Source organism: Xiphophorus couchianus, chromosome 2, assembly GCF_001444195.1.
Source record: "Xiphophorus couchianus chromosome 2, X_couchianus-1.0, whole genome shotgun sequence".
Lineage (NCBI taxonomy): Eukaryota > Metazoa > Chordata > Actinopteri > Cyprinodontiformes > Poeciliidae > Xiphophorus > Xiphophorus couchianus.
In genome coordinates this window covers 29,409,421-29,550,739 of record NC_040229.1, presented here as the reverse complement: position 1 = coordinate 29,550,739, position 141,319 = coordinate 29,409,421, and the positions used below count along the sequence as shown (strand labels likewise).

General features: G+C 40.5%; 8 protein-coding genes across 12 annotated transcripts; 3 read left to right on the top strand and 5 right to left on the bottom strand.

Moving 5' to 3' along the window:
• Positions 1-14,473: 14,473 nt before the first annotated feature.
• Positions 14,474-16,660, bottom strand: LOC114135478 (cyclin-dependent kinase inhibitor 1C-like). Its single transcript, XM_028002793.1, has 3 exons — positions 15,985-16,660; positions 15,800-15,890; positions 14,474-15,334 (listed from the first exon to the last, which is right to left on the bottom strand). The coding sequence occupies exons 1-2, from the start codon at positions 16,550-16,552 to the stop codon at positions 15,802-15,804; spliced, it is 657 nt and encodes a 218-aa protein (XP_027858594.1). The 5' UTR covers positions 16,553-16,660; the 3' UTR covers positions 14,474-15,334; positions 15,800-15,801.
• Positions 16,661-26,183: 9,523 nt separating this feature from the next.
• On the top strand, positions 26,184-50,505 carry ptdss2 (phosphatidylserine synthase 2). Its single transcript, XM_028038051.1, has 13 exons — positions 26,184-26,372; positions 26,829-27,268; positions 32,695-32,796; positions 35,918-36,000; positions 40,429-40,496; positions 41,470-41,604; positions 42,983-43,033; positions 44,259-44,372; positions 44,865-44,983; positions 45,273-45,387; positions 46,532-46,677; positions 46,763-46,948; positions 48,420-50,505. Exons 2-13 carry the CDS (start codon positions 27,048-27,050, stop codon positions 48,652-48,654), a joined length of 1,575 nt encoding a protein of 524 aa, XP_027893852.1. The 5' UTR covers positions 26,184-26,372; positions 26,829-27,047; the 3' UTR covers positions 48,655-50,505.
• On the bottom strand, positions 49,773-57,168 carry tmem168b (transmembrane protein 168b). Its single transcript, XM_028038039.1, has 4 exons — positions 54,800-57,168; positions 53,816-53,958; positions 53,454-53,728; positions 49,773-52,823 (listed from the first exon to the last, which is right to left on the bottom strand). Exons 1-4 carry the CDS (start codon positions 55,934-55,936, stop codon positions 52,276-52,278), a joined length of 2,103 nt encoding a protein of 700 aa, XP_027893840.1. The 5' UTR covers positions 55,937-57,168; the 3' UTR covers positions 49,773-52,275.
• A 1,057-nt stretch (positions 57,169-58,225) lies between these two features.
• On the bottom strand, positions 58,226-65,765 carry samtor (S-adenosylmethionine sensor upstream of mTORC1). 2 transcript variants are annotated; one of them, XM_028038067.1, is made up of 6 exons: positions 65,489-65,765; positions 61,343-61,484; positions 60,924-61,037; positions 60,150-60,264; positions 59,559-59,887; positions 58,226-59,449 (listed from the first exon to the last, which is right to left on the bottom strand). In XM_028038067.1, the coding sequence occupies exons 1-6, from the start codon at positions 65,646-65,648 to the stop codon at positions 59,236-59,238; spliced, it is 1,074 nt and encodes a 357-aa protein (XP_027893868.1). In that variant the 5' UTR covers positions 65,649-65,765; the 3' UTR covers positions 58,226-59,235. The 2 variants fall into 2 exon arrangements, with proteins under 2 accessions (XP_027893868.1, XP_027893861.1); XM_028038060.1 differs by having other exon boundaries at positions 58,226-59,887.
• A 3,535-nt stretch (positions 65,766-69,300) lies between these two features.
• LOC114157165 (uncharacterized) lies at positions 69,301-75,621 on the bottom strand. Its single transcript, XM_028038013.1, has 4 exons — positions 74,771-75,621; positions 74,257-74,324; positions 74,066-74,163; positions 69,301-72,505 (listed from the first exon to the last, which is right to left on the bottom strand). The coding sequence occupies exons 1-4, from the start codon at positions 75,604-75,606 to the stop codon at positions 69,902-69,904; spliced, it is 3,606 nt and encodes a 1,201-aa protein (XP_027893814.1). The 5' UTR covers positions 75,607-75,621; the 3' UTR covers positions 69,301-69,901.
• LOC114157170 (forkhead box protein P2-like) lies at positions 75,461-93,047 on the top strand. Its single transcript, XM_028038027.1, has 17 exons — positions 75,461-75,566; positions 78,144-78,269; positions 78,894-79,062; positions 81,047-81,151; positions 82,006-82,068; positions 83,545-83,602; positions 83,742-83,895; positions 84,348-84,455; positions 85,570-85,657; positions 86,157-86,270; positions 87,917-88,082; positions 88,214-88,284; positions 88,799-88,900; positions 88,989-89,110; positions 90,474-90,543; positions 90,641-90,765; positions 90,867-93,047. Exons 3-17 carry the CDS (start codon positions 78,907-78,909, stop codon positions 90,985-90,987), a joined length of 1,623 nt encoding a protein of 540 aa, XP_027893828.1. The 5' UTR covers positions 75,461-75,566; positions 78,144-78,269; positions 78,894-78,906; the 3' UTR covers positions 90,988-93,047.
• A 3,334-nt stretch (positions 93,048-96,381) lies between these two features.
• On the top strand, positions 96,382-101,228 carry LOC114153238 (myoD family inhibitor domain-containing protein-like). The gene is made up of 3 exons (XM_028031639.1): positions 96,382-96,427; positions 98,563-98,811; positions 100,707-101,228. The coding sequence occupies exons 1-3, from the start codon at positions 96,382-96,384 to the stop codon at positions 100,961-100,963; spliced, it is 552 nt and encodes a 183-aa protein (XP_027887440.1). The 3' UTR covers positions 100,964-101,228.
• A 4,421-nt stretch (positions 101,229-105,649) lies between these two features.
• On the bottom strand, positions 105,650-138,974 carry ankrd26 (ankyrin repeat domain containing 26). Of its 4 annotated transcripts, none has more exons than XM_028037973.1 (44): positions 138,847-138,974; positions 137,580-137,865; positions 136,875-136,989; positions 136,312-136,485; positions 136,088-136,194; positions 135,850-135,987; positions 134,080-134,231; positions 133,940-133,966; positions 133,464-133,500; positions 133,315-133,381; positions 133,177-133,228; positions 132,973-133,097; positions 130,567-130,723; positions 130,054-130,115; positions 129,861-129,960; positions 129,477-129,580; positions 127,980-128,045; positions 127,805-127,901; positions 126,909-127,163; positions 126,735-126,818; positions 126,583-126,650; positions 124,826-125,575; positions 122,970-123,133; positions 122,202-122,390; positions 120,736-120,766; positions 120,506-120,647; positions 119,785-119,998; positions 119,475-119,658; positions 118,757-118,903; positions 118,159-118,621; positions 117,050-117,555; positions 116,785-116,937; positions 115,730-115,905; positions 114,995-115,088; positions 114,817-114,843; positions 114,320-114,397; positions 113,659-113,793; positions 113,450-113,562; positions 113,106-113,232; positions 112,042-112,332; positions 111,689-111,924; positions 111,300-111,543; positions 106,574-106,619; positions 105,650-106,487 (listed from the first exon to the last, which is right to left on the bottom strand). In XM_028037973.1, exons 2-44 carry the CDS (start codon positions 137,774-137,776, stop codon positions 106,357-106,359), a joined length of 6,825 nt encoding a protein of 2,274 aa, XP_027893774.1. In that variant the 5' UTR covers positions 137,777-137,865; positions 138,847-138,974; the 3' UTR covers positions 105,650-106,356. The 4 variants fall into 4 exon arrangements, with proteins under 4 accessions (XP_027893774.1, XP_027893792.1, XP_027893783.1 ...); XM_028037991.1 differs by lacking the exon at positions 138,847-138,974 and adding an exon at positions 138,471-138,738; XM_028037982.1 differs by lacking the exon at positions 138,847-138,974 and adding an exon at positions 138,112-138,313.
• Positions 138,975-141,319: the final 2,345 nt, after the last annotated feature.

The window sequence follows — 141,319 nt, the reverse complement described above, 5'->3', positions numbered from 1 at the left end:
CGCTCTGTGTTGGTCTACCAGAAAAATTCCAAATAAGTTACAATTAAACTTGTGATAGTACCGTTGAATACTTTTGCGGGCAACTTTAAGTACAAATTCAAATAGTAAAGCGTACATATCCTCCAATGACGCGCGGTGAGGTTCATAGCTGGTGAGGCACTGACTTAATTATAATCAGATTTACAAATATAGACCCCCTGCATGTTATTGTTTACATAAGGAAATTTCGCGCATGCGGACAACGCTGGAGGGCAAAAACTATTCTTCTTCATGTCATCCATATCCATAACCGCGCTGCCGCCGTAGAATAATTCTGTTACCTCAATCAGACTTAACATGTAGATATTATTAATTTCGTGCTGTGCTCCACAGCAAAGGGGGAAAACAGTTAAAGTACAACTCAAAACCAAATCTTTCTCGCTCTCTGTATCAGCTGAGTTACGCGCAGGCTCGTTGCCATAGCAACCGACAACAACGCCACAAAAAAACCCCACTCAAATATTTCCCACACAAAGAGCAGGACATTCAGCCTATTGCAGTAATATGGTTTTAGGTTATGTTTTTTGCGATTATTAATAAGTGATTGCTGTGGTAAGAGGAGAAAACTATAAATATATCGCTGCACTTGGCTAGCTCCATGGCTAGCTCGCTGTTACTGTCTCTTACTCTGCAGTTGTGGAGTCACAATGTCTGGGATCATGAGCGCCCCCTGCCATGAGGCAGGAGAACTGCCTGCCTCACCTCGATTCTGTTCTCTGGTTTCTGATCGCTCCTCAGCACAGGAAACACGTTACACACACAGCTGGTGACAAAAAACACTGTACATTGTATACATGAGCTAAATTATGGAAAATCAGTTCATATATTAAATGGTTTTTTAGCCATTTTATTGGCGACCTACAGACAGGAGGAACATGCTCTCATAGAATGGCAGTCAGTGAGAGGTTGATCAATCCCAGGTGAGGCTCAGCTCGCTGCTGCCTCACCAGCTTCGCTTCCCAGCATTTGAATGGGAAAATGCGAAAATTCTGCGATTTTGAAGAAAAAATAATCAGAATTGGTTAAGCTAAATGAAAAATAGGTACTTTATAGCACAAACCACAGGGTGAAAATAGCAATATAAATTATTTTGTCATTATATATTATTTTTTCATGATAATATATAATGACCACACGTCACTGATATCCTCTAAGTGTAACAAAAGTCTAGTTTCAGGCCAATTTAACATTTGTTAAAATCTACAAAATGCACCTTTAATCATGTGTGTGCAGCTTGACTACAGTAATCACACCTATGGAGCCCAAAAACTGTCAAATGTACCTACAATTTTTATTTTCTATGAAGCTCAAGTTGAAATTTTTTTTATATATTTCGTTGTTTGTGTGGCCCAGTCTTATAAACAGTGGATGTTGAAAGTTAAAGTAAAAGTGAAACTCAGCAGGAACCTTTCAGCAGGTGGGGATAGACCCTCATGATCATATTTAACACATTTCTGCTTGCAGCAGAAGTAAAACCAAAAGAAATGCCTACAAATGTAATTTTGCTACTGTACATATCATAACAGAGGTAAGGATTTACTTCAGTAAAGTCTAGTGAGATCAGCACAGTGATGGAAAGAACATCTCTATTAGATCATACAGACGCATCTTTTCCGCATGAGCCCAACTTTTATTTCTCGCATCCATCACATGGGGGCATACTTCGACCGACTGACGCTTCCTTTTCAGCCTCTGCGGCCGCACACAGACACACACTTCGCCGCTCACACCAGACTTTGACATCCACTGTCACACAAGGGCGACACCCCCTCTCTTTTAAATGTACACAATCGCCATTCACTAGGCAAAAAACCCACACACACACTGCACCCCCGTCTGGATGGGAGCTCTTTATCAGTACACACGCACGCACTCTTTCGCCTGCACACAAACGAGCACTTGAACGAGGCCCCTCTCCACCCACCCACCCCCTCGGCTTATTGGCTCTCCGTTTGGCTGGTGCCACTTTGTGCGAGTGTTTTGTTGCTGGCTTCATGGGGAGCCGCTGGGGCCTGGATGCGTTTTGTGAGGGCCACAGGATGGAGGCCCGAGTAGAGTCCGGACGTGAAAGGCATTAAAGAGTTTTATCTGGAACGGGCACACAAAATTTACAAAAATTATATTCTAATTTAGGGCATTTGAAGGGGTCATTTTTCAGACTGGGATCAAAAAACTTTTAAAAACGGAACACAGAGTCAAAGATGGAGTCAAAAGTGGTCCGGGTTAAATACAGGTAAACACTTCCACTGCTATTAATAGTCAAATTCAATAAAGTAGAATATTACTGAAAGGTTTATGTATTTCAGTTACTCGGCTCACAAGAAAAACACATTACAATTATTGTATATATAATTCTCCAGAGAGAACTCTTTTATTTCTGTTAACAAAAGCTTTAAAACAGCTATAGAGCAAGAAATGCTGTAAGCTAACACTTAGCTTGTAGCTTAAACATTAGCCTTCAGTATTTCCTATTGTAAGCTAGAAGAAATGCTGTAAGCTAACACTTAGCTTGTAGCTTAAACATTAGCCTTCAGTATTTCCTATTGTAAGCTAGAAGAAATGCTGTAAGCTAATGTCAACCAGTACCTCTACACTTACAAAATCAAACAAAATACGGTGTCAATTTAAAGGCTTAGATTTGTGCTGGTTTGTGCAGCGTTTGTAAGCTATCATTTATATATATAAATATCACAGATTTAAAAAAATAAAGTTTCCAGAGGTCATCAAAGGTCAACCTGACCCCCAACATTAACGAAATCAAACACAATTTGTATATTTTTTTCCCCCCATGTTTGTTCTAGTCTGTGCAGCTGAAATGTTTGCTGCACAGTTGATTGACTCAAAATTTGTTTGATTTTTAGTGAACGTAGGGGGAAGTCTGGTTGACCTTTAATGACCTCTGGAAACATTTATCAATACAGACCAAATGTTTGGACACACTTTCTCATTGAATTCAATTATTTCAATGAGAAAGTGTGTCCAAACTTTTGGTCTGTACTGTATTTCAAATGATAGTGGCACAAAGGAAATTTTTTGCTGCACAAACCAGCAAAAATGTTTATATTATGGTGCTTGCTCAGTGTGAAAATTGTGGTGGAGTGCCATTGTTTTGGACTTCTCTTTATAAGTTTGGGAATAAACAGAGCAACACATGCTTGAAGTAAATTACACTTCACATCAATTTATGTTCGTATCTCCAAATCTAATTAGCCACGTTGCACACCTGCAATCTGCGGTGCTTTAATTGCCCTGGGATGACACTTCAAGCGTGATCTTTCTGGGACGAGAGCAGGAATCACAGATCTCTCTGAGGTCGGAAGGCGGGTGGGGCGAGGGGGCGGATTTTGTTTTTATTGTTTTTTTGGGGGGACGGGGTCGGACAGGAATGGGAGGCGTCCGTGGTATCTGGGAGCAGATGGCCTTCCTCTCCCTGCGTCTCCTTTTTCGGTGACGTCCGCTGGGAATTGCAGAGGCCTTTAAGCATTCCTTTAGAGGCCAAAGACAGATAAGTGAGTTACGCATTTCGCCACCATCTGGACTCAGACAGCGCCTGGCCCGCAGCTGACAAGTGCGTGCACGCCCGGGCGTAGCTTGGCAGTAAAAAGGGAGGGGTCGGAGCCGTTCCTGGAGAGAGAGCTCCAGGAACTCCTCCTCCTGAGTCGGTATTGTTAACCGGGGATGCTAACTTTTCGGAATGCCTTTTTGGTTGCCCGTCATTGTGGACACGTTTCGGCCCATCCTCGTGCAGCTGACGGCGCCTTCGTGGGACACAGCATCTGTTGTTGTTAAGCAGGAGGGAAGGAGCAGGAGAAGATGGCAGGTCACCTCGTTAGGTCTGCCAGTTTCTCCCGTTCCCACCGTTCAGGCCTTTGTGTGCATTGTTGCCCGCGGTGTCGCTCTGCCAGGTCTGCTCTGTGCTTGACCTACAGCGTGTCTGCGTGTGGCAGTCTGACTCTTGATTCTTCACGTAAGCACAAAAACAACATTGTTCGAATGCAATTGTGTGTGCAGATGGAAGATTCATTAACCGTGTTGATGGATTTATTTTTATTAGTATTATTATTGTTGTTATTCTTAGTCCAACAGCTACATTTGATTGCACTTCTTGCAAGTTGTACCACATTTAGCCCTGCCAGTAATAAAATAATGTTGTGAATGTTTTTGTGTTCACAGTTAAAGCTGCAGTATACTTTCACTTTTAGTAAAAGTATGGAACTTTTACAAAAACGCGTTTTCTTACATATTTATTAAACCTGTCACCATGTCATGACGGTATGAGACTGATAATCTGTGGAAAATTGAGCTCCTCCATCTCCTCCTGACCTATTACTGTCGTCTGCAGCTGGTCAAAAACAACCAAGAGCCAGGAGGAGGGTCTTAGCGCTGTCAATCATTCAATGTGTATGCGATGCTAAATGTGCTAATGGTAGACAAACAACTTACCGGTCCAAGAAAATTGTTTATCCGTCGCCATCGATGGCTATGCTAACTAGCCTGAGCATTTATGACAGCCTCTGCTGACCGGGAGAAGCTGTAGTTTAGCAGGAAGCAAGGGGACAAGAGTGTTTGACAGCGCTAAGACCCTCCCCCTTGCTCTGATTGGTTGTTTCTGACAGAGCGCCATATGTAAGATGACATGAGGTCTGTAAGGAGAAGGCAGACTAACTCGATATTTTTTTCACAGATTATCTTTCTCATACCATACTGTCACAACATAAGGATAGTTTTACCAAATATTTAAAAAAAAAACATTTTCTTTTAAAAGTCACATACTGCTACTTTAATGCCTCTTAGTTTTGTAGGAGACTTCCAGCAAAGTACCGCTAGAAGGATGTGAAGGGATATTCGAAAGAGTTGGTCCAATTCGTTCAATTTATGCAACTAAAACTCAAAGGATAAACTTCTGAACGTGAGGAAAACAATTGTAAAAAAAGAGAGAAGGATCGCTCTCTTATTGTTCTGCTACTTAGCTAATAGAAATAATATCGTAGCTAGCGAAAAACAGAAAAAATGTAGTTTCTAGTAGATTATGTTTTCTAGAGCGTATTTTAACATCTGAATTCAATTCATGTTTTCACTTTAAGTTTGCAAAAACAAACTTAAAGCTCTTTTCACAAAAGTGACTTTTTTTTCATTTTGCCTGGCAAAATAACATTTTCCAAACTGAACTTAAATAAGAATGAATAATGGATAATTATGTAACTTTTCATCCCAAAGAATCAAATCTTCTGTATCTCTCCAAAAGTACCTTTTACTAAAATCCCGACTGCATGCTAGCAGTCTTGAAATGAACCCTCTGACTCGTATTTGAGTCATATCTGACCTGCACTTGTAATGTCTCTATTTCTTCACCGTTCTCATCCAACAACTCCTCTACTCCGATATCCTTACATAAACTTTTACAAGCGTGTTTGAGTGTGCACGCACACGTGCGAATGCTTCTGCAGGAATTAGCGCCGGTACGTGCCTGAGCGGGCTTTTCCCTGCTGTGTAATTGCCCCCGGTGAATCGGCCCACTGGCACTGCCCCGCGTGTAAAAAGAAAGATGTTGCTAATCCGCCGGGTCAAGCAGCCAACAGTGAGCGAATTTAACCACCCGGACCGCAGCCACAAATTAGGAAGAGCTGACGAGACCCTGAGGCATTCTGGGTATTGTTGTTGACTGTCAACAGGTTTTCAAAAGAGAAGCCACAAAAAGGTGAAGATTAATAGCTGCCTGACGACCTTGGAGTATAGTTATAAATCTATATTGCCGTCACGTCCTGTCTTGAAAGATCTGACGTCATGAAGTCCAGGAGGCCATCACCTCCCACGCAACTTTCTGGAAGACGGTCTAGTTGAAGGACCTCGGTGCTTCCGATTGCAAGAAGAATGACTCCAAAGTCTGCCTCTCCTGGCTGCGGTCTGATGAATGATGCACCTTTGTGGAGGCTGCCGTGGCCGGCCCTTTTCATCCCGACCAGGAGAGCAAGTGCGAGGCATGAATAGCATTAGTCCGAGTCAGTGCACACATAGCGGTGTAGTCAGCCCTGAAAGCTCGGCCTGCTGGCCCTCCTCCCTCAAGTTTTATGAGCCAAGATGATTGAGGGAGAAGAAAAACTTTCCTGCCAATGGAGGAGAACAGCAGGGACGGAGAGGCGTCACTGAGACGGATGGATGGACGGATAAAGCGGAGATAGCAGCCGCTCACCAGAAGACTCTCGTCCCGCAGAAGAATTGACGCGAAGGGGAACAGGTTTGCGGCGGAGGAGCTGAAAAGGATCCGAACAAAAGGAGGGAGGGTGGAAGAATGGTGGCGGAGGACTCGGGCTGTCAGGACTGGCGCTAGGACAGAGTTAGGGCTCATTTCTCATCGTGTCATCACGCTATCTGCGTCTACTCTGTTCTTCTCTACAAACAATTGCACAGTCACAATGGGTCAGACCTCTTCCTGGGGAGCTGCATATGTTCCTCCGGCTGTAAAGCCGCAGCGCTCGCTGCAGTTTTTGATAGCTACAGTATGCGTGAAACCGCTGTAGGTGTTTCTCATTGTGCTGGTCTGAACCTGGAACCTCGTCGATCGCAGACAATAGTCAACACTAAATCATCTTCTGTCAGCCTCAGCAATGCCTTCAGTAACCACTCAATGTGCATTTTGTCATGCCACAACCACAAGATATTTGGGGGATTGTATGTAGCGCATAACTATGAATTCAAAGGCAACCTATGCATTGTTTCAAATGGTCAATATTTGGTAGAACCTACTGATGCAATTACAGCTGTACGTCCTTTGGGAAACATCTCTACTCCTTTTACACATCTAGAAACTGATGTTTTTCTCAGATACTTCCTTGCAGAGTAGCCCAAGATTAGACAGACTGAGTGGAGAGCATCTATGAACTGCAATTTCTCAATGTTGCCACAGATTCAGGTATGTACTTTGACTTCCATGTATTCTCATCATCTTAAAACACTCAATCTGCTCCCTGCTTGTGTCATCGGGGTTGATGTCTTAATCAGAAGTGAACTAGATTTTAGATTTATGGCCAAATCTAACCATCAAGCAAATAATCTTGCGAATTTCAGATCTGGTTTGGGTTGAACCCAGGCTGCTTTTTGTGAAACCTACAATGCAAGCGCCGCATAAAGTGGCACAACATAATGTTGAGCTCATCTAAATAAGGGAGTTGGCATCTTACCCTGTTGAGGAAAGAAAGAAAGTAGAGAGAGAAGTTAATTAGACTATAAAAAGGGCAGCGCAATAGACACAGCGCCTTCAGCCCCACCCTGCTCCGCTCCTATCAATCACACATCCTAGATGATTTGCACTTGACTCAGCCCTCCATTTCAACAGGCGACAAAATTGAGCTGGAAGACGTCAACGTAAATTGACGTCAATGTAAAATTCAAATTGTGGTCTAAAAACAAAAGCAGTAAAATTTTATTTAAAATCATATATCGGGTTTACTTTGGCCTCGAGCTTATTAGTAAAGTTAAATAGTCACGTCACAACGTCTATGGGCTCGGCTGGGTCAGGTTGGATTTCTTGGGTCCAATCTAAAATAAAAAAAATGTGACGCTCACGTGGCTGTGAGCTCAGAGATCCACAAAGCTTACCAATTAAGTGTGACTTTTTCAAATCATGTGTGCCAAATTTAAAACATCCCGTTATGCAAACTTTTTTTTTCTTTACTGTTTTGTTACATAAGCGGTTTGCCAGGTGTGGATGGACAATTAGACTTCCCCTCACGTCCCGTATATAAAGCCCAGCATTAAGCTAATATGACAAAGACGTAGCTAATATCATTAACAGTGTGTCTGGCAGGAGAGCCGGTTCTGCATTGTCCCAGCTGAATCTCTGTCATGGCTTACAGCGAGACTCTACAGGGGAAATGAATGAGCCATTGGTAATGTTATTAGTTACACCTGCTTTTCCCTCAACAACAACAAAAAAAAAGTTTACGTTTTTCAGCTTGACGGAACAAAGAGGCCCGAGTCTGTCGGGGAGCCCCAATGCAAAAAGCAACTTCTACGAAATCGCATGAACAGAACCGCTATGAATATCTGGCGTCGGTTCTGGATATTTCGGGGGCTTGCCCAGAGGAATGAAGATGATGGAGGCCTTCTCTTTTTTTGGCGCCAGGTTGTGTTGACCTTGTCACCTTTTAGGGACGGGGTAAAAATAAGAGCGGCTCCAAGAGAATGGAAATCTCTTGATTGGCAGTACTTAAAAATGTTTCACTTTAAGTCAATGGGCTGTCCAATGTTATTTTGGCTTAATAACAAGGAAAACAAAATCCTTCTTATTGTAGTCCGTGTTATTATGATATATATGGGGAAAAAGATGAAAGAAGAGAAAAATGTCAAAGGGAATTTCTTTTTTGGGAAAAAAAAAATGCTGATGTTGAACTGAGACACTTAAATCAGTTAAATCCTGATTTAATATTAAACCTTTTTTTGTTTTGTTTTGTTGCTCAAGCATGGCTGACGATACTTTTACGAAACAATTTCAGAAACGTAATGGAAATCTCCAAAGTCATTTTAAATTACTTTACGCTGTAAACGCGTCTCTGCTGGATTCCGCAGCGTTTCCGTAGTTTTTAGAAAAACTGAAAGCATCCACATTGATATCTCTGTTTGTCGGGCTTCATAAAAGTGAAAAAAAAATTTTTTAACAAAAACTGAAACATTTTTTATTACTAAATAATAAAAGGAAATCAACATATTTTGTTAAATGCTAAGTTACTAAGATCATTTTGTTTGATCTGGTTTGTCCGTTGGGTAAAATAATAATAATCATAAAACAAAAGAGAGATTTTTAATGATTTCTAGCTAGCTGGAAGAGCCAGTTGTTCTTCTCAGCCCTGAGTGAGACATTCCTAAAGAACGGGTAGTGATGAAAAATGTTCAAAGAAAGGTTTACATGCCATGTTGTTACTGTAAATTTGAAAGTTTCAGATTATTACAATTCAAAAACTCTTGGACAGTTTAAGTCAAAGGGTTTATTACTGTTTCAAGATAGTTGTACGCTTTATATGCAGTTTTTGATTATTTTTAATTTGGGGCAGGAGAAACGGATGAAAGAAACAGTCAAGGTACTTGCTTGATATTATTCTACTGCATTGTAGAATAATAGGGCAAAACTTCATCCTTATTAATTAGGTGGTTTTGTTATTGAGTAACCTGAGCATGTAGGTTTTGAATGAGTATTAAGGAAGATGATACTGTAGTTTTGAACGTTCAAATACCCTGTTGTTTATGAAATAGTTTGATTCATAAAATCCTAACAGAAAAACAAAGTGTGAGTAGCAGCAGCCAGACTAATCAATTCACAAACCAAATGAAGGAATCACAATGATCTTAGAAAAGTAAAAGTACTTAGTACTTTTATAAAGTACGCAATCTCTTTATTGCGTTCCCAACAAAGAGATTGGGAACGCGAATCATTTCTGCTAGTATATATTTAATAAAATTGATCCAAAGTAAATATATTCAAATTCTTGCACCAATTTTGCTAGTAAAAGTTGTGTGTTATTAAAGTAGGCCTGTCTCTACGCCCCACAGAGTTGCCATTCGCTTCATCACCTCGACCAAACTTTGTAAAACGTCTCTAAACGATCTCAGGTTTTTTTTGGGGGGGAGGGATGGGGGGGGGGGTTTCTCCCCGTGCAAAATTAAATCTGATCCCCTTGATGCGTGGGGAGCGCAAAGCGAATTAGAGATCGACGCGGCGGCTTGATTCGCCCCCCTCCTTCCTTTCTCAGCCTCCTTCCTACTCCAGCCGAGACCAAAGTCGAGATGCGGGAGGGGGGAGGGGGTCAGAGATGCAGAAAGAAGATATTTGAAAAGCTGCCACGAGTTCCCTGTCACACCGCCTCCTGCGTGGATTGAGCCGTGCTCTTTGTTATCCACAGGCATGAATACTGAGTGGCTGTAAAGAGAGGGGAAAAAAATCCAGAGAGAGAGAAAGGAAAGAAAAGAGAAAGCGCTGGCCTCGCGTCTGCATCTGGTGGCCGAACTAGAAGTAACTTGACCTGCAGGTTCTCTGCAGTCATTTCCCTCATTGTGGGAAAACGTTAAACTTTGCACACACGGTTGATTGCTCTGTTTGGACTAATTTGCGTTAATTCGTGCCATACGACAAGATAACGGCGTGCGAGATAATTTTCCTCTGAGATGAATTAAAAGGACTCCAGGATTTTGATCAAAGCGTTGCTGGTGGATGTTAACGCCTGCTTTTCTTAGTTCATTTAGTGAACTGTCTAATGGCTGCTGTTGTTCTCTTTTCGTGCACAAAACCTATTATTGTAATCAAATGTTTAGAAAAGGGGCAAAGCTTCCTGAACATTCCTTACATAATTCCTCAATTTCATGATTTGTTTGCGTCATTCTTTTTGATGAGCATGCAAATATATCATCTCTCGCTTCTTTGCAAACTCTATTCATTCACATTCACAAGGAGACAGGTGTCCAACAAGCTGACGAACCCCCACCACCACCAAAACACACACACACACGCACACACACACACCCACATGCATAATGCTCACACACACTCACGTAGGAGTATGTAAACTTCCAGCAGGATTAAATAAAGGATTATTTTTGAATGTTCTCCAATAGTCTGAGTTAATTGAACTGTTTAGTCCTTACTTTGTCGTTTTAATAAATAAGTATCTGCTCGAATAAGCATCAAACAGGCCTTGCAGATGTTAAACAGACTTTTTCTTTCAGGTTGCCCTGCAGCGTGAAAAACAACAAATCCTTGGTTTGCTCCATAGAAAGTCATTTAACTCGACTAATTTCTAATTTTTCCTCTTTTTTATTTATTTTTTTACAGCTGCACACCTGTTTAATCGTTGAACTCGGTTCTACGTCTGAACTTTAAAGCATATTTAGCCCTGAATGATCCGCAGCGCGTCGTTTGAACTTTACAAGTCCCTCTTTTTCCACCTGTTTCAGCCTGGAGCCCCAAAGCACAGCCCGGCGTGCATTATTCAGGTTCCCGTGCGCCACTCAAATACTCAAAATTAAATGTGGAATTTTTTTTTTTTTTTTTTTTTTTTTTTTTTTGCGGTTATTTTTTTAAGAGCTGGAAAGGGTAAAAAGGGGGGTCAGGGAGCTTTAACTCGGTGACAAAGCCTCATTTGCAGGTCAATGCGATGGCACACTCGCCTCTCCTCTGCATCCAGCTCTCCTTTGTTCCTAGTCGCCTGCGCCGATGCCAGATGGTCATGGAAAATGCTAATTCTCCCACACACACACACACACACACACACACCAGCCCCTTACCCCTCCTCTGGCCGATTTTCCTCCTCTCTATATTTAATTGCAGTCTTCTGCAGACCGTCCCGGTAATTACGTGTTTCGAGTGGAAAACACATCCCTGAAATAGTTTTTTCTCTCTTTTTTTTTTTTAGTCGCTACATTTGTACAAAACCCGAACGCTCAAACGCCCCGTGCGACGTGGCTTTTAATATTTGAGGCCGTCGGTCAGCTCCTCTTGATTTTGCGTGTACGGTCAGGACTTTCACCTGTGTTCAGACAAAATGCGTTTCGGCCTGTTTATGTCAGCTTTCGTTTTTTATGTCGGAAAAAAATGCATTGATCTGAAGGGAAGTTTGACTTCATTTTTATTTTTTTACAAATATGTCCAATAGATTTTTGATTACAAAATTTAAAAACAAAAGCTACAAACTCTCTTCCATCCTGCTCGACTTTCACAGCATCAGATTTATTCCAAGCTCAAATAATCAAAAAGTAACCCTTGTTGTGTACGATTGTGCAAATATAAATGCCTAATTAAGGTGTTACTCAGGTGTTCCTGCTCTTCTGAAAAAACCTTTTCCACTCAACATACATTCTTACAGAAGAGAAGGAGAAAGCGTTTAAATAAGTGCGTACAAATATCATAATTTTGCCGATGACGTTGTGATGTAAGCCAAAGGTCATATAGGGGGCCCTTCGGGGCCCATGAGACTGATTCTCCCCGTCAGCAGCTGCTAGTACAATGATGACCCATTGTCGAAGACATGTTTAATGAGCTCTGCATGTTTGCTGTCATCTCTTTCCTTTATGTCCATCATACTCTCATCATGCGCTCGCTGAATGAAGTTATAATGGTCCGACGGGCCTTTGTGGAGCTAATTTAGAACCGCAAGGCGTGTGAAGCGTTCCGAAAACAAAACGATGGTCTCGACCGGTCCTCTGAAAGACGGCCCGGGCCCTACAAATGTATTTCTGTTCGGCTTAAAGAAGAGCTTAGCGAGTTATTTTTCAGGCCTTAACCTGTGAACCTTCCCAGAATGGCTCAAACTCGAACCCTTCTCAGCAAACGAGAGCGCCTTAAAGGTCCTATTTACTGGGACAAATTTTATATAGTTACACAGCTGCAGGGACAAATAGGGAAAGGTGACCTGTTTAGCACCATGGAGGGGCACGAAGGGAGGAGTCGGGTGGGGCTGTGCGGGGAACTGAATCCGCCTGAATGTGTTCAGTCTCCAACACAGTGGAGACTTCATTAAAGTAACACATAAACAGCTGTTGTCTTTAACATGTAAACTATTGGGGATCCAAAACTGAGCTGAATGTGCCCTCGGCTCCCCCACAGGCATATGGGCGTTAATTAGCTGGATATAGCCATAGATTAATTATAATATTTTTTCTTTGCCCATTGGTATCAATGGAGGAGCCAGACAAAGTGTGCTTTGTTCTCTGACGCAGGACATTCTGTGGCTGGACTGAATGGGTCTTGGCTATGTCTACATGGATTTGCCATATGGCAACAAAAAGGAAAGAATGGAGCCAGAGAGCGCTTTGTGTTGGAAATCAGAACAAGCTCCCCGTCACAGCTTACGGCTGACAAAGTCACCATCAAAAAGTCTCCGTTTCCATCCAAACATTCGTGTCATACAGTCATGGGAGGGCCAGGAGGGGGAGGGGACTGGAGAAAAATTATGAATTATAGCCCCATATTCGCTTTGTGGGTATTGACGGGCGGCCATGCATGGATATAGCCATGGATGCATGCATGCAAGGGCCCCACGTTTGGCTTCTTTCAATTAAGGGTAAACTTGCAAGTATGACCAGTTGAATGGTCTGTTTCAATAGACGTGCACCATTACAAAGACTAGTAGTTTTCTTTCTGCACTTTCTGGCAGGTGGCCTCCACGCCCGGTGTATCCACGGCGGGGTAAACAGAGTGCGTGTGTGCGAGTGGGTCCTTTGGAGGGCCTTGTCGAGTACGGGTTGGATGTGTGCGTGTGTGAGTGTGTGTGTTTTGGGGATGGGGGGCAGTGGGTGGGTCTTTGCGGCGGACAAAGCGGGGATCCAAAGGCAGCTGCTGCTTCTTTACAAGAGGCGAAAGGGCCTTTAAATCTGAGCCTATATCCCGCAGCTGCCATTAGGGGTTGCTGCGTCTGAATGCGGGTTTCCCCCCGCAAAGGGTCTTTGGGTTCGTGTGAAGCGGATCCACGCAGACAGAAAGTGGCCGCGTCACTATGGGGGCCATTTGATATCTATATCTGTGATGGTGACGGAGAGCCGGAGGATCCGACAAAACACAGAGCGGTCGCACTTTCCACACGCGTTTCAGGTGGCGATGCTGGTCGTTTCACTCCTTCACACGTTGTCTGGCGGTTTGGGTCATGTGGACGTTTTCCATACCCAAATAGCGTGGTCAATTTGTGCCTGCAGGGGTTTGTTCTGTTCTGGCTTTTGGCAACCAAAGATTTGAAGCCACCGATGAAATGTGGTTTTAAGAATTAAATATATAAGATGTACAAGAAGTAGATCTAGAGAGTTATATTAGAGGGACCAGGTTCCAGAGTCTGCTGTTCTATTACAGTTTTCTGGCTGTAAATGTAAGTAGGGTTGATATATATACAAAGTCCTCAGAAAAAAGCAACTAATTAACAGGCATATGAATTTAGCATTTAATAGCTATTTAGTGGCAAAATTAATTAAAGTACCCAAGAATGTAGAAAAATTATTAAAGTAAGATTTTTAAAGTAGATAAGCAGTAAATGGTGATACGTTTAGGGCAAGTAAAAACCTCTGTAGAGACTTTAAAGAAAACAAAAAAGAGCACTTACCTTCATAATTTATTCAAAAATTACATACATTATTAGTGGTATATTTTCTGAACAGGCATTCAGAAATTATAGTTACATTAGGAAGTTTTTCAAGGCTAATTATCTCAAATCATTCAAGTACTTTATGACAAAATTACTATGCACTGGTTGAAATTGGTATAAAATGGCAACATGTTCAGAAAATACATTATTAATTTATAAGATTTACTCATTTTAATTAGACTGTAGCTTTCATATGGAAACACAAAGCAGAACATACAATTTTTTTTTAAAAACAAACTACCAAATGCTTGGTCTACAGGGAAGCCTGAATTGATCCTGAGCCAACCAGGCACAAAACACAAACGCTCTTAAAGGTTTAATTTGAAGATATTTTATTTTCCTCTTTTTTTCTTTCTTTTTTTTTTTTCTTCAAAAAAATTACTTAGGGCACTTGTATGAAAAAAATAAAACACACACCATACAACAAAGAAATTCAGTTGTGTTTTTTTTTTAGGCTTAACAACTATTGGGAAGCTACGAGATTGCAAAACACCACAATATCTTAAAAAAAAAAAAAAAGAAACAGCAAATAAAATAAAATCGAAAATTGGCAACAGACTAAAATCAGCAAGGCATTTGACAAATAAAGAGAAACATAAATAACTTATAAGTTAGAATAAACTTAACATATATACATTTACAGGGGAAAAAACACAACGACTAGAAACAAACAAACGCTACTGTCTCTATAAAGCTGTACACTTTTGGCCAGTGTAGAAGATTTATATATTTTTTTTCTCTAGGATTGCACAGATGTTAAAACATTTAACACTGTCGAGTGGCTGTATGCAAAAGCAACAATGAATGCTACATTTGTACTGGATAGAAGTAATCCAAACGAAACTTTTCTCCCTTTTATTTTCCTTTTTCTTTCTTCTCGTTTTAGTTTTTTTTATTTATTTTGTTTTTCCTTCTTCCATCCACCCGCCCCCCCTTTGAGTTCCCAAACCGTTCGGTCCTGAGAGGAGCTGCGGGCGGTGTCGAGGCTCCGCTCCGCCGGGGCTCACCGAGGTTCGAGCCGGCGGAGTAAGCGGGACTCCCCCCCGTCCCCGTCCCCGGTTCTCTTCCTCCGGCGGCCTCAAAAGCGGCTCTCGGTCCGTAGGAATCCTCAAAAACGCGCAGGGAAGTAGTGCAACAACAAAAAAAGTGTAAAAGAAGAAGAAGAAGAAGAAAAACGCCACCTAAGGAGGAAATCAAAAATAGACATGGTTCAGTTTTTCGACGAAATTAAAAAGCATTTCGTTTCACGAGAAAAGCGGCGAGTCAGCTTTCCACTGAAAGAAGAAGAGTGACGACAGCAGCGGCGAGGCGTCGCCCCTTCTTAGCGCAGCGTTTTCCCGCCACATTGTGACGTACACATCCCCCCTCCCAGCCCGCTGGTGTTACTACAGCTACTACTATCACTGTAGCTGCTCCTGTGATTTCACCACCAGCTCTCTCTCTCCTCCCACCATTCCCCACGTCCACTCAGCCAGCCGAGATAACGCTGTCTGGCTCAATCACTGGCAACCACATTATTACAGAATTGATCACAAATGACTAGCTATGTGCTACAGCTGTTACAATTTGAAGAATTAAAAGAAGAAGAAGAAGAAGAAAAGCGTAATTGCTGTTAATAATGTGGGTAATTAAATGAATGTTCTTACGTTCAACGGATCCTCTTTCGCGGAGTTTGTTCCAACGAGATGGGAGACTTGGAAAGTCTGTCGGCAGCCTTCTTTCGTTTCACGAAGAAGTCTGTATGAAAGAAATTATAATATACATAAGTCACAGTATATACATTTATCTGGAATTAAAGCGGCTTCTCTGGGTTGTTTTCCCCTGTAACTACCTGTGATGTGCGTGTTGTTGTCATCAGCAGCAGCAGCAGCAGCCGACCTCTTGCGCCGAACACGGGGAGCCTGTCTGCGAGTCCCTGAGATCCCTGTGACCGGCCGGTTTTCCTGATTCACCTCCGCCGGGGTCGGGGAGCTACTTTCGCCGTCGCCGCCGACGACGCTGCGGTCGCTCTCCGGTACCGCTAAGCGCTCCATTACATCCCCGTCGGAGCTCTCCGACATAACGGATTCCGAGAAGGGCGTCTGCTTTACGGGCGTCGCCGGGACGCGCGTCCTGCCGCTCTGCACCGATTCCCGATAAAACGCCGCCGTCCTCTCCGCGGGCATCTCTTCCCACTCGTAGTCCCCTTCCAGCGGCGTGTTGTCCTCGAAATTAAAGTTCCATCTCTGCTGGTCCCGCTCGGAAATCTCCCGCAGCTTGGCTTTCACGTCCCGACTCAGCTCGTCGTGATCCACCGGCCCGAAAAGACTGCGGCACACGCCGGTGCGCCTTTGGAGAGGGAAGGTCCTGCGGGCCACCAGCCTCTCCAGCGCACTGCTCGATAGCTGGACGTGGGACATCTCCGAAAAGAAGATCCAGGTGTTGGTTTAGTTGTTGTTTCGTTGCGCTGGAAGTGCGTGTCTGCCTGCCCCCTCGTAGCTCGGTTTAAATGTACCTCGGTGCCGTACGCCTCACAATTTATAACCTCCCAACGTGTCGCGTAGATCCAGGACTTCCTTCATTGGCTGGCCGAAACTCCAACCCTCCCCGAATACGCACACAACCCTCACCACTATGTCCTCCCGCCGACTCTCCCGTTCTTAAATCTCCATTTCTTTTCACGCATCAGTGACTCTCGTGTGTCCAAATTTTTGACATTTCAAGAGTTCAAAAAAAAAAAAAAAATGGCCAATGCAATTCCTGTTTAACAATTTAATCTCAATCGTCCTGAAGATCTTAGACGCAACTATAGTTACAACTATCTTATGAATTGTTTGCTTCTGGACAGTCTCAAACACACCTGCAGGTTATATCCCATGTCAGTGTGCACACACAAGGGCCCCTTATCTTTCAGTCCTTCAGCAAACAATGAGCGCTTTGGATCATGTTTCCCAGTCAGTCTGCAGAGATGTTGCACACAGATGCAACCTCTGCTGCAGCTCTAATACACCAGGTCAAAAATGCAACATCAGGGGATGAAAGATTCCAATCATATCAATAAAAAGTTGAAGACTAAAATCTCTGCAGCTGCTGTTTTACGCATATGTGAAAGTACTATATTATTATTATTATATTTTTTATTATTGTTTTTTTTTTTTTTTGCCTTATTTTAACTTATTTTTAACAAAATTTTAACAAAAAAAAAAAAAAAAGAAGATTGTGTTAACTCTGCCTGCACATAGCAGAGTCTCCTCAGGTCCGAGCAGAGAAAACGGACAACGCCTTTGCAAGGAAAGACGGGTCCACAGCGACCCTTAGTGGTAAGGAAATGGCACTGCAGATTGAGCAAATGGCGCAACTTTGAATAATAATTTGTAGACGCTTTTCCTTGTGCTTATTTCTTCCTTCTTTTTTTCTCACCTGCATGTTCCAGAACATCAAACCTTTTCAAAGACAATATGAGATATAACATAAAAGGCCATTGTAAAACTGTGATTTAATTTATTAGCTGAAACAAGTGACCAATCTGACATGATATACAAAAAGTAGCATAATCATTATTTAATTATGATTGAACAAATTTGTTTTGAGAAGCTGAGTTCTATGTCACTAGACACACCTAAGCCTAATTATTGCCATTCTCACAAAACCAAGAAATAACTTGCATAGAGCTTGTCCGGAACCATAGATACACCCCCTGAGCTAAAAACAACTGTAGAACAGGTAAGTCACTGACATCTATCAGTCTGGATTGGATTACAAAGTCATTTTGGGGGTTTTGGCAACCAAGTCAACCACATTGTAAACAGTCATCCAAATATGGAGAGAGAGTGGCCATCTTACGTAAATTAAATCTGCATCCCAAAGGTCACAAAAGAACCAAAGTAAACATCTAAAGAACTGCAGACCTCACTTGCCTTCAGTTTTATAATGCAATACTAAGAAAGAGAGTTTGTGAAAGAATGAGACCCAGGAGAGAGTTTTGTGACAAAAGCCATGTCAAGAAAATCCGAGCTCATCCCGCTTCCCCATGCTGGAGATTTAAGTTAAACAGTAATAATAAATAAAGTTATCTTTAAAATGAATCACTCAAGTGACATTAAGGCCCAGCAGTAGACTTAGGTGTCAATAAAATAAATCTGGTTGTGTGTGTTGTTTTTGTCTCATGCAAACTTTGCTTTAATTCTACTTTTCTCTATCTAATCATAAGAAATCATAGTCAGTCAGAAAGAGTCATTAAACAGGAAAAGCAGGTTTCCTGGAAAAAGAGGAAGTTTCCAGCCTGCAGATTTATAAAAATAGCTGAGACTATTCCTTATTTCAAAGCATGAAAGTTTTAAAGAATGAAATCTAAACATTATTAGTAATTGGATAAGATTCAAAGTAAAATACTTATATTAATATTGGTTTACTTGTAATAATACTTACAGTTACATTTGTGAGAACACCTACAAGAAAAACAAGTAACTGTAACTTTGGTATCAAATAATTAGAATCATGGATTATTCTTGGTTTCTTTTCAGAAAACATCTGTAATAACTCACATTAAGATTATAATAAGTATAATTAATAAGTTATGGTTATAAAATCATAAATGAATGCTAAATCAGAGAAGCTAAAGAAAATAAATGTAATATAAATGTGATTTTGACATTGAACTTGAAATGGTGTAAAAAGGTGTAACTGCAATTAAACATCACTGATATGTTGGAGGTAGATGGTAGGTGAAAGGTGAAACGTTTCAGAGAAAATGTTGTGCAGGCAAGGGACACAGGAGGTTGAGCAACCCTGAGACATTAGCACAGACATTAGGACATAATGTCTGTAAGACAGTGATGGATATGAGATCATCTGTCTGAGCAGTCAGCCAATGAAACCCTATAAAAGGTGGGTGCAAAAGAGGAACCTTCAGTTGGATCCTCCGGGCAGCTTCGAGCCAAGATCGAGATGGACAAAGAACTCTGCAGCTGAAGAAGAGCCGGAGCCACGGAGCCGGAGACTGTCCTGCACATGGAGACCAACCCGTCTGGCCCACAATCTGTGGCTTCGAATCGCACTTCTCTCATCGGCTGGGTTCTGACCCCAAAGACAAAGATGAAGACAAAGACAAAGGCAAAGACAAAGAAGAAGAACTGGTGCCTTTTTTCCTGCCAGCACCAAGTCCTGTGTGACCTCACCATCCATGCGGAGAAGAAGCTCATCAGACCTACAGAGATCCCTGCCTTCGCCGATCAACTTCCTCCTCCTGCTGCAGCACCTTCTTCATCATCAAGCCAAGTCTGGGGTTCGAAACGCCAAACTCCGTCCGTCTCTCTCAAAGGTTCCCTTTTTAGTTCTCAGTGTCAGCATTAGGGAAAGATAGACTAGATGATTGATTTTACTTATTTGATTATTTCTGCTACTGAATTAAGCTGTACTGACCCTTGCAAAACTGCCTTACTAATAAAATATTTAGCATAAAGAAAATCTAAAAGATGTTGTGGACATTCAGTTAATGAGTCACCTTAAAGTTCTTTGATGGTTGTAAAATAGCTGTGATGTTTGATTCTAGAGAGGAAGAGGTGGAAAATGTTTTTAGGTTGCTGGTAGCCCATATTTAAAACCTCATCCTTGGGACTCGCCCGAGTCACTAAAACCTACCTGGTTCAATAACAAATGCAAGTTGCAAAATAGAGAACGAGCGACCGTTAACAGGTGTGCTCTGTGAAACTAGTTGGCTGTAGGCTGCTCAGTCTGGCTAATTCACAGGGGGAAGAAGGGTGGGACACCTGGATGTAGGCCGTCAGATAACCAGGCGAATCGTTTCTCAAAACCAGCTTAAACAGAGTTTACTTCAGTTCTGGACAGGGTAAATCCCAGCAGATTTAGGAAACTCAATTAACCCGTTAGAAGGAGAGCTGGTAGCACATCTCCCCTCTCAGAAGAGGAAGTACGAGAGTGAGAGAGTAGAGACAGAAAGGAGGGGGGGGGTGTTGCGCAACAACAGCCAACATAGAGTTAAAGGAACACAAAGACAAGTCTTACATTACAACAAAAGAACATCATATCAACAATCTTAACATGATGGTGTGGTGATTAAGGCTGCTTTAGGATCTGAACAACTTGAAATAGATGAATTATTGTCTCTTACGGAAAATCCTGAAGAAAAATATGTGCTACATATATTTTATATATGTTGCTCAGGACAATGATTATAAACTTAATGAATTGAATTTTCCTAGAAGTACCGCCTCAAAATGGCTACAAATCTTGAGTAAACGTTTTGGAGTGGGCTATTCCAGAAACTAGTTAGTACGTTCAAAGTTAAACCCCGTTGAGATGTGGTATAACCTTAAACATACAGGCAGAACTTAATTTTTACAGAAAGCAGGTTAACCAGATTCTAAACCTGATCTTAGGACTTTTTATGGCAGGCATGAGTGAGAAGATAAAAGGCAGGAGCCGAGTTTTATTTTCCGTTTTGTTGAAACACACGGCAGTGGGAGGTGTCACTCGCATCACACGGTGACGCCATATGACAAGACTTCCAGCTTGTCAGTAAGGCTTCCATGTGAGTGTCATCAGAGTCACATGCATGGAGACAAGGAGAGAAATCTCCTTGTGAGGAGACTTAGCAGTGCTCACTGCTCAACAACAGCTCAGCTGAGTTGTCATCATGTGATGGTTTATGACTGTGGGCAGGTGATGCAGTTTGAGACATTTTCTTAATAGTGCAGCTCTCCAATTGTCGTGGTTAAGAAAAGAACTAATGAGTTCCTGTAAATTATTTATCGTAAAACGTAGTGCCTTGCAAAAATCGTAATACTGCTTGATGTTTTTGGATGTTGCCGCCATAAATCTCAATGTGTATTCGTCTAATTTTAGTTGACAAATCAGTACAAAGTAGTATATGATTGTGAAGTAGAAGGAACATTATGCATGTATTTAGTTTTTTTGTTGTTGTTGTTTTTGACAAATATAATTCTCAAAAGGTGAATGTGCATTTGTGTGTATCCCACACCAAAAAACATCTCACAGAGCACTGTTCAAGCCGTCATCTTAAAATGGAAACGGCACAACTATTAGTCTGGCCCAGTGGTGTCAAACTCCAGTCGTCAAGGGCCGGTGTCCTGCAACGTTTTAGATCTCTCTCTGCATCAACATACCTGGCTCTGCTAGTGAGGCAGTTTCACCTTTTAATTCAAGTGTGTAGGACAATGGACATGTGTCAAAGTTGCAGGACTCTGGCCCTTGAGGAATACCGTTTCCTCAACAAATGTTGGTGCTTGCAAAAGTGTGGCAAGAATACATCGATTGTTGAATGTATGGTGTGTATAATCTAGGAAACACACCAAACAAGTGTTGTTATCTTCTGGTCAGAAGAAGATAACAATATTGTTATCTGGTCAGAAGATAACAATATTGCTTTGGTCAGTTTTGCTGTAAAAGTACTTATAAATAACTTGCTTGGCTTGGCAATATTACACTTTTTGGCTTGCATGCAAATTGTTGTGTTTGATGGAAACCAAAGGCAACACAGTGAAATCACTCACACAGTGAAACATGACTGTGGCTGCATCATGCTGCAAGGATGCTTTTCTTTAAAGCAAATCAAATGTTAGAACAGGACGGCCAAATCCAAAATCTAAATGCAAATCCAAGCATTCTGGAACGTCACATTGTAGCTCAAGTGCTCCCCCTAATGGCTATTAGGTCAAACAAGAGCAGCTTAATCTTTGCCTACTGAGAACAGTGTATCATCCATCCAACGTGGTAACTTCATCTCTCTTGTTAGTCTAATGGGTTTTTATTAATAAAGTAGGCAGCATAAGCTACATCTTAGCAAGGGGATGATAGATAACTCAAGCTGATCGTTGCTTCTCACAGCTTCTTTGGGTTTAAGTTGGTTACTGATTGGCTTAATGAGGTGGGAGGATAACACCTTGGTTCCCCAGGCAAGGCTGTCTAGAAGAGATGCTATCAGCCGTAAAAATGCAAGGAGAAAGTCTGCACTCATTATGTTTCAAAGGGGATTTGGGGGGGGACGATTTTGGTGTTTTCACAAAAGCAGCAGGTGCGGCCGGTCTGGAGTTCTGCTGTGATCACTGACTTCTTAGGCCGGGTGTGATTCTTTCATCTTGAAACATGCTTGAACTCAAGGTTGCTTGACTGGCTTTTTGAAATAAGTGGAAGCAGCCAGAGGTCTGGGTTCTGGCCGAAAACAGCCTGGAGGCAGAGGGAGTTTCAGGCCGAATGCTGATGGCTGAGGTGGGCAGTGACCAGCAACAGGTTGGTTTGTGTTCATTTGAACCGAGTGTGCCTGTTGAATGTCTGATGAAGTCATGTGAGGCCTAAAACCAGCGTTTTAGATTTGTTGAAGGAAAACAAAAGATAATGTGCACACAATTTTGAGGGTAGAGTTAGTATGAGTGGTGCTTATGGCAAAACACTTCCAATTTTAGTTTAATCAGAACACATGACATGTCTTCAAAAATGAAGGCCTTTGTCCCTGAGTGCATTTTGCAAGGTTTTTTTGTGTTGCTTTTGTAGTCATGGCTTCTTTCTCTCTTGAGTGATACTTGCATGTAATGTTTGAACAGATGAGTGTGGCACCTTCATGCACTTGTGAACTCTTCCCAAAGATGAGCCAGACTTGTGCCAGTCCATGATTCTTGTCTTCGTTTTCAGACATTTACAATGCCATGGCAACATCAGCTTGGTTTTTCCAATTGTTTAAGGGCATTGCAGTCTTGGTGTAAAGCTCTGTACTTTTGGCCTTTTTTTAACCCCATATTCTGGGAATTAGTGAATGAATTAGTGTGACTTAATGAGAAAGAATAAAAAGAATATAGGGTGACATTTTATAAAGTCTACACCTTTAATGCTTATTTTGGGATTTGTAGTTTTCTTTGCGTTTCACGTGAGCTTTCCTCTTTCGCCTGGCTTGGGTGCTGCCGTTTCAATCTTGCGAACACGTAATTTCTTGGGTGATGTTTGGTCCATGTCTCCGCCCCAGACACGGACCATTCACCTGAACAAACCGAGCCCTTTGATGTTTCAGACGCTGTGCAGGCAGGACTGCTGAGCGTTGCAGGAGGTGAACAAATGGAAAATTGCTCACAAAAAGCCTACAGCCTATTGTGAAACCTAAAAAAAAAAAAATCCCTGCACTTTCTGCATGCTGCGTGTAGGTTTAAAGCAGACATGTGACATACTCAGATAAACCAGTTGCCAAGTCATTGCACTCCTCCGAATCGTGTACACAAACAGCCATTCATTAGGCATTCTCAGCGTTATTAATTTCAATAGGCTGCGTAAAACCCCAGAAAGATGGTTAAGGGTTATCTCTTGAATGTCGTTACACTATAATTCCTTTTCAAAGTGCACACAATCCTTCAGTTTGTTCTGTGGAGGCCTGAGAGCATTGTTCACTTCACTATCTGAAAAGTGGAAACGTCATTTTCATTTTGGGCCATATCAAAAATCTGAATGCTCTTAAAGGGCCGGCTGTGCCAGAATATACTGATGAAACCCATTAAATTGCTAAAATATTAATAAATAGCTGTTCCTGTGGTGTTTTGTGATTGCTTTAGCGTTTTTTGTATTTTTTTTTTGTATTCAAAGTTAAAGATTTTGTGGTGCCAATTTAGAAATGTTTGTAAGGATTTATTTTATTTTTTACAATATTTATGCTAATGTGTGATGTTAAATGTGACTTTTTTATTTCTCACCATATCTATTACGGACTATAACTTGACGACCAGTAAGGCTGAGACAGCAGTCATTTAAACTCAATGTTTTTGACCAATTTTGAGAAAAATTTGCAGTAAAAACAGAAAAAAATGGAGATTTGTTGATTTTGTGTGAATTTTGTAGATTTGTGAAAAACTGGAAGGACTTATTGATGTAATTTGTTGTCAAAAGGGGCCACATAAAAAGCTGCATCTAGCCAGATGTGGCCCCCGGGGGCCTTGAGTTTTGACACATCTACTGTAGGCCCTGCAGGAACAGCAGTGGTCAGAAAGGCAGCCAAGAGGCCCACTATAACTCTGGAGGAGCTGCAGAGATTCACAGCTCAGGCGGTGGGAGTCTTTTATAAAAAAGCATTACGCTCTCTTTTGCTCTGTTTGAACAATGTTCTATGTTGTATATCAGAGGTTTACATTTATTTTGTCAGAGAAACAATAAATGCCTTTCTTAATAGGAAGATTACTGTTGTTTTTGAAGGCAAACTATGAGAAAATCCTCCAACTCTTTAGTCATTCATTTACCTTTAACAACTGAGGTTTTGTGAATAAAAATGTTTAATCTACAGTGGTTTACAAGATAATGTCTACCCAGTGTTCCTCTTTGCCTGAAAGGAGTTTTGGCAACCACATAAATTCTTTTCATTTTAATCTTTAACTTTTGTTCTCTTAAACTCATAAGCTTATCAAAGCAGGGAAGAAGTAAAAACATCCAATAAAAAGCAAACAAAGTCACCAAATTTGAAATACCTTTTAAAAACTAATCGTTCCCCCTGACTGAATACAGTTTGTCAGATTACTACCACAATCGCCAATGTGTTTTATTGATATTTTAGTTGCGCTTTCATTTTATAAAGAAAAAAAAATCTGAAAAGATATTCCAGGACTTTTCATGATATTTTTTGCCCTTTGTTATTTGCCAAATAGCATATTTGTTGTCCCGATTGAAAGTCAAACTTTTACTTGATGTGCTCGACACATAAAGAATTTTGTTTTTTTTTTATGTTTCATGGAAACAAATGAAGAGAGAAAATGTCATACATCAAATGTGAAGTTATAATAAAACTACGACAATTAAATACAGATATATTTTCGTAATAAATATATTCAGTGTTTGTTTTAATAACAGCTCAAGTAAATAAGTAGATTGATTTATTTTTTGTTGCGTGTTTATTTCTAAAGGAGGCGGATATGACGCTATGCAAATTATCCAATTACAGCCATGCTAATAGCTTGTAGCAAAAACGCCGGTTTAAAGCGCCTCTTTTTAACCTGAAGCTCAGACTGAGCACAGTCCTGCTCAGCTCTTTGTACCGTTACTGAATGTTAGTAACTCACAGACCGATAATACTGAAAAGTAAATGTTCCTCAGTAAAGCGAGGTTATGCCGCACAGGAAAGTAGGCGAAGCTGGACTTCCGAGTCGAATGTGTTTATTTTCATAATAAAACGATTTCAATTCGTCATTATTAAGACGCACAGAAAAAGCAGACGGGCTTCCGAATGCCTGTCAAGTCACGGCCATTTTGTGAGTGGCATTTTTACGAGACGCTTTATTAATAATAAAATAAGAAGCTGTAGAAGACTGTTGCTGAGGTTTGTATTGCTTACTCTGTATGAAAAGGCATCTTTGCGTCTGACATTAAATAAGAGTAAATGTTCCTTGTTGTCAGTTGGGATTATCAGAAGTTTATACCTTCTAAATGGCAAGGACTTTTCTTTTTTTTTTAAAGAATTATCATTGCTTTCTTTACATTTGGAAGCTTATACACACTAGATTTACCACACCTTGGAATAATTTGGGAAAGCCCAGAAGATGATATCATGGCAAGCTTCTGGAAGGCAATGATAAGGTACTTCATCCAATCAACCCTGGTCAAGGTTTGAGTAATTTTCAAAAGAAAAGTACTTCTAAGTGTAATATTACTGCACCATGCTTTTTAATTTCTACTTGGCTATTATTAATGTTGTTTTATTGTTATAATATCATAGTACAATTTCTGGCTAGGCTACCCCCTCTAACTGCTTCCCTGTTTGTAACCAAACAAATGTTTCTTCCTGAATTTGTTGTGTAATGACCTTATGTACTTCTATTCATTGTTGCTATTTTATCTTCAAAATATCAGAATTTTCGCATCACTTTATTCAAATTACACCAGATGTCAAAACAGCGTATTGGAACAACATTACTCTTACCGCGCGAAACTGCCTCTCACAACATGGCGCCCGCCCCGACGTATCACTTCTAACCGGAGACGGAGGGCCGTTTTACTTTGAAGAGCAATGACCGGAAACGCCTTTGTGTTTCAGAGCATGTGATTGTGTGCGGAGCGTGCAGTTGATTGTCAATGCTTCAGCAGTGGTTCTGTCTGTCTGTGTGGGTACAGCCGGGCTTTAAACAACTTTTTTTTTCATTAGCAGCAAAAGCTGTTTTCGACTTTTGCTATAATGTGTCGAGTGGCAGCAGCTCCTGCCGCCCGTAAAACAGCCCGTAAGCACACAAATTAACCCAGCTGGTGAGTAGTCGTAGCTACATTTCAAACGCACACGAGCGGCTAGCTAATAAATGTCCTGAGTCCTTTAAAAGGAGAGCCATAAATAGTGAAACGCTGTCTTAAAGAAGTCTCTTTATACCGGCTGGTTAATTAGTAACAAACCTTTTAGTTGACTAAGTCTCCTAGACAAGGTCAAACATTTAAAAATAGCTACCAATAGCTAACCAATCTGTGTGACATGAAAGCAGAGCTTTGATTTGTTTATTAGCTTCTACAGTTTAAAATCCTCGCAGGGTGTTTTGGAGGAAGTCGTCATTGCTGACAGTCTAGGAACGGATGACATTTAAATAGTTTGATGTAAGTAGGCGGCGTCGGTCTGCCTGTCTGACAGGTTCACCGCTAAGCACAACTGAACGGGACGTGATTTTCAGGTTGTGTTTTTTTTTTTTCTCTCTCTCTCCCTCCCTGTTGTTCAAGTTACGTCGATTTTTCACCGGCCACCTCAGGATGCTGGCAGCCACCTGGGTGGGGCTGACGCGGATCCCAGAGACCAGGAGCAGATCTCAGGGATAAGCCAAACCGAGCCGGATCACTACTCCTCCTCTACTTCTTCTTCTTCCTCTTCCCCCCCTTTTCTTTTCTTTGAAAGCAAAGTGGGAGGCTTTCAAAAGGGTGAAGGCAGTCACCCAACCAGCCATGACCAAGTCCGAGTCGAAGAGAAGCGGCGTGTCCGCCGGCAAGTGCGCCAGCGCCGCATCCGCCGCCGAGCAGGTCAACAACGGCTCGTTTGATGTGGGCTTCCCGGAGCCGAGCCCCGCAGCCAAAGCCAAGGTGCTGAAGCAGACGTCCAAGGAGAGCCTCTACCGGAGAAACGCGGAGTGCGAGGTGTACGACGACGGGACCAACACCTTTTTCTGGTGAGTGGGGGACCTGAGGGTGTCACGACCACCTACACACGGTGGAGGGGGCGGGGGACCGCGAGTTTTGTTTTCTAATGCATCAAGGCTGTCTGAAAGTCAGCCCCAAGTGACCTCCGTTTATTCCAGCACAGCTAGAGCTGAATTAGTGGGTTTCCTCACACAGACTCACATTTTACATCCAAGCTTACCTACTAGTGTCCCACCCTGCTTACCCAACACTAGATGAAGATGGCAGACAAATAAACCTGAGGTCCTGTACTGCAGGTGGTGTTCTGTGTAGGCTGGGAGCGGGGCTGTGAACGTGTCATTCCCTCCCTGCAGCAGTTTTTCCTAGCTGTCTTGGCTCTTCAGTGTAACGGTTTAGTGTCTTTGGTGGCGGAGGCAAGTCACATTTCCATGCAAGAGTATTAAATGTTTGACTCAACTTGGGCTGAAACAAGTAATCAGATTTATTGTGGTTAATCGGTTATTGAAATAATTCTCAGATAATTTAGTAATAGATTAATTAAGTGGAGAATACACAAAACAGGCCATTTGGTGAAAGAACAACACAGTCAGAGGTGGACTAAGTCAAACCTCTGTAAAAGTATAAATGTTTATCTTGCATTAAAGAAAATAGCCTTCTTTATCTTTAAACATGTTCCACTCAAATTCAGATTCTGTAAAAAATAATAATAATAATAATAATCACCTTTTATTATATAAACCCCCCCACCAGATTAGCTTTTCATTCGTCAATGATAGAAGTTTTTTTTTTCTAGCTGCAGATACATATACTAATAAAATGTTTGTTTACTTATCAAAAAAAGGAACTGAATTATGTTTATTTACATTTTACTTTATTTGTCTAATATTGTACAAAATAAACTTTACAGGGTGCCTGGGCAAGCTTAAAAAGTTGTGACTTGGTGGTCGCTAACTTGCTGCTAATATACCCTTCCTAGCTAGCTAGCTAGCTTTTTTTTTTTTTATTAAGGAAAATACATCACTAGTTGGATGGACGATTGTTTTTGCCGATAAGATCCAACAGGATCCCGCAATCATTTCCTATATTGAAAGGTTGTTTTTTTTTGTCTTACATTTTGTCCTAGCTAGAATTAAAAAAAAGGTCTTAAAAAGTCTTGAATTTGGCTGGCTACAACCTGCAGATACCCTGTTTAAGTACATATAGGAAAAATCTTCAGAATGTGCCATATATTAAAAAAAATTCTGATTAATCGTCAGAATAATCGATTGCAAAAATAATTGTTAGCTGCAGCCCCATTTTGTACAAAATCAGCCTCTTCCCTTATAAAAACAAGTGTCTTCCAGACTGACAGTGCAAATATTTGCTGGTTTATTTTATCGAGCATCTAAAGTTTATTCAACTAACTAGTAAACGTGCTTAAATGTAAAAACTAATGCAGTCAAACTACAACATGTCTGATTATTATGTTCATTTTTACGGTGACGTTTTGCTTCCTCTCGATCTTTTCGATCTCTGTTCCAGACTTTTCGCCACATTTTATCACGCTGCAACTGCACATTTCAGAAAAGTTACAAATGAAAATCTTAAAACATTTGCATTAGTATTCAACTCCCACGTACTCGGATGCCCCTAAATGAAGCAAACGGTTCAGGATCTGTTGATTTGACGAAAGATGGATGAGGCTGAACTTTGAAAACCAGGTGTCGTTTAATTTTCGCTTCCCTTTACAGTAAGACGGCCTTTTATTGCCGTTTCATTCTGTCACATGAAACGACAATAAAACAAAAGGTTTGATGAGGCACGTTTAGCCAAAGTAAAACGGTAAAATCCTTCCCACATGACATGTGCAGCGAGTTGTTCATTGATCCGATGCGTCTTTGGAAACAACAGTGCTGGTAATCTCCACCTCAGACATGTGTGGAAAATTGGTGACAGCTGGCCAGTGATAAGAGTGAAGGATTTAGTGATTATCCGGATCACAGGTCAGCCTGGAAATGCAGAAAGCGGTTAAAAGAGCAGCTGCTTCTTATTTGTTTATTTTTGCAAACAGGCAGATCTGACTTTAAGTTTAGTCTACCGAGGGTTGTGGAGAAATGTCCCAAAACAGTTTGAGGATGAGGAAACCTGCCTCGAGTTGGTGAGGAGATGGAAAGTAGAGGCGGTCTGCCTTGTAGGGGCAGACTGGAAAGTGGTTTTTATTTTAAGAAGTGGGGGGAATAAGAGGATTAGAATGGACGTCACTCTGATTTGCAGTAAATGTTTCTATTGCTGTAACTTTTCTACCCATTTAAAACTGCTGGTTGTACCTCAGGTTTACCAACGGGCTCCGTTCTAATCTCAGGCTCTCTGAGCTACACAGAACCGGTATTTGTTCTCCTCCGTTGTTGCTGTGTGGTTGTCAGCCTGGAGGCAAACAAAGGGCCCTCCCCTCGTCCTCCTGCCGAACAGGTTGGATAAGGAGGTGGAACCAGGAGAAAATACTAAGGCCGCCATGACTCACTTGGAGGACTTGGAGAGCAGCTCTTGTTCTTCAGGTTGACTGAGGGAAGCTGTGATTGCAGCATGAAATGCAGCCGTTAGAATTCACCTTGCAGAAAGTAAAACCTGACCTAATAATACGAATGCAGGTGCTGGTCTGTTTGTTTGGGTTTATTTGTATGTATTTATTTCTTCATTCACTTCTTGTTTAGCTCAGATTATTGAAACAGACCAGGGATGCGCAGATTTGAAAATTTGTACCAATATCCGATACAGATATTGTTGCTACGGCCGCAGGTATTATTTTCCATATATTTTTCACTACCCTTTCCACACTTTGGGGAAAAAAATGACCACTCTGCTGTCCTCACCTCAGCTTTGGTTAAACATCCCGCAATCCTGCACTGTATAAATATCAATGTCACATAACCAACTGTCTCCACTCCCCTCCAGAAACCATGTCAACAAAAAATAAATAAATATCAGTTGTCGATATCGGGCCAGTTTTATTTATCATACTGATAACTAGACTGTAGACTAATATCGGCCGATACCGATGTCAGTGCCGATATATCGCACTTTGTTAAATTAAACTTTTAATTTTTGGCAATTGCTGGCTGGTATTGGGATGTTTCAATGTTAATATTGAGTTCAGAAGCTAAGAGCACATACAGCTTTTATTTTTTGTCTTGTAAATTTGATTTTTGTTTTGACAGTAATATAATTCTATCTGTTTTCTTTTCTTGGCTCTAAAAATCACCATAAAATCTCCAATGTTACAGTTCACGCATCTCCAGGTCAAAATATGAAATTGAACTTTTTTTTTTTCTAATTTGATTTCTGCTCTGATAAATTACATTTAAAAAAATGTCAACATTTTTTTTTTTTATCAGTTTCACATTACCACTTGCCTTCTTTTTATGAAGACAAGTGGTCTTTTTATGGCAAGTCCTTAAAAAGAAGTTTAAGGCAAGTCTTCCTTTTATGCCTTAAAAGAAGATAAAATTGTTCTTTATGCAACACATGCTTTAAGTTAGGTTTTCAGTTGCATGTATTAAAAATAAAAAAAGCAGAAAGTGAAGCTGAAAAGTTTAATTTAAGCCCCTAACTGGCAACGAATCTCTCTGTACATTCAGCTCATCGCTCCAGTTATAACGCTACTTCATTTCTTATGATAGAGGCAATCAACCCTGATATTATCAATAAGTGGTCAAATAAAACTTTGCCCTCGCAGCAAATCTATCTATAGATAGTAATGCACAGGATATCAGAGTGACACCACTATGGTATGATAAAGGCCAAAGTTTGGTCATTGGTTGTTGGTTCATGAGGAAAGTCGATGGTCCACATCATAGAAACAATGTTTGTGCAACAACCTAGATAGGGAGTTTAACCGTCTGTAGTTTATTTGTAGCTAAACTTAATTTATTAGTTTCCAGACAGAAATCTCTCCCCTAAAAACATGAATTTTTTTGTGTGTGTTAGAGCAACACAAAGCAGCTCATAATTGTAAAATTCAAGTAAGAATGATGCATATTTAGTGTGTATATTGTAGTCAACACTTTGTTGAACCACCGTTTGCTACAATTACCTCTGTACTTCTTCTGGGGTCTGTCTATTCTCTCTTCATACATGCAGGCAAATTTCTTTTTGCCTGTTCTGTCTTTCAAAGTTGGTCTTGAAGTATTAAGTGCTGCCACAGATTGTCTACAGGTTTAGGTCTCGACTTTGGGTGCATTTCCACCAGCCCTGTTTAGTCCTCTTTGGCAAACTCCAGTCTATCAAGTCTGGTTTGCTTGGGGAGGTGTCAATGTGCAATCGAACTCTGGTCCGCCTAGAAACTGAGGTCCCGGTTTGGTTGAAGTGAACTTTGTTGCTTTTCCAATGGAAACATGAACACCAAGCAGACCGGAGACTGCTCCAACAGGAGGAAGTGGACGATAGCGCAGGGCATTTTGGGTAAATACAACCAAGACAAACGTGTTTGTGTAGTTCTACCTGGAGAAATTGTTCTTTGTGTCTTGTTACCAACAACAAAAGAGAAATCCTACAACCACTAAAACTTGACGCCATTCCAATTTCGTTTACATTTCATTAAGAAGGAAGTTGCACTCATGTCTTTCTCAGAGATTTCTTTTTGTTGTTTTCTTCAGTGGTTCTTGGTGCAGCGCCCCCACAGGCGGGTGGGGATAAACAGGTTTTTTAAAGGTTCGTTTGACACAATTCAGTGTGAAAAAGAATCACACCAGCTGAAACTCTTAACAAATATTCCAACTTTGGTCCCCAATCAAACCGAGTATGCTACACTATCAGGTGAGAAAACACCTGTAGACCGAGTTCTTTAGCACGTAAATGTTCTATCTAAACATGAATAGTTTTGAATTTAGGCAAAAAAGTTTAAACTCTCTCCTTATGAGATGCATTTGCTGTGTCATCTGTGTAGTTGGTTGCAAAGAGGTTAACCAGTAGATCTCCTCCGGAGTTACCATGGATCTCTGCTCTGATTATTGCTGAACACAAAGATGGAAACTGTTTAGTAATGACGGGATTTTACTAGGCAGTTAGTTGCACTGGATTAGAGTTAAGGCTGCTCAATACAAATGTGATATACTTCTCAGATTTTTGTTTGTAAAAGATTGAGAAAGTGTATCCATCACCTTTACACTTATGCATCAAACTACTGTGGATCTGTCATAAAATGACATGAGTCTGGCTGTTGGAATATGATCGAAAACGGTCTGAATGTTCTCGCGAAACACTCCAGAGAAATGAAGTTCCGCAGCTTTTGCTCCGGACTTTCCTCCGAGTCGTTCCCCTTTGCCGACTTTTAAAAGATCTCAGCTGGCAGCACCTTGTGTAAACATGGCCGCCGTCCCTCCAGGATTCGAGCATCAAAACGTGTTTTCGTCTATAAATGGCACTAATCTTATTTCTGCCGTCTCTCTCTCTCTCTCTCTCCCTCTCGCTGCCCCTGCAGGCGAGCCCACACCCTGACGGTGCTGTTCATTCTGACCTGCGCCCTGGTCTACGTCACGCTGCTGGAAGAGACGCCTCAGGACACGGCCTACAACGCTAAAAGGTCAGCGCGCCGCCACCGTCACTTCCTCCCCCTCTTCGCCTGACCCCCGAGAGAAGGGCAGGAAATTTTCCACTAAACGGCTGGAGCTGCTTGATTGGATTATGCTTCCTGCCATGTGGCTGGAAGCACTTCATCAGAGGAGGAAAACTATTAACTGACTCAATTTGTTTCCATCCAGTTTGTCTTTGAGTGACTTTCTGCGAGTGCATTTTTAATTAGCCAGGCTGATGGTGCAAATGTAAAGATGCCTCGGAGATGCAGCTTTGAAAATGGCAAAGTGAAAACCACAAAGAGGAAAAGTGTTATAACTGGAGACTTATGGCAGGCTGTTTTAACATAAAACCGCCTTCATCTGACTATCCGTAGATACTTAAACATTTGTTCTGACCAGAGACAACTACATTCTGACCATCCCGAATGGTAATTTATGACACCTGCATTCACATTCTGACCAGTCAGAATAATAATTCAAGATTTTAATTTCACGAGTCAAAATTCCTGCCCAGGTATCACACCTGATACCGGATTGGTCATTTGAAGCATCACACATCCGTAATTACAAGACATCACAAACGTAATTATAACTAGTTAAAATTACATTAGAGCTTAAGCCCCACTTGTTCTGGCACAAAACTGTCAGAAGATGATGCAACATGAAAAGATCTCAGCAACAGCGAATGCAGAACTTCATTCAAGTGCTTCAGAAATCTGCAAAGAATTTCCTATTCATTATCTTCCGACGAACACAGTGCAGTTAAATACAGCTTTGAAAAGTGAGGCAATCATAATCCCATTCTTTTTCTTTATTAAAAATATTTTCATTGTTTTATTGAAATTTCAGAATGCTACATCTCTACTTTATTTGGAGATATCTTTAAACGACTTCTGACTGGTCAAGTCTAATTTAGAGAAATGTGGAACTCTAACTTTGCCTCGTCATTGTTTGCTTTCAAGATATCTGTGATTTAATTAGTCAAATCTGTGCATCTCCTATCTAAAAGTACATTTTAGATGTTTTGAATTATGGTGCCTTTACTCAGAATTATGACTAGTCGAAACAAGAAGTGAGATATTAAATTGAATTATCTGAAACATGTTTCAGGTAGCCAGGAATTCACTATGGTTATTGTCAATTACAATAAATTAACGGTAAATTTTATGTTCTTTATACTAGTCACAATGTAACTAGAGGTATATTATGTTATTCTATGCTGCAGGTGACTAACTCATTACGTTGTGAACTTATCCCTCAAATGTAACTCAAGACGAGCATCTGTGGATTTTATAGAGCTGTGAAACCTCAGAAACTGGGAGGAATGCCAAGCGGCTGCCATGTGATTCTCTTTCATCTGTTTGTGCCGGAACCACTAACATATAGTGACGTTTGTCTTGGAACACCGGTGGCAAAAAATAACAAAAATAAAAAACAGTCCACATCTCCTCAGACTTGGGCAGCAGCAGCATTTAGTCCCTCTTCTGTTCTTGGGTCTGTTGGTTGCCTGTTAAATTGCATTAGGCCTTCCTCTGACAGTATTACCGGGTGGATAAGAGGCTGACCGTGTAAGCTGTCTGAAACCTTTTCTAATGGTTCAGACCCAAAAGGCAGACTGAATCACATCTAGTTCTACTCTGTTTGTTTTAGATTTCAGAGGGGGCCGTGGCTTCTTGTATGTTTTTATTTATTTATTATTATTATTTTTAGCTTTGTTTGCTTCTGTAAGAGGATACTTGTGTGTTTTACGAGTCTGATAGAAAGGTTCCCAGAAAGTTGAGCTCAAGCTGCAGCCGGTGATGCGTTTTGTTTGTTGATGCGTCTGTGTGAGATTGCAGGAAGGCTCTTAACGGGATTTGCTGCCGTCAGCAGAGTCCGGCTCGTCGGGATAAAGATCCACTCTCATATGTACACACACACACCCCCCCACACACCCCCACAAAGCAATGTCTATAAGACATTGCTTTTTCTGCCTCTGATTAGTTTGCACCCACCTTTAACGTTTACATGCAGCACTCCTCTCTCAAACTCACACACTTAATTCTCCTCCCACACACACTTGCACAATCAGTCACACTCTCATGTGACTAGACTCGCTGGCAAAGCAGCACTGGCTTTAATTTTAGCCAACGTCTGGCTACTTATCCCTACCTACGCTGTAAGTCCAGACTGGTACCATCACCTAACATAACATGGCTCTGATTCAGGGTGACTGTGCATCCTTAAAAAGCCTTGAGTTCATTAATCTAGAGTTAAGGCCTTAAAATGTCTTAAATTCATTAAAGAAAATTTAAGTTGGCCTTAAATATTATCACCTTCTGAAAATAACAACTTAAGTCATTTTTTGCCTAAAGTGATTTTTGCAACAAAAAAAAGTCACTTTTGACAAAAAATGACTCTGGCCATTGTTTTAGGAAAATAACCAAATGTTAATCACAGGTTTTAAATTTTGTCATAGCAGCACGATCTCATACTATGCAAGTTTTTTTTCTCGCAGGACGTTTTTGTCAGGCAAAAGTTTGAGTTGTGCACAGACATCTTCACTCACTGCGTTCTTGAGGGAACATGCAACTAGCTGCTAATACTAGCTAGCTGGTACTGGCTTATACTACTAGTAGTAGCTCATACTGTCAGTACGAGCTAATAGCTGCTTCATTAGTATGAGCTTATACTAGTAGTACTACTAATACTACCATTAGGTAATACTAGCTAGCTGGTGTGTTTGCTTGCTTACTTGCTAGCTAGCAAGCAAATGAACATGGCAGCTAGCATGTTGCTCTCTAGCTAACTTCCTTGTTAGCTGGAGAGCAATATGCCATATGAGAAGCATGAAGCTTCAAAGCCACAGAAATCTCCAGAAATGTCAGTTTTGATCCCCTTTGTTTCTTTTCTACAGCTCTGCCTTTTCATCTTCAGCAGGTCTTAAATTTGAGTTGGTGAAACCTGCATATACCCTATAATTAGTCTTCGCTTCGGGTTCCTGGTCGACTCCAATCATAAGATCTAAACTCCGTCTGTTCAAATGAGAAAGAGAGAAAGAATTGGAACCCCTTTAACTTTTTTTTTTTCATCATATATGAATAAAAATCAACCTGAAAGGAATCCTGTCCATCTCTTTGATCGTTGCAGAGGCATTGTGGCCAGCATCCTGGTGTTCCTCTGTTTTGGGGTAACGCAGGCCAAAGATGGACCCTTCACCCGACCCCATCCAGGTAGGACGAACAATTTGATCAAATCTGTTCTCTGTTTGGTCAAAAACTAAATAAATAAACATTTTTGGTTTTTAAAGATTACATTTTTTTGGAAACCCAGTATTTATTTATTTTTTTTGTTTTTCACCAATGCACTCCTTTAGTTAATGTAGTTCAGGTTTATGTCAGCATGGACATAGCCCACCGTTTTGTTTGACAAGACTGTTTTACAGCTTCTTTTTATTCAAATATTGAATCCAGGTCATCTATATGACATAATATCAGGGCCTGGCTATTCATATTTTTTAATTAAGATGCTAAAGTAATACAAGAATACAGTCTTGGTATTAGGAGAATAAAGTATCAAATTTCTGAGATGTCAACACAAAAAGTACTAAAATACAAAGAGGAATGTTGAGCATCTTGTGAAGTTATATTTTGGTACAAGTCTTGCTAATACTTAATGGAAATATTTTAACTGTTGTGTTATCTCTGATCAAATTATTGTCGGTAACAGATCTTTCAAATTGTGCAAACTGAACTGCTCACATCAAATCCTGATCATTTTGTCCAAGCTTTTTCTTTCTCATTAAAACAAATTCTTTCTTGGAATTTTTAGTTTATTTTCTGGTAAAATAGTTTTTTTATTATTATTATTATTTTGTAATAAAGGGAAGACTGACAGACTAACCTCCTTTTGAAAATACTTTGTCATTTGTAATTTCTTTTTTTTTTTAAACAGGAAAGCAAGGAAAAAAATCAATTAAAATCAGATCTGGTAGGAAAAACTCAGATTTTATATTTAGGCAAAGTTGTCTAGCCCAACATGAAGATATTTATTTTATTGATTGATTTTTTTTCAAGGTCATATTTATTGAGGACTTTGAAATAAAATCTTTCTTTACATTAAAACACAAACAATAAACTAATCCAAACACAACTATATTTATCAGATTACTATAAAAACTACTATTAAAATGTCTCTGACTATTATTCTACAGTAGTTCCTCAGACTTTTATACTTTTATGCTGTTAAAGTGTCCAAAGCTTTTCTGTTGACACTGACATCATGTCATTAAGTAACAGTTACTCTGACCTTCATTGTGTTGTGAAAGGTCAAGGCCAGCTGCCCTCACCATACAGCCTCCTTTGCTCTGATTGGTCAGAGGAATTGGCCTGATAAATAGGCCCCTCCCTTCAAAACAAACCTTTTAGTGGCTGCAAACAAAATGAGCTGCCAGCTCTCTGTAACTTTGATGCTTAATTACAAATGTGTGTTCTTAGAAAGGCAGAATATTCATTAGAAATGGCTAAAATATCTTTTTATATTTTACATTTTAGTCAAATGTTGATGAGATTTCAAGTTTTTACAGAAATGAATTATTTGTTAGTTTTTTTTTCTCTTTATTTTTGTCATTTTTACAATTATTGAGGCAAACAGTCAAAACCTACTGGTTTCTGGCCCATTCAGCCAAATCCGTATTAAGCTCCATGTCATTCTATGAATGAGCTCAGCTCCTCGCAAGGAAAATAGCACAGTTTTATTTTGTTCTTCACCTGTTTTCCTTCACAGCTTCTATAGCAGGTGTCTCATGGTGTTTTCATAACCGAGGCCTGGTGTATGAAAAGCATTCATAGTGCAGGTGGAAACCGAGTATTATTAGAAATCCAGAAAGCCTAATCTGGTTCACTACTCAGAGCTCAACATCCGAGATGCTCTCTGATTCGGAACGCCCCAAGAAATCAGACAACGACCTCGATCTGGAAATGTTTGGCTTGGAGAAAACAAAAAAATCTATTATTCAGACTTGAAATCTTTTTTTCCTGAATGGTAAACGCACCACATTGAAACACTATGTTACTGTAGCAACACCACTCTTCAATTTGGACGTCGTTACTGACTGAAGTTGGTGACACTATTTGACGGGGTGTGCATAAGACTGACATGACACTGTCATAAACCTGAGGGAGTCTATGAATGTTTACAACTGTACACACCTTCAGTAAATGACACTTTTAATGCAAAGTTTGCACTAAAACTTGTATTAAAAGTCCACTAAAATGGTCAGCTTTGCATTATAAGTGTCATTATTTACTGAAAGACACTACATGACAACAGTCGTAAACATTCATGAAGACTCCTTCATGTTCATAACAGCTGATATGTCATGTTTATGACAGTGTCTTATGCACACGCCGTCAAGTAAAGTGTTACCCTGAAGCCTAAATACAAGTTATTTCAGTGTCTGTGAAGTGTGAAAATGTAAAAGGCAAGAAATAATTATTTTCTATAAAACATAATGACGTGTCTCCAAATCATTCAAGTTGCTTTTTTTTTTTATCTTTTTGAGTTTTCATCCTGAATTTGGAAATGTTTGAAATCGTGGGAGTCAGAGTGAGCTCTACAGGAAGCACAGAGAGACTATCAGTGCTAATCAGTTATAATATGCCAAAGACTTTTGTTTGTAATAGTAGAACCTGTTTTACAGCAGCTGTGACATCACCTCTGCTTTCCATGTAGTTTAGGGATCATCTCACTGCAAGAAAGAGAATTATTCTCAAGTTATTTTTTTCCATGCTAGCTCTTGCAGAGCATTTGAAATCAGCTAAAGTTTGTCGGGAGGTCAACGCTTTTGTCAAAACGGATCTAAAACTGATACTTGATATTCAGCGTTTCCTTATTTTTTTCTGTCGTCATTCATTCAAAAATGAAATGGTGAAATTTTTTTTTTCCCCCCCATAACTTCCAGACGTCTCTTGTCGTGCATTCTGTCGGACTCAGAACACAAAAAGCAAATCTGTTAAGACATACCACAGAAAATAAAATTTCAGTAAAAGATTTATTTGCATTTGTTCAGCTGCTGCCGTTACTGAGGAGCTCAGTCATTGTGCCACTCCCCGAGGCCGTGATCTATTAGGAGCTTCGGGTTGTAAATCTGAAAATCCTTCAATTTTTTTTTTTTTTTTTTCCCCTTGGGGAAACGAATCATACAGAGTAACAATAGAAATGCAGCATTAGGATTAACAGCAGAAATGACTGGACTCGCCCAACAGGTCGGGGAGTGTGCTTAACATGGCGTGATCTCGTACGCACCGGAACATCAGCGTAGCACAAAGGAGTCGCGCAACAACCGTAACCTAACAACACGCCTCGCAACAACCGACAGCAGCTACATCGGTCCTCTGAAGCCTGTTGTTTTCTTCCTATGCCTTCCTGCCTTCACGTCCCTCTGGAGTCAGATGAGGTGTGACTTGTGCATGAACGATCTGCCAGGCAGACGACTTTAGGTGCTGGTTTAATGGAAGCACCACTTATATGCCACTTTTTCTTTTTTTTTTTTCTAAGACTGTGCAGCCTGGAAAACGAGATTAGTCAAATGTAATAGTAGCTCCAGAAAACAGCAGCATATAAGAAACCAAACACCTGAGCTGGCGATTTCGTCGTGCCCAGACACACTGATGGGAAAACTACTTTGACAAAAACAAAACAAAATAACCTCGACAACAGCCCGCTGAGTGCTGTGGCTCCCGTTTATTTGCATGTACAACAGGCAACAGACATGCAACCGCACAGGAAGCGGGTTTAGCCACCAGAGGAGCCGATAAGAAGGCTGCTGGGCCGGTTCTGGGATCTGGGTTCGAACCTGGAGTCTTCAGGGAAACTGTCAGAGAGGAAAACGTTGAGCAGAATCACCCATCGACTCTGTCATCAGCAGCCGGAGAAACTCGTTTCAGCCGCACACAGGTTGATGCTCAAGAGAACCAACAGATTGAAGTATTTCTTCGTCCCCATGGAACTGAGATTTCAGCAACAGCTGGTCCTGCTTAGTTATGCCCCGATTTGTCTGAACAGCTCCATAAAAGAAGCAGAAGTGTATATAAATATCTCTATATTGCAACATTTGTTACATTTTCACACTGCGCTGTGTGAACAATCCAGACTAGTTGGAAAAACCTCTGAAGAAGACACGAGTTCAGCTTCCTTCTTCAAGAAAATGTAAACAAAAATGGATCAGATAAGAATGCATCAGATTTTAGTGGTTGTAGGATTTCTCCTTTGTCTTTCATGAGCCATTTCGCCTGCTAGCACTTGACTCGTGTTTGTTTTGGTTGCATTTTCCCACAATGCCCTGCGCTGTAGTCCGCGTCCTTCTTTTGGAGCGGTCTCCGGTCCGCTTGCCGTTCACACTTGCACTGGAACTGCATCAGAGTTCACATTAACCAAACCGATGGCTAACTCTTTGGGCGGACCAGAGTTTGCTTTTTAGGTCTGCATCAGAGTTCGATTGAGTGTCCACACCTCACCAAACGAACCGGGCTTTTCGGAGTTGGATCAAAGCGGCCCAAACAGGGCCGGTGTGAATGCACCGTGGATAACTTTAATGAGCTGAATCTACAAACACGGTACCAAATATTTTTAAATGACTCATGTTTGTTCTCCTTCTTCAGCTTACTGGCGGTTCTGGCTCTGCGTTAGTGTCGTCTATGAACTCTTCCTCATCTTCATCCTCTTCCAGGTGTGTGTCCAATCATGTAGAGTGTTTCACAAATGGCTCTTCTTTGTAGGCTGTTTCTGACCGTGAAGCAGCAGAACTTCTCCACTGAAACGCTTGATTTCATTCCCTTTAAATCTGAGCGGGGACTGTTCACAGATGTACCGGATGGAAGCCGTTAAGACATCCTAAACACCGGCCAAAATGTCAGATTTTTTTTTTTGCTGATTTTTGCTTCAGTTCATGGTGTTTCTATGTAGTGGTCACTGGAAGCCTCTTTTCTCTCTCCCAGTTTAATTAAAATGTCAAGAAGCCAACCCTGATCTGTAGTTTAGAGAGGTCAGCCAGCTGGCCAACAGCTCCAGTAAAGCTAGAACTTGATGAAAGTTTGATGTATGTTTGATGCCCTAATAAGATTACCATGTTCTGTATGGAAGACTGATCCTTCCAAATTCTTGAATAAATAAATAAATAGCTTAGTAAAGTAATTAATGTGCCAAATGTCCAAAAAAAAAAAACTTCTACAGATTACTACATTATGCAGTGAGTTAATAGTAACATTTCAAATGTTACTATTTAATTTTCAATTTTATTTCCAATCAAATGTTTTTTTTGTTTTTCATATTATGTATTCAAGACATTTTTAAATCTACTGCCACTTATTCATCCTACGTTGATATAGTTTTGCTAATATCAATGTAGCGAAACTTGACTTCTAGATTCACTTTTAGAAAAGTAAATCTAGAAGTGACAGTCATTTAAAAAAAAAACAAAACAGTTAAGTAAATAAAAAATCCAAAAAATAAAAGGTGACTAATTAAAAAATAAATAGTGTTAAATGATTTACAATATTTTGCACAATAATTACTTTCCCAAGCCATTAATTTTATTTCTTGTATGTGGACAATTTTGGCAGGATCAGTCCTCCATAGATCTGCAAAACGGCTTCTTTTCAAGTAACGTTGGTGTTTTTTTGCATTACGATGTTATGAAACAGACGGTGCACGATGGGCGACAGTTCATGAAGTACATCGACCCTAAACTAGGGGTCGCTCTGCCGGAGCGCGACTATGGAGGAAACTGCCTCATCTACGACCCGGGCAACGCCACGGATCCTTTTCACAACCTCTGGGTGAGAGTCTGATGTGTTTCAGTGAATTTCATGTTTGAATGCCTTAAAAAAAAACAAAAAAAAACATGAAAGCTTTTGTCATGTTTCTAATCTTAAGCTTTGATGTGATTTTCAAATCTAAGCACAAAATCTCAACTGGATTTAGAGCTGTACTTTGACTGGGCCTTTCTAAGACCGGTCGTGATCTGAATTATGTTGCTGCTTCTGGAATAAGTAGCGGTCTGAAGCTTTTACAACCAAATGAGATTTCAACTCTCAGGGCAACTAAATAAAACTCGTCTTTTGACGACTTGTAATTTTAGACAAAATATCTATCGAATGAAATTTGTTATATTTAAAGAGCCACTATTTTATTTTTATTTTTAGGATTGACAATAAAGCTAAACATAAAATTAAAAAAAGAGGATGGCTCTCTTTTCTTCCTGTTGGATGGCAAATTATGTAAAAAAAAAAAAAAAAAAAAATCTAAAATACTACTAATAATAATGAAGCAATTAGATCCCAAGAGAGGAAAAACAGATCTAAAAGCATTCTATGAATACTGTTAGTGTCTCTTTTTGTGGAAATACAACTTTGCAAGAATAAAAAGAAAAACTGGACAAAACAACTTGAGTTTGTTGTTGAGAACCATTCTGAAAGGTCCAAAAAGCCACTTGTACCAAGACTAATATTTATCCTCCACATGCGGCTCACAGACGGCGCCTAAAACTGCATTAACGTGCTCCACTCTAAAAGCCTGAGTTTTTTCCGGACCTCCAGAAGAACCGGGACTGTTTTTTCCTTTGGGATTGCTCTCGGCATCTGTTGCAGTGACCCAGAACCCTCTCTATTTATTGCAGCCTCCGAGTGGGTCAGTCCACCACTTCCAACATGTTGATTTGGGCTCAGATGTTTAAGAGAGGCGTCATATATAGTTGCTGCCTGCTTGAATCGGGCAGAAAAATCCCCAAAAAACTGCTAGTTAAAAGACAAAATGGAAGAACAGAAAGTAGCACTGAGCGTTCATGATCCATTTTCTCCCGTTTTTATAAGTAGGTTAGCTTTGGCAGCCTCGTGGTTGATGAGAGGTTGATTTTTTTTTTGGAAGATAAATCCGGTGCACAACGTCGCTGTTCAGCAGTGTGGCACCCATCGGATCAAAGATTGTTCATCAGTAGTTTCTGCTCCAGATCCTCCAGAGAGATGATGAAGGAAACACCGTTTTACAGACGGATATCGACTGACTCGTCTGTCAGCTCTGCTCTATGTGTCTCTTTTGCTTTTTAAGAAGTTATCAATAAGTGCAAAGATTGTATTTGTTACCAAAGCAGCTGTAGATTCACAGACTTCTAATCCTGGCTGTGCAACAATGTGGAAATCAGCTCCTTTGTTTCTGCAGGACAAGATGGATGGCTTCGTTCCAGCTCACTTCCTGGGATGGTACATAAAGGTAAACACCGACAGTTTATCTAACAATCAACTTAAGGAACTGCAATTCGCACTGCAAAAACACACCGTTGAGCAAAGTATTTTTAATCTAGTTTCTAGTGCAAATATCTTGGCACTTGAAATACGAGAAAACTGACTTACAAGTAACTTTTCTTGTTGCAAGACAATAATTCCTTAAAAAAAAAATTAATTACTTGCTCCTTTGTCAGATTATTTCACTTATAGACATTTTTCTTTTGCCATAAGTGAAATAATCTACCAATGGAACTAGTAACTAAAAAAAAAACAATATTTAGGAGTTATTGCAGAAAAGTGAGTTGTAACTTAGTTTTATTTTATTTCAAGTATACTAAGATACTTGCCCTCGAACATGTCAAACTCGAGGCCCGTGGGCCAAATCTGGCCCGCCATTGCTTTTTATGTGGCCCCCTAGATTCTTGACTAAACACTAAGTGCTTAAATATTATTTTATCATTCAAATTAGAGCAGTTTTTATCTGTTACTGACAACTTATATAAATCAGTCCCTCCAGGTTTTTTTAGGATTATCATGGAAATTCACAAAAAATTAACAAATCCCTGCCCATTTTTTGCACTAATAATTTGGAGTTTATTGCAGATTTTTCTCAAATTGTCATAAACCTTTACTTGTACTAAACAGCTGCCTTAGCCTTAAAGGATGTCAGATTATAGTCCATGATCTGTACAGCGAGTAATAAAAAGTCGCATTCACCGTCATAAATAAGCGCAAATCTTGCAAATTTTTCCAAATTAGTGCCACAAGCACTTTAATTTTTATTGCAAAAAAATCACAAAAAGAATCACAAAATCCTGTAGGGACTGAAAAGATGTTCAATAATGTTTAATTTTAAAAATATCTTCATATTTTAACAGTTTGTCAACAGGTTTTATCAATACATTCTGGCACATCCGGCCCTTTAAGAGCATTCATGACCTGGATTTGGCCCAAAACGAAAATGAGTTTAACACCCCTGCCCTAGAAACTAGACCAAAAATACTTAGTAAGATTTTGGGGGGTTTTTTTGTTCCTCCTTTATAAAATCTGAGTATATGACATCAGAATCTTAAATATGTTATTTTAATGGAAGAACGTCTTTGCAGTTACTTACTGTGAAAATCCACATTGACATTTTGAAGATGAAGACGCCCCGTCACTCTGATCAGCCTCACCTTTAACAGGTGTTTTTGTCTTGTGTTTCCTGTCAGACGCTGATGATTCGGGATTGGTGGATGTGTATGATCATCAGTGTGATGTTTGAGTTCCTGGAATACAGCCTGGAGCACCAGCTACCAAACTTCTCAGAGTGCTGGTGGGACCATGTGCGTACAACCACTGTTTACTTCTTTATCCCAACGCACTTGAGACAAGACGCTTGGAGCTATAATTAAGACTGCATGTCAGTAAATTAACTGTGCAAAAGGTTCTTTATCTAATTTAATTTAATTTGTCTCTTTCATTTTGCTGCTTAGCTTTAATTACACAGTCTGGCTAAATAAACGCAAGTAAAAATGATGGATTCCAAACAAAGAGAATTTGTTTGGAATCCATAATATCCTCAAAAAGTCCATCATAAGTTGGTAAAACCTACAGAAACCTTGAATAATACATGGGGGAAGGTTTGGCCTATAAAACAATTCTGAAAGGATCATTTTCCCTTTTCTTTAACGACGACGCTAACAGAGGAATCATCAGGACGTCGGTCTCTTGATGCCCACTTTGTCCTAGTAAAAGTTGTAAGCCAACAACGTGCGAGTGGATTACGGCTTGGCCTCACTGACCTTTTTGACGAAACCTATTCTGCCCCCACGCAGTGGATCATGGATGTGTTGGTGTGCAACGGTTTGGGGATCTACTGCGGCATGAAGACGCTGGCCTGGCTGTCCATGAAGCCGTACCAGTGGCAGGGCCTCTGGAACATTCCTACGTACAAGTAAGGCTTCAGAAGAACAGCTTCCTCCGGAGAGATTCAATGCAATCTGCCAGAGTTTTACACAAGTCCAGTGTAACCTGGAAGTAGTTTTTTCTTTTAGTAGGAGTGTTTTATTTCTTGTTTTGTTTTTTTAAATAAAGCAGCTGAAATGACAAAAGAAAAAGTCGGATTTGCGTAAAACTGTAAAAAAAAAAAAAAAGGCAGGATTTGATCAAATCCTTATTTTTAGCCCTTGTATTTGTGTTTTTCTTCACATTTCTAACCACCTACTAATCACTTTTCCTCCTAGGGGGAAGATAAAGCGCATAGCATTCCAGTTCACACCGTACAGCTGGGCCAAGTTCGAGTGGAGGCCGGCTTCGGACCTTCGGCGCTGGCTCGCTGTGTTGGGGATTATCTTCATGGTAACGACATCTCACCACCGATTTGAAAGGACTTTGGGTCACTTTGGGCAGTCGCCACGTTGCGAAACGACTCCAAAGCTCCGACAAGAATGCTTGTGTAGATTGTTTTGCAGAACTATTCATACCCCTTAGTTCTTTGTTTCAAATGTTGTCAAACCAAAGTTCATATCCTGAAAGCATTATTTTCTTTTAGAGACTCTTAAGGAGCAGCTGTGTTTATGCTGAGATTAGATTCCACACATTTGGAGTCGCATGACTGGTTAAAAAGGCACTGAAGCTTTTGGTTGTAGTGTGATGAAATGTTAAAAGCTTAAGGGGTGAGTATTTGTGCAAAGTAGCTGAGCCTTCAGAAAAGGGTTGTGTAACTCTGGAGCTGCCTACAATAGCTGTGTTTCCACCACAGATGTGTTCAAAACTTTAATATTTCACTAATGTCAAAAAACAATATCCAATTTTGCAATTGCAGTGTTTCCATTAAAGAAGAAACACAATTAAAATCACACGTGAATACGTTTGTTCACTCGATAAGTCATTAATGACATCTTCATCCTCTTGCCACTTCCTGTCGTCCTCTTTGTCATTTCTGCCAGTAGCAACATCCGGTTGTTGCTCACATGACTTGTGTGACGCCAAAAAAATTGTTTCAATTGCAGTTTAATGAAATAAACAAATTTCAATACAGCTGAAAGCCCCTCTCATCCTAAAGCAAAAACCTTTTACCAAAAAAGATCACAACATCATCAAGGTTTTCTATCTGCCTGAAAATGCTGTTTTTTTGTCATTAGCTGGAAACTAGATGCTTTAATTTTAGATCATTTTCTAGAAACGTCAACATGATGTAGAAGACAAACACCTTCTGTTTTCAAACATGTTGTGTTGGTGTACACAAGATTAAAAGATGACTTGTTTCATCCATCAAAAATAAGATGTTTGTTTTTTGATTGATTTATTTATTTTCATTTTTAGCAGCACTAAGAGTAAAAAAAAAATGGCTCTTTGGACTATAAAAGTTACACTCCCTGTGCTTTAGAAGACGTTTAAATCAATTTAACGCAAATTTTCTCCTTTGTTTTTAAGTTTTCTCTCACTTGTTTGCTCCTGGATTCATAAACGTTTCGTTTTTTTGAACCTCCTCTCCTCACAGTTCCTGCTGGCGGAGCTGAACACCTTCTACCTGAAGTTCGTGCTGTGGATGCCTCCCGAACACTACCTGGTGCTGCTGCGCCTCGTCTTCTTCGTCAATGTGGGCGGCGTGGCCATGAGGGAGATCTACGACTTCATGGACGACCCGTCAGTACCGGAGTTATCGCTCCAGACGCTCGTCCGGGTCGGATCGGCTTGCCGTAATCGCGCGTCGTGTGACTTCTCCCAACAGAAAGTTCCACAAAAAGCTGGGCCAGCAGGCGTGGCTGGCGTCGGCCATAACGGTGACGGAGTTCCTCATCGTGGTCAAGTACGACCCCCACACCCTCATGCTGCCCATCCCCTTCTCCGTCATGCAGTGCTGGTTCTTGGGCATCTTCCTCATCCTCATCTGGACTCTGTGGAGGTTCTTCATCCGGTAAGAAGAGAGTCGAGTTTGTTCTCGGCACACAGCACTTTGAAAAATAGATGTTTTGACACCTTTGGGATTTCTGGGAGTGCTTCGAGCGTCCTCGGAGGAATAAAACTGTCAGTATAAAATGATATATCTGATTAAGTTTATTTTCTAGATAAAAATTATGCAAATTATTTTAGACTTTTTGTTGGGAACCATAGTAATCCAAATTACGTTGTCGCATCTTCCGCAGTTCATTTCTGTCTTTGCACTTGTTCAAAATCTACAAAAAAACACAACATTCTTCACAAAACTCCACTACTAAAGTTTGAACCACCAGGTCACATCCGTACAGGAGCTCCATATCCTTGAACGTTGAGCTTTCAAGGTTTGGAAAGTGTTTGATTTCTGTGAAAAAGGTGCTGGATGTTCAAACTGCACCGGTTTGTAATAAAGTGAAATTTAACGTTCGATTAAAAAAAAAAAGCCTATTATTTACAGTTGATACCAGATATTTTCATACAAATAATAAAAAGCCACATTTTTCCCCCTTCACTGTCTGAAGTTAAACCAAACGTTTCTTGGTTTATGTCAGATAGAAATACCAGAATTATTTCTGTTTGCTCAAAACCAGAAAACCTACCAAAAACATTTTTTAGAGATTATTGTGTAACTTTTTTTGTGTATGTCGTCTAAGCAACCAGTGTGAGCAAGAATGTTACTTGCATTACCGCAATTTTCTTGGATTGTTTCAATGTAATGAATATTTATCGTTATTCCTAATAATCCCAATGAGTTATTGATTCATGTAACTCACAGGTGTCAAACTCCAGTCCTCAAAGGTTGATGTCCTGCAACTTTTAGATGTGTCTCTGCTCCACCTCACCTGAATAGAATAATTAGGTCATTAAGGCTCTGGAGAACTGATCTACACAAGGAGGAGGTCATTAAGTCATTTCATTCCAGTGGTTTGTACCTGTGGCACATCTAAAAACTGCAGGACGCTGGCCCTTGAGGACTGGAGTTTGACACCTGAGTAACTGAAATAATAGCTTATATTTTATTAACTGTTTTGTTCTTGGACCACTTAAATGTGGTTGAAATTAATAATGATAAAGTGTCATATAATTGTGAATTGAAACCATTTTGTTTTTAGTTCCTTTGTATCTTTTTATTTTTTTTTTTTAAATCTCCAAAGTGTGGTGCTGAAAAAGTTCAAAAGCTTACTTGGAAAGTCCTTGAATTTTCCTGCGGGAAAAGTTTACAAGAGCTAGATATAAGCTTTACTTTTCAGGAATGCATCAAATTTGGGGGGTTTTTTGGTCCCATTTTCTTGTTTCAAATTGTAAAATCCAACAGAAATAATGTGTTTTTTTCCCCCCGGACTTTTACATTTTCTCCACCACATTGTTTTTTCTTGTCAAGGAAACCCTGTGGATTCCTAAGACAATCCACAGGGCTAACTCCTCATTTCCTGTCCTTCCCAACTTCACAGTGACATCACGCTCCGTTACAAAGAGACGCGCCGGCGCAAACAGGAAACACCCGTGGACTGGGACCGCCAGCTGGGGAACGGCAGCCCGGGGGCAGCGGGAGCGGCGGGGGCAGCGGCAGCGGTGGGAGTGGCGGGGGCAGCGGCAGCGGCGGGGGCAGCGGCAGCAGCGGGGGCGGCGTCGGGCCGCAGCAAACTGAACGGCAGCTCCGACACGCTGCGACAGAGGAAGTCCTGAGAGGAAACGGAGGGGGAAGTTTGTGGAAAGACTCACAGAGAGGCAACCAGGTGGACTTACTCTTGTGCCTACAGTAACAACTCAAAGAGGGAGGGGGCGCCATGGAAACAGATGGTTTAGTTGCTGGAAGGTGTAGTTAGTTACATACAAGAAGTTACCTCATTCTGCTTCTCTTTTCTTTTCTACACATTCGTGGAGCTACACTCTAGAACAGTCTTTGTTCCCGTCTTGAATGTTCAGGGCTGACAGACAACTGAATGCACTCTTTGAATCCGGTCAGTTTCCATTTTTACTGCAAACGAAACGCTGCGAGCGTTGGCAACATTCCCCCCCTTCTGTAAATATTCCCGTTTTCCGTCGCGAACGTGAGAGACGTTGCCAACTTCCTGTTGGCCACTGCTTATGCAATCGGAGAGTCTGGGATTTATTTATCCATTTAACAATCACAAAATGGAATTTGTTCTGCAAGTCCGAGTCATTTTTGACAGTTTAAAGCTGGTCCCAAGTACACAAGACAATGTTTATATGCTGTTTAGGTAGGGTTTTTTATTATTATAGTTATTAATAAGATTTTAGGTTGGTTTCCAGGATCCATGAGACATTCAAATGGTTTTACAAAGTAAGAACCTCCTGAAAATGTTTACTTTGGGTTAAAGAAAAATCTTCATGTATTCTAATTATTTACCTGGTGATGTAATCGTTTGGGGAGGAGGGATGTACGGTTGGGTGGTTGATTTTTAAGCTCTGGTTTGGGCTGGAGTTTCATTATGATTGTTGAAAATCAGGTTGTCGGTGCGGGGGGGAAAAAAGAGAGAAAAAAATCAGGTTTTCAAAAATAACCGTCTTTTTGTTACAAGATTAACTAAATCTTTAAAATTTTGCATACGAAACTTGATGTAAGCTTATTTTTCTCTGCCTAAATAAGGTTTATTTGCCAGTAAGAGAACTCTTCGCCTTCTTAAGAGTCTCCGTTCGGAGTAAAGTGAAAATATTTCAGGATTAGAACCGAAAACCAAAGCTAGGAATCTAGAGCTGGGATTATTTAAGACGTGTTTGTTCCAAACCTGTAGACTCTGGGTTCATTTAGAAAAAACGTTTTGTTTTGTTTTTTTCATTTGTGATCGCTCTGAAAAAAAGCTAAAAGGAAAGAAACTGTTACCAAAACTTAGTGTTTTTTTTATTTTTTATATGTGCTCCTTTGTTACAAACATGCTGACTAAAGTAGACGGCGCCTGTGAGTCACGGCTTCTGTCCTTCCTGCTGTGGGATCCAGCGTGTCGAGACACTTGTGTACGTAATCGATTCAAGGCAGGAGAATTTAGAAAACGGACTTTATTTTTGCCAAACACTAGACAGAAACATGCCGATTCTTATCTTTAATGAAAACACTGATTTCTGTGCACAGTTGAATTATTTCTCGACATATATTCTGTTTATCTGATGCATTACACTTCATTTTTTCATCCCATCCTTGGAAGGTTTTAAGGCTTCTCAGTTTCTCCCCCCGCCCCTTAGATTGTTTTTGGTCATTTAATTGATTTAAATATTTTACCATATTAAATAAAAGTCTCCAAATTACACTTGAAAAGTGAAAATAAGACGAAATCAGAACAGGAAATTGAATGACCATTGCCTAAATAAGATTGTTTTCCATGTGGTTGTTTGCGGGTTGGTCAGCACCTCTTTCTGCCACACGGGGGCGCTAGATAACGTCGTTTGAGCTCCGTGCAGCCATGTTTCAATGTACTTTTGAGTAAATGTGAACATGTTAGGGATTATTAACAGGATTATGCTGCTGCTCAATATAATTTTGTAACATTTTTTTTCTTAATAAAATCAATAAAATCTTAACTGTAACGTGTCTGGTCCATATTCTAAATGATTAAAGTTGGTTTATTATTTTTTTTTTTTTGCAAAAAGAGGAAGAAAAAAAGTTTTACGACGTTTTAAAAGTAGAAGTACATCTTGTGTCATTTGGTTACCAAGGCGACAAGCCTGTTGCATTCATGCTGCAAGTGTTGGTCAATGCATGGTTTCAGCATTATGATGAGGCTAACTGGTTGAATGATGTTGTTTTCCATCATGAAAGTTTGCCAGTAACAGATTAAAGCAAAGACTTCAGTTTGGAGAAGAATGAATCGTTTTAAGATCATAGTTTCAGCAAACGTTTATGAACTACGATAAAACGATTGGCTTTTAGCTGCATCTCCCAGCATGACGTGAAATAATAACAGTGTGGTTGAGGGTTTTTATTTTAACTGAACGATCTCTTTACTAGATAAGCAGCCTGTTGAGCTTCTTTGTTTTGTTCCAGGAAACGTACGGGACGGTTTTAGGAAATGAAGCGAGTCGTCACATGTGCTGAATACTACTCTCCCACATTTTGTCATGTTAAAACCAAGACTTTAATGGACTTTAGGGGGCATGTTTTTTTAATAACACAGTAATGTGTAATTGAAAAATTAAAGGTAAAAAAAGTTTTAATTTTTGCAAAAATCTGAAAGGTGTGTCATGCACATGTCCCGCAGCACCATGGTGCCACCAGGTTTTATCTTGGAAATTGGGTGTTCAAGACAATGAGTGACATTGCGTTGTTTAGCACAGTCACATCAGTAGCCACATGTGTGTGACATCAGCACATCAATTACTTATGGAGTACCACAAGGTTTAGTGCTCGGCCCAATTCATTTTTACTATATTTATATACCTGCTTTAGTTTTTAATCTGCACTGTATAGTAAAATGATTCGGATTAACATCCTTCCACAACTTTAACATTTAACACTTCTTTTAGCATTTTAACAGCTGATAGGCTCTATTAAATAAAATCCATTGACGATTACAATTGAAACATAATTAAAATCTGAAAAACGTTAAAGGATGGGACTTCTTTTGCAAGAAAATCATTTTAAAGCAGTTAAATTCCACTTATTTTATTGCATAGTGTAATCGATCTTTCACCATTAATCACTTTCAAACATTTAGCTGATTCTAAAAAAAAAAAAAAACTTGCATAGCCTAATAAACTAATTATCCAGAAAGAATATTACATCTTCTTTTGGTTTATTAGCAGTACTGCATCTCTCCTTATAGTGCTACCTGAAGAAGCTGGAGTGGGTTTAGAAAATTCTTCTTAAAAATAGTAGAAAACATTCTTAGCGACACAAAGCAGCAACCTGAGCATTTCAGAAGCTATAGGTATGGAAAATAAACCCATCAGAAAGAATAAGAGTCATTTCTTTGAGCGTAGCATTCGGTTAAAAACGCACGTATCCGAGTCACTTTGGAACAAGATTAAAAAATAGCAGAGCAGGTCTTACATTTTTTGGGTAAAAGGCAACATGTGAAGCAAAACAATCCAAGGCGGATTTAACAGGAGAAAATGTGCAAAACGGTGAGCTCAGTCTCACCTGGGAGCAACGAGTTCAATCTCACTGACCGACCTTTTGTTCCAAAAAAAAAAATATATATATATATATATATATATAAAAATCTGACATTTAAAAGAATTTAAAAAATCCTAATGGCTAACATTCATTTCTCAGTAACTAACAGGGTGCTGGTTTGGTGACTAGTAGCTACCACATTAGTGAGATAAATAACAGCAGCTTCTGATTGGTCCCTATGATGTGACCAGTTTGAAGCCCTGCTGGGTGTCCAGTACAGCTGGTGGGAACCAGTTCAGCTTGATTCTCCTCAGGTACTGCAGGCAGAAGCTGCAGACCCCCAGCAGGTTGAGGCTGCTGCACCACACCGCCAGCTGCACCACCGGGTAGGTCACCCGGGGGAAGTACATGCTCCAGTGGTTGGTGACGTCGCTTCCTGTTGGCAGGTGCAGTGTGTAGTCGCTCCAGTGTCTGGAGACGCCGTAGGCGGCCGAGACGGTCCGGCCCCTTTCGGACCAGCGGACCCCGCTGTTGGGGTTGCAGTTGTAATCCACCCACCGAGCGGTGAAGTCCCCGAGCTGCGGGGCCTCCCGCCGCTCCGCGTTGCCGGCCCATTTGAGCGACGCGCCCTGCACGGCCACGTGCAGCCCCTCCACGCGCCGGACTTCTTTCACCCAGGGCAGCGAGTGGTCGCAGTCCAGCACGACGATGAGGCGGGAGCAGAACCCTCCGTTCTTCTCCCTCCACCACTCCAAGAGCTGATCCAGGCGGAGGCTGTCTCCACCTGAGCAAAGGCACAAAACCAGATTAGAAATCCATCGGAGATATCGGGGCATCTGCAGGTTTCAGAAAGGCAAATGTAAGAATTTCTAAGGCCTTAATAATGCCGCCTTGAATGTAATTTAAGACCAAAAAACTACAGGTTGGGCGATCCTGCTGTATCAAAGTTTCTGCAGGTTTCACCAACTCAAATTTAAGCCCCTAAAATCTTAAGACTATTTTGAATGAAATTTAAGACCTGTATCATGAAAAATCTATAAAAGACAAATTGTGTTCTATACAGTAGCGTGAAGCTTTTTTTGTCCAGGATTCACTAGCACTGTACATTTTGGGAACAGAAATGAGCCAGTGGTGAACACAAGTCGTCCAGCCAACTGGCCATAAAATACACTGAAATAATAGATGCAAAAAAAGCTAAGTGGTTAGCTTGCAAGCGTATATTAGCTAGCCGCTGAGGCTAGTTAGCGACAGCCTCAACTGCCTCGAGTCACAGAACGCAGTGAAGATGTCTGAATTCAAGACATTTTAAGGCTTTAATTTTAGATGAATGAGTGTATGATTTTGTAAGGATGTGCAGACACCCTGTATCTTTCAGAAAGCAGATCAAGACCGTTCAGTTTGACGGACGTCCCACCTGCCAGGGCCCACTCTCCGCTGCGGTGCGTGTGGCCGCTGTAGAAGAACACGTATGTGTCGTGGCGAGGCCCGTCTGTTGTGCGGAGCTCCAAGAAAGACTTGATCTTCGCCTGCAGGGTCTCGAGGGTGATGCCGCTCGTGGAGTAGTCGCAACCGTAGTTTTCGATCAGGTGGCAGGCAAAGAAACGCTGCACGCTGCTCAGCATGCCGGTGGAGCGCTTGTTCAGCTCCTGCACCTGGTCTGGCGGCAGCAGCAGGGGCTGGCCGTCAGGACTGACGGACCCAAACGGAATATAAATTTAGCGGGTCTTGCCGTTACAACTAAGCGGTTTGGTTCTTTGCAGCCCCCCCCCCACCTACCTGCAGAAGTTGGTGGGGATGACCACAGCATAGCCCACGCAGGTCCCACCCAGACTGTTCCCGAGCTCGTGGAAGAGTCCGTGGAGCAGACACTCCAGGGGCAGGATGAGCAGAAACGTACTCATGAAGACACCGCTGGACTCCTGCCGACGGGTCACACAAAGCAAACGTGAACACTCAGCTCTGCCTTTTAGGATTTTGGGGTTTTTTAAATTAAAGTTTGATGTATTATCAAACTTCAAAACTTTAGTTTTGTGATTCATACTTTGAATTATTTTTTCTTAAACCTAGGAGAGAATTTGGACAAAGATGAAAAGCATCTAAAAAAAAATAACACAATAAGCTTAAGCAGGGCTGGGCATTTATCATAGGAATTTTGATTCATCATTCTCCTGATGAATTCCAATTAATATATATTTTTTTAAGAAAACAAAACTTTAATGCCACTGGAATGTTTTTACTATTGTCCCCAATGTTTGTTCAATGAGCACATGGATAAATAATTCAATTTGAAAATATGATGAAATGCAGTTATTGTGGGCAGTTTAGTGATATAAGTCACAGTAACGGTGACTGATAGCCTAAAGAAGCGTATTAGAAATGGGAATGTTTTTCAAAAGCAGTATTTGTGTTTATGGTCGTCTGACTGCTGTGTCATGTGTCAGTTACCTTAAAAAGAAGCAATAAATTTTGTCACTTTTGTTATAATAGCATCACAAAATATCACAATAAAACTTGAATCCCTAATAATGTGAATTTTTTCTAAATAAAAAGTACAATCTATCATTATTGAGCAAATTAAAAAAAATTCAGGTAGAGGTGAGAAACTACAATACAAAAACATTAATTTCAAGATTATTCTGAAACTTAAGTATCGATCTTAGCATCAACACGCTAGTATCGCTCGATACTGATATCGACTTGGTATGATATTATTAATATTTTGGATCGCTTCGCCAGTCTCTAATGAATTATTGTTCCTACCTGCCAGCTAAAAACAGCCACAGCCACAGTGGACACCAGAGCGAAGAACACCAGGTGTGCGGAAATGAGGCAGAAGTGCCTCATGCCCTTTGAGGCCATGATCTTCTCCAGGCTAGCGTCCTCTGGGCCCTGCGTCCAACACAGTCTCTGGCAGTCGCTGAGCTTGTTGTGAAAGCCCCACACAGTGATCACCAACACCATGTGGCAGATGGCCCAGAAGAACACGCACACCACAAAGCCCGGGATCACCAGGTACCACTGGTCCGAGTCCCGGGACTTCTGAGCCGCTACGGCGACGAAGGCCACCTCGATCGCCAGCAGAGGCAGGAGGGTCAGGCGGCGCTTCAGGCCGCTGGACACCAGGATGGGCCGCCAGCGCTCGATGACGGAAAGCCCGCTGAAGTAGGCGTCCAGCAGAGGGTCGCAGATGAGCTGGCTGAAGAAGCAGGCGAGAGCGAACGGGTTGGGGTGGATGCTGAGGCACTCCAGGAAGAAACTCCCGGTGACGCAGGTGAAGCAGGCGAAGGTGGGGAAGGCCAGGAGAGCCTTGGTCCGCAGGGTGATCATGACCGCGCCGAGAGCCACGACCAGCACCATGACGCTCATGGACTCCCTGATGAGGAGCGCCGTGCTGGCTGCCGCGAAGCCGGCCAGCTCCAGGCGCTCCGCGGAGGTGATGAAGGCGGGTCGGTACCGGGTGCAGCCCAGCAGCCGCTCCAGCAGCGACCACAACGTCCTCAGAGCCACGCTGGACAGCAGCAGGTAGTTGGCCGAGCGCTCCTTGACGTCGGCCTCCAGGCCGGGCGGGTTGAGGAAACTCAGGAGACCCAACAGGAAGCCGAACCACAGGTGGAGGAGACTCCGGCTGAGCCGCTCCATGTCGAAGAAGTAGTAGAGCACGCAGGCTGCTACCAGGACCAGCAGCGCCAGGATAAGAACCACAAGAACGACGACCTCCGCTGTTCCGACCCAGCGCGTGTAGAGACCCAAACTCAGGCCCAGGAGCAGGCTCAGCCCGGACAGGTACCCGAACCACCGGACCGACGACCACATGCTCACCTCCCCGTTGACCTCCTCCAGCCGGGTCATGGCTGCTTGGAGGCAATGGCTTAAACAGTACCGAAGAAAACGAAGCATTTTGATATAATTTCCCCCCGTTTTTAACGTAAAAAACCCCGTAAATTTAACGATGTAAACTTTGTTAAAATCCCGCGAGAGCACAGGCTCAGGTTGGCTGGAGGACTTGTTGATGTAAAACACCAGCAGCAGAGCCGTCAGGCTCCCGAGTTTACATTTAATGTTTCATTTCATCTGATGTCCAGTGAAGTCAGAAGAGCTCAGCGGATACAAGTCCGAGAAATAAGCCAAGAGAAGGGCGAGAAGCATAGCAGTTGAAAAAGTTGGTCCCACATAAACTTCAGTCAGATGACGACCGCCATGATTGTTTGCTCAGTACGGCATGCGCTGAGGGTAAAACAAAAAAAGGCGCATACGCCAACAGTTCAATTAAAAGGTGATGTTCAAGTGTTACAATTGTAGCTGAACATTATTTTCGATGACGATAGTAAATGTCAATTAAAATATTTAAAATGTAGTTGGGTTGAATAACTGGACTGCTTTACAATTGTTTTGACTTAAGTAGTTTCACATTAGATTCATAGTTTCCTGCAAGTAAATGTAGTTTTTAACACTTTTGCCTTTTGTCACGTAACAAAAACAAACCTATGTCAACCCTGCACAAAGTAGAGAATGAGTTTGTAGTGCAAGCAAAATGATGCATGGTTTTTAAAATGTGTTCAAGGAAGTGTAAAAATAATTTGTCAATTTATAATTACGTCGCTTGATTCAATACGTGACGATGGCGTTTCACTGCAAATATAATAAGTGTTTTCCCATCATTCTGTTGCAGCACAGCTCAAACTCAGGCAGACTAGATCTAGTATAGCTGTAAATATTATTTTCATTATATTTACCACTAATTCTCAGTGCACTTATGGCAGGTCTTTGGCTCCAGACTGGGCCAATCTAATATTTTTATGAGCTTTTCCATCTTTTTAAATGTTTACCTTATCCACTAACCTGTCTCATGTGTACCTCCGTCCTCCTGATGCTTATTTGTTCACTAACTGTTCTTTAACAAACCTCCGAGGCATAAATTGTGCAAAAAGTTTTGAATATTTCCAAGTAAACTCACATACACTTAATTGTTTTTCAGTCATTTATAAAACAGTAATACAACCATTCTCTAAGCACACATTGTTCTGCATCGCTGTAAGTGTTGATAATGACAATGGACCATGCAAATAGGCCAAAAGCAAACACTGGAAGACACGTCACAAACACACTTCAAAGTACTCTGAATATGTGCAGTCAATATGGTTTTATTGTTCAGAAGAATCTTGAAAAAAAAAAAAAAAAAAGAAGAAGAATACAACAATGAGAACATTGGACTGCACCAAAAACCTTTTTTTTTCTGATCCCTTAAAATGATTTTTTAAAAAAAAAAAAAAAAGAGAACTAAATTGTTTTGTGTGCAGTTTGGCCAAAGAATCATCACAATCGGCCCAAGGCACCTTAAGATTAATGGTTGTGTTGTCTGGGCCTGTTGTTCCTAAGGAAACGCTCCTCCTGAGGAAAACGGTTACATTTCAGCACCTTTTGGGATGAATCCTAAAAGTGCCACTCACAACATCCTCATTCACACACACAAACCCGGAACATACTCTCAGGATTGGACCCGTCCAGGGGCCAGAGGGAACACATGCTAGCATTTCATCTGGTAGTGTCTTTAGATAAAACCCCCCCTGTGTGCAAACAGGTTTATTGGCACCGCAGTAAAGACGACTTTTCCATCACTGGCATAATGTCAGACTGAAAACCGAAAGAATCCAACCTTTACTTTGAGTGAACATCAACGAAAACATCCAGCGTCACTGTTTGAGAACTCCAAGAAATACTGGCACTTTTTTTGGCCTAGCATGAAGAACGTCAACACGCGGCGTTTGCTAAAGTCTTCTGGTACTTTAATCGGAAGAGTGTGAGCGACAACACTCCAAAGGAATCGATGTAAAACAAAGGATGCTCACTGTATGGTACAATGAAGGATTTGTGATGTAATCCTGGTAACCTTGTTAAAAGTGTATGGCATCATGGGTTTATTGAAAATACCAATAGATTTGAAAGAAAAAAGACTCTACCAGAAAAATGAAAACGGGGCATCATTGGATCTTTAAGAAGGATAATGAGCCAAATTAACCTTCTGCTACAGTGATGTCAGACCCCAGGCTGAAAGTGTATGGAGTGCAGAACTTTTAAGATTTCTTTTTCTTAATGTAGAATATTCTTTACCACTAAACAGATATACACAAATTAAAGGCTGGTTTTCAGTGCGAGATTATGCCACTTTTAAGGTGTGTTTTTTTTTTTACAAATCTTAGGAAGGGTACCAACGGTTTTGTTCCCATATGTGCAAATCTCTTGACTCGTAAAGAGAAAACAAGGAGCTTAGGTTTGGATAATTTAGGCAACCCTTTTCACATTGATATTCCAGATAAGTCGGATTAAAATCACAGATGTGCGATGCTGGAATATCTTTTTTTCCCCAGCAAATTAAAGGAAAGGAACAAAGACATAACACAGAGTTAACATTCTGACACAAAGATAAGAGGAGGCGGCGAGTGCAATACCTAGAAGTCGTACCTTGTTTGACAACAGTCACATATTCACCCAAGGAAAGTAACACTAAAAGTGTCTGAAATGCTACAATTAGAAGGGTATTGTAAAAGACACAGAAATAATTCAGAAGATCTTGGATTAAAAATGGTGTCACCACACTTTACACTGGACAACACGGATTTTTAGTCAAGATCTGGGCTTTTTTTTTTCCTTTAGGTTGGGAAAACCAACGGCTGAGCTGAACTGTGACAGTAGCAAGCGTTCCTTCCCAGTCTCTTCAGTGCAAAAAATCAAGCTTCTGTCAGACTACAGGAGTTGCTGAGTTTTTTTGGCTTTAATACAAGCAGCCTGCAACACTAGCTTATTGAAATAGAGACCAAGTGCAGAATGTAAACGGGCTGAATTGTAATTGCTGAGAGCTGATTGGTAGAGATGGACGTTAAAAACAAGGGGTAAGGAGCTGGGCTATCTTCAGGGCATTCAAACTCTTATAAAAGCTTTTTTTAAAAATCAAAATATATAATTCTTAGTGTCTGCGTGTGTGTGTGTGTGTGGATATGTGAAAATAATCTGTAAACTCTCTTTCCCACTGTGCAAACTGCATTATGTTTCAGTAGAAGGGTTGGGGAAATGAGAGGAGAATGCAGCAGGTTTAGATTTGGCAACGCCGTAGCCGAAGGGAAGAAGACAGGCAGAGAAAGGCCGTTGGGGGAGTCGGGAGGTCAGGAGGGGTCAGCGGTGGGGAGGAGGGGGGAGAAGTGCTAGTTCTGCCTAACTCTGAAGTAAGATGGGATCCTCGAACTCGTGAAATCCCGGAACCGAGCTGCTCTGGCTCTCGCCGGAGTCGGAGTCGTATGGCGCGTCCGGCAGCTCGGCGAAGCCCCAAGCCAGCTGGTCGTCCTCGAAGTCGGAGCGAAGCCCCTGCGGCGGCAACGCGGCGCCGCACTCCTCCTCCTCCTCGTTGGAGTTGAAGTCCTGCGGGATGTAGAGCATCTCTGGGTAGTTGCGGGACACCAAGTCGCTGGTGGTGGCCAGGGACGCCTTCCGGAAGGCGATGAGGTGCATGTGGGAGTACTTGACGTACTTGTAGCGCTTGAAGCCCAGCGACTCCACCGCCACCCGCCAGCTGCGCATCATGAGGGCGTGGCGGTTCTGGTGGGACGAGTCGGGCGTGATGATGAGCAGCAGGCCGTGCAGCTCCAGCAGTTCGTGGGCCTTCTTGCAGCAGATCCAGCGCTGGTACGGCGAGGGGAAGTAGGAGAGAAGCAGCGAGAAGACGACCACGTGGAACAGCTGCGCTGGCAGCGCGTCGATGGGGCTGCGGAGGTGGCGCAGGAAGGCGTCGACGGCGTCGCCCGCCAGCTGGAGGGGCTGCTGGAGCTGCAGGTTGAGGAAGTCGCATTTGTAGACGCTCTGAAAACGAGACGTAAATCAGAGAAAGTTGTTGTTGTGATGAAACCGACAGTTGCTTAATTATACTGGAAGCTGCAGGTGCAGAATCTTTGATGCGTCGCTTTCTGGTGAATCAGAACCTTAAAACCAGCCAACCACAGGCATGGTAACTCCTGTACATGAGTCACTTCTGCTGTTTCTGCTTCATAATGTGAGCGGGAAAGCCTCATGCAGAGATGTAAACACATCCATCTACTTTTAGTAATCAGTAAAAAAAAAATACCTCGACTGCTGGCACTATGTCGATACCAACGGTCAGAAAGTCATCGAACTTCAGGAAAGGGTTGAAGCAGCTTCCGACGTCCAGAAGACGAATCTTTCCCAGCTGAGATATTGAACTATGGAAGAAAAAAAAGATGCAAGAAGCAAGAAAATGTTTCATTAAGCCTGAGAAATCAATGGCTTAAAATATCCAACCCTTTAGTTTGAGTCCAAACTGGAAGCGCGCATGTAGGGTGCATTCACACCAGTCTTGTTCAGTTCGCTTTAAATAAACTCTGTGTGAGAAAGTCTGGTTTGTTTGCAGAGGGGTGAATGTGCAATCGAATTCTGACGCGGACCAAAAAGCAAACTCTGGTCCATCTAAAAACTTGAGTCTCCGTTTGATTTCATTGAATCGTGGCTTATGTGAATGGCAAGCAGATTGGAGACACGCTCCAAAAGCAGGAAGTGGACTATAACGCACGGCATTCTGGGTAAATACAACAAATGTGAGAATCTTTTGCTTTAATAACATTAAGCTACATCATTTTTAAAGTTTAATCAGTAATACTCTTATAACAAATTTATGACAGATCATGATTTCTTGGTTAATGTCAAGTTGTCATAACAAAGACATTATGAATAATGTCAACTTTGTATTAAAAGTGTCATAATTTACAGTCATAAATATTCATGAAGACTTACTCATGTTCATGACAGGTGTTATGACAGTCTTATTCACAACCCGCCAAATAAAGTGTTACCTTTTTTTTTTTTTTTTTTTACTTGAACCCACCTGTGGATGGCACTGTGTGCTTGGCCACTCAGACCCAAGGCATGTGCAGCACTCTTTTCATCCTTTCCTAACATCCGCTTCATTCCGCCGTCCAAGAAATATTCTTGACAGACACTGAGGAAGTGAAATCAAAACCAGCAAATCAGAATCTTATAGGGCACGCGTGTGGGGATGTGCGCTACACAGTTTAAAGTGTTACAATTTAAAAAAAAAAAATTTAAATAATAAATTTTAACAGGATGTTTGAGAAAATGCCAGAGTTTTGAGCATGCAACCTGTTCAATTTTGAGGTTTGACTGAATTCTGGTCAAAGTTAAAATAAATCCTAAATCAAAATGAGTCGTTTGATTGATTCATTTGCTGAACATGCAGTTTGTGGGTTCAGCTAGTTTCAAACTAAAACGCACGCTCAGTCGCACCTGCGGCACCACTCGATTCGGCCCTCTCCTTCGCACTTTTTGGTCCAGTGGTTGTCGGCGAGATTCTTCATGGCGACGGCGTACTCGCTAAGCGTCTGCTCGTCCTCGCAGTGCTCGCGCCAGATCTTGTCGAAGTCGCCCACTGGAAGGAGGGAAAAGACGGCAAACGATCAAACTCAGACTTTCAAAAGGAGCTGAAGGATCTTTTACTGCTCGGACAAAAACGGCGTTTCAGCAGGTTTCACCGACTCAGATTTAAGAGCATTCTGAATTAAATTTCAGATCGGTATCATGGCAGAAATGTACAAAACAAGATTGCATACTTCTGAGGTTAACTAAAACTCCTATGACATTATTAATTTAAGTTCAAGACATTGATTAATACTGCTGTTAATCTCCTTATAACAGCATCTGTGGCTCTCTAGCCTCTGCTCCTTTTTCCTGTTCTCATTTTCAGCTGTAACTTTGTTGCGATAAAATTCTTCAACAGGTCAAACTGGTGCTTCACCATCGTGTTTAAAATCCAAAAAAAACCCTCCAACTTTGGAGTTTGTGTCGCACCACATGCTGGGGAGCAAAACTGTAAAATTTCTGGGGTCAGTTTGTGGCTCTTGGCAGCAGCTTTGTGCTTCTCACACTGCATATGGATTTCTACAGCCTTAATCCCCGTAGCAACAAAATTGTTCCTTTTTTTTTTTGTTGCACAGAATGGATTAAAACATTGTATGGGTTGCCAACAAAAGTGAGCCAGTGAGAAAGACGAACTTCGTCCAGTCAACGGGTGATAAATTTGCACCATGACGGAGGCAAAAAAGCTAGATAGCAAGCAAGATTATATTAGCAGCTGGCTAGCTGTAGTCTTAATTGCCTCCAGTCAAAAAATGCTATGCCTTAGTGTGACTTAAACTTTTGCCCGATAGAAAAGTTCCACTAGAAAAAAAACCCAACATGGAATATACAAGATTTGGTAGTCCTGCCACGACAAAATTTGAGACTTGTTATTAATGCATTTAAGGCCAATTGACATTTTTTAAAATTAATTTAAGACATTTTAAGGATGCGCTGGCACACTGACAGAGAGCAACCATTCACAGCTTACTACTCGTTTTTTTTGCTCATCCACTTTCAGAACTTGATTACTTGTTCGAAAAATTTTTTTTTTAGGTGAGTAAACCACAGAAGCTGTTGAGCCAAGTTTAAAATAAAAACAAAAAACAGGTCCGCAGATCTTCCCGTCAGGAGACCTTAACAGACGCCAGGAGCTCGTGGCATTCTCCGACGAGGGGAGAAATCCCATGACTGGAAGGGGTTGGGGAGGGAGGAGGGATATATCTGATTTGGGGGAGAGTGGGGGGAAGGAGGGGAGCAGGACAACAAGACGAGTGGTTGTAAACAGCAGCGCTCTGAAAGCATGACTGCTGCGAGTCGATGCCAAGCCTTCTGGATCATGCTTTACTTATTAACCAATCATGAGATCTGTTAGCAGGGTAATTATTTTATTTATTTATTTTTTTTACTATTCAAGTCTCCGAAACAAGACATGAAGCCAAACTAAAATCCTCAGGAAACATTTAGGATTATGTTTTAAGCTAGTACAAAAAAATATATATATATATATACAACTCTAAACTCTTTGCATAGTTTACCAGACAGCTGGCGCAGACAGACTTCTGCTCCAAGTTTGCCTGCTAACTAGTTTCCCCAACACATTGTTTTCTTTCTGCTTTGAGATTTGGGAGTAGTGAGAGGAGGATGCACATGTTTTCAATTTAAATGCAATCAAATATTTAAAAAAAAAAGAGAGAGAAAAAAAAAACAACCAGTGTAATTTGTAATCTAATTTGTGATGTTTGCTGCTCTTAAAAACAGAAAAATGACAGTAAATCCTGGATGTTCTTGCAAGCTGCTGCCGTTTGTCTACAGTTGCGAGATGACTACGAGTCTTTTTTCATCTTCGCGAGGTAAAGATTTTCCATCTGCCATTTTGATTTCTTTTCTGCTTCTCGCCCACACAACATGTTTCTGGGAGGACGACGCATTCCCCCGGAGAGATAACGCGAGAGCTGGCGAAGCAGCGGCGAGTGCGATGTGGCTGAAAGAGAAAGTTTGGAAACGGGAGGACTTAAAAACTGAAATTATTCAAGAAGATGTTGTTGAGCTGTCAGGCATGCAGGAGGCATTAGTCAATGCTGATGGGTTGGAGGAGGGTTTTTCCAAACTTCCCGTTTTTTTTTGCAACAGAAGGTTTTGCTAAGAAGGCGGGCAGCTGCTGATGAAAAAAAATATTGCAAACCTGTTTTGTTTTTGTTTTTTTGCACGCTCTTATCCACCTTCTGTACAAAACAGCAAAATTTAAGCAAAGCCGATATACAGTGATGTAGCTCCAGGTCACATTTAAACCAGTAGAAAATATCAAGTAGGTGTGAAACTACTCAAATGGCTTAATGACATTTTTTCTTATTAATATTACAGTACCTTCTCCTCACTTTACACGGCAAGCCGACAGAAAGTAGCAATTAACGATTGGTTTCCAAACTTTTCATACAAAGAAAAAGAAAAATCTGAAAAGTGTGGCGTGCATTTGTTTTCAGCCCTCTTTCACTTTGATCCCTCAAAACATCTAGAAAAGCGAATGCTTGCAGAACAATAGTTATACCTCAGGAGAAATTCAGCTTGCACAATGTCAGAATGAAACGATTGTACTGCTGAATATCGGCATGACGATACCGACAGATATAAGCCCCACGTTTTTCTGCCTCTTGTCTCTCTTTACCATGACACAATGTCACTATCTGATTGTAAGCTAGTAAAAATACACATCAGGTGTGTTTGAAAGGCAATAAGGGCAGACAGACTCCATTTAACTGATCAAATACAGTACTGACATGCAGAATGTTAACGTATGACACTTGAAATAAAGCTTGCGACTAATTGTTGCCTTCAGGCAGTCATGACGCTGCATGTTCTGCATTGTCTGCTTGCCAGCTCTGATTGATCACAATTTGTTTGCCAGCCAAGGTAGCTGGCAAACAAATTGTTTCCCCATCAAAAGAGATGGGGACGTTGGTCACAACTAAACACAGGTTGAGAGTGGGGGGTTAAACATAACGCTAGAGGTACAACTCAAGAGTTCACATCGAGTTTTAGAATGGCTCAGTCAAAGTAAAGACCTGAATCCAATTCAGTATCAGAGAATACAAAAGTATGTCACACTTTGCTGAATTTTATTAATAAAAAAAAGACATTAAAGCCATACTTTTTCTTCCACTTGTTGGTCTATCACAAGGTACAATTTAACCTCTAGAAATTGTAGCAAGTAGGAAAACAATTTATTTTATTTTATTTGTTTTAAATTATTAAGTGAGATTAGGTGAAAGTTTTATTAGCCCACAACTGCTAATCAGCATTGTGACCGACTAGGCAAATTAGGGGTGATTTACAGGATCTTTGTATGCTGACTAATTTTCCTTCTGTAGTCGAATTTCACTGAAGCAGGAATTGTATATTTGACTGCAATAGTAATAATATTTGCATAAGCAACAACAACTTCTTGGCAAACCTTGTGCTTAAAATGAAAAGCAAAGATTTAGGACTCTTAGAGAGACAATGCGCGTCTGGATGGGTTCAGGCACAATCTGGCTTCCCGAGCATATCTTGATCTGTGGGGGGATTTAATGAGACAACTGTGGTAATCAGGCTCCGATAGATGGGAATCTTCATAAACAAATAAAAGTGCGCTGTAATAATTATACCAATGTTTACGCCGTCTACACGGTTATCTTTTATTGGCGCTAGCAGCCATTCATCTTGGCTCCTTTAATGATTGTCATGAGTAATCCATTAAGTTTTATATGGACTGGGTTTGCACCGGTAAATGGCGTACTTGTACTGAGGCAGATAGTGGCGAAAACAACAATAACATGTTTGTTTTTATTATTCTACATGTTAAGAGATTTAAAACGGCCTTGCTTGTGTAGAGCAACCAGCTGGCTGTGTGTCGGCTGCTGTTTAACCCCCAAGCAGCTCCAACAACAGCATTAAAACATGTTTACTCGCTCAAATGTAAGATAATTTAGGGTTTTATATTCACTTAATAGCTCCCCTTCTGTGTTAGCGGCTACAGGCAGAGCCAGACAGCCCTCTTACCCTCTCTGTATTTCCTGCGCAGTTTCCTGTGGACGTTTTTAACCACCCCGGACAGCTTCTCCTGCACCTGCTTGCAAGGCGCCTCTCTCGGAATGGGCACACACAGCCTCCCCTGGAGGCTCTCCGTCTCCCCCGTCTCGACACGGTCCCCAGGGTTCATGGCTCGGCTGCTCCGACGCTGCCTCGGAAAGACGCTTTTCCCCCTAACAAGACTTGCAACCTGACCCGGCGAAGCAGCCAAGCAACCAACAACGCGAGAGCGGATTGGTTGGCTTTGACTGACGCGGCTCAGAAATGACAGCTTGTCGTCCAATCACAGAGCTCTAAATCCGTCCTGCGGACTTCATGTCGTGAGGCATTTAAGTACGGCAGTAAATTTCATTGTTTCCATCAAGAAAGGCACAAGGCCATCAAAACAACGTAAAATATTTATGAAATAGCACATTTTTATTCCTATTTTTACAAACGTTTCTGGTTTATAGGGATTTAAATGTGAATAACACTTTTTTTTTTTTTTTTTTTTACCACAAATCAAAAGTAATTATTTTAAAACTTTTTGTAAAACGTGTGTTTTACTTGATTCACTTAGGTAAGTCAATGAATCACAGGGTAATACTGGGGGGGGGGGGAAGGCTGCAAAACAAGTCCAGACAAGTGCTCAACACAGCCACGGGCGGTCAGATGACCTTTCGCAGTCCAGTTAATGACCAAGTGGACTTAATGGACTTAACTTTTCACAGGAATACAGTTTCTTTCATGATAGTGCAACCACAAACCTTAAAGTATTTTTATTGGGTTTTTTTTGTGATGGAGCAACACAAACTAGTCCATAAATATGGTTGCAGAATATTTAATACAGGGTTTTCGTATTATCTTCCAAGACAAATTTGGTAAAACCCTTGAGTTACCTCACTATAAATCCATCTGACTTATGAAGGCCTCAAATGTTTGTTAGAGGCTATTCGAAAAATAAACAAAAAGACCAAGAAACACAGAAGAGAGATCAAGTATAGAGTTATGGAGAAGTTTAAAGCAAGGTTAGATCAACAAAAAGCTTGTTAGAGATAGTAAATCTCTAACAAGATTTGCCATCTTGTTTGGCAAAGATGTGGGTGGAGATTCCCCTTCAGCAGGACAACACCCATAAAGATGCAGCCAAGGTTACGATAGAATATTCATGTATCAGAGTGACTGAGTTGAAGTCTGGACCTAAATGCTACTGAGAATCTGCAGCAACATTTTCAATTTTATTTTCACAGATGTTCTCCATCCAGTCTGACTCAGCTTGAGATATTTTACAGATGAATCTGCAAATGTGCAAAGAAGCACCGCAGCAACTGCTGCTGCAAAGGAAGCTGGAGTGAAAGATGGTCGGATCCAAGTTCTAGCTTTCCAGATTTTAATTTGTGAAAGAATATTTAAAACCATGTATCATCTTTTCTATCACTTCACAGTTATGCATTTGTGTTGGTCTATCACATAAAATCCCCCCCCCAAAAAGCAAAACATTGAGGTTTGTGGTTTTACAAGTGTGAAAAGTTCTGGTTGGAATGAAAACGTTTCTAAGGCTCTGTGAATGACAATAACAGCCAGAAAATTTGTTTAAAAAAACCCAGAAAGTTACTTTTACTTCAATGTATCATTGTAAAAAGGGATGTACTAATCACACCCAGAACTCATACCAAACCTCAGAAAAGGTTAAACACGTTTAATTAATAAATATTAGAATGTGTAAGATGGGTATCTTCTTCAAACAGATTTAAACGGGAAGGTGAGTAACTGGGAGGACAAACAGGAAGTAAAATGGAAACAGGAAGTGATGCATTATCCCAGCAGAAGTGGTTTCCAAAGAGATCCTTTTCGGAGACTCAGACCTTGATGAAGTTGAATCCTTGAAGATATAACAGTGTAACAAACTGGGGATTGCTTCACCCACAGGACTGTAGAGAGAGTATCACTCTATATGGAAAAAAACATGAATTTAAAACTTCAAAACTTGTACAATAGTCTTCATGAGGCAAAAACATTTTAACTTGTCAAGTACATTGCATTATGAACCAATTTTCATTACCATTCCTGAAAATGGCCATAAACAATGAGAACAAAATCCATCCATCCATCCATGTTCTGTTCACCCTTGTCCCTAATGGGGTCGGGAGGGTTGCTGGTGCCTATCTCCAGCTACGTTCCGGGCGAGAGGCGGGGTACACCCTGGACAGGTCGCCAGTCTGTCGCAGGGCAACACAGAGACATACAGGACAAACAACCATGCACACACACACTCACACCTAGGGAGAATTTAGAGAAACCAATCGACCTGACAGTCATGTTTTTGGACTGTGGGAGGAAGCCGGAGTACCCGGAGAGAACCCACGCATGCACAGGGAGAACATGCAAACTCCATGCAGAAAGACCCTGGCCGGGAATCGAACCCAGGACCTTCTTGCTGCAAGGCAACAGTGCTACCAACTGCGCCACTGTGCAGCCGGAGAACAAAATTGGATTTAAAATAGATTTTTTTTCCCCCCACTTTCTTCCACGTTTAAATGTGATTTTGTGCAAAGGAAGGCCGACTCTAGCTGCTTTACAAAATGTCAGCAGTCATAAATTCTTTTAAAATCCCCTTGACAGTTTGAAACTATTCCTCACCCTCAAAATAACTCTCAACACATGATGGCCGCAATGCTGTTTATTTAGCTGCGCATATGAGCTCTGAATCCAAATGGACTCCCTGGAACAAAGCTGTTGAGATCCCCTACTGTAGCTCTGACTGTGTATGTTGAGTAAAGATGATGCATTGGTTTTTATGTTATTTTATTGGTTGGCATCATTAATTTAGAACATTTTCATTCCTTTGACTGAAACTTGGGTTAAAATATTGCATACAGTCACATATTATGAATGTATGTTACATTTGGGGGGGGGGAAAACACCCCTTGTCAAATAGCAAAATGTATTTTGTTGCTAGGTTTTATCTAGTACAGTGTGTTTTATTTATTATCACTACAGTAAGGGAGCAGTTGTAAGCAGATGTCAATGTTATGCTGTCATTCAGTCAGTTGTTAACATTGTAGTTACCAGAACAGGTGCAGGGGTCAGAGTACTATGCTCTGACCATATGTACTCCACCTGCACTGCTAACAAAATTCTCCATCTTTTTTTACTTGAGGGCTACGTCAAACCGCCAAACAAGGTTTTTAAGAGGTACTAAGAAGTCTAAACTCATCGGCCATGCTTAGCAGGTGATATGAGATGTTTGTGTTGATATGCTGTCTTTGGATTCTACCACTGTGGATTATGATTGAATATCTCGTCTTTGGGATCATCTGTCTATAGAACGTTGCCCCAAATGTCTTTCATTCAGTTTTACATTTTCAGTCAAATGCAATACTGCAAACCTTACTTATGGTGACCACAGAGTCTCAAATATTGCCCACGGGTCTTTTATTTGTAATTTCTTCAAGTGTTACAGTGTCTGATCTTGGGAAGTATTTGCTAGAAACATCTAGTGCTGTAAAGACTAGTGGATTGTTTTCTGCTTGTGAATGATTTTCCTTAAGGTGAAATGTCTTGTGGAAGCACTCCACTTTGTTTGGACCCAGCCTTTCAGTCTTGATGGGCAGCATCACTTGTTTCTCTAAGATCACTGATGACGTTTTTCCTTCCTGAGATAGTGTCAACACACAAGTCCAACGCAAGCCCAACACTACTGCTTTGTTCACAGTGATGAATAATTAACCAAGTTCGGTGTCTGGTTGCCACTTTCCCTGTTAAACACCAAGGATGCAGGTTTCCCATGACAGGCTCAACAGTAATGGTAGCTTAATTTATTATTTTTTTCTTGACAGTATAACTGTACAGTTTTGTTTTTCTACCTCCCATAACATTTAGGTCAGAAACGTTTGGTCTTATCTAATTGGGGAATCTGCTTCCACAAGTCTGCTGTACTTCTCAAATTGGTTGTAGTTAACTTTAAGTGAGATGAGATTGCCTCTTTAACCCTTTACAATACACATTTACTGTCACCTTGAAAATGCTTACATGTTATATAATGGATCCATGTGGACATCGATGTCCTCATGACAATTAAAGGGTTAAAAATGTCCACACAAATAGGTAGCATTTATGTAATTTATTACCCTCTTACTATAGGTTTTATTCCACAGCCCAACACAGCAAACATGTAACTTTTATTTACACCCCAACATGCCGTTCAGAACTAATAATACCTAATAATTTTCTGTTTGGGTTACAGCTAATTGTTTATACTCTTGACAACAGAATCTACACATCCTCCCATAGGGAAAACTCAGGAATTATTCTCATATCTAAGGTTTAATGCCCAGGAGTCTCTTTGAAACACACTCAAAACTGCTCTTTTTTTTTTTTTTTTTTACAGTGTAATTAATTTCTTTACTTGTTTTTAATGGGTTCTCTCTCTCTTTGACAGCACAGCCAGATGACTGATATCAAGTAAAGCAAGAAACAGGCAAGGAAATCATAATGATACGCCACAACTGTAAACCCAATCATTAAGGAGGCATACAGCAATGTCTTAGAGACCTTGTCGCAAGAAAACAAGTCTTTCCACCTCCACTCAGTTTGGTGTATACTCTCCTGTGTATTGGCTCTTGGCTCAGCAGCTGTTTTTACAACCTCGTAAGTCTCCAGAGGGCTGCTGTGCTGCTGTTCTTCGTCCAGAGCTTCGCTGATGGACGGCATGGATGTTGACAGCACTTTGCCTCGGCTTATAGAGGGCCTCTTGCGTGCTGTGAACCCCGCCTCTCTGATCTTGTCTGTGTGGACCTGCGGTGCCCTCAGGCAGTGCACATACAACCGCAGCTCTTCGTCTGAGTCCGACTCTGCAGAAGCGCTGTCAGGTTCCTCCAATGAATCGCACATACCGCCTTTGGAAGTAAGGTGCTTGGTGTCCGTGTTTGATTGGTCGTCCTTCTTGCGTAGGGTATCCGTCTGGATGGACTCATATTGCCTCTCATTTGGACAGTTCTTCGTTGCTCTGCTCACTAGAGTAGATAAATCATCTTCAACCTTGTTTTGTGTGATGTCTGACCCTACTTTAAAAGACCCTGGTTCATCCTTGTTGTTTTGCTTTGTCATGTCTGAGTCTGCATCTGTAACTACAAGCTCTTCTGCTTCTCTAGCTGGGATTATTATATCCTGCTTCATATCTGTTTCCATCTTTTCCTCTTCCTCTCTGAGCCTTGCTTTTTCCATACTCATCCATTGTCTCTCTGTCTCATTCTGTTGCTCTGCTACTTCTTGCCCTTCTATTTTGTCTATTTCTGTACTTTCTGTTCCACCTGTCTTTATGGCCTTAACCTGCTTGAATTCCTTTCCTAGGCATGCTTGACTCTCTAACACCACAGCAATGTGTACCTTGACCTCTGTTGTTTCCTCTACTTTCTCCTCAGTTTCATTGGTCTCTGTTGTTAAATGTAGCAGCTCCCTTTCTTCTTCATTTGATAAGACACAGTTTTCCTCCTCTTCAACCATCTTTTCCCAGTTTTTCTCCTCTACAATGTCTATGAAAAGGAAATCCTCATCTTGTTTTAAGAAAGAGGAGTCCATTTCACATCGCCCTGTCTCTTCCACAACATTTTGATGATTATGTCTTTTAAACATATCGGCATGGCATTCATTGTTACTTCTAACGTCATTTATGATGGATTGAGTGACGTCATACATTTCCTTGATCTCACCAATGTTGCTATCATTACCTTCAGCTTTTGTTTCTTTTGCATCTTCTTGAGTTTCCGAAGATGCAGCTAGTGATGTTAGGTTCGTTCTCTCTGGTTCACAAAGATAGACGAGACTATTCAGACAAACTTTGCTGTCAGTCAGGTTGGTATTCAATTCATCGAATATCTGGAGAAGTTTATCTTTCACCAAAGCAGTTTTCCTACTTTCACTTTCCTTGCTGACCTCTGCACTCTCACAAATCTTCTCTTGGACACCATTGACCAGTAGGTCCACCTCTTCGTCTATATGCTCTAGCATAATCCAAAAATCTTTGAGATCCTCTTTACTTTCATCCTTTGCGAGGGTTTCCTCTACCTTTGCTGAACTGAGGGAAAACATTGTCTCTGTTGACTGACACTGTGGTGCTTCATAGGCCAAAATTTCCTCCTGTGCTTCTGTCTGGGAGTTCACACTCTCAAACAGCACATTGTCTTCCACAGGACATTGTTGACCCAAAGATTGGTTAGATTTCTTTTCCATCTCAGTTGGCTTCTCCACAATGTCCAAATGCTTTGGGATCTTATTCGAGGTCTTTTTTTCTTCAGAGGTTGGACTGACCAGTTTGACAGACAAGCTTTCATCACTTGGTCCCTGAGTGCTGGTCAGATCTCCCTGCACTTTGCCCATGTTACTTCTAGTGCTAACTGGAACAATGCCACAGGTCTGTGTGGGTTCAGAGGGAAGGCTGGAGTCTTCAGTATTTACAGGGTTTTCAGCTGGCACCCTCTGAAATGCCTGGCAGTACGGTGCAGCAACCACTGTGCCGAATGTGAAACTGTCGCTCTGACTAATGAGGGTTTCGCTCCTCGCTGTTACTGAGTTGCTAGTGCATGGTAAACTCACGTCTCCATCCTGATTTGTGGTGACAAACTTGCCGATATTTTGCTGTTCTTCTGGGGCGGGCTCACCGTCTGAATCCAGGGGGTTATTTGAGACATCTGGAGCACTCTCGCCTCGCGCTAATACAGCCAGGTCAGATTTCACTTGCTTGGTGGATGTCTGGTCAAGTACTTCTTCAAGGGCCTCAAAAACAAACTGAGGACATTCTGACTTAACTTGTCCCTCGTTAAATGGCTGCAAACCGACAACATTGTCTCCTGGGGTTTCTTTGCGAGTTACTTGCTCTGTTTCTGGGGAGGCTTTGTCTTTGCTAGGGTCATTTGCTCCTCCATCTCTTTGGGTGTAGCAGTCCCTCAGTCTGGCCATCCGTGCCGCTTGTCTTTGCCTTCTTCTGCTGCTGTTCTGTTTGTTCTCCATCTGTCCGTCAACAGAGATAGATTCATTTTAGCGCCAGCTTACGCGTACTTACAGTTACTTGCAACATCTGGCGTGAACATTTCTACATTTGTCATATTATAACCATAAATTTCAATATATTTCATATGGAATTTATTCGACACACCAGTACAAAGCAATGCATAATTGTGAAGTTGAAAAAAGATTTTGCAGATACAATCTGAATAGTGTGTTTTGCTTTCCTAGTTAACCTGCTATATTCAGCTCCTTTTAAATGAAATACATTGTAACCAAATGTCTTTAAGACATCGTTAAATTAGTTAACGCTATAAGACCTAAGTTTCAACTCTCCGCCTGGATATTTTTGCTGATTTTAATTGTACGTAGTTCTTTAAATGTCCTCTGAGTCTATATGTATCTGCCCATCTACCCATAACAACTGGAACTTTCAATACCTAGCAAGTTATTTTTGAAATTTACCACATATTAAAAGAATGCCCATCAGATTAATTTCATTCCCTGCTACGACGGGGGTGAAACTACAGAAATAACCCGATATTGGCTGGAAACCGTTGGAATTTTTCAGACAGCGCAAAGCGTGGCAATATTATGGTACTGCAAAATTTGGTGAATAGAGACTGCCTATGTGTAATTTGATCTCAATATAGATCCAACTGTTCTCTGAAGGCCTCAGAAGTTTGTTCGAGAACATGTGAGTAAACGCAATCATGAAGAATAAAGAACAGAGGTCAGACAGAAGAAAGTGGATGGATTATAACATAACATTATGGAAAGAGTATGTTGAAACTTTCAAGAAATGGAAGGCCGCCTAACCTGACAAGATGAGCAAGGCTTATATCTACAATTAGTTGTGCGGCAAGAAGAAACCCACTATTACTGTAAGTCCTGAGAATATCTGTTGGCAGTTTGATACAAGCATGTAGGCGGCGTAGCAAACATGCGAAAGAGAAGGTGCTCTGGTCAGATGAGACGAAAACATAACATTTTGTCCTCCAACCATGTGTGGCAAAAAAAGAAATCATCTCTTTAACACACATTCCCACAGAAGATCATGATGTTGGCAGCATCACATTGTGGTGATGCTTTTATTCTGTCAGAACAGGAAAGACAACTCGGCATGGTGCCATCACATAAATTCAAGTTTTAATTTTAACATGAAAAAGGTTGGCATTGTTTCTAAGCAGTCAGTTTATAGTAAAAGAAAATAAATAAAGATGAGCTGGCATTTATTGCTACATGTTGTAGTGAAATGCTTGAGCTAAATGACAAGTTGTCAGCCGTGAGAAAATGAGAAACGGACGAAGTGCAAACAGCAGGTGCAAAGTGTCCCGACGTGCATTATGTTACGCCGGTGGCACTCAACATGGTGTCACATGACATTCCCACAGAAAGAGCAACCAGGGTTACGTTCTCTGTTCCTCATGTGCTCCCTTTCCTTCCTAAAAATACCTCAGAGATTTAAAGATGTATTTGCTTTTAGACTGTGCAAAATTCCAAATATATATATATATACAGTATATATATATATGTATATATATATCAAGAAAATGTGACACTGACCAGTAGTTTCTGTCCCTCTTGGGTCGAAGTTGTTGATTGTCCCTCAGAGGTTTTCTTGGTTTCCAAAGTTCCCACCTCCAATCCCCGGACAGACTCATCTGGAGAACAGAGACATTTTGTTCAAACATTTGGTTCCACATTGAGGACTTTGTTCTTATTTCACTCTCAGCAAAGTAGAAAAAAAAATTCACCTGTTGACATGTTTTCCTGAGTTGAAGCTGGCTTTGATGAAATGTTTTCCACAGTGGAGACATTCTGACTGCGAATCAATCAAATTTAAACAGGTCACACTCAGTTTGGGTCTTTCCTTCTGCTTCATGATGTTTTGCATTGAAAATATCACCAATCAACACAATGGGAGAAGGCGAGGAGGCTTTATGTAATGTTATCATTGTTTATTCATTTTATGGGGAGGGTATTTTTATTATTTGTGTCAAACCTGGGGGAAATATTGAGCCGAAAAGAAGGGATTCTACATTGTGGAGATTGATGACTCTTTTTCAAGCCAATCACACTAAAAATACTCACTAAAACAACACCAGTTTTGATTAAAATGGCTTGGTTACTCATCCTCAACTTCTAAAAGTGAAAAAAAAAGACCAAGAGTGTGCAGTTAGTGTGATTAAATAAGATTAATTACACTCAAAGTTGAACTTGTGCTGCTCTTAGTGCAAACCTAACCAAGGAACCAAGCACATCCCTTACCTGACGGACTTCAGGCAGCTTTTCTTGTTTGCATTTTCCCTCTGTGGTTTCTCTGTTCCCCCTTTCATGCCGCGCTGGCAGGAGAGCACGTAGTTTCTGTTGTTATTGTTAGCCCAGAATGTCCCCACGGGAGTTTCGTACCGCAGACAAAAGTCGACCCTGACTCCCTGATCCCCGAAAGGTGGCCCCAAAGTAAGCTTAAACGAGAAGCTGTCCATCACTCCATCGCTGGAGCCGGGGACATACTCTGCCAGAAGGTCAAAGTGGGTGGCCCACCTGTCCAAAGAAGTTCTTATGTAGACAGACTTGTTGTAGGAGATGTTGAGAACGCGGATCACTCCTTTAAGTATCGTGGTCCCTGGAAGTAACCCAATTGTTTCCAATTCTACTTTCTGACTCAATACTTTGGCAAGCACCTCTTCGGAAGGCAATGGAAGGGAGAAAGTTAAAGGCGAGAGGTGATATTCCACTGAATCTTTACCCTCGACAACTAAGGAGTCACTTCCCGGTAGTTTGGGTACATCCCACGTGTCAAACTCCTTCACTTGCACCAGACTGAGGCCTTTGGCATCGGCAAACGACACCCTCCGGGAGCTGCAGTAAGGAGGCTCGGGATCCGAGTCCTCGTCCGAGAACGAGCTCCTTCTGGATGGTATGGGGGAGGATTTAGGTCTGAAACCGACAACTAAATCGCCCTCATCTTCGTCTGGGTCCAAGCCGGAGAGGCCTGGGACTGCGAGGTAGTTACAGGCCTCGGAAGGTCTTAGCTGCCCTGCAAACTCCATGAAGCCCCACAGTGAGTGCCGTTGCTCCTTCTGCCAGCTGACATTCGACATGCTCTGACTTAACAGACAGAGTCCAGTTACAGATGACATTGTTGCGAGGGCCAATACTATTAATAGGCCAGAAGGAACATAAAATATGTTCGGTAGTCTTAAGCTCAAAAATTGGATCTGATGTCCACTTCTTTCTTTCATCCTAAGGGAACTAACAAATATAAACTACTGTTAGTCATATGTTTTTTTTGTAAAATATCACCAGTGACTAAAGTTGAGGTTTTTTTTCTCTTATGTAACCACTGTAATTGCTCCCAGTGGAGTTAAACGATAGCGTGGGAATTACCACCTCAGCTATTTGGGTGTTGTTGTTGCCCCAGTGGGTCACAAGAATTTTAGGGCTATGGAAACAATAATTTCAGATGGTCTTTTGCTTAAAAGAGTAGTTTCTTCCTCCAATATAACTCACCAATGTAAATCCAGTCCATATTCCTCTTAGCCTCTCCACTTTCACAGAGAGGACAGAGTTTCTGACATCCATGTCAGCAGCTTGAAGGTGAAATTCTGACATGGAGAGGCAGAGATTCTCACAGTTCAATATAGCTGTCATGTAAATGAGGCACACTGGTAGTTACGGTAACAATGTATCTCCCTCTCAACATGTGTATGTCATTAAATCAGTCACCCACACAATACTCCCCAGTCAATAAATAAGATACTGCAGTCTGCTTGCAAAAAGTGCAATTACATCATGCACAAGGTGCAGTGTAGCTTTAAAGGGGGATTGTATTTACTTTATTAGCCATAAATTTTCACTGGTCCCATGTGAAAAATTATTTGCTCCCTAAACCTAATAAGTGGTTGTGTCACGCTTGGTGTGTTTGAGATAACAGTCATGAAGTTACTTTGCATCACTATGGAGGAATTCTGGACCACTCTTGTTTGCATAAGTGTATTCATTCAGCCCAAGCATCAACAGCCTGTTTCTGGTCACGCAATGCCATCTCAGTTTGGATTTACTGCAAGTCCAAACTTTCTCTACGTCAGGAAGATCCAGCGGCAAGTTCAGAATCATTGTCCAGCTTGAATGATCCAAGTGTGCAAGAGGTGAAGGCCACAAAGTTTTGGGTGTGTGCATTCATTTTGGTAATATTCATGTAGCATAAACTATTGTGAAGTAATGGATCATAATGTATCATAGCGTAACGTAAAGTAATGTAACGTAAAGTAACATGAAGTAATAATATGAAGTAACACGAAGTAACATGAAGTAACATAAAGTAATGTAGCATAACAAAATGAAAAGTAAGGTAACGTAAAGTAACATGAAGTAATAGCGTGAAGTAACGTAACGTATTGTAGCATAACGTAATGTAAAGTGAAGTAAAGTAATGTGGCGTAACATAATGTAACGTAAAGTAATGTAGCATAACGTAATGTAAAGTAATATAGCATTACGTAACGTAATGTAGCATAACATAACATAAAGTAATGTAGCATTACGTAACGTAATGTAGCATAACGTAATGTAAAGTAATATAGCATTACGTAACGTAATGTAGCATAACATAACATAAAGTAATGTAGCATTACGTAACGTAATGTAGCATAACGTAGCATAACGTAATGTAAAGTAATATAGCATTACGTAACGTAATGTAGCATAACATAACGTAAAGTAATGTAGCATTACGTAACGTAATGTAGCATAACATAACGTAAAGTAATGTAGCAAAACGTAGCATAAAATAATCACGTAATGTAGTATAACATGATGTGAAGTAATGTAATGTAATGTAATGTAAAGTAACGTGAGGTAAAATAATGTAGCATAACGTAACATAACGTAATGTAGCATAGTGTAAAGTAAAGTAATGTAGCAAACGAAGGGAGGTCTAGATGCAGGAAATAGCACACTAAAACCAAACCTTATTTAAAAGTTGAGCTCTGTGAAGGACAAAGAAGACATAAAATGAATCATTAAAACCCTCTGTTTATATTTGCTGGTGCCACTGCAGACAGACCCCAAGTTATTAAAGTTATAATGACATACCATCTTCCATTTATCCACAATCTAAAACTAAAACTATGGAGGTATGTTTGGTGCAAAACTATTTGTGCCTTGTAAATGTGAACTTGAACCCTTCTTTAGTCTTCATAGATGTACCTGATGTGCCGTTTCAAACGAGAGCAGTCACCGTTGTAAACAGGCCTCTGATAACATGACAGCTGTGTTTTTATGGAACTCTTGTTTTGTTTTTGTTTCTATTCTTTCTTTCTTTCTTTCTTTGCATAGTTTCCAGAAAATGCAGCTGAACAAAGCTACAAACAGCCCCACTATTCCGCACTTAAAGGCTGATCATTCCCAGAAAAATCGGGGGGACTTATTACTTGCAAACAAGTTTCATTAGTGCAGATCAAGCAGCTGCAATGAGTAAAAATCAAAACACGTAAACAGGTCGTTTCTGTTCAATTCCCTCTCTGTTTGCATGGGCCTGGATCGAATGATGCTGAGCCGAGGAGGCAGAATTTAGAAAACTGAAACATTCTTCTCATCTGGTTCTGAATCTCCTATCCTCGCTGCCGTTGGTGTTCAGTGGGCGATGCGGCGACTCCTCCCCACCTCAGGTAGACTCCCACCTCCACCAGATGTCTCCTTCCCTCAGTCCAAACCTGCCTCACTTGGAGTCACCGTCTCCGTCTGTCTGGCTCCCACAGTAACGGTACGTAGCTTTTGTTTAATATTTAATACTTAAAAATACAACAAAGAAAAAAGTTCAGAAGTTTTGTTCAGCGTTTAGTTTAACTGTGGAATTTAAATGAGTAATTTGTTGCTGGAAATGGCAAACAGTCTGCCTCAGCTTTTATGCACGAGGAGGAAAGAGAAACAGAAACATCTGTAGGAGTTTATCACCTTCATGCCTGAAAGACGTGAATGGATTCCTTACACTGTATTGGTAAAATTATCAAATTCATACCATTATTAATTGCCATATTGATGGTTATTTGGGTCAAATATGTTTCTAAATGTATTAAACAGGTCAATTTTTTATTTTATTTTTTATTTTTATTTTTTTTGCTAATCCACTCTCTCTTTTAGGGCTATAAATTGCGCTTTAAGCTTTAAATAAAGTCTGAGGCTTAAAGAGCCAGAGGCGATTTCTTCAACACCTTCTCGAAAAGTGACACTGCAGGTTCCTAAAATAAACATCTCGTCTTGTTCTCGGAACAAAGAAGAAGTGATTCCACCGGGACTCTGAGTCTGAATCTTAAAGCTTATTATTTACTGTTGATGGGGGGAATGTTTATTCTTTGATTTTTTTTTTTCTTTTTCTTTTTTTGTTAAGGACTTGTGCTGAGATGCCCGAGTCTCCTCTGAGTCCCTCGGCAGCCCGTCAAACTCCAGCCAGCAGCCTGCTGAGCCACACGGACGCCGGAGCGGGGGAGAAAGCAGCTAATGGGGACTCCTGCAGCGGAGTGAGGGTGCAAAGCTGCCAGAGCCTCCTCCACAGACAGGTATCCCCACAGAGTCTGTTTCCAGTCAAATCCTCCTCTTGATAAGTCGGAAGCGGCAACGTGAAGAGACGATGCAGTCTGGAGTTCTGCTGACAGATCAGAATTAGAACTAGATCAACTTTGCAGATCGATCCAAAATATCGATAATATCGATACCAAGTATAAATATCGGCATTCAGTCGATACTAGCTTGGTAAGATCAGTACTTTTGCCTCAGATTCCCTCTTGAGATATTATTTTATTTTTGTAGAGTAGTTTCTCAACTTTGCTTTAAATTTTTGTTTGGTTTTGATTTGCTCTCAAATTATGGTTTTTATTTTTTTTTTTTGCACATTGTTCAATTAGGAAAAAAATCCACAAAAATTTGTTTAGTTTTTCTATTGTTTCCGTTTTTAATGCCAACATGTCATTCGAGTGTTTTGTAGACACCTGTACGTTTTGTACAAATTCTGTAAAAAAACAAAACAAAACAACAACAACAAAAAAAAACTCAAATCAAAAACCATAAAAACACCTAAAGGTCAGAAGTTTGGTAATGTATTAAAAACGTAAATAATAAAAAAAATATCGGTATCGGCGATACTTGGTATCAAATCGATACCAAAATTTTAAATATCCCACATCTCTAGTGTAAAAACCCAAAAATCAAACTGATGCGAGTAAGAAGGCGGCAAAAACAATTTTACAGTTCTCTGTCATATTTTTGTTCCTGTAGACAAACAGCCTGCTCCACAGCCTTTCTCATTTATGTACAGTATATATTTTTTTAAATCACCTATTTTTCAAATTGTACTTTTCAAAACTTTTACCGTATGAGAAGAGTTATCTACCATATCAGCACTTTTCCCCTTTTGTTGTCAGCCTGAGGACTAGGAAATAACTCTACATTACGTTACAATATACTCAGCTTAGCTTCACCTGCTTACCAGAAATACATTTTATTTCCTCACAAATAAATCAATATCATAATAATAAAATGGAAACAAAAAAAAAGAGAATAACACACAGACGAAACCCAAAAATTAAGAAAATTATAATAGAAATGAAGTGAAAAGAAACACTAAGAAGAAAAATAAAAAGGATATTTGATTTTATAAATGGAAGCAAAATGCATGTAAAGTTCAAAAGTGTTTGGAACTGACACCAAATGTAACCGTAGTCACGTCTACAGTGTAACTTTCACAAAGAGGAAAAAACTGATTTACAGGATGCGAGTAAAAAAACAAATCTGCTTTTTTAATCTTGCCATCGTCTTTTTTTACTTTCTTCTGACGAAGCACCAAGTAGATCCGCAGAGTTCGATCGACTCGTGTGAATGTCGTCGGCTTCGGTTTATCATGTCAATCTGTCTCCTGTTGAAAAAGTGAAATAACTGGGGCGACATTTAGTAGGATGAAAATAAATATAGCTTCTTTAAACTGCATCTTCGTTTTTGAACAATTGAGAGCAAACTGACGTCTTCAACTCTTTGTGAGACCAAATTGCACAATCCGACGCTCGATTGTCTTAATCTATTTAAACATCTTATCTAAAAACCTGAACTGTATGCCGAGTGGACCATTTTGCTGAAATTGTCCAGAACGTTTTTTTTTTTTGTTTTTTTTTTTTTGCTTCTGTTTCTGGTTTCAGCCACATGGGAGGTGATCAGTCAGTCATTTGTCACTCAATCACCAAGTTTACAGGTCAGTTATTATTCCGGAGGTGTTTGCGTTTATTAATAGCCATACACTCCTATTAGGAGCCACAACCAGCATGAAATTATGGCATTAATTAGGTCGACCCGTCTCCCGTCTCATTCGGGGTCAGCGGCGCCGTCCAGGCATGATGATGTTTCACAAAGCCGTTCGCAATCCTGATGTGTAATTGGAAAGATTCCCGCTTGATTAAGTCCGTTACTGAAACTACTGACTTCTCTCTGCAGATCGTGGTTGTGTGTGTGTGTGTGTGTGTGTGTGTTTTAATCCTGTCTTTCTTCATCTTCGAGGTGTTCCTGGCCATGATGGCTCCTCAGCAGCTGCAGCAGCTGCTGCCGCCCGGCCAGCTGCAGGCTCTGATCCGCCACAAGCAGCAAGCCCTCCTGCTCCAGCAGGTACGTCGGCGCGCGGCTGCATCACGCCGCTTCCAAACCCAGCGTAGAGAGACATTTTTAAAAGTGTTTTTAAATCTTTTTAAAAAAAATAAGTTTTCCATGCAGATGAAATGAATTATGCATGTTAAGATGAATGCTAATTAAACATTATTCAGCTAGAATGTTGATATATTATGACAAAACTAACCGACATGATTGTTGTGTTTTTGTTGTTTGTTTTAAATCTTCCTGATATATCCAGATAAATATGTCATAAAGTACTACGTACAAGAATATTTTGTGTTGGCAACGCAAATTAGTTAATAATTGGCCTAAACATGCTGATGAAGGGTAAGATCAAACTAAATAGGCAAACTAAATAAGTTAAGAAACAGATTTTTTTTTTTTTTCAAACAGAAAAGCAGTAGTAAACAAATCATTTTGTTCTCGGTTATGTCTGCATATGTTGCTCTCTGACAAAAATCTTCTTCTTTTAACGCTTATTTAGATACAATGGACGTGATTTCCTTGGGTTTTTCAGAAAATGATACAACTATGAAAAAACATCCCATCCAGAAGCGTGCCCCCCCCCCCTGATTTTCATAAATACTGGGACAAAATTACACATCAGACATGTTAAGATGACATCAGGTCTGTCGCTACAGAAAGCATGTTGTAGAACTGAAGCCGACGTAAAGAAGCATAAAGGCGAAGCGGAGACGCAGCCGTCAGCGGAAATCGATTTTAGGCTCTAAAGCTTTTAGAGCACGCTCGTAAAAATCTCCTCGTCATTCTGTCGGTCTCTGGTCTTTAGGCAGGTGGTGGGTTTCTATATCTGAATAGAAGAAATAATAAATAATTTGCTCCTGTTTTAGCAACACCTGAAGGAATTTTACCAGCAGCAGCTTCAACAGCAGATCAGCAAGAAAGTCAAAGAGGTAAAAGCTGCTTGAATCCTAAAAATATTACAAATATCAACACCTACAGGTGTATGTGTGTGTGACCGGTGAACATACAGCTCTGGAAAAAATGAAGAGCCCACTGAACTGAACCCATTGAACGCCTCCTGGTTATTCCACCTTATATTCATTTCTGAATGAAGATGAGCTTGTTTTCTTTGCATCCTTTTCCTCGTTTTGACCATTTCTCATTTTCTGCAAATAAGTACAAAATGTTTGCTTGGAATTTCAGAGACATGTTATCAGTAGGAATAAAAGAAAAATGTTCATTTTACTCAAACACATGCCCATAGAAAGTAAAATCAGAGAAACTGATCTCTTCATTTGTTTTTTTGAGCTGTTTATACCGGTAAAGTGAAGCCTTCTGGGAAATCTTCTATCTTGACAATCCTGCTGATATTAATGTTTCTGAGTGGCAGAGAATCTGTAGAGAGAGCTAAAGATTAGGGTGATGTGCAGGAGGCGTTCCGAACTCAAAGACCTGGAGCTCAGCGCCAAAGATAAGCTGTCAAAACAGAAGATCTTTCTATCAATGATTACGTTTTTTATCATTTTTCAAAAATAAAATAGAAATGAAAAGAGATTAGTTCAGGTTTGATTTTTTCCCCTTGGTTTGTTTGTTTCCATATTTTTACATCCTTCACATTGTTCAACAGTCATTTCCTATCAGGAACAAAATTTAAATCTGAATCAGCCAGGTGTATGAATAATGACAGTAGAAAAAAAAGAGTGAGACTAAACAAAGTTATGATTTCTACACTTTAAACATGTTTTTAAAAATTTTACTTGTATAGCTCATTTCAGCAACAAGGCTTTTCAAAGTGATTTACGTCATAAAAACACAAAGTCATTATTATTACTACTAATTTATGTGTTAAATTTGCTAATTGTGTTTTTATTTTGTCTGTTATTTTAATAAAGTATCTTCATAATTATAATTATTGGGTTATTTGGGATAATTCTTTGGCAAATCAATGCGCAGACATTAAACAAAGTAATAAATACTTTTGTTATTACTCAAATATTTTGTAAATTTTACATTAAGTGCAGAAATCCTGCATTAACACTTCAATGCATCATGTTGGAAGCACATATATGGATTTCAACCCTCATTTATTTTATAGTCCCATCAGTAAACAGCTGCAGACGATGTGATTGGCTAGCAGGTCGACCAATCAGAAGCCAGCCTCTGTTTGCTTACACTTTAATGATTGAGTTCCAAATGCAATTATCATTTAGGTGTGTGGTTGATATATTAAGTTACTAAAATCATCATAACTATTCATTGATTTCATTTTAATTCAGCGATCACATGTTTATTTTATGATATTGTTTTAATATTTACTGATTTGTGGCACTTTTTGTTTATTTTTTTATCTTTGTAACTAAACATCCAGCAGTCCTGAATGCTCTGACCTCTCGTTCTGAAACGGTTCTGAAAATGTTCTTGCTCAGCAGCTGATGTTCCAGCAGAACCCGGCCGCCTCTCCTCCGGGCCTCTCCTCAGGTTCAGGTCAGGAACACGCAGCTCGCCGTCCTCTGCCGGTTTTTCCTCTCTTTCGGAACATTTTCTTTCACTTTCTCCTCCCTTTTACTGATCAGGACAAAAAAAAACAAAAAAACAACAACAACTATTTGTGCCAACTTCACAGGCTATTTCGGACCCGCGGAGATGCAGAAGTTGTGGAAGGAACTCAGATCGGCTCTTTCTGACGACAGGACGGCGACGAGCGGGAACCGGAAAACGTCCGCTCGAGTCGAGCCGACCGGGGACCGGCTGTCTGCGTCTCCTCCCGGAGCGGATCGGTGAGGTCCTTTATTCTGAAGCGGTTCGGCCTTTTTTTTTTTTTTTGTAAAGGTCAAAAGACGCGTCGTCTGCAGACGTCCTCTCTGTCTGAGGGCGACCTTTGCTTTTGAGGATGCGATTCCCAGCGGGCTGCTTTGTTTCGCTGTTGTTTGTCTTGCTTTTTATTCCTCCACCTGAAGTGGTTCCGCAAAGAAAATGGGAAAAAGAAAAGAAAAAGAAAGTTGACATGACTGGAGAACATGTCCCCGAATCAGAAGTGAAACAGCTTTCCGTTTATTTGTCGGTTTTACCCGCCACCTCTTCCTGTCATTTCATGCCACCCCCCAATGATAAAAAACAGAAAACTAAAGTCTCCTGTCAGGAGTTTCTGCTTTGATTTTTTTTTTTTTTTTTTTTAAAGTGATGTCTTGGGGTTTCTTGTCAGTTTTTCTTTTCTCTCTCGCTCATCCAGCAGCGGCGCAGACGGGGACCAGGCTCTTGCGAGCGCCCTCTTCGGTCACGGAGTGTGTAACTGGCCCGGCTGTGAGTCCGTCTGTGAAAACGTCGCCCAGTTTGTCCAGTGAGTTGGTTTTATTTTTCTCTCCCCTGTAGCTCCAAAACATCTGAGATCTTCCACCTTTTGTAGCAAACGTAGCACTTTCTGAAAAAATAAAAAAATAAAATCTACTGTGATGCAAAACATATCGAACCGACTCTTTACGAAAAATGCAGACGAGTAGAAAGAAAAAGATAAAAAGTATCAAAGACTGGCTGAGATGAACAAAGGTCAAGAACTACACATGATGTGCTCAATTTGAACATGTTCAAAGGAACTATTGTGTCACTCAGATCGATGTGTTGAAATGTGTTATTTTTGACACGATATCGGTATAAAATGTGTTTTCATAGATTAAGTTGAATAAAAATGGACATTTCCATATGAGGCTACAAGAGATACGCTTTATTAAAATGAAGTCGCACACACGTTGCAACAGTAAAGCTGCGATATGTAGCAGTAAAATATGGAATTCAAATTAAAGTCAACTTGTTTTTTTCCCCTCCAAAGTCAAGCTAACAAAAAACACATTTTTAAAAGTTACAGCTTTCTATAGTCCATGTTGCCTGTACAAATATTCTTTTTTTTTCTTTTACATTCTGTAAACAGGTACTAAGAACAAATGGCGATAAAATTCATAAAGGATCTAATGTAGAAGAATCCTCGTCTTGCCATGTTCAGCATTCATCTGTCAAATGGCAACATGCAAAACGAATAGAAAAACAAAATGTGTTTTTAACCAGAAAAAAAAAACAAATTTTTTATTTTGCTTAAATCATCCAACAAACAGTTATACATTTAAAAATCCAATTTATTTCATCGAATACACTTATGGTGAAATACCTTGTCATTCTGACGGCGTAAAACTTACAATCATTAATCACAATCCTAAGGCAGAACATCTGGTAACAAAGGTTTTAATAACAACACAATATGAGTCCAGTGGATAACACACTGTAATCATTTAGCTAAACTTTCAGCAGACGGTTCAACCGCCTGTTGAATTTATTCCATCAGTTGAGTTATGGCTGCTTTTTTTCACATAACACCACATTGTCATCTGCAAAGAAGAGCGTTGGACACCTGCTCCTCAGAAAAGCTATTGAATGTTTCTTGTTTTTTTTTCCTTTTTTTTCAGACACATGAGCAGCGAACACACGCTGGACGACAGGAGCACCGCTCAGTGTCGAGTCCAGATGCAGGTGGTCCAGCAGCTGGAGCTGCAGGTGAGCCAGATTCGACAGGAGTGAATCCTGTGAAAAAGACAAATACTACTCTTCAGCTGAAGCCAGGTCTAGACACATTGTAAAAACAAAAAATTAAAAATTAAAAAAGCAAACTGTTCAGTGCTTAAAAGTAGCCGTTATGATGCTGTTTTCGTTTTTTTATAGCCAAAACTTTGTCTCACACTTTTTGCCTCGTTTAGGTCTTTTTTGTTTTCCCACAACATCATATGCGCGCAAGAATGTAACAGTTTCCGGTAAGAAATGCACGAAAACAACCGTAATCTGATTCATGGTCTTGTTGTTTTTCTCAGCGTTGGAGCTGCATTGGTCAGCCAACGCCGACTTTCAGCAGATGTTAAGACGCAGCGGGAATTTTTTTTGTTTTGGAAAATGTGTTTGGGATGAAAGGCTTCCATTCTAATTAGCTGAATTCAGTGATTTTTGTTTTGTTCTGTTTTTTTTTTTTTACGCCATGACACCGTCTCGTCTCGTGGAACAGCTCTGCAAAGAGCAGGAGCGTCTGCATGTGATGATGGCTCACCTGCGCCTGCCCTCGCCGCGCGGCGCTCAATCAGCGAAGTCCGACGCGGCCGCTGACCACCGCGGCCCCCAGGTACGCCGCAAAACACGTGAGCTGCCATTAGTTGCGTCTGCTGTCTTCCAATGAAAAGTGCCAGGTTTTACATTTTTAACCTAAATGTGTGAGTTTGTGAAAGATAAGCTGAGCCGTTTATTTATTTTGTCAGACCTGCAAAAGTTTGAACAAACTCTTCGGGTTTTTTCAGTTTTTTAAACTGAAAGGAGTTTAAGAAACTGAAAGGAGGAGAAGACAGGAGTGGGAGCTATTTCCCAGAAAGCTTAGTGGCACGTTTTTGTATCCTGAGGTGGAAATGACTTGCGTTGATCTGATTATTGTGATTTATTAAGGCAAACGTTTGTTTTTAATGTCCTGTTCACACTAAATGTTTTCGAGCATTGTCGGATCAGAAGCTTTGCTCATGCGATTTGAAAGAAGAGTTTAATTTACTCTAAAATAAAATAAGTAGTTATTTTGATATTGTGAGTAAAAATAATAGAGAAATGTGGCTCTTTAACTAGAGAAAGGCAGTTTTTTTCTCTCGCATATTGTGAAATAATTATTTGGTTTAAATTTCAGCATTCAGTTAACTCACAGTTCAAGGTTAATCAACTTTTAAAAAAAACAACAACAAAGTTTAAACAACTTCTCTCTTGTCAAGTCAACTTTGGGAACTTTAATTTCTGAGTTAAAACCAAAATGATTCTTTTTGTTGGTTTTAATTGCCTTTTCAAGGCAGCAGGTGGGCCTTCATTTTCAAGTTAAGCCACCTCCAGATGTTTTACAGTGTGGCGTGATCTGTAAAGGTTAAAGCAGTAGAAACATTTTAGGAAAACCATTGTGGATGTACTGCATGAGGAGATAAAACGTCACATTCTCCTGCAGATGTGGAGAGTGTCAGGCTGTAATTGAGGCACGTTGGTGATTTTACAAAAAAAACAAACAAAAAGTTAGGATAAGTCTCCCCTTATAGACAGCTTATAGATAGTTATGAACACTTTGTATATCATTAATAACTCTTTATTATGCATTAAGTAACCGTGAGAGGGAAACTATATGCTAAAAAGATGACGTTTACAAATGTTTATTGTGCTTACAAGGTTGTCTGAAATGTTTACTATAACAAGTCAGTTTAAAATATATAGGGGAACAGATTTGGCTCCTTATTTGGCAAGAAACCGGTAGATCTGGTCTCCTTCTCATCCTTACTTAATGCATAACAAACAGTTATTGAAATCTATAAAGTGTTTAGAGATGAATTAATAACATATGTTATTATCTGTAAGTGGAGCCTTATTGTAAAGTGGTACTTAGATGAGACAAAGCTGGAAATCCTAATATATTTAGTCTTGTGTGCGTTCTTCCTGTTTTTCACTCCTCTCTCTCGTTTGTAGTTTTGTCTCCCAGCTGTCGGCTCCAGATGGGCCGACAGTCTGCTTCCAGACGGCGGACATGCTCCGATAACGCGGAAACTAATCATTTGTTAATCTCGCAAACACTGAACCCTAATCACAACACTCACCAAACAATTTCACCCTGTAATTAACAATGATTGGCTCCATTCTCATCGCGGCATTAGCCGAAGCGGGTCAGAGGAGCCGAATCCAATCGCTCCGTCACGCTCGCTTAGGAAATGTCTCTTTTTTTTTTTGTGGTTTTGTTTCTCCTGTCCGTCTTTTCAGCTCTGTCCAGCGTCGCTGGCCGGCAAAGCGTCTCTCTCTCTGAGACACCAGCGACCTCTGAGCGCCGCCGGCTCCCCGCCGCAGGGCCGCGAGGAAGACGAAGAGCCACCTCGGCCTCGGGCCGCGGGACACCGGCATCACCCTCTGGTGTTCTCTCTGTCTTCAGGTAAACGGTGGACTTGGTTTTCACTCGACCCTTCAGGAAAGCAGCTGATTTCAAATCTCCCATTTGCTTTTTTTTTATTCCTCTTTCCAACACACACACACACACACACACTGTGTTTTGTCCTTCTGCAGAGAATGAATATGAACTTTACCAGAACGCTGACATCAGACCACCGTTTACCTACGCGGCCCTGATCCGACAGGTATGAGCAGAGAGATTATTTGATTTTTCACATCTTTATTATTTTAAGTCTAGTTTTTTTGAACAGCTTCAGAAACAAGGCAATTCAAAGCGCTTTACACCATAAAAACGGTGTCAAGCGATAAACATTACATTTTGTCAAATGCCATCATCAAGCACATCAAATATGTTGATCAATGTTCCAATTACTGTTAATCAAGGGCAAATCTAAACAGGTGGGTTTTTAGCCTGGGTTTGTAGGAACTCAGTGTTTCGACTGTTTTGCAGTTTTCTGGACGTTTGTTCCAGATTTGTGGTGCGTAGAAGCTGAATGCTGCTCCTCCATGTTTGGTTCTGGGGATGCAGAGCAGAACCCAGATCCAAGTCCCTACACTGGGGACTTTAGAACTTTGTCTTCCTGGTTTTAGTCAGAACACGAGCAGCAGCGTTCTGGATCAGCTTCATGACACACTTCATTTTATTTTCACTTTATGATGCACTGAACGCTCATTTCTGCCCTCCACCCCCATCCTCAGGCTATCACAGAAGCCTCAGACATGCAGCTAACACTCAACGAGATCTACAACTGGTTCACCAGGACGTTCGCGTATTTCAGGCGGAACGCCGCCACCTGGAAGGTGAGCAGAATAATTGACCGGGCGGTTTGCGGCGCGTGCGTCTCGGCCGACCCGCTTCAGCAGAACCGTCTCCGTCACTCTGAACCAGAACGCGGTCCGCCACAACCTGAGCCTGCACAAGTGCTTCGTGCGCGTGGAGAACGTGAAAGGCGCCGTGTGGACGGTGGATGAGGAGGAATACCACAGGAGGAGGTCTCAGAAGATCGCAGGGTACAGTAACTCCCAACTACCGAGCACATGGACCTGAGTATGAGGTCCGATAAGATGATGTTTGATTTTTACTGTTCTTTCATGGCAAGAAAACGCAGTAATTCTGTCCTGAATTACAGTAATTATGAAAGAACAGCAATTGTATTCTTTCATAACAGCACAATTACTTCAGTAGAAGTAATTACAGAATTACTTTCACTATAATAATTCTATAGTGAAAGTGATATGTAGTGAAATATTGCTTTCATTAAATATTGCTCAGTGAAAGCAAAACTGAATCAAATATCACTAAAGCGATATTTCGCTAAATATCGCTTAGTGAAAGCGATATCTCAGTATCACTTTCACTAAGTGAAATATCGCTTAGTGAGTGATATTTAACTAGTAAATACATTGTTAGTATTAAATTTAGCAAAACAAGGAGTGCTAAATCTGCACCTTTGAGTCTTACTTTGATTGTTCTGATAGAAAACAAAACAGTGTCGGCTTAAAATGGACAACATCAAATACTACATACAGACAATAAGTTCAGAATTGATGCACTGCCTTTCTTATTTAATGAAAACACTGTGATTGCAAAACTGTTTTTTCCTTCTTTCTTTTTACATTCGTGGAATATTGACAAAGTTTTGCACACATTTATAATGGAAACGCAGTTATTGTCTGCTTCACTCAGTAACAGCATCAACACCACAGAGGGTTGCTGTCAGCGCAAACTGGTAGCGTTTAGGTGTGGTGCGTTCACAGATCAGAAAACGTACCCAGTTACTGAGTTTATTTTATTCAACATTAAAATTATTGGCATATTGCAAAAATGACATACATGAACACATAGATGGGAAAAGATAGAGCTACGAGACAAAGACAGTGATTGGCTGTTTGCCAATCAGACTGTCTGGAGAAAAATCAGCCGATTACAGTCAATTGTTCTGTCTTGTGCTGAGCCTTTAACTTCTTATCTATTATATACTTTTAACGCCTGTAGATGCCTATTCAACACATACCAAGGATCATATTGGAAGCACTCTGCTGCCATCTAGTGGCCATAGTTATGTCTCAGTTGGGCATAAGAAGCTAAAGTCAATAAATACATTTAAATGTGGTTTTTGTACTATGCGTAAAGTAAAAATCTCAACTTGAATTAGAATCTCTTTAAAGACAAAAACAATTTTAACTGATTAATTGTGTAATTGTGAAAAAGTTGAAGTTAGTGCTGTAGCCATTTGTTTCATTATCAAAGCTCTCCATCAACAGTAAATAAGAATGAACAATAAAAATATTATTTTATTTTATACATGTGTGCACTAATTACCTTACAATAAATAACATCCAGCTCCCTCCTGTGGTGCTCTGCGTCCATTAGGAGTCCATCACTGGTGAAAAATGTCTGCTCCAGTCTGTCTTTGGGCACCGCTCTGCACTCCACCTTCCAGGTGAGACGTTGACGCTTCTGGAAACCTTTTTAAATGAGCAGCTCTCTGGAGACGGGGCGCTCGAACTTCTCCGTTTGGACTTTCAAATATTTTCTAGGCCGCGCTGGCAGAGGCCTCGCTGCCGGGCCTCAAGAGGGAGCGCTCGAGCCGAACCCTTCGAGGAATCAACAAAGCGGCCGACGGCAGCGGCCGAAAACAAAACCTCTCTCCTCCGGTCCAGCAGTGAGTCGTTCTTAATAAGAAGCTTCATGTAAACCGAAAACAACCACCAACCAAAATAACTGCCACGGTTTTGCTTCTCTTTGTTTTCTTGTTTCACTCAGGCAACTTTACTTCGAGAGAGTGAACAGTGACGACGACGGTCAGCTGCCGACACTCAATCCGGTCAGTCTGCAGCCTCTGATCCACGGAACCAGCGAGGAGCTTTTGTTTGACCTCGAGTGACCTTCCACCTTTACGATTCAGTACCACCAGTTCAAGCTCTCATTTAGCCTCCTGAGATGTCGGAGATGGTACTACTGCAGCTTGGTAGAGGTGTTTGATTTGAAGAGGGTTTGAGATGAAATGCAGACACTTTGCTAAAGTGTCCGTGACCTTTGACCTTCCCCGCTGTTTGCAGCCACAATTGGATTTCTTGCAAAATACAAAATTACAAACGATTGATCTGATTTAATCGTGATTAATCAATTATAGGAATAATCGTCAACTAATTTAGTAATTGATTAATCGTTAACTGGAGTGTACAGACTCAAAAAAAGGGTAATTTACCAAAAGAACAAGATATTCAGAGCAGTAATTAAGCCAAAACTGGTAAAAAAAAAAAAAAACAAACAACATACTGTATATACATTTTGCATTTAAGATGAAGAGGGAAAAAAGTCTTTGTCCTCAAGTTACAGTTTTATCTTCACCTTCTTCTAATTCTGTAAAAAAACAAAATTTAATTATGTATTATTTGAGTTTTGTAATGTATCTCTAATATTGGATAAAAAAAAAAGCTTACGCGGTTAAAGGAAAAATCTGCTGAATATGACGATTTATTTCAACCGATTCATCGATTAATCGTCAGAACAATTGATAGAAAAATGTATTTCTAAAATAATTGTTAGTTGTCTTAAGTCCAGCCGCCTTCCTCTCAACTCTGATCAGCCTCCATGTTCTCCTGCTGATGAAAAGCAACCCCCCCCCCACAGCATGATGCTGCTGCCACTGTGCTTCACAATGGATGGGGAGGATTTCTTCAGGTGTGAAGTGTTGTCTTTAGATTCTCCTGCTGTGTCAACTATAAGACAGAACTTTCTGTCACCAGTCAGATTCTCGTCACCTGCACAGCTCTACCAGTTGCTCTCTCACAGAAAATCCCAACGAAACATTAAACTTTGTGTTTGTATCTTGATAAAATGTGAAGTTCAGAGGTCGTAGATACTTTTGCAAGGCTGTGTAACAGTACTGGTTCACAGAAATCTGCTCCTTTGGCAGCTGTTTTACATGTAATTGTGTGGATAATGCAATAATTTAATCTTTGTGTGTCAAAACGTCTGGGTTCGGTCAGTTTGTTACAAACATTTAACTACATCACTTTGTCAGAGGATCTCTGCAGGAAGAGGCCACGATTATGGGATATTATCATATCGATGGCTCAAACGGTACTCACATTCAGTTACACATTTTAAGTCCTATTTATCCATTTTGGCATTACGCAACATTTCTCCCTACCTGTAAAAAACCCGCATTCCTCATCCAGTTCCAGATGTGGAAAAAAGCAAACCTGCGTAGCTCCTGAGATAAATCACAATCAAGACAAAAATGCGACAATTGTACGTTTAATGACTGAAAACGATGAATTTTAAATTAAATTAGGCGGGGGGCGGGGGGGTTTCTTCTTTTTTTCTCGTTATTGTCGCTGTGGGTTTTAAAGTAACTCTGTCAGACGTTTTAAATGCAACTTTTCATTTTCAGGTCAAGTGATTTATTTTTGTCCCTTTCTTTGTAAAAGCTTACTGGGACGGATGATCAACAAAGCTCATGTCTGAAAGGAAAAACAAAACGTCTGTGTCAAAATGGCGCGAGTAAATACTCTTGGAAGTAAAACTCTCAGCTATGTGTTAAGAAGTTGCGAGTTAAATTTGGATTTATTGGATTGTTTGTCATCCGTGTTCGTGTGTGATTAAAAGGTGAGCGAGACGGTAGCGTGTAACAGCTCAGGAGTTTTCCTGAGTCTTTCTCCAAACAACAAAAACGTGACCTTTGTGTACCGAGGTCATGTTCCCTGTGGTGGGTTCTGTCGGACTGGATTTGTAAATAGAGTCGTCGTCGTCTTCTGTGATTATTTATTTTCGGCGGGGTGTTCAGGTAACCCCGACGTTTATTTTTCACCATGGCAACTTGTCCACTGTATAAAGATAAGGTCAACTCTGAGCACGTTGTAATGAAAGTTTCTGTCCGCAGGTGTGAGTCCGATGTGTGTCACTGAATAAAATATGCCAGCTTATTGTGCATTTTAATACGCTGCATAGTATTTTCTTCTTATTACTATTGCTTTTAGCGCACCCCTGGTGTCCCACTAAAGTATTCACACTCCCTAAATATTTACCCCAATATAAAAATTCAGTTCAAATCGTTTCCCCTCGTGTCCCTTTCTTGTCCTGTTCATTTTGGTGTTCCACAGGGCTCTGCTTTGGGGACCATTGTTGTTCCTGCTCTACTTTCTCCGATTCTGTCGTCTTTTTAAGGATATTTCCAATCATTTTTCCGCTGATGACATCCTGTTTGTTTGTCTCTTATCTTCCAAATGAAGTTTTGAAACTCCGCATTTTAATGAAATGTCTGGATTTCAACCCGAAGTTGGATGACTGAAGGTTTTCTTCAGCTGAATTAAGAAAAAAAATCAAAGTAATCATCGTTTCACCAGAAAATAAAAAAATAACTGCAAAGATAAAGCAGACCCTTGGACGTCTTGGTTATTTGGCTAAATCTTTGGTTAGGTACCTTGGGGTAACCTTTGACTTGGGTTTTATTCTGGAAAATCCTGTCAAATCTTTGGTTCCTTCCTGTTGTCCTAATGTTTCGCGTCCAGAATTGAAATTATTTTTCTTAAGTCACCAAAATAGAGTCCATCTATGTGTAGCTGGATCTCACAATAAGTCCAAATATAACATTAGTTATAACTGAACACAGCAGATATGTAGTTATGAATATCCAGTCAATATTGATGGTAATATATATATATGTACTAAGGTCTTATTTGTTTTACATTTGGCAACTCCTGAACATTCTGCTGCTCAACTCATAGTTTTTTTTTTTCATAAGTTGTACCATTGCCAAGAAAAAAAACCTGACCAATCAAATGTCCTGACCTCTTGTGCTTTGTGTTTGTAATGACACACAACAAATTGCTTCAGAAAACCTTTTAAAATCTGATTCTACGTGAAAAAAATGCTATTTTATAAATAACAGCTTCGAGTAAAGTTAGCTAAAACGCAGATTTACTCAGATCACAGCTTCAGTTGGGGTGTGTGTGTGTGTCTCTGTTTGTCTCTCAAGATGCGTCAATTTGCTCCGATTTTGGCTGACGCCTCTGCAAAACAGATAAATGAAAAAAATAAAAATGATGAACAGACTGTCCAGAGTGCATCACACTGTCTCACTGAGACGGGGTGAAGTTGCGTCTGTTCGCTGTGGAACAAAAGGCTTCCCGGCTCCCTGTCTCGACTGATGTCAGTAATTGTCTTTGCCAATAAGATGTTTGCCTTTGATTCGCCGTCAGCCTCACCGCCCGACATCCGCCTCTGACTGAGAGTTAGCATTGTGCTCGACAACTTCAGCAGCTTCGTTTGTGTGTTGCTTTGATGTGCGCAGCCAACACGTTGTCAAGTACACCACTTTTTGACAGCATATTTTATTTCCCCAGCCCCCAACAGCCAATCCGTAAAGGCTGGTCGCTTGTTCATTCGCTCATCGACATATAGAACAATAACAATGCCGTCCTTCACGGGACCAGGCGGCTCAACAAGGAGCTCGTCATCCGCAGGAATAAAATGGTGGACTGACTGCGGGCCTATAATGTTTTAGTAATTTGGGGAAGAAGTGGACCGTGCTTAACACTCTGTCTCCGCTGTGGAAATTGGTGGGTGGATCATGCTGTGGGGATGACGGACAGGGGAGCAGGTCAGGGGTGGAAGAAAATCCCAGAAGCAAACCTGTTAGAGACGGTTGAGTAAAACGTCCTTTCACTTCACAGTGATGCGCTACGTTTTGTTTGGCTCACCTCATAAAATCCAACCCTCCTCCCCCAAAAAATGTAAAAGCAGTGATTCAACAATACGGTATGTAGGCCTATAAAGTTGGCGTGGTTGTTTGTTTATTTGGATCCCCAGGGCTACACACTCCAGGGTCCCCAAAGTGGGCCGGTAACAGTGAGATTTAGGGGCGCACCGAGTGCAGTTTTCTTCAAAAAGCTCGACCTGCCCATTACAATTTTGGCCGACACCGATATCTTTGTCGGAAAAACTCGCTAATTATAGCAACAAAGCCGCTAAGTTGGCAACAGTGGGAGTGACTGTTGTTAATTGCACATATATGATTAGGTGGTAATAAGTTGTAGTAAGTTATAAGGTTAGCTAGCTTTCACTCTCTAAAGTCGCCAAAGTTTAACCTCAATGTAAAAAATGAGCTAAAATGCTATGGTTAGCTTAACTTAAGCATGTTGAGTGACATTGACTTAGATCTATTTAGCATACAAACATTATTATATGAGCTATAGTTAGCTAACATGCTAAGGTTAGCAGGTTAGCAGGAGTATTTAGCATACAAACATTATTGTATGAGCTATAGTTAGCTAACATGCTAAGGTTAGCAGGTTAGTAGTAGTATTTAGCCTACAAACATTATTGTAGGAGCCATAGTTCGCTAACATGCTAAGGTTAGCAGGTTAGTAGTAGTATTTAGCATACAAACATTATTGTATGAGCTATAGTTAGCTAGCATGCTAAGGTTAGCAGGTTAGCAGGAGTATTTAGCATACAAACATTATTGTATGAGCTATAGTTAGCTAACATGCTAAGGTTAGCAGGTTAGTAGTAGTATTTAGCATACAAACATTATTATATGAGCTATAGTTAGCTAACATGCTAAGGTTAGCAGGTTAGCAGGAGTATTTAGCATACAAACATTATTGTATGAGCTATAGTTAGCTAACATGCTAAGGTTAGCAGGTTAGTAGTAGTATTTAGCCTACAAACATTATTGTAGGAGCCATAGTTCGCTAACATGCTAAGGTTAGCAGGTTAGTAGTAGTATTTAGCATACAAACATTATTGTATGAGCTATAGTTAGCTAGCATGCTAAGGGTAGCAGGTTAGTAGTTTAGACTGGTTTCACATAATTATAGGTCATTCATCGATTTCCCGACACGAAGAAAATCTGGGCCAATTTATGTTGACTATTTAAGAAGTTTTTTTCCCTCTCTTTTATAATATTTGTGCTATTACCGCTTCCCTGGTTGCTATTAGTGCTTGTTGTTAATTACCACACTTGTGCGGCATGTGCCTCCGCCGTGTTAGGTGACTGAAAGCAGACATGAGGAGACGACCTCTCTGACGGGCCCGGCTAACAAGCGGCCGGGGCTCACACAGGGTCAGCTGGGAAGGGGAGTGTTGTTAAGGCGCCGAACAAAAAAAAAAAAAAAAACACAAACAAACACACAAAACAATCCGGCACAGAGCAGCTCACACGGGCGGTGACTCGCGTCAGCATGCTGGGTGTTGCTGCGGGGGCTTCCTGGCCCTTTCCAGACAAAAGGCTGCAGAAGGTCCTGCAGCGGCGGGCTGCGAATCCAACATGCCGCCGGGAGAAAACGCGTCCGTGGAAACGAGGCCGACTGAAGGCAAGTGGTCTAACCTGAAGGAAACCCGCCTTCATAAACGGCAGACTTGTTTGCTTGTTGTCAAAGTTTTAGTTTTAATCTAAATTCACTGAACAGTTTGTGGTTTAATGCGCGTCACGTTAGGCAAGCCGTTAAAACAAAAGTCTTACTTCTTATTTTTTTCAGGATAAAAGTTTTAAGCTGAATCTGAATCAGGGTCAGGTTATGTTTAATAGATTTTTATTCCAGCTGTGATTTGATCAATTTTGGGGATGTTGATTTAGTAAACTTTTTGACTTTTATCATCTAATTTTAGGTTGTTATAATGAAGACATCTAACTGTAGTTTTGATCTATCAGAACCTTTTATTTGGTTAACAGGATTCTAAAAATTTTTTTATATACAAATACATATTTAACTTGTGTTTTGATATATAACATTTACCCCCGTCTCGTCTTATCTTTTGGGCCTTTTAAAACCTAATTTATGGCAGGAAGGTATAAACTCCACCATCCATATTGTAAAACTAAAAATAGTCAATTTTTTTATTATATTAAAGGGTCCAGTTCTGAAATGCTTATAGCAAATTGCTATCTATTTCTTTCAAAAAAAATATTAAATATAGCCTGAAAACGTCTTTTAAATGAATTATCGTTATTAGAATTGTTTCTATTTAGGGTTTATCTGGTTTCTGTTGCATTTCTCAACCTTTTATTTACTTATCATGTAACGCTCCTATTATTTTTATGTATTTACTAGTTCTTCCTTTTGTTTGTTATATTTTTTTTGTCATGGTTCATTTTGTTCACTTTTAATCTCTCAGTTTGAGTTCATCCTGTTGTAATTCTAAATTAGTTATGGTGGGATTTAGAACATAATACAGATACAAAATACATTTTATCTACAGTCACAGATGATTGTAAAAACATTTTTTTTTAAATCACATTTTTCTTAATAAATAGCTTTATGCTTATCTGAGTTTTCCACGACTTAATTTTTAAACAACTCACTGATCCCGTATGGAGGGTAAAGAGTACCAAATTTTAAAAAATTTAAAAATTACTCATTAAATCAGTTACAAATAAAAATTGGCTACATTCTGTGTGAATCAGTTAAATCTGTCATTATTTTATCAAACACATTAGACCTGAAAGACTTAACAACTCGTGTAAAACTAGTTTTTTATACAGCAAATATCAAGTGCAAAGCAATACAATGTGCTTTCATTATTGATTGATTGAAAGCTTTGGAGAAACATTATTCATTATTCATTATTCATTTTAGAAAACAAAGTGGGAAATTCCCCCTGTTTCCTCCCCCCAAATAAAAATCTATTATCTTCTTTCTGTGAAAATCTATAAAACACAAACATAAAATTCAGCCCAGCTTTTCGTGAATCTCTTCAGTGAAGGAGAGCAGAGAACCTTTTCAAAAGTGAGCGGGAGAAGGACGGCGTTTTAAGATTGTTGTCGCAAACCTGCTCCCTCTCTGGCCGAGCTTCGCCTCCAACATTGAGTGCAAACACAATCCGACCTCTCGGCTGACTGAGCTTTCAACCGAGGATTTCCTTTGAGCAAGCGACCCCCCCGGTACCGGAGGAAATACCTTGAGCGCTGAGCTCATTTGCAGCGGCGCCTCAGTGGAAACGGTTCACACCGCCACGCTGCTCGTCCTGCTTTGTTAAAGTTGTACGTCTGCTGCTGAGAAGAAAGCGTAAGATGTTTGTTAAGTTGTGTTGTTGCTTTTATTTTGGATAACAAATGAAGAAGCAGCCTTGGTTTTAGATGGAAATGCTGCATTTGCGTTTGGACCGATTACGCTGATTATCCTCGTAGACACCACGGCCCGGCTGAGCATTTACCCACTTCGAGTTGTTGTTGTTAGGAAACAGCAGATTACAAAATAACTTTCAGGTAAGACAAGGTTACCTTCTGAAAACGACTTAATTACAGTAAAAAAAAAAGTATTCACAACCCTTGATCTTCTTCTAGTTTTGGGTTCTTGTGACTGTAGACCCAACACTTTCACTTTCACAAAGTGTGTCTTCAGTATCACAAAAGAAGAAGTTTGGTCTTCTTCGAGATCTATCTAATAAACGAAGAGCATCTCGATCTCCTCTTGCTGCCGCATGACCCGCGTCTGTCTGTGTGCCTCAGCCCTGCCTCTGCCGGCTCCAGCCCCCCTGACGAAGGCCTCAGGGGACCGCGGCGTGTCGGAGACGCCTCGGCGTGACCTTCCGAGTCCGACGTGTCCCCGATGCGGCCTCCCCGTCCCGCAGAGCAGACCGGAACCGGCCTCGCGGCCCCAGAGCCAGCCGCAGGGCTCAGCAGCGTCGGGACGCGGCGACAGGAGCCGAAGCAAGAGAAGTGGGCCCCGACCCGACCGACCTGCTCCTGGATCTGCAGGCAAAAACCGCACGTCCTGTTTAAACAGATCGACATTAAAAAAAAAAGCAAATTAAAAAAAAAGTACAATTCTCAATAAGAATTTAGAAGTTGAATGAAATTGGAGAAGATGTGGACAGACTCATCTATACTCGTCTGATTGAATGGCCTAGTCAAAGTAGCCACCTTAATCCACCCGAGTTTAACAAAGGGGTCTGGTAATGGATGCATGACACACCTCTCAGCTTGTTACTTGACCTGAGGGAAGTTGCCTCTTCCCCTGCCCCCCAACTTCTTCAAATCAGACAGAATTGGTGTCAAATGTTTGTGCAGCTTTGGCTTTGAAGATATTAATGAAGGTTTAAAGGTCAAAAGGTTAACTGGTCTTCCCCAGCCCCCGGTCCTCTCCCCATCCACACACACACTTTTACTAAATCAAAATTACCTTTAAACTTTGATTAAGGTTTGGAGGCCTTAGTCCTCGACGCGGATGTCGCGGGTTCAACTCCCAGTCCCGGCGACCTTTGCCCCCTCTCCTCACCCTTTTCCCTGTCTGCCTACTGTCGCAAAATATACGAGCCACTAGCGCTGCAAAAACTCTTCGGAGAAAAAAATTGAAAAAAAAAAAGCAAAAAAACTTTTATTAATATCTTCAGAACCAAAGCAGCACAAACAAAACCTTTTGCTGCACAAACGAGTTGATTGACACCAATTCTGTCTGATGTGAAGACAATAGTGGGGCTGGTTGACCCTTCATGACCTCTGGAAACATTTCTTAATATCTTTAAAATGACAGCGGCACAAACGAATTGTTTTGCTGCACAAACGTAGCACAAACATTCGACACCAATTCGGTCTGATTTGAAGAAGGTGTGTTTGGGGAAGGGCGGCAGCTTCCCTCAGGTCAAAATCTGAGACCGCACGCAGCATAAACACGTTCCACTATACTTCCTGTTGGCCTGTCGCGTAAAAATCCCGATAAAAACACCAAACGTTCCCAGCCGCCAAAAAACGTCAAACAAAATAACTGATTTATTCTTTGAGCCCTGCGGTAAAATCTTCAAAGTCGGCCTTTGTCTTGTTCGTTCAGTCGTATTTCAACCAAACGCCAAACTTTCCGGACAGAAAGTTTTCCGAAGCCCATTTGCTTCCCTTCTGTCTCCCGCGTGTCTACCGGTGGGTTCACGCCGCCATCTCTGTGAACCGCCGCATCAAACCAATTCTGGAGCGACACACAACGCCTCCATTTCATCTACACGCGTCCATTAGCATGAGTTATATGTGGGGTGCGTATAAATCAGCGGAATAGGCAGGAAAATGTTGAGCCCGACTCCGCGGGGAATTCTGACACCTCCATTTCTTTCCTTTTTTCCTTTTTTTGTTTTACCCTTGGCTTCCTTCAGTAAAACAGGATAAAACATCTGGATTTGCATCAGCTCGCTGTCATTTGTCCTCGCACAGATGAAAATAAATAAATTAATAAAATAAACGAATACAGGAGGAACCCAAGACACGCACCGCAGCACACAGACGAGATCAACGTATGCAATTTGGTCTGTGCCTAATTTGGGCAGCAGAGCAATTATCATGTGACAGCTTCCTCCTGATTGTTTTTTTCTTTTTGTTGGTTTTTTTTTTTTAGCCCTGAAAGCCTCTGTGGGTTTTTCTTTTTTTTCATTTTCCCTGGAGGACCGAACAAAGCTGTGATTAAGTAAACACAAGATTTTCCTCTTTGAAGTTTCGCTTGACACCGCAAACAAACAAATGCGGGAGATTAATTTGGGTTAATAGAGTCGCTAATCCCCTGTTTTTGAGAACACACACACACAAACACATAAAAAAAACTAAAATAAAAAAAGCCTTTTATGGAACATCAGACTCAAGTCATCTTCATCCTCGTGTCGTGTCGCCCGCAGACTCGTGCTTGGGGCTGCTGCTGGCGTGCCTGTGGTGCCAGTTCTCGGTGGTGCTGCTGGGCCTGCTGGAGGCCTGCTCCTCCTGCTGCCTCTGCTCCTCCTGCTGCCTCTGCTCCTCCTGCTGCCTCTGCGACGCGCCCGGCGAAGAGCTGGGATGTCCCGCCCACTGCCACTCAGTGCTGTTCGAGTCCTGCTGTGAGCCCGTCGAGTTCCTGGAGTTCTGCCTGGACTGCTGCGAGATCTGCCACCGCAGCTGAGCCCCCCGGGGGGACGGGGACGGCGGACATGCCTGAACTGACCCACCGATGAGCGGAAAGTCTCTTTGTCTGAACCAGAACTGAGAATGGTGAGAATTACTGGAGCTGAGACGATTAATCGTGATTAATCGTGATTCAATCATTTGTTGAAATAATCGTGAGTTAATTTAACTATTGATTAATTGCTAATTCGACTAATCAAACTCAAAAAATGGTCATTTGCAACCCCCCCTCCAAAAAAACAACATATTTGAGAGAGTCATGCAGAGAGTATTTATGTTTCCCTCCACTTCTGCTGAGTCTCCACTCAGTGTGGGTGGAGTTTCCCCACGGGAACAGAAACGATTCCCGTCAAAAGTTGTATGAACACTTTCTGCTTTCTCGCAGTTTCCTAGTGAAGTAAAGAGAGTAGTGAGAAAGTGTGTGTGTGTGTGTGGTGGGGTGTGTGTGTGTGTGTGTGGTGAAATATGGTTCATAGCTGCAAGGAAACATATAGAATTGGACATTTTTTAAAATCTTTTTTTGCACTTTAACCTGACTGCCGGGTCCAATTGACCCGAGCAGTATCTATGTAAAAAGTAGACCCATGTGGTACAAATGTGTAAAATGAATACATTTTCGATTCATTTGTAGAGTGCACCTATTAAGGCAAATAGAAAAAGTTTCATGCAAAAAAAAAATACTTCCAACTATTTAAAAAATATATTTTTATCTTTAAAACGGGTCAATTTGACCCGCAACATAACAGGCAACATTTTAGTGTCACTCCGATCAAATCCTCTAAAGCAAAGAAAAACATCTCCTATTAAGCACTCTTAGCTTTTTAATTATTGATCCGTTAAACCAGAAACTAGCCAATAAACGGGCTCAGATAGACGCAGAGCAGAAAGGGCCGCGCTTTGAACGTTATTAGCAGTTTTTGCTTCTTGGCTGCTCTGATTGCCACGTTGTTGCATTTTAAGCAGTAAAAAAAGTTTTAAAAAGCAATGAAATGATTTTTATTCGCTGTATCTCTGAATGTATTTCAGATATTGTATAAATAAAAATAAGGCTCAGTGGTTAATAGGACGTCTGCTGTTGTTCGACTAATCGATTAATCGTCCAAAACAATCAATAGAGTACTCGATTTTTAATAGAACTGTTTTGTTGCAGCCCTGACGATTACGCAGGTGATGTCTATGTTGTGCCGTCACTTAAAATCCCAATAAAATGACTGGAAGTTTGTGGTTGAAACTTGGAAATGAATAAATAAATCAGAAATAATTCAAAGCTCTTTTGAGGAAACGCGCCGCAGACTCGTGGTCACGTCTGCCTGCTGCATCTGTTGCAGTGCAGCAGCTGCAGGTCAGAACAAATCCAGGCTGACAAGTGGAACAAACCTGAGCGCTTATTTCACGCCGCCCGTCCGCCGCGCTCTAAATTAGATATCCGTTGTCTCCCCCCTCCCCCCCCCCGGAGCGGAACCCAAATGCATTGTGGGCCACGGAGACGCCTAAATCTGATTCACTTGCTCTAAAGCGTGATTTAAACGAGCCTCTTTTGCTCCACCGCGCAGACTTTGACAGCGGCGCTTAAGGGTTTATTTTTGGCTGTTTACGCCGCGTCGCTGCTGTCGCCGCGCGTCACCGCTTTCTATTGAAGCTCGCTCAGATCCTCTCAGAGATCTGGAGACAATAAGCATCTTCTTTATGGTTAAAAGTGCCTTATTTGACACACGCGAGAGGGGATTAAAGCGAGAGATGACAGGTTTTGTGTTTGTCCTGTTCTTTAGCTGTAAAAAAAAAGAAAGAAAGAAAAAAGAGGAGCGCAGGAAGGAGTCAAACCTGTAATCTTCCAACACTGGAAGTGTAATGCCTTTGATTTAAAGTAATAGACCTTCTGCTTGAGGTCAGTGGGTGAAACTTTACGCACATCTGAGCCATTTGTGTTCAGTTCAAATATAGCCTATGTGAAAACGCCAAAGTTCAGAGCAGTGGCGCAAAAAGTGGAAAAAAACGGACTGTATGCGACGCACAGGGGCGCCAAAACAAGGGTAGGATAATTAGATTTTTTTTAAAAAAAAAAAAAAAAAGCAAGATTAAAAGAAATGATGGATATAATATAATAATAAATGATCCTGCTGCAATCACAATCTCATCATGCATTCTCGAGGTTTCACACAGACATCTTGTTGGACAGGAAGTCTGAGACGACAAGACAGAAGACGACCTAATGAAGAGCAGGTTGCTTTCAACCCTCTTTTTAAAAAAAAATAATAATAAATAAAGTAAAACACGCTCCTCTTTATTCAGTTTCTGCCTATTTGTATTCTCGCCTGCCTCCAAAGCTGCGTGACAACGGCAGCAACCTCTTCAATCAAAACAAGGTTGATATGCGCGGTACGAAGTGGCGTCTGCATAAAAATAATAATAAAATAAACGGGTGGGAGGTGGTGGTGGGGGGGGGATAAAAACACCTAATAGTCAGTCTGTCAGATGTGCCCATCTGCTACAAAGGAAACAAAAATAAAAGTAACTAGATTTGAATATCTTACAATTCGAGGCTGACGGATCAAAGCCTTGGAGAGACGCACCAGAGGGGGGCGATCATAAACACGCTGTCTCGTCTTAATAGGAGAGGAAAATTATTTCCAAAGCGGCGCAAACCGTCAGGCGTCGCATGTTTGCGAGCGTGGGAGGAGAAGAGGAGAGGGGCGGGTGGGTTTGTTTTTTTTTTAATATAAAGAACATCAAAACACAGCTAATGAGAGAGTTAGGGTTGAAGACGGTGGCGCATCCAGGCTTGATGGCGAGCGGCGTCTTTCATTTGCAACGACACCAACCTGCGACTTTTCAGCGGGTTTTGCGCACAGCCGCTGGAGGATCAGGGCGAATCCTCCAGACATGAAGGAAACAAATTAAAAACTGAGGATTTGTTCTCGCTTGTTGATTATTTGAACTTGTACATTCACTGAATATGACATAAGTATCTTCAGTAATATTAGTACAGAATTACATGTACGTTATGCATTTAAAATAAATAAATAAAATATTACGATGCCCTGTGGGGTTTTACGTTGTATAAAATGTCTGGATTCATTTATACAGCAGCTGAAGACAATCTTATGCTTTTTCCCAAAGATCTCTTTAAATATTATATTTTCTTTTAAAATTATCTTTAGCATTTGGTTTTTTTAACTATACGTGTGATGTTTGTGTTATCCGATTTCTATCTGTGAACGGTGCTATAACGATGAAAACATTCAGACAAAACGGGCCAAAGACGACAAATAAAGTTCAGGACTTCTAGAGTAACATTCTCGTGTCCAAAACATCTGTTTGGACAACATAACAGAGACCAGAGGTCACGTGTGTGACCAGGAGTGCATGTTTGGTACAAACCAAAGGCTGTATTCCAAGAAAAGAAAAAACAAAAAAACAAAAAACAATCCCAACTGTGAATCATAGAGCTGGAAGTGTTGCAAGGTATAGGTGCAGGTTTTAGCAAGTCAAATTTAAAACTTTTTAATGCCAGCTTGACTGAAATTTAAGACAAACTAGAAAGTGTGCACTTCCTGCGAAAATGCAAGTGTGAATGCTGAATGCTTTTGGTGAAAATGGCAAAAGTGTTTGAAGCCGAGATGCTAAAATACTCATGATAACATCTCGGAGACCACTAGCATGTTGAATCTCAGTAACACATTTCATGCAATGTGAAAAACCCCATGTAAAGCTAAAGTAAATAAAAAGCTAAAGCTAGCTAAAACAGTAATGCTAGCCAGCATCTAGGCTACCGCTAGCATGTTGACCTACAGTGACTTGCTGAGTCAAAAAACCCATGTAAAAGCTAAAACTAACTGTAAAACTCAGTTTATATTGTCATTCTCAACTCTGCCACAGGAGGGAGCTGGTCCTGTGGTGCTGGTGTTGGAACAGCAGTAGAAGTAGCACAGGCTAAATTGTTCCCTTAGGCAGCATATACCTAAGTCTCAAATCTGCCAGCAGAGGGAGCTGTTCCTGTTTTTCCATTCACTTCCATGGGAATTAAAAATTCATAAAAAGCTGAATATTATAAAAAGTATGAAGGTTATGAATACCAAAAAATATAGCCGGCATTATGAGAGCATGCTGAATAGTATAAAAGTTGAATGGTGAAAATGGCACAAAGTATGCAGGAGAAGAAGTGTGGCTAAAAGTGTACGGAAACAATCATAATAATAATAATAATAATAATAATAATAAAGGAAAACAAGAGTGTGAATACCTACTGCATTCACACTATTAAAACTACACACAGGGGGAAAAAGCTAGCTAGCAAGCGTATATGAGCAGCTAGTTACTGAGGAACGTAATGAACAAACCTTTACGTGACAGAAAAGTCCCGCCAGAATAAGAAACCAAATTTAAGGCGTATTTAAGGCCAACATACACATTCTCAGTAAATTTAAGACATTTTAAGGCCTTAATTTTAGAATAATGAATTTAAGCCGTTTTAAGGATGCACAGACACTGTGTCACGGTTTGGGAATGCTTTGCTGCAAGATCTGAGCAGCTCGGGTCATTTTTCAGATGGATTTGCTGTCCATCGTTCTATAGCTTCTCCTTAACTGTAAACACGAGTTAAGTGAATCCCATATTGGAATAGATTACATTAAAACAAACGCTGTATTTTGGTAGAAAATGTTGAAAACAAATCCTTCACGTATGCTCCATATAGCTTTTCATTTATTCACTTTTACATACTAATATATTCAGAATACAAACTTTTGATTCCACTGTTGTTGCAGCGAATGAAACGTTACTTTAAAAACCTTTCTGTATATTTATATATAGAACATATATATATATGGGTTTTTTTACAGTATTTTAAGATAACATAAAACAACAAGAAAATAATGGAACAAAATATAAACCGGCTGTCCCTTTCATCAAACCAACAACAAGCTGAAATGTAAAATCGTGGTCACCCTGATTTTATAGCCGGAGAGCATTCCAGCTTGTCATGTTCAAGTACATACTGTTCATTACATAAAAGAACAAATAAACCGAGAAGGACACAACTCTATATTCGTATTAACACAGATATTGCACCATTGGATGGCATGTACCAAATGTCATAAATTGGCAAAAATGATGATAAATACAAACACTTAAAAGCGGCAATTCCAAAACACCAAAATTCACAAATCAAAACTAGAGTTTCAGCCGGCAAAACAAATACTTGAGGTCGTCTTTAGTTCAGAGTCTCGTCCGTCCCTCACTCCGTGAGGTTGCAGGGCGTAAGTGCAACATGCAGTCAAGTTTATTTCTTTCATGACAACAGGATTTAAAAAAGAAAAAAAAAGGGGGAAAAAAAACGCGTTAGCTTCTTGGTCTTGGCTTTAGAGTTTTCTGGTGGCGAACGGAAACCTGCGGTCAGATCCTACGGTTCTTCTTCAGCACCTCCAAATACTGCTGCGTGGCCCAGCTCAGGGGGTCCAGCTCCACCCTGGAGGCGGAGCCCACCGGGGACAGGCGGGCCGAGGCGGCGTCCAGCTCCGCTGTGGCTGAGAGAGGGCCCACGGTTAACACCTGCAGAGGCTCCTTACCGCACGCTTCGAGATGGAGGAGGAGGAGGAGGAGCTGCGCTTACCGTGTCTCAGTTCTTTCGATATGTTTTTGTCCAGCTCTCTCTGCATCTGGGGAAAACACAGCAGCGTCTCAGGTGAACAAAAACAAAGCGCGGGGCTGAAATGTGGGTGAAGAGAAGAGACACCGAGGAGACATTTACCGGCAGAAACACCACTGTAGAAAACACACCAGAGGGGGGAAAAAGCTGGAGAAAATCTGTGGGTTTTTGACATGAAACGCAAAAGCTCATGCAAAAAATGTCAAGCTCCTCACAGATCTGAAGGCTATGGCGTACAAAGAGCTCCTCGATGGTTGAAAAACAAATTTGTAGAAATAATATTTCAGTAAAATCTGAATGAATTAACATCCCTTCCTCAGATGGCGACCAGTACAAACTAATATGCTTGGCTCTGTGCGAGGATAGAAGTGGAGAGCATAAATTCAATTTCTGGCTTGTCCAGTTTGATATGTTTGTATTATAAAAATGATCTAGATAAGGATTTAATTTACATCAGTCCCACTTTACCACTGCTTTATTCAAACTTATATAAAACATTGCTTTCATGTTTGCTAAGGCAACACTAAAATCAAAACGTTGATTTTTTTTTTCAGTGTTTCAGTTCAAAATGTGAAACTTGATACATATTAGTAGAGTTATTGAACTGACTGATAGAATTCAATCATTTATTTTCATGGCTTACAGCTAACGAACACTCAAAAATCCTTCCTGTCAGATACTAGAACATTACATAATTTAAAATGCATGTACAGTTTTAATGCCGTATTGTTAAGCTGTGTCCACTTAACGGCTGCTGACTGTTTCGTTCTCCAGCCAAACAATCACAGAGTCCATAAAAATGTTACTTTAAAAGGAGCGAATTGTTCCAGCAGCTGTTCGCAAAACTTTGTAAATATTCCGTTAATGTCGGAAAAACACAATTACGGAAATTGCGGAGTTTCCGTTACATAAGAAACGCAATTAAAATCACACGTAAATAAGTTTGCTCGCGCGGTGAGTCGTTAAAAAAAATGCAGCGCCACGATCCTCCAACTACTTCCTGTTGTCGTCTTCTTCGTGGTTTGCGCCAACGGAGACATCCGGTTGTTGATTTTGTGACTCAGGTCAAGCGGAAAAAGTGTTTTCACTGCATTTTTGCCGAATACATTAATTTCGATACAGCCAAACAGAAAAAAAGCCCACTTCATCATCATAGCACCAAAACTGTTTTTCAAAAAATGACAGTTTTTCCCCCTCCCGGAAATTGACGTTTTATTATGCAAATTCATTTCCGAAATGTCAAATAGCGCAAATATATGCTCACGAGCCAGTCGCATCCATTACACAAGCTTCAACTGTGAGTTTCTGTTGTTACGCAGCTGTAGGACCAAGGACAACTTTAGAAGCGTCTTACCTGAACTAAGGAGAAAAAAAGAGCTGGACTGCTGCTTGGTCAAACGGTAGCAATAAACAAGCTTCACAATGCGGTCAGTGGAAGACTGTAGGCCTACACTGTTACCGAACCACAAACCAACAACATGAACGATGGACCAACACCGCATTTAGATCCACTTCCTTTCTTTTAATGGTGCAGTCTCAGAGCTAATGAGTCGTGAACAAACCCTCTGGGGGAATGTTTTGTCTGCGCACACCTGCTGTCAGGAAGCAAAATGGCAGAGGTGAGTATTTACAACCCCCCCCATATTATATTTCCTTAAAACTGTGTACTAATGCAGTTCAAACTACCATCCATTGAAAGAGATTATTATTACGTATTTACCTTTTCGCAGCAAGAATACCAAGATGAATGAAGACACACCTAAACACACACACACTCGAAATAACCATAATAAACTGACTGGAAAACCAGTTGCCGTATTGCTGTTTAACTGTATGCGCTTTCATTAAAATAAAAAATATACAAATATAAATGTCACAGTGACAATGTAACAGTAAAAGTGTTATGTAACGTTGTCGTATCCATAGCAAATTAATTAATAGTTTTAATCTATAGTCATTAAAATTAATACACACAAACAGAGATTGTGGTTAATATATGACACCACAACCTACTTTGTAAATACTTGCCACTATGTAGTTTTGACAGATTTGATCTTTTAAATAAACTTACTTCTATTTTCAGTTGCTGAAAGAGTTTGTTATTGAGAGGAAATTATCAAAATAATTGTTTAGGAGGACCTACCATCAAGGCTCAGATTCATCTTTCTTTGTATTCCCTTGATGTTTACAATGTGATAATATGAACATTATCACCACCTGCTGGCCGGGCATGAGTATACAAGCATTTTGCGTTTGGTAAATGTATGATTTTTTATTTATTTTTGGCAAGAATGTAGCCAGGCCTATTTTTTTTTTCCTTTAACAAAATTTGTATGCTTAGGATTATTCTGAGTACATTTTTTTCATTAAGTTGCTTAATAATAACTTCTCTCTTGAAGATACACCGACACTTGAAAACGTCAGTGTTCGCTTACAGAGGTTCCAGCAAACCTTTGAAAGCAAATCAGAACCATTATTTCCATGCAAAAAAGCTTTAAGGTAAAAAACTGCTCTGTACCTGATTCTGTGACCAATGACTGCACCAGTTACGATCTCAATATTCAAGGTGAATTCATCGCAGATAAGAGAGAAAAGCTGGAGAGCTTTTCTCTAAATACAACTTTGGAAGATTCAGATTAACTTTATACTGAATGACAAACTGTTTAGGCCTGAGATAGAACCAAACTAAACCGATTCTTGAGTGAAAACATTTTAACGCTAAAGTTGCTGATCAAAAGGTTCAGAAAGTAAAAGAAGAGAGAAAAACAGAAACAGTGGCCTCCAGCTGCCTTTCAAAGCCAACAAAGGAAAGGAGCGCCACCTAGTGTTGTTTAAGCTGTACAGGCAGAACAGAGGTGCCTTTACCCAATTAAGCCTAAAATATTCACAAGACTTTAAATTCAAAAGATTAATTTGTGATGTAGTTATGTTTTTTTCTTCTTTTTTTAGTTTAAACCTTAGTACGGTTTTCCATGTTTGAAATTGCAACACAATAAGATCGACTCCCATGAAGACCAGTGAAACTCTGTCGATAGCCACCAACACTGAACACCTGAGCTTCTATTGTGGATAAAAAACAGAAATATATTGGCAACATACTCTCCAGGGGCTGGCAGAAATAAGGTGGGGCAAACAAATTGTAAAAATGCCCCAATACTTGTCAACCACTGGGGTTTTTTTCTGCAAGCCTCCTGGGTGATAAAAGCTTCAGGTTGAGCAGCTTTCCTCAAAGTTATTGCTGCTTCCTCTGTTGTACAGCTAAACCTCAGTTAATTAAGGTACAGTGCTTTGCAAAAGTTTCCTCTGCTGCTGAGTTTTCGTACATTTTGTTGTGTTACAGCCACAAACTGCAAAGTATTAAACTGGGATTTGATTTATGAAGAAGTTCATAAACCAAATAATTCAGTTTCGTCTCACCTAACTAGATCCTAATCTGTTTTTTTTAAGGATAGTTTTGTAGAGTGAACAACAGTCTGTGGAGGATCTCTGCAGCTCCTCCAGAGTTACTATGGGCCTCTCGGATCATACCCTAACCTGATTAGGGTATGGGCTCCCCTGCTCCGAACCTGATTTTTGTTTGGAGCAGGGGTCTACAACTGCCGAGGAGTGAGTGGATATTTTTACCTTCCATAATGTGGATTATTAACTTTGCCTAAAGATATTTGCTGAAAGTATTATTCAGAGGCATAAAATACAGCCCTTGAAAAGCATAGTGATTTAAAAATATCTCCTGATAGGAGATTCCTTCTTAGAATTTGAACCAGGTGAGGCTAAAACTCTAAGACCATGCCACTTGTGGAGTTCTGGGTAAATCATATTTACAGACAAAGTTTAAAATTTTTTATCCTTAATGGAAAATGTAGATATTGTTGGGCAGCTTTGGCTTAATTATTTCCCTGAATATGTTGGATTTTTTTTCAGTAAATGTTCCTTCTTTTGAGTCCGTGATCAATTTAACAATTAACCAGTTACTAAATTAGATGACAATATTTTCAATTATCAATTATCACAATTAATCGGTTAGCTCTAATTTGAAAAACCTTGCTTATTTTACTCTCCACTTCACTACAATATGCAACTTTGTCTATAAAATAAACTGTAATCACAAAAAACCCGTTTGACGTTTGAGGTTGTGACATAGCAAAATGTAAGAAAATTCAAGGGGTATGCATTTATATACATATACATATAGCTGTTATACTATATGTAAAAAAGAAGCGCAAAATACGTCAATTTTTTTTGTTGCTTTGTCTGGCAGCTTTGTCGCCACTGAAACGCACGAGCAACGCAATGAAACAGCAACCAGTCAGACACTCAGCTGAAAACAGCAACACACCTGGTTATGAGTCTGGCTGAAGAGAGGAGAAGTGAGAAAAAGACTTTTGAGCTAGAAGCTAAAAGAGTGAGAAATACAAGACAAGTTAGCGGTAATAGTGAAAAAGACAGAAATATTCAATAGGAGGAAGAAACAAAAAATCTACAAAGCCTAAAGTGTTTGTTGGGTGAGCTGATGTAACTCGGTGAACACAAGTCTGACTATGAGGTGAAACTACAGAGAAGTCTCTATTTATAACTAATGTCTCTGCAGTGACATAAACTTGTTCTTAAAAAATGAAATCAGGAATATACAAGAACACAGATTTCCTCTTTAATCTCTATAAGTGAGTGAGAGATGAAGGACTGGGCAGACCTTAGCCAGGTAGTCCTCCACCCTTTGGTCCTGTCCGTCTGACACAGTACTGGGCAGGGAATATCCCACGCTCATGTTCCTGTTGAGGGCCCCCACCGAGGTCCCGGGGTTCGCTGGCGTAGCCAAGGCGCCCATGTCCAGAGAAGGCCCCATCAGGCTCCCGCTTGTAATGTTTCCCATCATAAGACTCCTGCTGCGCTCACTCAGCAGCTTGGAGTTGGCTTCGGTGAGGCGGCTGTTGGCCCTGTTCATGGGAAACAAGAAAAAGCTAATCACCGGCATCTTTTTAGCAGCTCGAGATTTGTTAACAAGCGTTTTACCAGTTTACCAAACCTTTCTTTTTTTTTTTTTAACAAAGCAAAACAGACTTCTCTAATAAGCATTTTAACCTCTCCAGTTTGGCAGTTAAGGACATCCGCAGGCGCATCTCTTCGTTGTAGAGGTGTCGGTAGCGCTCCAGCTCGGAGCGCGTGGACTCTTTCTGGCTGAATGTCTCCTGCTGGACGGTGCGGGCTCGGTTCAGCTCCCCTTCCAGCTCCCGGATCTTCTGTTCCAGCTGGGAGCGCAGGTTGGCCTCGTTGGCGGCTTTGATCTCATCTAGTGCCTCCTGAGACGCCGCTTGGGACTGAGAGACACACAAATCGTAGTTAATCCCACTGGTGGGTGATATCAAAGTGCGACATCAGCCTTCTGCTGCTGTGAATTGATTTCCTCTCTGTTGGGGTTTTTCTCAGCTCTTTACCTGTAGGAAGAGGTTGACCTGCTCTAGTTTCTGCTGCATCTCCTGGTGGGCTTTTTCCTCCGCTTCACGTCGGTACTGATCCAGCACGCTCTGGTCGGGCTGGACGTTCTCCAATTGGCGTCTCAGCTCCCGCACCTCGTTCTCCAGGTGCCCCTTGCTTTTCTCCAGCTCGCCGTGGTTTCTGCCCACGCCTTTCTGGGAGGCCAACTGGTCCTGAAGCTCCCCGTTGATCTTCTCCAGCTGGTAGCGTCGAGATGTTTCCTTCTCCAGCTCTGCCTGCAGATCCTCCACCTAAAGATGGAGGAGATGTTTGAAGGTCAAGAAGCAAGGGGAGATTGTAGGCGATTCACTGCATGGGTGTTCATTTAAAATTCGGTACAAAGAACTTGCCTTTAGGGCAGCATATTGCTGTAAAAATCTTTCGACTGTGGATACAAGCATAAAAATTAGCACGCTCACCCCTCAGGTCATATGTTTGGCCTATGTCCCATTAGCCACTTCAGGATGAAACTTCTTGTTTTTGAGCCTTTCAAGCCAATTATTGCCATAAATGTTACACATTGTACATTTTTGACTTTGGTCAACCTGTTCATGCAACTTTAAAGTAATGATATGTAGTAAAATAAGAAACAGAGCACTTGGCTGTTTGCGAGTCTCGTGTGGAAAATAGCTTCCACTAGTTTTTTTTGTGCTCATCAGTCTAGTGTTAGCTTCTTCTATTTTCTGTGCTTAGCAGTTTAGCGTTAGCTTCTGCTAATTGTTTTTGCGTTTAGCGTTAGCCTCCACTATTTTTTTTTTGCTTAGTAGTTTAGTGTTAGCTTCCACTAATTCTTTAAGTTTAGCAGTTTAGCGAAAGCAGAGCTGATATTTTTGTGTTAAGCAGTTTAACGTTAGCTTCGACTAATTTGTTGAATACCTTAGAACCCAGGTTTAGAACCCTGGTGTAAACTGAGTCAAAGAAAAACTGTGAAATGGTACTGTTTGATTTTTTGAATCCAAAAACCAAAATGTAATGTATAAGCAGCGCATTAGGTTGCGTTGAAGCCAGCATCAGACCCACAAACCTTGTCCTTCATCCACCCGTCAGTCTGACTCTGTCGCCGGTGAGGGCTCTTCATAGAGGAATAATTTGCTCCTCCATTCTCTTGACCCTGCAGCTTCTTCTTTGCACTTTTTAATAAAGTTCGTTGCCTTAAACATAAACGCACAGAGTGAATATCTAACGCATCAAGTAAAATATTCTAAACTTGCAAAGACTAGGCTGATTGAATGTACAAAATAATTGAATGGAGACTTAAAAAGGATACAGACACTGGTGGACCACAAAGCCAAGACGATGGTTCTAGTGGATCCTAGCTGGCTTTAAACAGCCCAGTGAGAGTCCAAAGAGTCCAAAAGCAAAAGTCACCTGTGCATTTCTTTTTGAAGATCCATGTTTCTCTTCATCTCTTGTTCAAGGCGAGTGTCTACCGCTTTCTTTTGCTCTGCAATTTTCTTGGCTTTCTTCTTTTCAATCTCCATCTAGAACAGAATGAGCAACTCAGTGACTCTTCACACCTCAGCTGAGTGACACTTAACCATCATATCGTGCACAGATTATCATCACAGTGTGAACACCTGGTTTGTGAGCTCTCCTTTTTCTCTTTCAAGTTCTGTCAGGCGCAGTCCTAACTTTGAGCGGTTCTTCGTCTCTTCCTCCCACATGACCTGAGAGTCCTGCATGGTGTTAGACAGCATGCTCTGTTTGTGCACCTGTAGAAGAAAAACGCACGAGCTCAAAGTACGGTTCTGCTCAGACCTTTATATTGTAGGCATGGATGTCGCTCCTTTTAAATCATTTTGAAAATAAACCTGAAACCTTTAAACCTCATGCACGCGCTTGTTGTTGTTAATTGTTATAACAATTATGCAAAAGAAAAAAAAAGAAACTTTTTTTAAAACTACATGCTGCTGTAGTTTAAGGTTTTGGAATGGCACTGACCCCTTTGAGAAAATCCACCACAAACTCAAATCTGAGCACTCAGTTCTTGTTAATAAAGTCAGTTAAAGGTTCTTGCTTTATAGTAGGTTGTTCAGGTAATAAAATAAAAGTAAAAAGATAATAATGTCAGTCTCTACAATGGAGTGCATGTAAACCTATGACATCAACTAAGGAATTAGGATGAGAATTTATTTTTAGTCATTTTATCGGTTCTAAACTTTTTTCTTTTTCATTTTCATCATTTATAAAAACAAATAAACTGAAACGTGTGAAGAACTAACAGCACAAGCCACCCACCTCTTTATTCAGCTGCTCTTCCAAAGAAATCTTGCTGCCTTGGAGGTTCGATACCAGCTCCTCCAAATGTGCACGGACCTAAAGAAAAAACATCATTTCAAAACAAAACAAAACAAAAAATTAAATAGTCTTTGTGTTTCTGCTGCTGCTGCAAAAAATAAAATCAAATTAGGATTTTAGGAAGTTGAAAGCAAACTAAAGGAAGTGACATGCATTCATCAGGAATACATTCACAACTGAAAGAAAGACACCACAGACAAAGATAAAAAAAAAATAAAAATAAAAAAAAAGACTGGGAGACGAAAGACATTTCTCCATCACCAGGATACTTATTCCCACATATGCTTGGAGTTCTGACACTAAAAACATGTTATATTTCACTTCATTAAGAGGATTATTTGATCTCTAGTTCAAAAATAAAAAACGATTAAATTAATCAGTGTACAAAGAGGAAGAACCCCACACAGAGAAACTACGCCTACAGTCACAATACTGACCCCTCCTCCAGGTGAGCAGTCAGCTAGCTGAAAACAGATTGTATGCCCTTTAAGTTTAAAACTGACTTTAATGCATAAACTCAAGATAGTTGATTTAACAGAATCGCATGACACCTTTTAGCTCCAAAGAGACGTGGAGCATTGAGACCATGTGTGAGCAGGTGAACGGGTTACTCACCACGACGGCTTCCTTAGCGCTTTTCTGAAGAGCCTCAATTTTATCAGCCTGTTGCTTCGTAGTACCTTCCAGTCTGGCGTTCTCGATCTCCAGCCTGGGCGACATTAACATTCTCTATTAATCAGGCCCAGATACCGGCCTCATATACCTGTGACTGTATGGCTTATCTATGGATGGATAATAATCGTCAACTAATTTAGCAATTGATTAATCGCTGCCTCAAAAAAACAGCCATGTGGTGAAAAACCAACATATTCAGCAGTAATACAGCCAAAACTACAAAAAATATATTCAGTTTGCATTTCAGATAAAAAAAAAACAACCTTTCTTTTTAAATATGTTTTAGCAGAAACTCTTAAAGTGGCTTAAAGTTTTAGATTCAAAGAGTTCAGACTTACTGCAGGAATGCTATGTTGCTACATTTTAGGTAATAAAACATTTATTTTGTTATTTGAAAAAGGAAATTAATTATTTTAATACATTTCTAATGTATAAAAAAAGGCATAAGTGGTTAAATGAAAAACCTGTAGAATGTGCTTTTTAAACAAAACAGTTTAATCATCAGAATAGTCGTCAGTTGCAGCCCTAACAATATAGAAGAAAATCTGCTCATAGTATCTAATCACATGGTTTGTAGACTTTATGTCAAAACTGCAAATACACGGTTCTCTAAGAATAAATACCAAGGATCGCTATGAATCAGCGCTCGTGTTGAAGCCATGTGTTTGTACTTACTTTTGCAACCCTTCCTCCAACTGTTTGGTGGTGATTTCAGAGGCCACGACGGCAGCCACCGCCTCCTGGAGTTTAGCAACGGAAGTGCGAAGTTCCTTTTCCATGTCGTCCATTTTGATTTTCATACTGCTGATGTGTCGCTCTGCTTTTAGGTACTTCTCTTCGGTTTCCTCAAGCTAAGTAATACAGACGAAACAAAGTACTCAAGAGCAAAGATAAAAAGTGCACTTCATGGTTTATGTACATATATATAAAAAAGCAGGTATTAATCCTCTGATCAATATGCCATAAACAGAGTCGGGAAAATCTTCTGGAAGTTTTTGTCACATCTTAATGTAAAACTATGATTGTTGTTGTGACAACTCACCAAATGGAAATAATCATTTCTTCAGTAGAAAAAAAAGATATCGGATTGGTTTCCAAAATATTTTTGCAAATATGTTGTGTGGGAGGAAATAAAGACCAAAGCCGAAATGTGCTTTCAAAAACCCAAAACGGCCCCATGGAATACACTACTTCAATGGTGAAGCATTGTGATGGTGGTATCATGCTGAGGGAAATCTTGTCTAGAGCTAAATACAGGGCAAAACTGAAAAAAAAAAAAAAAAAAACACCAGCTAGAGGATAAAAAAGTCCTAAAACTATTTTGGGGGTTCACTTCACAATTGGTAGCAGGACAGGCCAGAAACTGACTATAATTTCAATGTTACTGTAATTGACAATTTCAGTAAAATGTTTTTCTCTGAACTCTTGACTCAGGTGAGCTGAATAGAAATATATGTTACACTTAGATGTTGTGTGTGTGTTTTGGTTTTTTTTAAAACAAAATTTAAAAACCATGTTTTGCCTCTATTACTTAAAATGTTGTAATGCCACTGCCATAAGATGTATATAAAAAAAAAAAGATTCAACCAGCTTTAACATTTACCGGGCCCTGATCACATAATAAATTCAACTTAGTGATTACAATTTCTCATATTCCAGCAGAAGATTTATTAACCGATTGTCTCGTAATAAATCACGTTTCAGAGAAGAGAGCTGCGTCCTGCAGTCACCTTTTCTCTGAGTCTCTCGACGTCTTTGAGAAGCCGAGCTTTCTCTTCCTCCAGGTCGTTGCGATAGCGCGTGAGGACCTCCAGGGAAGCTTCACACATCGATAACTTCTTGAGAGAGTCGGCCAGCTCCTGCTGCAGCTGCCTTAAAGTGTTCTGTGCAGAAAGAAACGAGATCAGATATAAAAAAAACACCTTAGCGGTCCTACAGGGGGAATATAAGATGTTCTGAAGAACTATTAGTCAGGCTACGCAGCCTCAGTCTCACTTCTCGTTGATTCTTCTCTTCCTCAAACTTGAGGTTCAGCTCACGAAGTTCAGCAGCCTTGCTGGCGAGCTCCTTATTTCTCTCCTCGAGCAGATGAACTCTTTCTTCACAGTCGGCGCGCAGCTTGGTCAGCATGTCGCTGAAGCGCTCCTGGGCTTCAGTAATGGCGCGCTCCTTCGCGGCGGCTTGGTTCTGCGCCTCTTCCAGCTGCTGCCGAAGCAACATGATCTCGCTTTGGGCATGGGCGAGGCGTTCTTCCGCTGCTTCTTGGCGCGCTATGCTGCGACTGGACAGCTCCTTCTCTGCTTGCAGAGCAGTTTCGAGCTCCTTGGCACGCGTCGTCCCGTAGTCCTTCTCTTTCAGCAGGGCGTCCAGCAGCAGATTCTTCTCCGTCAGTTGCGCAGAGACCCGATGGAACTCGTTCTCCATGCTGTTTGTGTTAGCGTCGGCCTTGGCCAGCTTCTGTTTCAGGTTGCTGACTGCCTCGCGCTGAGCGGTTATTTCGTCTAAAAAAAAAAAATAGATACGTGATAAAACGCATTAATGTTTACCATCAGAGAGAAGAGATGTGGATTGCATTAGGAGGAGAAACAGGCTAAACAATAATTGTAAAATGCACACTGCAGGCAAGTAAATAAAAAGCAATATTACATGCTTAGAGTACAAATTGTGGGGCTGAGGCAATCGATTAATTGTGATAAATTGATTAATTGAAAAAAATCTTAGTTTAGGAGTCAATTAGTCGATTAATAATAATTGATCAACTAATTTAGCAATTGAATAATCTTAATTAATCAACTAAGTAAAAAATGTGTTAACTAATTTTTCCTCCAGGAAAAAGTCTCTGTATAATACAGACTCAAGAAGGTTATCTGCTGAAGGAACAACATATTCACAGCAGTAATTAAGCCAAAACTGAACAAAAAATAGATACAACTTGCATTTAAGATAAAAAAAAAAAAGTCCTTCTTTGTCCATAAATATGTTGTTACCAGAAAGTACCAATTTCATTTTATCCGATTAACCAACAGAATAATTGATGACTGAAGTAAGTGTTAGCTGCAGCTCTGCAAAATTGTATGTGCAGACCGGAGGACTTCTCTACTCACTTGAGAGTCGGTCTTTTTGTCTCTGGTGTTCTTCCTTCTCTCTGAGCAGAGCTTTCTCTGTGTCAGCGTGAGACGCCAGGCGAAGTTCGATCTCCTTCACGGCTGCGGCCAAGCGGGACCGAGTCGACTCGGCCTCGGCCTCCAGCGTCTCGCGAGCCTGTCGCTCGTGTTCCAGCTGGCTCGTCGTTTTCACCAACTCGGTCTTCAGGGCCGACAGCTGGTTGTTGCAGGCGAACACGGTCTGGGTCACGGTTTCGTTGCTGTGCTTGAGGTCTTGACGAATGTCCTCGAGCTGCTCCTTGAGGGCCTCGTTCTCCTCCACCAGGGTGCTCTCTTTGATACTGCTGTCTGCCTGGGAATGTTCGAAGTCTGACCTTGTCGAGGCCAGCTGCTCCTGCAGCGAGTTAACCTGGCGAAGCAGCTCTCTTTCCCTGTCGCCGGCCTCGGTGAGCTGAGACAAAGTCTACCACGCATCACAACAAAAACATCACCGTAAGTCTGTCTGGATTTTGTGTTTAAAAATGCGCAACAAATAACAGTATTGGGGAAAAAAAAAAAAACAATCTTGAGAAGATCGGATTGAAAGTTAGAGAATCACCTCATTGCTTCTGCTGATGCTTTTCCTGTTCTCCGCCTCCATCTCCTTCTGCTTTCGGAGGTGATTGTTGAGCAGATTTTCCTGCAGGGCCCGGGAGGTGCGTTCCTGAGCCAGCAGCTTCTGAGTCTCATGTTGCTCTTCTTCAAGCTGAGCGTTAAACATGTCACACACGGGCGTTAGGATCACATACACACACATGCAAGCAAAGAGCGAGCCAACACAAATACCGACATAATGTATCTAACGAGGGATGCAGCTAGCGATTATTTTAGTAATCGAATATGGTGATGATTAATCGATTAATCGGATAAAAAACCTGGCAGTTTCAGTAATTAACAACAGGCAACGTGTTTTTAACAATAGGGTTGCAATAGGGTTGGAACTAACAATTATTTTAGTCATCACTTGTTGTATTGATTATGCTGACAATTAATCAGATAAACAAATCTGCAATTTCCACAGATTTTTCAGTCAGTATGTAACGCTGCTGACACAAAAAGTCATAAAAATATACAGATGTATTTTTTTTTTATATTCAGCAGAAAGAAGATAGATGGTCATCCCTTTTGATATAAGAAAAAAGAAAATGGCTGCTTACCAATTAATCGATTAATCAACTTTAGATTAACTTATTAATCGATAACACACATCTCCATTTCTAGCCGAAAACCCCCCCGTAATAAACAGTCGTCGTGTTGGGCAGATAAAAACAAAGTGCCTGTTTCATGTTGCTGGCGAGCGTTCTCATCTCCAGCTCCATGTTCCTCAGTGACAGCTCCACCTTCTGCTTGTCCTGGACCTCAAACTGATGCTGCTCCTCCAGCCGCTTCAGCTTGTCTTTGGAGGTGTCGTACATCATGGCGGCATTCTGGCGATTCTCCTGCTCTTGTTTCAGTTGAAATCTTCACACAAAGTGCAACACAAAGAGATCAAGTAAATAAATGTTAAAAAAAAAAAAAAAAAGGTTCAGAGGACACAATTTCAAAGTTAGCCCAAAAATCAACAACAACAACAAAAGAAATTCTCACTTGATGTTAGTGAGTTCAGTCTGTACTTCCAGCTGGTTGCGCTCCAGAAGAGACTTAGCGTCTCTGACTTCCTCCAGTAAGCCCTTCAGCGACGTTCTTTCCGCTTCCAGCTGGTTCACCTTCTCTGACAGATACCCATGGCGACTTCGCAGTTTTTGAATGGAGCGCTCGTACTCGTGGAAAATGTTCTGCATCTTTGTCATAGTCGTGGGATCTGGGGGACGAAATACAGTGAGATGGTCATGGAAGAGGGTCAACGCAGTGTCTGGTGAACCCTTTGTTCGTTGATTTGGCCGTGTGTTTTGGACCAAGAGATGAACCATTTCCATTTTCCGTTTACAGGCCACCAAACTGATTCAAAAGATCCAGTTTAGTCACCACCACCTACAGTGAATGGCTAAAAGAAAGAGTTCATTTTAAAAAGCTCAAATATAATTAAAAAGGCTTCAGATACATCCATTAAAATGGCTGTTCAAATTTGTGCCACATGTGAATTGGTTAAAAACAGTATGTCATGAACAGATAATAAAAGTGTTCGAATTTAATATCTACATTGTTCAGTTCAATGTTGCTCCGATAAAAGAACACACATATTTTTAGACAGCTTCACCACGTGTGCCAACAAATCCATCTGTCTGTGTCTGTCTGCAAAACTAGAATATCTATTTTTATTTTGCAACAAAAAGTAAGAAAAGTAAATAATATTGCGGAAGCTTATTACCCAAAGAGAATGACTCCAGCTTCTGCATGAAGGAGGCTGCATTACGGTAGCCTGAAGTGTGTGAGTCCGCATCGTCTGTGTCGGACGACTGGGTTAGTTCTTCTAGATCGTCAGGCACGCTTATGTCTTCAAGACTCTGGACCTGGAAAGAAAAAAAATGATGATAGAATTATTCCCGTATCGGTTTCAAATCCAACACTCGTTTATGTAGTCGATCCGGTTGTCTGTACCTTGCTTTTCTGTTGATCTGTAGTCATAGACCTGAGCCGCACAAACACAAAACCAAGGAGAAAAAAAAGTAATTCTAAAGATTTGCACGAACATAGTGAAAATACTGAAGGTGTAATGGTGTAATGCAGTATATAGTTGAGAAAGCAATTGCAAGCTTTTGCTGTAACGCAAGGCCATTCTGACTTGTATGATAAAAGCAAATTTGTCTTACAAAAGTAATAAAAAACACAGAATGAGATATGTTCTGTGTGGAAGTGTTGGAAGTATTTTTGTGGTATATTGTGAATATTTGTCTATTTTCTGCAGTGCAATGTTGAAAGAAGCCCCCTGTATGTTTTTATCACAAGTAAATGTTTCAGGCCCTCACAACTTAAAGAAAGATAACTTGAGTAAATGCAAAATGCAGTTTTTGAATCATCACTTTAATCATTAAGGGAAAAATGCTATCCGAACCCTCCTGGTTCCTATGATGACGATTGCCTCTGAAACTGATTGTGTCATCCTTAGTAGCAACAACTTCTAAAAGCATTTTGGAAGCTTTGTTTCTCTTAGCTATTCAGAAAACTTTAGGTAGCTTTAAATCAACGACAACTCCGTTGTCCTTCACGATTATCTGCCAGATATCGTGGTTCCATCATTGCAAGTTACTGAACCTTTTTCAAGGCAGTTGTCGCTGCCTGGAGTTACCTATGAAGTTTAGGGATCAATTGTTCATATCGAACCTGATTAACTAAATGAAAAGAGAATTTTGTATTTACTCAGGTTATCTTTGACGTTTAAAGTTGGGTGGTGACCTGAAAACAAACAAACAAGCAAAGCAAAAACAGAAGAAGAGTTTAAGGCAGCAAATACTTTTACCGCATGCTACGCTAACAGTAGGGCTGAAACGATTAATCCACTCATGATGAATCGACTATTGAAATAATCGGCAACTAATTTAGTAATCAAATAACTGTTAAGTTGAATAAAGAAAAAGTAATACTCTGTTTGTAGAATGCAAAATTGTAGGGCTGGAAGAACCAATTGATCTGAATTAATCAATTAATTGAAATAATTGTCAACTGATTTAGTAATCAATTAATCGTTAACTGGAGTACACAAACTCAAAAAAGGGGAATATGCTAGAAACCCCCCCCCCCAACATATCCATGGGAGTAATTAAGCGAAAACAGTACAAAAAATTAATACCCTTTGCATTTAAGATTAAAACAAAAACCTCTGTCTGTAAATGTGTTCTACCCAGAATTCCTCAAGTGGCATATTTTTAGAATCACCCAATTGAAATTCTATTACTAAAATAATTGTCTGTTGCAGCCCTACTTAACAATTTTATGCAGTCTGTTCACTTATCAACCACAAGTTTTGGAGAGGGAGATTTGTTTCCAGCAGCTAGTGTTCAGATTAATAACACCAAATAGATTAGTGGCGCAGACAGATGTAGGAAAGTGGCGTCCTGCATATATACCTGTCTTCTTCTTCATTGTCCGTTATGTCACTTATAGTGCCTTCCTCAACCTCAGGTACGGTTGCTCGATTAACTTGTATGCTGGCCTGAGGGCCTCCACTTTGCCGGGCCCAATGGACCATGAGCTCCAGCTGTAATTTCCCTTCTACACCTTGCTTTATGCCACTGCAGCTCTGCACGACTGGAGCTCTGTTGGTGTTATGGAGAGCAATAAACCTGATAGTCATTGAACTGTGACTGACTGAGGCCTTTGGTTGAAATGAAAAAGAAAGAACACACTGAAACCAACACACCAAAACAAAACAAAAACCCTCAAAGGGCCAGGCAGAATTATTTGCACGCTTGGCAAACCTTGTGTAGAAAGCCTGAAAAAAATCATCCTAGCTCCAATAGATTGCTTTTTTAATTCAACATGTTTATTTTTGTGATAGTAGGACACAAAATAGTTCTTTCCAAACTTTATCTTGACTCAGTGGTTGTTATGAAAACTGGGCGAACCCAAGATGCAATTAGTTGCTCAGTGCGAGTGTTGGGAGTCAAATGACAAATTCATTTTTAGGATTTTTCTTACACATCTTTACCACGGGTGCAAAGAAATGTGGCAGCTCCTGCCACATTTCACTGAAAAACAGTCTAAAAACTAATGTTAAATCATACAGAATTTTAAAAAAAACAAACAACCACAGATTGTACATAAAGTCTCAATATAAGACCAATTCCTAATGGCTACTTCCAATTAGTATGTTCGCTGGGAAGCAACATGCATACCTTTGGCTGGCAACAAGCTGATGTTCCTGATGAGATCTTCCAGCTTGAACCAAACTTAAACATACGCTGGTCCCAGGCTTCGCCGAACCACCTGCTTCACTGCCATCGTGGGGAATGCACGACTTTCGATGCACCGCCATGGCACCTGTTGCTTTGCCGGCCATCTGAAAAACAACAACAAAAACAATACAAGATTTATGAACTTGGTAGGAGAGAACGGTCCAGCTGAGAAAGACCGAGGCTTGCACTTTACATGCAATTTGGTTCCGTGTTCGTGCTCCTTATCATACATAATTCAGCGTCGCCCCACCCACTGGAGACCTAATACCTTAAAGCTGTTTCTACTTAACAGTCTATTGGAACTGCATTACCTAGGAAAAGTAAGCATACCCCTTTTAGCATTTTCACATCACAACTAGAAACTTTGATGCATTTTATTGTGATTTTACGTGATAGACCAAAATAAACCAGTGACAAATATAAAAGTGGAAGGAAAAAAGAATTTACACAATGATTTAGTAAGAAGCTCACAAGTGAAGAATGATGCAAATCTGAGCCCATTGATGCAGATGAAAACTTTTTCATTCATTTTAAGACCCAAAAATTCACTGATGCGAGTTCTTGGTTTTTCATTTTAAGGATTATTACGAAATTATTGCCCCACATTTTATTCGTCATATAAAATACACTGAAGTTTGTGGTTGGTTTAGAACAAAATGCAAAAAAGCTCAAGGGATGTGAATAAGTCATTACTACTGAAGAATATATAACTAACCCAAGAAGTTTGAATACTCTTGAATAATTAAAATTAAGAATTTGATCTACAATATCCACTCTGCTATTGTTCAATGTTAACCCAATTTTCTAATAATTTACTGAAGCCAACACACATTTAAGTGTTACTGCTGGTTGTCATTTTCTTTAAAAACAATAAAATTACAATACAAATAGTAGATTACCGTCTGTCCTTTTCTTAATTTGTCCTTTAAGAAATCGATACACCAAAAAGACTTGGACAATAAAAACTCTTCATAAAATTAACTGTAAAAGCTAACACACAGCATGCATAATAAGGGAAACCAAACCTGAAAATAAAACTCATTCCATGCATTAAAGAGAACTATTGTTCATGCAATCTTCACACATATTTGACACAGACATTTTCAGTGTAAACCATACATGCAAAGCACACGTATGACATAAGACTACAAAGAAAAAGCACACAAATGTGGACCACTGGTAGATTTAGATTGGCTGGCCAGTCACTAGCATATTTTGTCTGAAAATCTGTATCAGATGCAGATATTTTACTGTACATTATATGTACGTAACTGATTTTGCATTTTGAAAAAGCTGTGATTAACTTAATTAAGGCCAACTTAACATTTTTTAATTAATTGATGACATTTTCAGGCCTTAATTTTAGACACATGGATTTAGACTCACAAATTTAAGATTTTTTTTATGGATGTGTGGACACCCTGCATAAATCTAATCATAAGAATTGAGGTTTTGACGTTTACAAATAACTTTGTCTACACACAGCTGTTCAGAAAACACTCGAGGGTCCACAGCTGATTGGTTAGAATGGCAAGGAGTTAAGATGGGTATAAGTGAACCAAGCAGATCTACATGAAATGAAACACGTGACAAGAAATAAACATGTAACTGCAGCAATAAGGTCATAATGCTATGAGCCTCAACTGAAAGGAGGAAGAGAAACATATTCAGGTATTGAATAAACTGAGGAAGAGAGAGAAAGACGAAGTCCAGAAGCAACTGCGTCAGAAGCAGCAATCCTACATCGCTTTCTTGGGCTGGGCCTTTGCTTTGAATACAACTCCCAGCATTCCTACCTCAGGGTAAAACCTCATCATGTCCTCTTCCTCAGGCCCTTCTCCATTAGAGACATCTGGACGTCTGTGTTGCAAGGCCGGCTCAGACGTCAGAATCTCTTCTGAGCCTGCGTTGGACCAGCCAGCTTCGTGTAGACGGCCAGCAGAGTCAGTAGCAAGCAGAGCTACGCCATTATCCTCTGAAGCAGGTTTGCTGTATCGATCGGTATCGTCTTCGCTTTCTTCCTGTGCGGCGGTGAGCTGCGATGAAGCATTGGCCTCGACATCAACTGTGAGTAGAGCTGACTTGTGACGGATAAAGCTATCATTAACATCTTGATCACAGTCCGGTAGGGTTTCTTCACACAACGAGCTGCCAGGTGACTCTGCCATAGAGTCCTCCTGTCCTGACTCTCTCTGCTCAGGGATGGTGAGAAGAACAGTACTTCTTGCTCTAGCTGTGGGGCGAACGATGTCCTCTTCTTCCTCGTCACTTGAATCTTCACCCGCAGAGCTGGACGCAGAAGAAGCGTCTTCCGTGGGGTTTTTTGCAGGATGCCTCGATTTAAAAAGTTCGCCAAACCTCTCCTTTAATTCCCCAGTGACGCTCTTAAAGGTGGATTTTACCTCCCTTTTCTCCACCTCTACCCAGAGTTTCTCGTAACGCTTCTCCCACGGAGTATCTCCACCTACCTTTTCTTCCGTATCGGAGCCTGCATGGCCTAAGTTGTTCAAACTGAACTCACATCCATCTACTGCATCAACTTTCTCCTTTGATGATGTGATTTGACAAGAAAGAACAAACAAACAAAAAAACAAACAACAAAAAAAGACAGAAATGCAAAAAAAAAGGTTTTGATATAATATCCAGAACACAAGGAAGACATTAGAATCCACTTGAGATGTTCAAACTAGGGGCGAACCGATTGTGTTTTTTTGGCCGATCACCAATCTTTAAAAAGTTTGACCTGGCGATTCCGATTTTGGCTGATACCGTTGTTTTTTTGTTTATTTTACCCCTCCAGGGGGTCTTTTGTGGGCTCTAGTGTCCCTTATATGACAATAGGGTGACAGGAAAGGGGGAAGGAACCCGCGACGGCCGCGTCTAGGACTCAAGGCCTCCAAACATGGGTCGCGCTAACCCCTACGCCACGCCCCCCGATACCGTTGTTTTTAGTCTGAAAAGTCACCAAATACAACGGCGATTATAGTTTCCGCCCATGTGTAGATGTGAACAGGTTTCTTAGTATTGACCAATCACCCAAAATTAAGGAAATTGGGGCCAATTTATCAGTGCACCCCTAGTTCAAACTGTCTATTTTGAAATGAAAACTGGGTAAAACGTTCCATCTCTAAAATTGCAAAACTGGTAGAGACATAACTCAAAAGCCTGCAATCATTTTCCATACAATGAATAATTTAGACAATACACTCTCTTGGTCTATCACATCACACGTTTTTTGCAGAGTGGGAAAGTTCAAAATGCTTTTACAAGTATATTGTACATTTGTGGCTTCTTGCCACCAACACTTTAGTACAGTTAGGTAGCTAGTTATACCTTGTAAAAAAGATATTCTGCTTTTGCTAAAAATGTTCCAAGATATTCCAAATTAGAAGTCATCAAGGTCTTGCATCCAAAGAATGTGATAACATTTCACGTTAATATGACTTGCTCATGCATTTTTAGAAAGAGAAAGACGCTTAAGCTGGAGTAGATGTTGCTAAAAAGGAGAATTGAATTTAGGTGGCAGAGACAACTCTGTATCAACATTTCTCACCCTCTCCTCGTGCTCTTCAAAATCCAAACTTTGAGTGTATTCTGTCGCCTGTGACTCGTCAGTAGTACCTGGAGAGAAGATGGAGTCAGTACCCAGAACACTGGGCATGTGCAGGCATATAGGTAATCTTAAAAAGGACTACTAAATTGTACCAGGTTCATGCGCCAACCGTCGCCGATTGCCAGTTGGAGAATTTTCTCGAGAGCCTCTAGTCTTTTCTATCTCACTATCTGAATCTGGTTGCAGGACAAAGAAACAGATAACTCTTGCATGTTGCATATGCAGCAATCGGGATACACATGGCAGAAAAAAAGTCACCAACTTACCTTCTCCGTCGTCTGCTGTCTGAAAACTTATCTTCGTTGTACAAGGTTGGGGCAGCGGAGCAGAGATGGAGGGCGTGCTGGGTAGACTCTTCCCAAAGCTGCTGCTCCTCTTAGGTGTTGAGGTTCTGGGAAGACCACAATCTTCTTTCTGTCCACCACCAGAAGAGGAGGGAATCTTCAACCCAGGCGGGGTTCTTTTACTGATAGTGCTGGCAGAATCCCAGTCTGATCCATCTGCACCACGAACATAAGATACTTTAAGTCAAGGGAAAAAAAAAAGATTAGTTTGTGGAGCCATTGAGAGTACAGTTTATGTCAAGTTAAACATTACATCCCCCTTCTCTTCTACTCTTAAGCTACAGTCTAAAGCAAAATACGCAAATACAGTTTTTAGTGAATACATCTGAACTCATTCAAACTCCTTTACTGTTACTGACCTGCGTCTTTTGCTTCAAAACGGGTCAGGACAGAAACAAAAATCAATGCAAAAGTCAGTGTCGCATGTAAAGAACACAAGTTTTTTAATCAGTTCACACACGTTTGCTCATCAGCAGTAGTTTTCTTTTATGTTAAAACTTTCGTTGAAGTCAACAATAATTCACACTAAAGCAAAAAGAACTTCAACAATGATGTTTTCTCAGATGAATGCTATAGATTCATGGTAAGGAGAACAAAAACCTGAAACAAATACGAAACAAACACCATCATGCTTTGAAGCAGAGGTTTGTAGAGTGAACTTTGTGCAATCATCTTTCAAAAGTACCTCTCAGATTATAGATTTGATGAGTAATTGTCCCATTCTTATGCTAAAACCATTACATGTTGTAGTTTGTTTGATGGAAATCAGTCAAATAATAGACTAAAAGTCTTTCATTGGACAAAAAAACCCCCCTTACCTTCAAGATCATCTACATCGCCGACACCAAGCTCGTCCATTATGTTGACATTTCCTTTGTGGCTGCTCAAAACACTGAGCGCTTTAGAACTTTCTTTCTATTTAAAATAAAAGACACAGCTCTGTAATTGTAGCATATATCAATTAGGCTCTGTGTCTCAGTCTGTTAAATGTACCTTTTCCTGTACAGGATTGTCTTCCTTTGGAAGCTCCCTGCGATTGTCCTTACTGTCACTTCCAGCTGAAAAAGACGGGATGTGATTTGAATTGACTACTAAGGAGTTCTCCAGGAAGCATCCAGAAAATCCAGATGAGGCAGGCAGTTAGGATACTGTTAGAAGCATTCCCATGCAAAATGAGCTGGAGGTTAGCATGTTTCTGCATCGCCATGCAAACTGATGTATTTGAATGGAACACAACTTCAGCGATGGTCGAGATTAGTAGAGTTTGAATCACAACATTCCTTTAAAACAAGCCACCTACAACTGTCTGCAGTTACCTCATATTTCGTTTATTTTGTTTGATTATTTTTTACCTTAATAGCCACAAACTTCAGTGTATTGTATTGGGAATTCTGTAGCTGCTTAAGTAGAGGCAGTTGGACGTCTTCTACTTTTTCATAAAAATGTTTAATTTCTCATCCAGTCAGCTTCAGTTCTAAACATGGCTTGAAAGTATGAGGCTAATGAGTTTCAGCACAAACAATCAGATTAGTAGTGGTCACTAATGGGGCCGTCAAGGCAGACAAATGGTTGAAGACAAGAGTGAAAGTTACTATCTATGTCTGTCTTAAATAAAACAACATTAAAAAGAGGAGGTGAGCACAGGTTTCATCTTTCACCTAAAGTGGCGTGGGTTCGTCTCTCTGGGTTATTTTACCGTCATTCACACTTGGAAATGTGTGGCCAAAAGCAAATTCATATGTTGGGATTGTTAGGTGACGTGTCTGGATTAAAACAAATGGAGGGTAGTGTCAGCGACTGCTGGGGTCCCAGTAGCGACCTTAACAGCTTTGTTAGTGTGACCATTTTAATATCCCTGATACTTCAAACCTATGTTTAGGCACTTACGATTACAGTTGCAAATCTTTCAGGGTGTGTCTCTGCCTTATCCTAAGATTGTAATTTTTACCCTTAATCCTTTGCAAAATATCTCACTCAGTCATAGTGGCTTACAGTGTCTCTGAACATCCATTTTCAAGTTCTGGATCAGATTCTCAGTTGGTTCTAGGTCTAGATTTTGATCAGGCCTTTGTAACACATGAACATGCTTTGAAATAAATCCTTCTATTGTAACTCTGGCTTGATGCTCTACTGGAAGGCGACCCTCCTCCCCGGACTCAAGCTTTCTGTTTGTAGGTTTAAAATTGTGCTGTAAAAAATGAAAAACAATACATTTTGTGCTGGTCTGCCATGCAAAATCCCAATAAAATCCAACGAAGGTTGTTCTTGTAATGTAACAAAAGGCAAAAAAGTTCAAAAGTTCCCCAAGTTCTGAACTTTTGTACTTTACGTTTCTTCTGCAAGGCACTCCAAGCTCTGAAAATGCTTAGAGTGCCTTGCACTTTATAGCCAGTTGACAGGATCAAGCAGGTACAGTGAATGCTACATGCATCCCCTTATGCGACAATGAGGTGATGGTGAGTTTTCTGATTAGCAGGGAGTGAAGACAGGCGTACCCTGGCTGCCTTGTGGCATGCCTACATTCTTGCGAGGTTCTATCTCTGCCATCCTACTCCCTCCTTCCCCTCTTAAAAAAGAAGGAATGTAAAACACGTCTACAAAAAGAAAAGTAACAAACTGTTGGGACGGTTTTGTTCAAAGGGACACACTTTACATTCTGCATTTACAACTTTTAAAGATTCGGACACTAGACAAACAGAAGGATAAATGCCGTTCATTAAAGTGCAAGTTTCTGTAACAATAAATAGGTAAAGTCACACATTTTCTGCTGCATGGAATGTTGCCTGGAATGACTTGGTTGCATCTAGAAGCAAAATAAAAAACAACCCACTGAAACCATCAATAAAGGGAAAAATAATAAAAGTATACATTTACTTTCTTTGAGTGAATCTTCCACAGGAGCTGCTCCCTCTTTATTTGGGCTATGCAGATTTGGCTCTTCCTTATGCGGTACGTTGGAAAGTTCAGAGTTTGACTGAAATTTACAAATAAATTTGAATACTTAAGACCAACAAAAACAAGGACAGTCATCTGCTCAGGAGCAGTTTAGCAACATATTTGTTTATACCTCGGAGTCCCATGAACTCTCGTCTCCTTCCCCTTTCTTCAGACCCAGTTCTAACCGGAAGTCTACATAGAAATTTTAATTAATTAGTACAGGGCTTTTTTTAATAAATACATCAAGAACAGTGATTTTAATAGTCGCAAAGCACACAATCGCTGCATTTAATCACATTTCAGATATGATATGTACTGATGCTCCCATGGATTGAATAGAACGCTGTAACAATTGCAACAATACTGTCAGTTGGCAAAACATGAACACTGAGAATCTATGGTATAAAAAGAAGTCACGACTCTTCTTAAGCAAAAAAGAAATATATTCATGATAAGCAGTGGTGGGCAGACTTCAGCAAACATTTAGCGAACTTAGCTTCCTCTAAATTAATTTTTCCAGATAAATTCTAAAGAACTAATTTACTTGGACTTGAAAGTCAATCAAGTTTGACATCCGAGTTGAACGTTTTGGTTACATCGACCGTTAAGAATTCTCCAAGTAGTTCCATGTTAGTATTCATACCTCTTTTTTTATCTTTACCAACTTCTACTTTGGGAACAGTCGGAACTCCATCACGGACGTCCCCACTGTCTTGAGATTTATTTTCAGCATTCGCTGAGTCTTTTTCATCCTGTTCTTTTCTGTCATTGTCTTTTTCATCTTCAGTAGAATTTTGTGCCTAAGGAAAAAAAGATAATGTATTTAAAATCCCATTTCATTGACATTTGAGTTCACAATTATTAAACAAATAGGTACAAACCAATAATTAGGCTTTGCAAACTTAGCCGACTATTGAAGGTCTTGGCAGAAGTAATGTGAATACAAACCATCCTATTAGACACCCAATAACCAAACATCCCTGTTTTACCTGAATACCAGGCTCGTCAGTGCTTTTTAGCTCGTGCCATCTCAGGCTCGTGTTCTCAGATTGATCGGGTGAGCTTAGGTCCACATCATCAATGTCAGTCTGTGGTAATGCTTCACCAGAGACCTCTGAAAGATGGTGTTGTCCACTGGTATCATCCTTGATGGTTGAATTGGAAAAGACCATTTCCCCTCTCGGATCTTCGTCATAAGACTCTCTTCTGGCAACACTTGCAGTTTCAGTTTCAAGCGGAGCATACGATGTTAGTCTAGCTTCACCTTCATCAACTGACTTTTCACATAAGCCAGCAGAATCATCTCCAACATCAAGCAGTTTGACTGTAGCGCTGGCAAAGTCATACTGGAGTTTTTGATGCCTGCTATCAGAATCCTCACTTGACTCAACATCTTTACTCTGATTTTCATCGATGACCAGCGTTTCTCCCTGAGCTTTGGCTTCATCTTGAGCTTCATCATTTCCGTCGATGTAGGAATATGGAATCTCTTCTGTATCGTCCTCAGTTTGAATGTTGTCTGTTTTTGCTTTTTCTGCTTCTTCCTTGTCTGACTCATCACTTTCCTCTTCATAATCATCATCCCAACTGCTACTGTTCTCTTCCTCATTTTCGGAATCTGACTTTTCTTCCTTTAGTGAAGCAGATCCTGTTGGCTGGCCATCATCACAGAGTATTGGGCCTTTTGCGTCTTCACACTCAAGTGCTACCGATACCACAGGGGAGGGGTCATTGGATTTTTTCTCAATACTGTCTTGTTCTTCTTCTTGCAAGGAGCCTTTGTGCGCTTCTTTTGTCTCATTGTCTGCTTCATTTAAATATAGTGATGCAACTTCAGATTGAGCAACTGTGTCATTTTGGTTATCGACTTCAGATGAATCCCAATCTGATTCCACTGCAGTTGCTACAATTGGTTTGTTTTTGGCCTGAGGAGAACTTGGTAAACCCGGGTCATCAATAACTCGCACTGGTAAAGCACATTGTGTTGAAGAATCCCATGAAGTAGCAGGCTGCCCCTCCTTCTCTTCCAGCTGCATATCTGGAGGTTGGACATCATTTTCTTGTTGAAGAACCTCAATGTTTGCCTCGCTCTCTTTGGGTATGTCGACATCACTTCCTTCTACTGAAGAGCCCCATGAGGACTTACGTCTACCTTCCTCAACAGGTTCCCTGCTTGACGAAGCATCGTCTTCCACGTCAGACTTGACATTCTTTCCGACGTTGGCTAACAGCTTCCCCGGACAAGTGATCAAAGTGCTTCCACCAGTTCCCTCTGCTTCATTTTCTTCCTCATCGTCACTGTCATTCCAAACTTTGTCGACACCATTTGTCTCGTCGCTCAAGGAATCCTTATCATCATTTTCCGTCTCTCTGTCTGACTCCACTTCTTTCAATTTACAGGGTGACTGAGCCATTTCGGGTGGGATTGGGACTTCTGTTGATATTTGATTTGAATTAAATGTTTGGTCTGATGACCTCATACATTCCTTAGCAACGCTCTCTTCTTCATCGGACAGCTTCGATTCCACTCTAATGGCAGACACGATGCAATCACCTGCTATGTCTAATGTTGCTGGCATTGCAGAGGTTTTTGCACCGTCAGGACTGTTGACGTCTGCGCTTTCCGTCTCTGCTTTGCTGATCTCATGTTTGACTGTAGCAGGAATCCCAGCATTCAGAGAGGATTTACTGTGAGGAGTGTTTTGAGTATCAGCTCTGATATCAGTTGCAGAGCAGTTCTGTTTGTGATTTTCCTCCTCAGATCCATCTTCTTCTTCTTCATCACTTTGTTCACTATCATCCTCTTCCTCCTCATCCTCCTCATCATCTTCCTCCTCCTCCTCATATTCTTCCTCTACTTCTTCTCCACAGTCCTCTCCATCAGAACCTTCCTCCTGCGAATTATTAGCACTTAAATTTTGCTCTGAGTGTTTTCCTTTCCCCCTTTCAGCTGAATTGTCTCCTTGTTTTTTGGCATTTGGAAAAAAAAAAAAGAATAGAAAGCTGTTACAAAAAAGCACACAGTAAAGCTTTACTACTACAATTTTACCTTTCTGGAGATATGAAGAGGTGATTTGGAAAGGATGGGAACTGTAGAGGAATCTACTGGGACACTAGTTTTTCGTAGTGGCTCTGATTCTGCGTCACTCAGGGAAGTGTCGGGTAGAACAGGAGCTACGGGGCAAGAGGGGATAACAGAATACAGTCACAAACTACTATAATTAGTAACAAATGACTAAAAGATTCTTGGTACCTTCTCCCATCTTAGATGCCAAAATTCGGCTTAGGTTCACTTTAAGTGGTTTCTAAAGTTCAAAAACATTACATGGAAGTTAGATTCAAAAAAATAAATAAATAAGGCTGCTGTGCGTCAGATATAAGCCTCGCCAACCTTTCCCGCAGAGGAGTCATCATCATCTTCTGTTGAGGGCCATTCATCATTAGCACTTTTAGAAGCTCTAAGGAAGGAAGAACGGTTGCAATCAGGAAAATCAAGTCGCAATATGGAATTGTTGAATGCAACAAAAGAACTCTGCTTACCGACTGACTGACTCTGACAATGAATTGTCTTCTAAATCTGCAGCAAGGGAGAAATACGTTTTTATTAACATATTATCTAAAGAAACTTTACCAAGACATTCCTCCGACATGTGGAAGAGATTCAAAGCATTTAAGGCGCCCTATAGAAGTTCGTATACCTTGAAAACTTTTCACATTTTGTCAACTTTAACTATACACAGACCAACACACAGAACTACATAATAAAAGTAGTGAAATGAAAAAAATGTACTAGATTTTTTTTCTTGCAAATACAAATGTAAAAAGTTTTGGTTTTTTTTCCAAATACAATCAGCCTCCTTGACACATTACTTATTGACTCACATCTAGAGACTGAAAGCGTAGCCAACATGCTTAGCTCTGTATTTAGTACCATGTGTGAAGGAGCCCGATCTTAATCGGCCGTTACAATGGAAAGCAAACTAATTCTGCTAACAAAGTTCATCTAAGCATAGTACCTCCCCCTGCTTCATTTGTCCCAAGCTCTAGATCCAGTCAAGAGGTTATGCGTGAGGAATAAATAAAATGATCAGTCAGTCATACAGGGAGTCTGTCAAACTTACTTATTCACTATCTAACTAAAATAAATGCGTACCACCTTTATCAGTGGCTGGTCCTCCCAAAGAAAAGCCTGGTTCAGGATCATGGAAGGGAATGCTCGGTGGTCTTTTCTTCTTGTATGGACCTGGCCGTGATACTGAGGCCCTGTGTGTCCTCTTGGTACCATACTCTGTGATTAGGAGGCAACAACTGAAAAAGAAGGGAGGGGGAAGAGAAACTCAAAATGCCACGCTGCTCATACCAAGCATGAAAAAATAGATTACTGTTAGTTTTGGTGTTGCTCAAAGAGACTATAAAACCACACTCAGTGCTGTGAAAGTGTATCTGTACCCACAGGTTTCTCCTGCTTTTACTTTTTTTTGTTACACTTGGGATAATAACAAGTCCATTTTAAAATGTCATTTATTTTATGAAGGGAAAAGAACATGGAACAAAGTGGAAAAGTAGCTGCACGCTAAACCTAAAAACAGCTTGGGCCACTCTTGGCATAAAAATTATATTTGCTGTAAGTCTTTTACATTGTTGTGGACATTTGGCCCAAAGTCACTTAGTAAAAGTTCCCAATGTGTTCTTTGTTGACTGACTTTTTATCCTTATGCGTTTTTTATGATTCAGTTCAATGTAGAAAAATTACTTCAATTCATCCCTTTTTATATTTCATATTATCCGGCTTTCTTTACAAAGTTGTTGTAGATGCTGATGGATGTGCGCAGAAAGGTTGCAATCTGTATTACAGCAGTTTTAAAGGATCCTCTGACTAAAGATTAATTTTATTTTTTGTCCAATCATCTCCAGATATTCCAGATCAGTCCCCAAAACAGAACCAGTCTTCTTTAGACTGGTTCTAAAGAAGACTTTAGAACCAGTCTTCTAAAGTCTGGTTTAGAAGACTTTCTAAACCAGACTTTAGAAAGTCTGGTTTAGCCAAGGGCTCTTTTAAGACCTTGGCTTAAAAGAGCCAAGGTCTTTTAAGTCCTTGGCTCAAATGCTGCAATCGCATCAGATGTTGCTTGATGTGTTTGTTTGGTTTTTTTTTTTATAGCTCTTTTAGCAAATTTCATATTGTCAGAAAGGTCAGTGCTCAGGCCTGAGTGTGGCCTGTGAAACTGAGTCAGTGAATTTTGTTAATCAAAGTTTATTTGCAAAGGTTGTTTTTGTTTTATGATGTTAATAAATGTGACAAAAAACCCACTTTTAATACAGGTTTTTGTGTAAATACCATAAAACTGAAACAGTTAATCAGATTAATTGTGATGAAGCAATTGTTGAATCGTCAACTAATTTATTAATCAATTAATCGTTAAGTGGAGTACACAGACTCAAAGTAAAAGTCATTTGATAAAAAAAAAACCCAAACATGTTTAACGTAGCAATAAAGCTAAAACTCTACTGATTTTATCCAAACATGTATTCATTTTGCACATAAGATGAAGACACCTTTTTGTCTGTAAATATGTTTAACCCAAAACTCCTCAGTTTTAGTTTTAGTTTCATTAAGTTCAAATTCACCAGAGTAACCCTTTGTTATTGCATATTAGGCAGTCAAATTTCTATTTTATTTTATGATAGAAAAGCAAGTGAATATTTGTTTATTTTCCTCTTCTGATGCATTTCCAGTACTGTACATTGTAAAGGATTCAGTGATTAAATGAAAAATCTGTACAAAGTGCAAATATTTTCATCACATTAACCAATTAATCGTCAGAATAATCGACAGATTAACAGATAACTAAAAATAATTGTTTGTTGCAGCCTTAAATTACAGAAACAGCATTTGAATATGTATTCATTTTTGAGTTGACCTTACCTATGATGGCCATTTTTTTGTGCATAGTCATCAGCTGTCCACCCTTTTTTGTCCTGAAGGGTGATGTCTGGGTCGAACTGCAGGAGAAGCTTTACCATACTGTGTTGACCGCTGCTGGCAGCTAGCATCAAAGGGGACCTGAAGGTGAAATCAGAGTCAGCAGAAGAGCTTTCAACAGTTCGACACGTACTACCGTCGACAATCATGACTGGCGAATGGTTTCTCGTTCCGTACTGGCCTTTGTTCGTGGTCAAGACAATTCACATCAGCTGTCTCTTTCAGGAGAAACTCGGCCATTTCAATACGGTCTTCACGGATCGCAACGGTCAATGGGGCGAACCCCTCCTGGATCACAGATCAAACGACATTGACGAAACGGAAGTAGCACTTTGTTTGACTAAAACACTTTTCTGAAAAAAATACTCGTTTTTGACAGAAACCATGAACTCATACGGCAATCACCTTGTTTTGTGCGTTAATTTCCGCCCCATGCTGCAACAGACGTGTCGCTGTGGGAATGGAGGGGATGTTCGCTGCTAGATGGAGGGCCGTATTGCCGTTGAGGTCCGCAAGATTTGGATCGGCGTGATTTTCCAGCATTATGGCCACACAGCGCTCATGCTGGCCCTCTACTGCCTGTTAACCAAACAAAAAAAAAATGTAACATACATTAAGAATTGAGGACTGAAACAATAGCTAGTAATGACACAGGAGGTGGCAAAATGTCATATTCAACTAACAAGGTATAAAAAGCCTCAATAATGAATTGATCTTGTAGTGCAGTAGCGTAATCTCGTATAGAGATACCCAACATTTAATTTGAGTTCATGTTACTGCAGTTAAAGCACCAGAGACACAAAAACTGCCCTAAAAACAATGAAAGAAAGAGTATCAGATTATGCAAAAGACCGTTTTACTTTAAGGATTTTTACGCATATTCAGCAGGGGGTGCAATAAATAAATCCAATTATTCAACACCAAAAACAGGATTCACGGTCTCTCGGAGTGTCATCGTGCAGGATTACCTTCATTAGGGCGGATCTGTTTTGATTGTCACGCAGGTTAAGTTTGGCTTTGCTATCAACGAGGAACTGAACCACTTCATCATGACCGGTAGCACACGCAATATGAAGTGGAGTTCTGTTACAGGGAAGAAGAGTTCAGAATCATGCAAATATCAAACATTTGTACAAACCCTTTTTAGAATCTTTAGAAAGTCATAAAAAGAGACAAATTAATTAATTAATTAACCAGGGATCTGAATCGGATGATTTTATTCCCTTATTCATCAAAACTTTAAAAAAAAAAAATCTAACTGCTCCTTTTAGTTCAATTAAAACTATGCATTGACGCAAAAATGAAGATAATCTTACTGTTTTTAAATTTTCTGCTGCTCATATAGCTTAGAAATTAAATGGGAAGTGGGAATGAAGTAGAGGTCAGGGAACCTTTGTACCTGATTCATAATTTTTTTTAAAGATCTAAATCAAAAAATGATCTCATTTGCTCTGTATTACGTTAACAGGTCATCCTAACAGTTGTTTTCCACATAAAAATCTTGGGGTACATGTATAATTTACTTAGTGCTGCAAGCTTTATATAAAAAGCACACTAGACAGGCCGGATGAGGACAGTACAGACTGGCAAAAGGCACAAAGAATTTAGCTTTACTTTAATCGACCAGACAGCTCATGCACGGTTATACTTTACAGGATACTTGTGAGGATTACCTGTTCTCCTTGTCAAGTTGATTGATATCACTCTTCTTAGCCAGCGGCTTCACCTTGGCCAAATCACCCTGGAAGACAGCCTTGTGAATCTTCCCCAGATCCTTGTCTTTCAAGTCGTAGCCATCAGAAAGTGCACTGACATTGTCTGAGGTGCCACAGCTCTTCTTTTTCTTAGTAAAGCTCAATAACTTCTTCATTGCATATGGCAGTTCAACCTCGCTCCGTAACCGTCACTACCTTCCTCTCGTTAGCTGCTGAGGGGTCACCACAGGCGTCTTTCCCATCCCTAAAAATAAGACGCAGAAAAGCCGATTAGAAGTGCCGCAAGCCGGTTTTTTTTTTTTTTTTTTTTTTGGTTTGCCTTGATGATAAAGCTAATGCTGGTCCCCACGCGCGAATTTAAGGCGAAGTAGCTTCTGTGCCTTTATAGCCTGGTAATCGACTCCCATGTAAAGAGGCCACGATGCCCGTTAGGTGTAGTATCTCATTACTGGAAGACGGTGTTGGGTGACAGAAAAAAAACACAACATACCAGCCATGCTAACGACAGGTTTCAGAGGTGCTAACTGCAGTTCATCTCCCGACACGGTGTCCTCTAACAGTCCGTAACGACAACAAATGAGTTTAATAATAATAATTATAAAAAAAAAAAAAAAAAAAGCAAACGTTAAGATGCCGTTAGTGTTTGTATTCCGAAGCGTTTAAAATGAAAACACGTTAGCTAATGTCAGCGCTGGCCGCAGTTATCGTTATGGCTTCGTGGTTGTTACCATGGCAACATACTGTATAAAAATATTGGTACGAGGCGCTCGTAGCGAACTAGCCAGAGCTAACACACAAAAAGCATTCGAATTCTCATCTAAAGTCAGCTTAAAAATAAACATTATTCACCATTGTCGTTTGTGAAGTCGCACTTAGCATCATATTGAGGATTAATGTTGCGCCTCCCACGTCGTCACTTCACTAATGATGCAAACCGCCACATTTAAAACGAGTTTGCGGTGAGGCGCAGAACAGCAGAGATTTGACTACGACTGGGGAACTGCAGCACCAGGGAACGGCTTCTTTTTGCTCATTCGGTAGAAAAGTGTTCTAAAGAGAATATAAGTGCAAAAACCGAAACACTGCTAACTAAATGCTAACTAGAAGTCGCTAAAAACCGTTTACAATATTATATATTAACACGTATATACGCCTTAAATGCTAAAATTCCCAATAGTTTACGAAGTGTTAATTGTAATAACAACATTAGACCAAAGTTACTAACCTGTTGATTGTCGAATTTCAGTTACTATTATCGAGCTAACGAAAATATGCTCACATAAACATGCTTCCACTGTTAGTTTCAAGGGAACCAATCAGAGATAAGTAGGGGGCGTTACAACTCCGATTAACCAATGGGAGACTTCGATTTAATTTAGAAAGGTTGGTTTACAACCCATTGAAGACTTTGTTGTGTAATAGCAGACGTTTACCACAAGGTGATGTCATTCTTTCAAAGATTGACTACTTTTGGCATATCAACAAATCACGTTGTTAAGCTCAGCAAATGTATTAACAGCTGACATAAATAAATATTGTTATGTCTTTTATTCTTGCATGAAAAAATATTTAATTGAATTCCATTTGAGAACATTGTTATAGGCTTAAAGTCTTAAAAGACCTGCCCTGTTTTTCTTTTTAGAACAGTCCCTCGTCTAGAATGGCTTAAACTATCAGAGAACTTGTATTTTTCTAAAAACAAAAACAAATAAAATAAAATGAGTCACATTAATCTGGCTTTAGTACACAGTGCAAGAGTGCATGAATTACATCAATATGATGTCATGGGCACCAGCACCTCCCGACCCCATTAGGGACAAGGGTGAACAGAAGATGGATGGATGGATGGATGGATGGATGATGTCATGGCATTAGACATAAAACTAAGCAGTAAAAACCCATTCTCAGCCTTAAAGCTCTGAAGAAGTAGGCTACAAATTTTTGTTATCACTAAGTTATACCAAACTATGCAACACACACTGAAACACTGAAATCTTTGAGATTCTTTCCAGTAATACTATTTAGATCACACGCCAAAAACCAGCTACCTCTGATGTCACAGAGAGGAGATGAACGCAACAGTAAATTCCCCTGAAATCCACCCTTAAATCACGTTGCATTGCTCTGAGGGCAGCATTAAATATTTATTCACCTTGAAAGAAAAATCAAAGACCCCGCTCTAAAAATGTGATTCTCATAAAATTGAACAATGCTGAAAATACGTGTTGGGTAACCCAAAAACTCGATCTGCGTCTTTGGAGGCCAGAAGTTTTGTCCCGGTTTGATCTCTTTTTGTCTCTGAAAACTCTCTTTGAAAGTTAAGCGAAAAGAAAAAAGAGATAAACAGGTTCAGAAGCTGAAGATACAGTAAGTCATTGTGCGAACAAGACGCTCGGGTTCCGCTTGTCACTTTGTCTGCTGGAACCAATTATCTTTCTCGCAGCTCTGCAGGTGCAGAAGAAATCCAGGAGACATGAAAGTCATACTGCTGATTTCTGCCCCCATCAGGTGATCCTTTCCTTTTAACGTCTCTTTTTTTTTATTATTGTTTAACACATCTTCTTTACTGACTAGAGTTGAAGGGTGACCAAGTTTAGCCATGCGTTTATGTGCAGGAAGACTAAAAATTGGTTGTCCAACCATGGCGAGGTTGTCTGCACACTCTTGAATGTAAGTCTTGCAGTTTTCTAGTCGCCAGAGTGTGAAAATATGTAATTCCAGCCAAATAACTGTCTAAACTAATACATCCCTGACACATTTTTGAGGGAGCAAGACTCACAAATTGCTCACCAAGAGGAGCTGTTCTGTTGTCGTTTTTTCACATGAGAACATGGTAAAGCACCTCATCAAATCGGCTGACATTTTGGAAATGCTTCCACTGCAGCGGCTGCAAAACGTGACGGTGGTAATGAGGTTGGGGTCCTTGGGCATAGGCATGGGTTACGGCTGCGGTTTCATGAACTGTAACCTTTCCAGTAATTTGCCGAGAGGTTTCGTGCACTCTGAGGAAAATGTGAAACCCGACAGGTGTTTCTTTGTAACATATTAAAAAGTAAAATGTTTGTTGCTTATCTCGTGTAGCTGTTTATGCAAGTATTTTCAGTGTTTTTATTTTAACGCATGCTTGAAGAGCAGTTTCGATCTAGTGGTATTCACATTCTGACCAGAGGAATGTTTCACAGATTCATAATGTTGTGTATGTCACACCTTCTTTCGCAGGAGCTTTATGGAAATTAGTTCAAAGTTGTTTAATGGTCACACGAGGGATAATTCCTCATGGCCTCGTCGTCAGGTTAGTAATGAACTCGGCAGCTGATTGAATATTTTGCATTTGCATTTTAATGCTGTTGCTCTGAAATCTAATAGCTGTGAAATGATTCCTCCAGGCTTAAAGAGCTCAGAGTGTAAAATCGAAGCTCTAATATAGAGAGAGACTGTAGGAACGCTGAAAATGCATACAGAACTATAAACACTGCATTTAGGACATGTATAATAATAGTTGGCATGGATATTCCCTTAGTATCGCTCGGTGAACCAAATAAACACTTATACGCATAAACGTTATAAACACATGCTTCAGCTCCATTTTATAGGTGGAAGTCAAGAGATTAATTAGGGGGGAAAAAATCTGTGAAGTTTAGTTTACTTAATTTTTGAGGAAACAAGTACAGAAGCACTCTTCCAGATATGGCCTTTGA

What these genes read in the sequence shown, in the direction of transcription:
- LOC114135478 (XM_028002793.1), bottom strand. Translation starts at nt 16,552, where the DNA reads ATGTCCCACGTCCAGCTATCGAGCAGTGCGCTGGAGAGGCTGGTGGCC. An exon ending in CAACAACACGCACATCACAG is followed by an intron (nt 15,891 to 15,984) that starts GTAGTTACAGGG and finishes TCTTTCATACAG; the next exon opens with ACTTCTTCGTGAAACGAAAG.
- ptdss2 (XM_028038051.1), top strand. Translation starts at nt 27,048, where the DNA reads ATGACCAAGTCCGAGTCGAAGAGAAGCGGCGTGTCCGCCGGCAAGTGC. An exon ending in TGGAACATTCCTACGTACAA is followed by an intron (nt 44,984 to 45,272) that starts GTAAGGCTTCAG and finishes TTTTCCTCCTAG; the next exon opens with GGGGAAGATAAAGCGCATAG. An exon ending in CTGTGGAGGTTCTTCATCCG is followed by an intron (nt 46,949 to 48,419) that starts GTAAGAAGAGAG and finishes CCAACTTCACAG; the next exon opens with TGACATCACGCTCCGTTACA.
- tmem168b (XM_028038039.1), bottom strand. Translation starts at nt 55,936, where the DNA reads ATGCTTCGTTTTCTTCGGTACTGTTTAAGCCATTGCCTCCAAGCAGCC. An exon ending in TGGCTGTTTTTAGCTGGCAG is followed by an intron (nt 53,959 to 54,799) that starts GTAGGAACAATA and finishes ACCCGTCGGCAG; the next exon opens with GAGTCCAGCGGTGTCTTCAT. An exon ending in CGGAGAGTGGGCCCTGGCAG is followed by an intron (nt 52,824 to 53,453) that starts GTGGGACGTCCG and finishes GCCTTTGCTCAG; the next exon opens with GTGGAGACAGCCTCCGCCTG.
- samtor (XM_028038060.1), bottom strand. Translation starts at nt 65,648, where the DNA reads ATGAACCCTGGGGACCGTGTCGAGACGGGGGAGACGGAGAGCCTCCAG. An exon ending in CGAATCGAGTGGTGCCGCAG is followed by an intron (nt 61,038 to 61,342) that starts GTGCGACTGAGC and finishes TCACTTCCTCAG; the next exon opens with TGTCTGTCAAGAATATTTCT. An exon ending in GCACACAGTGCCATCCACAG is followed by an intron (nt 60,265 to 60,923) that starts GTGGGTTCAAGT and finishes TTTCTTCCATAG; the next exon opens with TTCAATATCTCAGCTGGGAA.
- LOC114157165 (XM_028038013.1), bottom strand. Translation starts at nt 75,606, where the DNA reads ATGTCGAATGTCAGCTGGCAGAAGGAGCAACGGCACTCACTGTGGGGC. An exon ending in AGCTGCCTGAAGTCCGTCAG is followed by an intron (nt 74,325 to 74,770) that starts GTAAGGGATGTG and finishes ATTGATTCGCAG; the next exon opens with TCAGAATGTCTCCACTGTGG. An exon ending in AAGAGGGACAGAAACTACTG is followed by an intron (nt 72,506 to 74,065) that starts GTCAGTGTCACA and finishes GTTGACGGACAG; the next exon opens with ATGGAGAACAAACAGAACAG.
- LOC114157170 (XM_028038027.1), top strand. Translation starts at nt 78,907, where the DNA reads ATGCCCGAGTCTCCTCTGAGTCCCTCGGCAGCCCGTCAAACTCCAGCC. An exon ending in TCTCCTCCCGGAGCGGATCG is followed by an intron (nt 83,896 to 84,347) that starts GTGAGGTCCTTT and finishes TCGCTCATCCAG; the next exon opens with CAGCGGCGCAGACGGGGACC. An exon ending in CTGACCACCGCGGCCCCCAG is followed by an intron (nt 86,271 to 87,916) that starts GTACGCCGCAAA and finishes CCGTCTTTTCAG; the next exon opens with CTCTGTCCAGCGTCGCTGGC.
- LOC114153238 (XM_028031639.1), top strand. Translation starts at nt 96,382, where the DNA reads ATGCCGCCGGGAGAAAACGCGTCCGTGGAAACGAGGCCGACTGAAG. An exon ending in GGAAACGAGGCCGACTGAAG is followed by an intron (nt 96,428 to 98,562) that starts GCAAGTGGTCTA and finishes TGTGTGCCTCAG; the next exon opens with CCCTGCCTCTGCCGGCTCCA. An exon ending in ACCTGCTCCTGGATCTGCAG is followed by an intron (nt 98,812 to 100,706) that starts GCAAAAACCGCA and finishes TGTCGCCCGCAG; the next exon opens with ACTCGTGCTTGGGGCTGCTG.
- ankrd26 (XM_028037973.1), bottom strand. Translation starts at nt 137,776, where the DNA reads ATGAAGAAGTTATTGAGCTTTACTAAGAAAAAGAAGAGCTGTGGCACC. An exon ending in CTCTTCATATCTCCAGAAAG is followed by an intron (nt 130,724 to 132,972) that starts GTAAAATTGTAG and finishes TTTTTTCCTTAG; the next exon opens with GCACAAAATTCTACTGAAGA. An exon ending in CAGCTTGTTGCCAGCCAAAG is followed by an intron (nt 122,391 to 122,969) that starts GTATGCATGTTG and finishes TAACACCAACAG; the next exon opens with AGCTCCAGTCGTGCAGAGCT.